Genomic DNA, 144,179 nt, shown 5'->3' with positions numbered 1-144,179 from the left:
TTTCCGCAGGCTTTTCAGAGAGGAGCCCTATTGCAAGTATGCTTAAATTTTAAATATTTATTTTAAAATACTAATAAAAATGTTCATTTTCTTTTCTGTTACAGCCCCCGCTCTCGCTTTTTAGACAAGGTGTATCCACATATGTATGTGGATATATTTTGTCTCCGCAGGCTGTTCGGAGAGGAACCCCTCGTACTGTGAGTACGCTCAAATTTTAAATATTTTTTAAAAAATACTAATAAAGATGATCATTTTTTTCTCTGTTACAGAAGCAGCCGTCGCGCGTTCCCCATTACTCTGCCGCCCATTATTTTTAGTTTTTTATCTTTTTATTAAATTTTATATTTTATATTTAATAATTTTATATTTTATATTGTAGATCTTAGATTTTTTATATTTTATATTATATTTTAGACTTTTTATATCTTTTTATATTTCTATATTATATTTTAGATTTTATATTATATTATATTTTATATTTTATACTACATTATATTACATTATTTACATTATATTTTATATCTTTATATTTTATATTTTTAAAAACACACACACACACTTTATATGTACACACACAAATTTTTAATAAAAATTATATTTATGTTAAACACATATATTACTTATTTGCGCCTCCTTTATCTATCCCATCCTTTTTCCTCCTCTTAGGATTAATTAGATAATATTTAATATATATATTATATATATATATATATATATATATATATATATATATATATTATACATATAGATATAATAAGATATAATAATAATAATAATATATATAATAATATATAAAAAATTTAATCTGCGTTCTCGCGTACGCCTTAGCCTCCGTCTTATCGCGCTCCCGCTATCCTTTCCCCTCATCCTCCTTCTTTCTCTCTCACACTATCTTTCTATTGTGCTCTCCTCCTTTTTCCACCACATCATGCTCTCATTGTCCTACGCTATGTACAATGCACATAGCGCTTTCCTTATCCTATCCTATACCACGCGTCTATATCTCCGTCTACCGCGTTGCGAACGTCTATCGCGCCGTCTCTCTCTACCGCGTTGCGAACGTCTATCGCGCCGTCTCTCTCTACCGTGTTGCGAACATCTATCGCGCCGTCTCTCTCTATCCATTTCCCTACTCGCGGACCCATCGGTTACACAGCGGACCTCTCTTCCCTTGCCGCAAACCCCTCGTCTATCGGCTGCGTCGCGGACCTCTCTCCTCTCCGCTGTCCCCTCGTCTACCGGCCGCGTCGCGGATCTACAGCTGTGTCGCGAACCTCTCCCCCTCTCCGCGTACCCCTCGTCTACAAACCGCGTCGCGAACCTGCAGCTGTGTCGCGGACCTCTCCCCCTCTCCGCGTACCCTTCGTCTACAAACCGCGCTGCGGACCTGCGTGACGTCATCCCCCCCGCGCCCGCGGTTTCGCCCTCGCCCCTGCATCCCCCTCAAGCACCTGGGTTAGAACTCTCATTATATCACTACTGACTAATTCTAGTCAAATCCTCACTGTTATCAAAGAAGTATTGACTTTCTTTTTGTGGCTACAGTGCTTGGATAATATTGAAAATATTGAGAATTTGGTCACTTTGACTCCCCGTATCTCCAAAACTACCCCTCTGCTCAACTTAAATATTTTCTGAGATTAATGTCCCATTATATAGAACTGTTTGGTATATAGTTTGATTTGAAATTCGAGGGCCAAAAAATGGACGAAAAAACGTGTTTTTGGGGTTACTCTTTTTTCTGAGATTAATGTTCTATCATATAGAACTGTTTGGCATATAGTTCGATTTGAAATTCGAGGGCCAAAAAAAGGGCAATTTGGGGTTAGTTTTTGGTTGTAGCTATATAACTTTCACTACTGACAGATGAAACTGCTTGAATATCTATAGATTCTTCTTTATCTGCGACAGAGACAAGATTTTCACATAGAGTAAAATTTGACTTTTCATCTTGTTCTATAATCCTTAAAATGGGAGAAAAAGATTCCTTTCTAAAATTATATATATTGTTTCTTTAAATTTTTGTTTTTCTTGTCTATTTTGCTTTAGTTTCTCAAGTATATCTCTTTTTTTTTTGTTCATGTTCTTACAAAGTTTTTTAAAGCAAATTTGCACGTTCTTGCCAGAATTCTTCAACAGAAAGTAAAAACGAAGACTGCTTAGATAGTTGAGGTTGAGGTTGAGATATTTGCTGTCTTGTAATCTTCTCAGGTGACGGCCGTAGTTCTTCTGGCAACGGAACAGGAGGAGGAGCTTTCTTTGTTTTAGATTTCTTGAATGTTTTCAGAGTATTACTTTTATCTGATTTCTTAATTATTCTTTTTCTTTTGCTGTTTAAGTCGGGCTAAAACTCCTCATCTGTTGCCTCAGAGTCCAAATGAATTGGTTTTCTTTTTTTTCTGCAACCTCTTCCCAATTCATTATCTGTTTCATAATTCGTATAGGCTATATACAAGCTTTTGCAGCAGCAGAATAAGTAGCTATAAAAGATAAAAAATAAAAAATAAATGCTCCTATTTAGCAAGTTATTGTAACAAAGAATATTAAACTGTAATAGAAAAACTTTTTGTTTAAATATTACAAAATAATCATAAAACATATATTAAATATAAATAAAATATAAATAAAATATATTTAATATAAATAAAAATATATTAAATATTTTACAAAAGTTATTTTGTACAATATATTTAATGTTAATTAAATATATTGTAAACAAAGCAATCTTTAATTTTGCGTATAAGTATTCATATAATGTAAAAAAATTAATTAAAAAAATTAATTAATTTAAATTTTTTTAATTTTTCGTTAAATAATTTTTTCAAAAAATAAAGTCTTTGTTTCTTAGAATTCAGTTATTAATAATATTGATGAATTTGTCATACATAATATTAACTAATATGTAAATTGAATATCTGTTTTTTCTTTTAGTTTTCCATAATTAATAAAAATTATTAATATGCGATTTATAGTAAAACACTTATAACAATATTTACCATAAAATCTTTTAATTTTTATAAATTTTTCTGGCCAATCAGATTTTGATGTTGCTTCCTTTTTTACAAAAATAGATTTAAAGGTGGCCATTTAATTTTTGTTATCATTTTATCATCAATTTTTGTTGTTATCCATTTAGCAAGCCCTACATGATAAAATATATGTTCTTTGTCATCCGGTACGGTGCCATCATCATTTAAATGTTTAAATACAATAAACTGTAAAATAACAAAAAACATTAAGTATTATACATAATAATTAAAAAACAATTTTATAAAATCTTCAAACAATACGTCAAAAAGTTAAAAAAATAATATGAATTAAGTAATTATTTGACAAAATATACATTTAAGATAATATACACTATTATCGAAAAGTTTTCGAATAAAAACCTGAAAAAATTCAAATAAAATGCTTGCTATTATAACAAAAATGTTCTAATTTTATTATTACTATAACAAAAGTGATACATCATGTAAATACAGGAAAAACTGAAACTAACACAACTTGTAAGAGAAACAAGACAGATATGAATAACTAACACGAATTTACGGTTGGTTACAATAAGTCTTGCCCGAAAACTTTTCGACAGTAGTGTATATTTTGAGTAACATGTTAAAAAAAGTATTGTTCTTCGACCTTTAGAACAGCCTTATTAGTATTGTTACGTCCTGTCAGCTCCACGTTTTTCCTCCCACGAAATGAACAATAATCATCCGATCGGTCACAAAAAACGGGTCGCGCAATAAAAAAGAACCGTTATTAACAAATAATGTTTAGACCTACTAAAAACGATATCTAAACAAATACCGGAAGGGATCAATAACGAAATCCTCTAAACAACGAAATAGACAAACACAGCTGCATAATCTTAAGAAAGAAACAAATAATGCCGTTACGCACTGTCGGCTCCACGTTTTTCCTCCCACGAAAATGAAGCAATAATCGCCCGACTAATCATAAAAAGGATCGCGCAACGAAAAATATTTTAAACATTGAAAACGATGTCAAAAGAAACGACCGGAAAGGACCGATAGTGAGATCCTCTAAATGAATAAATCGACAAACACAGCTGCATAATCTTAAAAAAGAAACAAATAACACCGCTACGCACTGTCGGCTCCATGTCTTTACCTCTTATAAAGATAAAGCAATAATTGCCCGACCAGTCATAAGAGGGCCGCGGAACGAAAAAATGTTTTAAACATTGAAATCGATGTTCAAAGAAATGACCGAAAAGGATTGATAGCGAGATCCCCTAAATAAATAAATGGATAAAAACAGCTGCATAATCACAGGAGATAACCAAATGAAGAATCTCCAAATTTCCTAAGAGGCCGTACAGAGCCCACCAATCAGCAACAATCAAAAAGGAGGAGAAGGATCTCACCGAACGACAGCTTTTTACACGTCAAGATATCAAAAATATTCCTGCCCAAATTGTTAACACGCCCTCAAGATTTAATATAAAAAGGGAAGACTCGCGCATTACAGACCACCACAAAATTCAAATCAGTCAATAGTGCAGCATTAGAGTCATTCAATACTTATTTCGGTCGTTCGCTGACCCAAAAATTCACGTCACATATCAAGAGTTCTGGTTAAATCTTGAAAACAATTAGAGTCAGTGCCCAACAACGACCACCCACCGAGCAAGAGCCACAGCTAAACCACAACCTGACCAGCAGCTGAAACACAACGAAATCTACCTAAGCTAAGTCTATTTACTTTCTCTTTTTTATTTTTTTTTGCCGTTGTTTCTTTTCCCTTTATTCAACCCTGTTCTTTTATTAAGTGCCTAAAATCGCGCCGACCCGCCGATTCTCGCGAGCCAACCGAGACCATAGATCGGACGACACGACCGTGTGCGAAATTGCGCCGTAACACATATTACACTTTCGTAAATCTTTATTATTTTTTTCTTATTATAAACTATTGTAACAAATACCAACCAGAATAAAATCTTTAGAATCGCACTCGTTCCCCTTCTTTTCTGGTTGATGACCTCCGTACTTATGTAACACCCGCCACCCACACACACAAACACACACACACACACACTCATACAAATAATTTTAAGGCCGATATCAATATAGAATATATGTATAATGGTAAGAATTAATTGAATAAATGTTAAATTAAATATTAAATGATCGGTAAATTTATTTAACTCCCTCACTCTCTCCACGCGAAAGATTACACTTGGTCCCGTCCCGCGTAAAAGAGATTCGATTCTCTTACAAAAAAGGGACCACCGAGAGAGCGTTCGCATAACAGAGTAATAACGACACCCGTCGTTTACCTGTTTGCTAACCTGCAGCTCGCTCGACCGAGTCACTCGTCGATAAGACTTTTGACATCGGAACAGTTCCTATTACGCTCTTCCTCTGACCCATCCTTTCTACGGGCCTGGACGTAACAGTATAGTTGCGAATTTATTGGAAGTGAGATGTCTCATTCTGTTGGAGGAACGTTCTGGCAATTTTTCAAAGATATAATGGACACAAAAGTAAGCTTAAGAGGAGGGGGAGCAAAATCCATAGTTTTATTGTTCATCTTTTACGATTTTAACACGGTCCAAGTTGAGCGCTATTTTACAAAAAATTTTCTTCAAATTTGTTTATAGAGGTTGCAACTTCACGCATCTAAAAAAACGCATAATTTGTTAGTGTTGGACAGTTGTTGTTTCTCGCCCTCAACCAATGAAGTGATGATTGTCTTACTGATAATTGGCGATAGTTGCGGTGTTCTATGATTTATTGCGTGAGACTCGCGTTTATATTGACATTTGTTTTGTTTTTATTTGCAATAATTGTTAATTTTTATTTGTACATGACGTTAGAATACTAAAATGCGACCCTTTCTACATGCTATCCAACTTTACTTATAGTTTTGGTTACACTTATATATATACAAATATAATATATATAATAACTATAATATATATATTATAGTTATTTAAATAACTATAATTATAAAATACAGATTCTGCTGGCAATCTACCATTAGATTGTGGGCAATCCTGTTCAATTTCTGCCATCAATGTGGTGTCAGATTACGTAAGCAGGTTTTATTTTTGCTGACAATTTGTCAATATAGGCAAAATTAACAGATTCTGTAATAAATTTATAGTCAACTTTGTTAAAAAAAATTGCAGCAAACACTTGACAAATCCAACAAACTTAGCTAATTAGAAGTATATACAGGGTGGACCATTTTAATCCATCCAGTCGAATATCTCGAAAACCAAGCCCGAGAGAGAAAAATGTTTCAGACAAAAGTTGTATGGTTTTATTTTATGTCAAAATACTGCAACTTTGAAGCTTTATAACTCAAAAAATACTTAATGAAAAATACTTTGTCATAAGTGTTTTGAAAAGCTCTTGAGATGAGCTACAAGAATATGTAAAAATATATAGGGTGTTCCATTTAAAAAACTTGAAGTGATCTTCAAATGACTTTTCAAGGTCAAACTAATAGTACCATCTTATGGCCCCCTCGAAACCATACAACTTTTGTCTGAAACATTTTTCTCTCCCGAGCTTGGTTTTCGAGATATTCGACTGGATGGATTAAAATGGTCCACCCTGTATATATGTTCATAATTGTATTGAAAAAGGCTGCGTACAGCCAAAACGTCTACGTTTAAAATTTGGAATAATAAATATAAATATTTTTTAACATTGTGACGACATGCCGTCACTAGCGGTCGCGGAGCCGAACACCCGCTCCGATATCACGACCCGGCGCCAATGGGCGCCCCCACTGCGCGAACTATCGCGCACGCCACTGAGATACCTCTCTCTCGCGAATGCAGCGAGAGAGAGGAAAGGCTCCCGGGTATATAAGCCCGACCGACCGACGACCAGACACCTGTCCTGATCCTGAATCCGGCCGGACAAGAGCCTCAGAGTTAAGCTCCGAAGCGACGTCAGCAGCTAGATTCAAGCCTCTCTCCAAGTTCCTGACCGTCGATCCGGAAGAAGGGTGTTCCCGGTGACCGCGATCCCGACTGACCGTCGATTCGGGAGAAGGGTGTTCTCTTCTCCTGTCGGGTGTTCACGGCGACCGACTCCACTCTTGACCACGCGACCCGGAAAGGGGGTATTTTCTCCTTCTGCCGGGTGTTTCCGGCGGCCGCGATCCCGACTGACCGTCGATCCGGGAGAAGGGTGCCCTCTTCTCCTGCCGAGTGTGCCCGGTGACCGACAACCGCGCGCCCGATCGCCGCCCAGCGGCCTGCTTGCAAACACCCACGCTGCAAACCTCTTGCATTGTGACCCGCTCGCAACCCGCGCCGTCTAGCTTATAGATATTTGCTTGTTTGCGACCCGCTCGCAACTCGCGCCATCTAACTTGTAGATACGCGCACCGTATTGCGACACGCTCGCAACCCGCGCCGCCTAGCTTGTAGAGAACCGCATGTACCGCTCACCTAGCTTGTAGATAACCGCATGTACCGCTCGCTTAGCTTGTAAGGACCCGCGCAACCCGCTTGTAACACGCATCGCTATCACCCGCGCCGCAACCGCTTGCACGCATACCGTTTGCCGACCACGTCCGCTTGCGCTCACACTCACATCCCCCACACACTTACCTACACACCTCACACGTACACCACTACATATGTATATAGCACACGACCCAACCACAGGTAAATACTACCGCTAAATAAACGTTTGTCATACGAAAACCCGTTCTCGTCAATTGGAGTCTTCCCCTTCTCCCGAACCCTGGAACCGATAAGCTTGTCCGAAGCGTCGGGAAAGGTGCACCGTTACAACATATATTTTAAATTGCTCGATCATTGGCTGTATTATTCAATAATTATTTGTAAAAAAGTATTATTTAGTATAAAATTAATAAGTTTTCTTTCTACATACCAACACACACATAAATATAGATAAGAATTTTACTCTTGCACAGAAATGTTGCTTAAAAATCACAATACTGAAAGTAAATAACGAAAAAGGTAAAAAATTTTTTTAAAATATATATTAATACAAAATTGTATATTAATACAAAATTTGTTATATAAAAGTATAAAATGTTTAAAAATTTTATTTTTTTTATCGACAAAACAGTAAGCCTGTAGAAAATTATTTAAATAAGGGCATACTGTGCAACAAAGGAACACATATATATAACCCTCACCATCAGGCATGAGCCAACATTTATAAGCAATTTCGGTCAAAGGAAAAATTTGTCTTTCCTTATTCTGACATGCAACTTTGAAAATTCCAAGAAAGTAAAGGATATTCATATGCATCCATTACAATAAAGAAAGGAAACCAAAAAGTATACATTACCTTCTACTTGCACAATATTTTGAAGAACGACGATAATATTATTGTTAGTTTTAAAACATGCATCTTTTTCATTGCATTGAAATATAATATTATTGACACGGATTCTTTTGAACTGTGTTCCATCTACAATCTCATTCACATGTTCTTTTCGTTTCCAAGAAAGAACAACTACATTTTTCCATTTTCTAATATGACATCAATTTGTCCTTTTTTTAAATCACGAAGAGCTGTTTGTTGCAAAGGCTTGTAGCCAGATTGCAATGATGCTTTGATAGATTGGAATTTATTTTCAAATTGAAATGCACAAAAATCATCTAACTTTCCATAAGCCTCGCATTTACTAGCAAGATCAGACAAAGAATGAACATTATAAACTACAAATTTTTGTCCATAAATAACAGCGGAGTGAAAAATAAATATTCTTAATAATGTATTAGGATAATTACAATATGTTTGTACTAAAGACGGGCTGCTTAAAATATAAATTGCACAGTGCAAAAGCAAAAAATGTTTATAAACGGCATCTGTCACAGAATCTCTGAAAATTAACATATCACTGTACAACAATATTCGTCGAAATTCTGTCGCTTTGAAAAAAGAAAAATCAGTTAAGATTCTTAGTTGTCTATTAAAATCTTGCGAGCAGGAACCTTTTAATCTTAGCAATTTTTGAGAAATATCTTCTATTGTATTGTAATGTAACTTCCAAGGTCCATTCCATTTTTTTCAAACAAGAATTAATCGTTTGAAAACACCAAGATATACCAAATGAAGAGCATCCAAACGAAATTGGGAAATTAAGCTTCAATCACTTTTAACGGTGAACGGCCAGTATGATGGTAAGGTTGCTCTTGATTAAGGAAGGACTGATCAGTCCTAAGAGTTTCATCCAATTTCATATAAGTCATTCTATTATCAATGTAATATCCAACTACTTCACATTTTTCACAGGCACAGTAGCCACCATGTTCAATGCAACACTTCACTTTGGATTGAGCAGGCGTATCCAAGATATAATGTCTAATTGACAATATGTAGCTTACACCATTTCGTACATATCCATTTCTACGTAAATCAATTATTTTTCTCACAAAATCATTGAGCAAGTCATTAATATCAGGATCTTTCTTTCCTTTAAAAATGGCTAAAATAAAAGGTTCATTTTTTGATTTTACCAGTTTTCCAAGAATGGGCCAAAATCTTACTGAATTACTTTTAAACAAAGGAAGACCATCAATGTTTATATCAATCAAAATTTTATTAAAACTTTGTAGATATTCATCTAAATTCATTATATCTAAGTTGCAAGCTATTCTTTTATACCATAGTTCTCCTCCATTAACTTCATTTTCATTAATTTGCTTTGAAGTCTACAAGAGTGTAACTTACAAGGGAAGTGTCACAACTGTCCGACACCAATTTGATTCTTCTTGAAATATGTGTTAAACACAAAAATCTAAGAGACACGTACTTTTTATATGGGCGACAATTCATGTTTAGAGGGCAAAACACTCGTTTGAAAAAAGCGATATTTTCTTTCGAAGTTGAATATCGTCTAAACCATAACAGATAGAAAAAAAATTGTTCAACGAAAGTTTAACGGTTTAAAGAGTATTTTAAAGTTATAAGAAAAAATTTTTTATTTTTATTTTTTTCACAAAACTCCCACCACCCATATTTTTTCAAAAATTGTTAATTTTTTTCACCAAATTAAACCTTTTTTTTCCGAATTCAACCATATGTAATAAAGTTATTTTACGAAATATCATTTTCAAAAATTAATTTAAATACTTCTGTATATATATATATATATATATATATATGCTATTCGTGCGGGAGCGTCCGAAATGGCCACGGTTAAATTTGACCATGTTCGAAACGACCACGGAAAATATTGCACAGAATTCAATTTGCCCACGTTTAATTTGACAATGTTCGAAACGGTCACGTTCGGAATGGCCACGTCCGAAATGGCCACGTTTGGAATGATTACAAAAAATATTACACAAAGTTCGATTTGCCCACGTTCGATTTGGTCACGTTCGGAATAGTCACGTTAGAAATGGCCACGATCCCGATTGACCACGTTAATATTGACGTACGTGCATGGGTTTGCAACTTTCTACGCGAAGCGAGGTGGACGGGGTGGGTGCGGGAGGAGGGCCGGAGGCCCCCTTGCACCCCTCCTCGTGTGCGTGTGTGCGTGCGTGTGTGGTCAATGTTTACGTGGTCAATCGAAACCGTGGTCAATATCAACGTGATCAATTGGGACCGTACCCATTTCGAACGTGGCTATTCCGTGACCAAATCGAACGTGTCCATTTTGAACGTGGACAAATCGAACTTTATTCAATATTTCCCGTCGCCATTCCAAACGTGGCCATTATAAACGTGGCCGTTACGAACATGATCAAATCGAACTTTATTCAATATTTCCCGTGGCCATTTCGAACGTGGCCATTTCGAACGTGGCCATTTTGAATGTGTCCATTACGAACGTGGCCGTTTTGAGCGTGGTCAAATCGAACGTGGCCGTTTCGAACGTGGCCAAATCGGACGTGTCCATTTTGAACGTGGGCAAATTGAACTCCGTGCAATATTTTCCGTGGTCATTCCGAACGTGGTCGTTTTGAACATAGCTGTTTCGAACGTGGTCAAATTTAACCGTGGCCATTTTGAACGTGGGCAAATTATATCCACTCTATTCATGCTCATCCATGCTATATGCATAAACAAGTAGCGTTGAAACAATGAGACACATAAAAAATGTTTTAAGTAATAAAAAAAAAACCTTGCGTTTTAAGTCCCTAGCTTTCGCCACAGAGACTTTTTCCAACCTTTATTTTTCCTTTTACCTTACATTTTCCTATTACATTATCTTATACCTAAAATATTTAATACCTAATTCGTCTGGGTGGGTTCGAGTCTGCGTTTCCGCCATATTAGTTACCTCAGGTAAGCTTCGGCGGCGCAGCGTGCACAGCCACCTTACGACTAAAATTCTCTTAATCCTACTGGGTCTGGGTGGACTCGAACCTGCGTTTACGCGTACTCTTCGCCTTAGGCGAGTTTCAGCGCCGCAGCGTGCACGACCACCGTCCAACCCAATGTTTTAAGTAATATTTATATAATTTTCTGTATACTTTATACTTGTATATATGTATATATTTTTTTTTAATAAAAATAATAATTTTTTCAAATTATTTTTAAAAATTAAACTCCCGCAATTATATCATTATAAATGGCATGTTTTATGATATTTATTATTTCTACTATGAATAAAAAATGAAGATAACTTTATTCAAAATTTATTTATTTATAATAAAATTATTTTATCAAATCTTTGAGAAATAAAATTACTACATGTATGTGTGGAATCCACTTACAATAATAATTATGAGCTTTCTACTTTATCGCGGATCTCACTTGGTCCTATCGTACGCAGAGGAAGGTGTGTGAAGGTGTGGTGACAATGTCGCCACAGGACCCCCTTGGTTGTGGTAAAATCCTTTCTTATGTTTTTCCGTTGGCTTCGTATCTGACGGGTTGTCTGGAAGTTCTTCCAGCGCGAGTTTGTGTTTCCTTTGGTACTGTTATCTCCGTTCCTTCCTGCAACGTGTATGCTAGCTTTAGCCTGTCCACGGATATGTTGACCGTTTTGCTATTGATTTTTAATTTATGTTTTTCGCTCCTGTTTAGGACTGGGTATGGTTTGTCGTATGGTTGCTAGAGGACGCGTGTTGGTGCGTCGTGTCGTACAAACACTTGCGGTGTGGTCTTAAACGTGAATGTAGCTCGTTCTCCGTGCCTTTTTACTTCTGGTCTTAGCTGGTGCATTGCTTTCCTTAGCTTGTCCACGTAGTCGTTGTCTCCCGTGCTTTCTGTTGGTTGTTCCTGAAGGAATTGGCCTGGGAGTGGATGGTTTCTCCGTAGAGTAGTTCTGCTGGTGTGGCTTGGAGGTCTTTCTTCCACGCTGCTCTTATGCTTAGTAATACTATCGGTAAAACTTCTGTCCACGCTTCCGTCTGGTGGCACTTGATGGCTGTCTTAAGTTGCCTATGGAACCTCTCGACCATTCCGTTTGCCTGTGGGTGGTGCGGATGTGGCTTGTCCTCGTAAGTTGCGTTAATCGTCTAAAGAGATCTGCCTCAAATTGTCTCCCTTGGTCGGTTGTGATTTTTGCTGGGGTGCCGTATCTTGCTATCCATTCCGTGAAGATATGTTTTGCGACTGTCTCGGCCGTGATATTTTCGATGGGTATCGCTTCTGGCCATCGTGAGAATCGGTCGACAATCGTTAGGCAGTATCGGAATCCTTGTGATGAGGGTAGCGGTCCTACTATGTCTGTGTGTATGTGTTGGAACCTTTTGGTCGGTTCGATGAAGCTTCCTATTGTGGACTTGTTGTGCCTTGTGATTTTTGATTTCTGGCATTGTGTACATGAGCGTGCCCATCGTATACATTCCTGTTGTGCGTGCGGTCATACGTATCTCTCCGTTACAAATCTTGCGGTTGCTTTTGTCCCTGGGTGTGCAAAGTTATGTAACGCCGTGAAAATTTGTTATCGTAGTTGATTCGGCATGTATGGTCGTGTTATGGGCGTGTTGCAGTCGCAGTACAACGTTGTGGAACTCCCTGGTAATTGTATCTTTGTTAGCTTTAGTCCTCGCCCTGCCGTCAGGATTTCTTGTAGCTCTGGGTCTTCTGTCTGAGCTTGCGCCAAGGCCTCGTAGCTGACAGTTCTCTCTATTGCTTGTGTTCGTGAGAGTGTGTCCGCGACGATATTGTCTTTCCCCGCAACGGATGTCGGATGTCTGTTGAGAATTGGCCGATGAATTCTAACTGCCTTGCCTGCTTTGGTGAGCTGCGTAATGCGTCTTGGTTGAAGGCGTAGATTAACGGTTTGTGGTCTGTGTATATCGTGAATGTTCGACCCTCTAACATATGTCTGTAATAGCGGATGGCCACGTATATCGCTAGAAGTTCTCGATCATACGGGCTGTACTGTTTCTGGGCGTTGTTTAGTTTCTTGCTCAGAAATGCCAGTGGTTGCCATTGTTCGTCTTGTTTTTGGTGTATCACCGCTCCGATTGCTGTATCTGATGCATCCGTTGTCAGTGTAAGTTCTGCTGTTGGTTCTGGGTGCGACAGTAGTGTTGCTCTCGACAGGCTTGCTTTGCAGCTATGGAAGGCTTGTTCCATTTCGCTGGTCCATGTTATCGGTGTGCTTCCTTTCTTCTTTGGGCCTTTTAGCGCTTCGTTAAGGATCGCTTGTTCCTTTGCTGCTCCCGGAATGAACCGTCTGTAAAAGTTGATGGTTCCCAGGAATTGGCGAAATTGTTTGATGTTGTTCGGCCTCAGGAAGTCTTCTATTGCTTTAATCCTTTCGGGTAACGGTGTGGTGCCGTCTTTGTTTCCCAGAGGTATCTCAGGAATTGTACCTCGCTAGCTCCGAATGTGCATTTCGCCGGATTTATTTTGATTCCGTATTTCTTTAGGCGTCTGAATTCTTCTCGCAGGTGTTCGATGTGTTCCTGCTCTGTTCGTGATGCTACCAGTATGTCGTCTATATATGCGTAACAGTATTCTAACCCGTGAAGTCCTTCGTTTATAAATCTCTGAAATGTTTGTGTCGCGTTCCTTAGTCCGAATGGCATGTATAAGAATTCGAACAGTCCAAATGGTGTGGTTATGGTTGTCTTTGGAATATCTGCTGCGTGTACCGGGATTTAATTATACGCGCGTATCAGGTCGATTGTTGAGAATACTTGTTTCCCTGATAGCGTGTGTGTGAAATTCTTTATGTGAGGTATTGGATAGCAGTCTGGTACCGTCCTGGCGTTTAGCTTCCGGTAGTCTCCGCATGGTCTCCATTCTCCTTCTTTTTTGGATACCATATGCAGTGGTGCTGGCCATGGGCTTTTGGATGGACGTATAATTCCTTCCTGTAGTAGCAAGTCGAATTCTAACTTGGCTGCTTTATATTTTTCTGGGGCTAGTCTGCGCGGTCGTGTGGCTTCTGGTTGCCCTGTTGTTGTGATGAAGTGTTCCGTACTGTGCTTGGTTGTTTTCCTGTTTTCTTCTGAATGCGTTATGTCAGGAAACTCTGCTAACATCTGGTGGTACTTCGTCTCTTCTATCACTGTCTTTATTGAGTTTATCTGTGACTGGCCTGCCGTCCTTGGGTGTGTAGTCCCGTCTTCCCATCTATCAGCCTTTGCTTGCTGATATCCGGTAGTGGGTGGTAATAGCTAGGAAGACCGGTAGCTAAGAAGTCTACTCCCATTATTGGTTGGACGGTGTCGGCAATGATGAATCGCCACGGAAACGCTCTTTGCAAACCCAGATCCGGTTGGACGGGCCTTCAAGGAGACAGCCGGAATCGCCAGACGACCAGAGACTACAGCCGCCGAGGAGAGTGGGATTCTCCCTCTTGCCGTGGAGGCTCATCGAGGTCGAGCTGCTACGCGACGCAAGGACCAGGCCGTCTAGAGCCCTGCTGCACCAGTAGGACATCCGAGTCCGCCGTTACACGTCACCATCCTACCAAGAAGGATACCCTCAACTGTTGTCGCCGCTGCCACCGTCGCCAGAAAGAACACAGAGCACGGACAAGGCCACGCAGACAACACTCAGCGCATTAAGCCGGGCAACTCAAGCCGGACTGACCACCACCGAAAGAGGTGTCCAGCACGACGGTAGCACCAGAACGACCGGCACCCAGTATTCCAGCAACTGAGAGACCACCTTTGCCACAAAAGGGACCCAGACGATAGCTCCTGCAGGACCTACGGAGAAAGTAGACGCTGTTATAGCCCCAGAAAAGGCTACAGACTTGTGAATATATACATATATATATACATATAATTATATTGATGCAGGAATGCATCGCGAGCGAAGCGATAATCGCGCGAGCCGCTGACGCAGCGAGCCACGCGCGCCCGAGACCAAGCGCGAACACGAAACCGGAAAGGTGTCACCGAATTGCTAAAAGTACAAGCGAGGAAATTCGACTTTGAACTTCCTCGCCTGCACTAAAACGCGAATTCAGCAACATAACCATATTTGGTCATGTTGCTAAGGGACCCCCTCCGAAAAACCATGCAGTTCGGAGGGAAGCTCAGCACCCGCCGCGATGAAGCGACGGGCAGTCGTTGATCAGATCCTAAAGAGGAATAATCGTCACGGGCAACCGTTAATCAGAACCGAACGAGTAATAATCGCCACGAGCAGCTGTTGACCAGATTCAACAGAGTCATACACGAATGACTAAGAGATATACGCGCGCCTGAGATAAGTCGACGCGTATCAGACTACCCGTGCCACAGAGCGTACGAGAGATACCGCTCTCTCACTTCAACCGATATCAAACGCGAGTGACATAACGTTCGCTGGGAGCAGTGACAAAATACCAAACCATTGAGTCTATCTAACTGTTATTTATTATAATAAAAGGAAGAAGCAAGCACATATAAAAAAAAAGAACTTTATTAAAATAAATAGAGGCCACTGCCCGCCGTATCCCCGGCCTTCCCTGCACGAATCCCGAAAAACCCTGTGCCCCCTCACGGAGGCACAACAATCTGGTGGCAGCGGTGGGATCCAGGGAACACCCCCGGTGGATGTCAAGGAGTTGGCACCCCGACTGTCGTGCAAGACCTGCAATAAAATAAAAAGTGCGTAAACAGGCAGGCACGTCAGAAAGTTAGCAAACACTGACGGACATCAAGAAGCCAAGAAAAAACTACATGCAGAGCAGACGACTACGGACTACGAGATAAACAGAGCATCGCAGGATTGGAGCAAGGACGCGAGCCGCCAAGCCGCCCGACCTATGACAACTCCATCGACGACGCATCGCCGCCGGAACGCGACCGCCAGCCTTATCAGCCGCCGAGCGAAGGACGCAACGTCAGCGAAAACCGAGACAGCGAGCGAATATGCGAGCAATACTACTACTGTAAGTCCGAGCCAAATTAATTTTAATTAAATTTGCGTGAATGTCGGAAGGAAGAAACGTACCGAAACCGATAGCAAATAAGTCGTGGTTGCTTAGCGAACGAGCAAATCGAGCTATAAAATATTGCAAATTAAGTCCCACGAGTGTAGCAGTAGAAGCGCTCTGCGACATACGCGATAGTGTCCGACGGAACCTCGAAACTCGATACTCGAGCGATAGCGACACAGAGCTACCGAGCAATGTTATAACAGAACGCGAATTTCCATTTACGAGTTTCGACGCGAGTCTTATTGAAAATAATCCGACTGACCCCACTGACGATTTACACGACTCAACCAGACGAACGAGACCGTATCTTAGTCGAACTCCAAGCCAGGTATCACTCCGGCGAGAATTTTCATTGACATCTTACGAGAGCGAGATTTTTGATCCCGAAGAAATCTACGCACGAACGCGTGAGATGGCAGAAGCTCAAAATCCCCGCGCGTCTACTTCCGCAAACGTGTCTAATGACGCGGTAGACGACGAGATCGCACGATTGCGACGAACAATTAATCAACCGGTACAACCGCAAGAAGAATCGACAAACGACTCTACGTCCGCAATGTTAAGAGAAATGCGCTACGCAATACAATTCTTAACAGAGCAAGTAGCTCAACTACAGCAACGCGATCAAAATACAAGCCGTCGAGAAGAACTTTCCGAAAGCATATATTACGGACGGACCGATCGCGACATTAGAAACCGACGTAGTATGGCACCAAATTTCCTGACGTTAAAGGAAGCGAGACAAATGATTCCGGAATTTGACGGAATGTCGCGACACAAGTTGCAAGATTTTTTGAATTCATGCACATACGCGATACAAAATACAAATCCGGCAGACGAAGAATCTCTTATGCAGGCGATATTATATACAAAGTTACGCGGAAGAGCGCGACAAGATTTTGAAACGCGCGATATACTCACTTTCGATGAATTTCGGACGCAACTCGAAGCTTGTTATCAAACGAAACAAAACACGACACACTTGCAAATCGAATAATTAAATTCTTGTTTAATGAATTAATGAATAATGAATTAATGAATTAATGAATAATGAATTAACATTAAAACAAAAAACAAGCAAAACCGCCTACGCGTTGGGCAGCGTGTTGATCTAGTAGCTATGAAACTATATGATTCTATGACCGAAGGAAAAGAGCATACTCTAGAACAAAAACGCACGATTCAGCAAACTATTAGAGACCAAGCATTAATTAATTATCAAATCGGACTACGCGACGACTTGAAAGTACTCGTACGGTCACAACGTTTCTCGACATTGCAAGAGGCGATAAACGGCGCGAGCTCGGAAGAAAAACTTATCAAGCCAATGGGAGTGAGAACAAACAGTTATCAAAATAAAAATAAACTCGACTCGAATTACTCGCGACCGCCTCGAGATACTAATGCAACATGTTTTAAATGCGGCAAGATAGGACATTATGGACGAGATTGTCGAACGAGCAGATACGCTCTACCGAAACCCGATAAACCACGCGTCAATGTGGTAGAAAAATTTTGCAAGTATTGTAAAAAGCGCGGACATAATCGCGACGAGTGTTGGTCTTTAAACGGCCGACCGCAAGGAAAACCACAGAATCGAAAAAACCCGAATAACGCGAATAAATCGAGCGATATTCAAAATAATTCAAAAGGAACGCGTTATAAGACGCGAGGAAAGAGTTCCGACTCCGAGCGTAGTAACGACGAAGAAGAAAGAAGCGATAGCAAGGCAAAGCGCGCGCTGGAATATCAGGTGACACACGTACGACAGACGCGAGATAAACAAGGACTCGACGTCGTAACGATGCCCATACGCGAAACGAAGACAGGGCGCATAAACATGCTATACGATTCCGGTGCGACCATATCACTAATAAAAGTAAAGCATTTAAAAGGCGAAACATTGATATACAATAAAAAATTAGCGTTAATAGGAATAACCGGACACAAAGTATATACAATAGGGAAGATGCATGCAACAATTAATCTAACCGGACAAGACATTAAACATGCAATTTACGTAGTAAAAGACGACTTTCCCATGGAATACGACGGGATACTAGGAATCGATTTCCTAAGGAAGCAAAAGGTATCCTGCGATTACAAAAATAAAGAGTTAAAAATCGGTACGGATGTACTCAAGATGCAACCATATACTAAAATTATCTTGAAACCACGCAGTGAAACCATCGTGCAAGCCGCGACTAATCGAAACGAAACGGGAATAGTACGCGCGAAAGAAACAGCCCCTGGAATATATATAGGAAGATGTCTGGTAGAACCGAAAAACTTTCTCTGCCCAATCAGCGTTATTAACACAACAGACGAGACTATTGAGATACGTACACCTGTTGTAACTATAGACGACATCGATAAAGATAACCCGCACGGTATCTATACAATAGCTGTGGGGACAGACGATAAAAATACCCCACGTAACGAGCGCATCTGACAATTGTTGCGAACACAGCATCTCAACTCTGAAGAACGACAGGCACTCTCAAGGATATGTGATGAATATAGCGACATATTTCACCTGAATGGAGAACCACTGTCGTGCATTGCGACGGTAGCACACGAGATAAATACGCGCATAGACGCCTCAACGGTAAATGTAAGACCGTATCGCCTTCCGGAGAAACATAAGACGGAAGTAAATAAACAAGTGCAACAAATGTTGGAAGACGGAATAATTCGTACCAGCGCGAGTCAATGGAATGCTCCGCTATTAGTAGTACCAAAAAAGACCGACGTATTAGGTAAACCGAAACTTCGAATAGTTATAGACTTTCGAAAGCTCAATGACTTGACGATCGGCGATTCCTTCCCTCTGCCTAATATTACGGATATACTGGACCAGCTGGGAAACGCAAAATACTTCACAACATTAGATCTAGCATCTGGATATCATTAAATATCAATGGCCGAAAAGGACAAGCCTAAAACTGCCTTTTCAACTCCGTATGGACATTACGAGTTCAACCGAATGCCCTTTGGATTGAAAAACGCACCGGCGACATTTCAGAGATTAATGAACTCTGTATTGACAGGAATACAAGGACTCAAATGCCTGGTCTATCTAGACGACATCGTCATTTACGGAGCAAGCTTCGAAGATCATAACAAGCGACTCAAGGAAGTGCTGCAACGACTTCAAACTAATAATTTAAAATTACAGCCGGATAAATGCGAATTCCTACGCAAAGAAGTAATGTACCTGGGCCATATAATATCAGAACATGGAATATCTCCTGACCCGTCTAAACTAACAGCGGTAAGAGATTTCCCGACGCCAAAAAAGGTGAAAGATATCCAATCATTTATAGGTCTAGCCGGTTACTATCGAAGATTCATAGAAGATTTCTCGAAAATAGCTAAACCATTAACGAAACTGACAAAGAAAACCGAAAAATTTGTGTGGACCGCAGAGCAACAAAATGCTTTCGAAGTACTTAAAAATAAATTAATAACGGCACCCGTATTAAAATATCCAGATTTCGCTGAACAATTTAATATAACTACAGACGCATCCGACTACGCGATCGGAGCGGTCTTATCGCAAGGAAAGATAGGCAGCGACCGACCGATAGCTTACGCCAGCCGAGTACTGAACCGCGCGGAACAAAACTATAGCACTACCGAAAAGGAACTATTAGCTATTGTATGGGCTGTAAAGCATTTCAGACCCTACGTGTACGGAACACAATTTAAGGTCATTACAGATCACAAACCTCTAATATGGTTATTTAACGTGAACGATCCAGGATCACGATTAATTCGATGGCGAATAAAATTAGAAGAGTACGATTATGAGATAATACATAAGGCCGGACGTGCGAACGCGAACGCCGATGCGCTAAGCCGCAACGTAACGCGAGACGACGACGAGCAAGAGAGAGAAAAGATCCTCACCACCAAAGACGAAGAGATGGATGATATCAGCAGCGAAGAAAGAGATAAAGAAGAGGACGAGAAAGATAGCAACGATGCGACACGTGCCTATAGCGCAGATGAAAAGAAACAAATATTATATGAATATCATGATGCACCCACAGGAGGACACCAAGGTATCGAGAGGACGATAAACAGAATTCGCCTCACGCACAATTGGACCGGATTAACGAAAGACGTCGATCGATACATTAAAAAATGTAACACTTGCCAAAAAAATAAATTATCGCGACGATTTAAAGCACCCCTCGTTATCACCGATACACCGAGTAAACCGTTCGAAAAATGTGCATTAGATATAATCGGTCCATTAACGATAACTAATACTGGAAATAAATACTTACTAATTTTTCAAGATAGTTTGACAAAATTTAGTAAAGCAATACCGATACCAAATCAAGAAGCGAACACTGTGAGTAAAGAATTTACCACAAAAATAATTTTAGAATACGGAATACCGGAAAAAATTTTAACCGATCAAGGCACAAATTTTTTAAGCGAAATATTTAAAAATACGTGTAAATTATTAAAAATAAATAAAATTCAGACGACCGCGTATCATCCTGAAAGTAACGGCGCGTTAGAACGATCGCACAGAACATTAACAGAATATCTACGACATTATATTAATAATGATCAGACTGACTGGGACGAATGGATTCCGTTCGCGATGTTCACCTACAACACTACGCCACATACAGCTACAGGATACACGCCCTTCGAGCTAGTATACGGACACCAAGCCGAAATACCGACAGCATTAACGAAACCACCACAACCGACATACAACTATGACGATTACGCGCAAGAGCTAAAAGAAAGACTACGCGCCACGAATCAAGTTGCAAAAGATAATCTCACAGAGAAAAAACTGAAATCAAAGGAACACTACGATCGAACCGCAAAAGAAACAAAGTTCAAAAATCGGCGATAAAGTACTCATTTACGATGAAACGCTACGACGCGGAAGATCGAAAAAACTCGAATCTCTATGGATCGGACCGTACATAATAATCGAAAAGCACTCGAATATCAACTACACGTTAAAGAAAGGAAGGAAAAGCACCCGCTTACACGTAAACAAGCTTAAGCCATATATAGAAAACTAGTACTCACCTTCTTCAAGGATCCGTGTCCTCCTCCTTCTCCCCCCGGCGACATCTCAACTCGAAAAAGTCGAACTGGTCGTGGACCTTCCTCAGCTCCACGCGGACGGGATGCATTAGGTCCAGGGCGGGCACCACTGCCCGCACAAACCTCACACCAGGCACCGAGAACGTAACGCGGAGGGACAAAGTACCCCCCGCGACCCGGGAACTTCGGAGAACGGCGCTCCGCGCCCGCACTACGGGGTCCACCGGAGGCGGTAGACCCACAACCGGTAGGCGACCCCTAAAACAATCGCGGCAGATATCGGGATGAATACCATCCCGATATCCATCGCACTGGCGACAAATCGGCAGGCTCCATTGGAGCAAGAATCGTAGCATCTTAATGATCTGCCTCAAACAAAAGTCGTTGAGAGACTAAACCAACATTATAATATTACCGGTGTATCACCCGCTGGATTAGCGCAAACCCCGCGAAGTCAGAGAAGGCGAGCGACACCCAAGAGATAAAATATAATAAAATGAAATATAATATGATATTACAGGACATTCGCCTGCTGGATCAGCAAAAGTCACACGAAAGACGACGAAACGAATCTCTCATACCAGATACAAGAATTTAAACATAACCCAGGGTTATTCTTCGAAGAAATCGGACAAATCCACTACGCAAAAGAAAACTGGAAACTAGTAATAAAATTAGACTTATCAAACTTAGACGAAAGATACGAGCAAATAAACGAATATTTAAAACAGACCGAAAGATTATGCGAAACTATGAAATTTCACACTCATTATCTTCGAGATACATGTGTGAACCTAGACAAGGACTCATAAACGGAATAGGTTCCTCATCAAAGTCTTTATTTGGCACAATGGACGTTAACGACGAGAAACGAATTAACGAACAACTTAACATATTAAAAAACAGTCAAAAAACAATACAGCATGCCGTACAAAATCAAATTAAAATAATAAATACAACTATCGGGCATATTGATAAAATCGAAAATACAATACAACGTAACGAATACCTCTTACAGAAACGAGTAAATGAATATATAGAACGCAGCGAGATAAACGAACACTTTACCATAATTACCGCAGTAATAGCAGAATTAATACGCGACGCGGATAACATTATAGAATATCTAACATATACAAAAAACGGAGCAATGCATCCGAGATTAACACCGATAGAGAGCATAATAACACATTTAAAGGAAGCAACACAGCAGTTGCCACAAGAACTGTACTTCCCTTTTCAAGTACACACCGAAGATTGGCTTACTATAGAAAAATACGCGAAAATAAGCGCATTCAGCGATAAAGCAATCATTTATACCATTCTAATCTTCCCATTAATTGCGCAACCGAGCTATACCATAATGAATGTAATTGCGTTACCTGTATTCAGTTATAACAATATATTCGCAGTAACAGAAATTAACAATAAAATAATTGCGGTAGACAAAGAAAAACTAACATACGTTATAGTAACAGAAAAAGATTTAAAAGATTGTATTAACATTAACTCACAATACACATGTGAGCATGCGACACCGACATATAGAGTAAATTTAAATGCACCATGCGAAATACAAATTTATACACAGCAGCGTCAACGTAACTGTAAGACGAAATACATTATATCAATGCGTACCACATGGATCGCATTACAACAGCCACAAACATGGCTCTATTCGACTGCTACCGAGCAACAATTAACAATACAATACGACAAACGACAAGAATACAAAACAGTGATTAAAAACACTGGGAAAATTACGCTGAAGGGAAAATGCAAATTAATAACTCCAGACATGACTATACAGACGAAGCAGACAATCTATGAAACGGATATAGAAACGTACCTGCCTGAATATAACTTGACACTGGTACGAGAACGCAACACGGTAACACACGATAATGACACGATACAAGACATAAGTCAACACCGAATGGAACTGACAAAATTAAAATTACAACTAGAAGAAATAGACAACAATTTAAAAAGTAACGAACAAAATTTCTTCGCGAAAAAACAATTCGTATATCCAATGGCGACAAGCGGAACAATCACGATAACAATAATAATATTAATTGTACTTTACATAGTCATACGAAACAAAAATAAAAGAAGGAAGCGACCATTAATTAGGATATACGACGAAGAGCGATCCGAACCGATCAATCGACTCCCGAAACCAATATTAAAACGTAGCCTAAGCACGCGATTTTAGATAAGAAAAACGATTATATTTAAATATTGTAAACGCGAAAACAAACAAAATTGTAAACTAGAATAAGAAAATAATATAAAAGAAAACATATAGTATATATATATATATATATATATATATATATATATATATATATCGGGAAACTTAAAACTTTAGAAAAAGAAATAAATTCCCTAAAACAGAAAACGTTGTACTTCCGTTTTCTTTTCCAACGGGGGAGGGGTGTTATAGCCCCAGAAAAGGCTACAGACTTAATGAATATATATATATATATATACATATAATTATATTGATGCAGGAATGCATCGCGAGCGAAGCGATAATCGCGCGAGCCGCTGACGCAGCGAGCCACGCGCGCCCGAGACCGAGCGCGAACACGAAACCGGAAAGGTGTCACCGAATTGCTAAAAGTACAAGCGGGGAAATTCGACTTTGAACTTCCTCGCCTGCACTAAAACGCGAATTCAGCAACATAACCATATTTGGTCATGTTGCTAAGGGACCCCCTCCGAAAAACCATGCAGTTCGGAGGGAAGCTCAGCACCCGCCGCGATGAAGCGACGGGCAGTCGTTGATCAGATCCGAACGAGTAATAATCGTTGAGCAGCTGTTGACCAGATTCAACAGAGTCATACACGAATGACTAAGAGATATACGCGCGCCTGAGATAAGTCGACGCGTATCAAACTACCCGTGCGACAGAGCGTACGAGAGATACCGCTCTCTCACTTCAACCGATATCAAACGCGAGTGACATAACGTTCGCTGGGAGCAGTGACAAAATACCAACCCATTGAGTCTATCTAACTTTTATTTATTATAATAAAAGGAAGAAGCAAGCACATATAAAAAAAAAAGAACTTTATTAAAATAAATAGAGGCCACTGCCCGCCGTATCTCCGGCCTTCCCTGCACGAATCCCGAAAAACCCTGTGCCCCTTACGGAGGCACAACAACGCCAACAACAGCCTACATCACTGGGGACCCGTTAGGCGTACCAAGGCCAAGCCACGGATTACCTGGCGCGAGCGAATCACATAAAGACTCGCACGCACGCCTCACCCGGCCTGTAAGGGCCACCAAAGATGTAAATAGTTGTACATAAAATAAACGAGACGATAATACAAAATCACATCGGTTATTACACCTTCACACATCTTCCTCTGCGTACGATAGAACCAAGTGAGGTCCGCGATAAAGTAAAACGCCCACAACAGTTGAGGGTATCCCTCTTGGTAGGATGGCGACATGTAACGGCGGACTCGGATGTCCCACTGGTGCAGCAGGGCTCTAGGCGGCCTGGTCCTTGCGTTGCGTGGCCGTTCGACCTCGATGAGCCTCCACGGCAAGAAAGAGAATCCCACTCTTCTCGGCGGCTGTAGTCTCTGGTCGTCCGGCGATTCCGGTTGTCTCCTTGGAGGCCCGGGTAATCGGGGCGTAAGGAGCGGACGTAGAATCTGGCTCGGTCTGTCCGTTAGCGCGTGGCTGGTTTGCAAAATGTAGAGCGTCCTTGGCACGTGTACTGACTCGTTGCTCGTGGAGCTCTGACTTGCCGGTGCTCGGCGCGCGGCTTTTATACCCCCGGACGCGGAATTCGCGAGGATTGGGTTCCCTGCTTGCGCCGCTTGTTGCCTGCTGGCACGCTTCGGAGTTGTACCATGTGCGCGCGTGGACCGTGTAATGCCGGTTGCGCGTCAGGTGTTGTATCAGAGCGTTCTTGATGGCCTCGTAGCGGTTTTTTGTTGGCGGCTGCGTGATCACATCTTTGATCTCTCGAGCCTGCTTTGGCTCTAGTCTGGAGATCACGTGAGCGTATTTTACGTGGTCGTCTCTTATGCCGCAGAGCGCAAATTGTCCCTCTATTTGTGCGAACCAAAGTTCTGGTTCCTCTGGCCAGAATGCGGGAATCCTTACTGTAATGCCACTTATGCTACTTTCCTCTTCGAGGTTGATTGTCGTATTCTGTTTTGACATCGTGTTTCTCTGTCGGGGTCACCAGTTGTGGGCGTTTTACTTTATCGCGGACCTCACTTGGTCCTATCATATGCAGAGGAAGGTGTGTGAAGGTGTGGTGACAATGTCGCCACAATAATGAACATATTTTTGAGATGATTAAAATTAAATTCTTGCAATTATGTTATTATAAATGGCATGTTTTATGATATTTATAATTTTTACTATGAATAAAAATTGAAGACAATTTTACTCAAAATTTATTCATTTATAATAAAATTATTTTATCGAATCTTTAAGAAATAAACGAAAAAATCACTATATGTATGTGTGGAATCCACTTATAATAATAATAAAAATATTTTTGAGATGAGTATAGTATTTTTAAAAATAATTGTAATGTAATAAAATATCTTACAAATTGTCACGTACAAATCTATATTTTATCTTACATTACAATTGATTTTAAAAATACTATACTCATCTCAAAAATATTTTTATTATTATTATAAGTGGATTCCACACATGCATATAGTGATTTTTTCGTTTATTTCTTACAGATTCGATAAAATAATTTTATTATAAATGAATAAATTTTGAGTAAAATTGTCTTCAATTTTTATTCATAGTAAAAATTATAAATATCATAAAACATGCCATTTATAATAACATAATTGCAAGAATTTAATTTTAAAAAATTAAAAAATTATTTTTATTAAGAAAAAATATATATATACAATTATAAAGTATACAGAAAACTATATAAATATTACTTAAAACATTTTTTGTGTCTCATTGTTTCAACGATACTTGTTTATGCACATAGCATGGATGAGCATGAATAGCGTACACAAGGTGTCCCCAAATTGCCAGATCAACTCTCGTGGGTAAATAGAGCGTGTTAAATTGAAAACAAAAGTCTTATATCATTTTGCTAAATTCGCAATAATTAATGAGATATAAATTAATAAAAATTGGCCAATCCGTGCCAGTATAAGCGCGCGGCTCGAAGAAGCCTCCTACTTGTTACTTGATACCGGGCGCGCGACAAAACAGTAAACGGAACGCTCTACAAAGGGCATACTGAAAGAGACACGTACAGTACGCGTTGCGTTTATGTCTTGCCGCGCGTCTAGTATCAAGTAATAAGTAGAAGCTTCTTCGCGCCGCGCACTTATACTGGCACGAATTGGCCAATCTTTATTAATTTATATCTCATTAATTATTGCGAATTTAGTTAAATGATATAAGACTTTTGTTTTCAGTTTAACACTCTCTATCTACCCATGAGAGTTGATCTGGCAATTCAGGGACACACTGTATACAGGGTGTCCCAGAACAACCTTCCGTCCGTAAAATGATGTATTTCTGACACAATTCTAAGACAATTTTTCCTTTACTAAAATTTGATTTGAAGCGTAGTTTTTATGTTATAAGCAAAAATAATTGGCAAATTACGCGTCGAATATAGAAGGCAGGCAGGAGCGGCGCGGCGCACCGCGAACGCGGGCGCAGCTGACCGTCCGACAGGTGATTACCGCCGCATGAGTAGCTATTTTATCTTATAGCATAAAATTATGCTTTAAATAAAATTTTGGTAAAGAAGAAAATGTCTTATAATTACGTCAGGAATAAGTGTTCCTTAAAATAACGTTACTTTAATGACCAAAAGTTGTTCCGGGTCGCCGGCCGTCGGACGCTGCGATCAACTGATTGCTACACGCGATGTGTGTATGTCTGAGTGTGTGCGTAAAAGAAAGGGACAGAATGAGTGAAAGAAAGAGAGAGAGAAATAACCGTCTCCGCGACAGCGACGCTCCTTCGATTGTTATCGACATTGTCGTCGACGACTTCAGACCGATCGATATATTGATTTTCTGGCTCAGCTGAAAAACACATCGCGTGTAGCAATCAGCTGATCGCAGTGTCCGACGTTATTTTAAGGAACACTTATTCCTGACGTAATTATAAGACATTTTCTTTTTTACCAAAATTTTATGTTATAAGATAAAATAGTTAGCGACTCATGCGGCGGTAATCACTCGTCGGACGGTCAGCTGCGCCCGCGCCCGCGCTCGCGGTGCGTCGCGCCGCTCCTGCCTCCTGCACTCGACGTGTGATTTGCTAACTATTTTTGCTTATAATTCAAAAACTGCGCTTTAAATTAAATTTTGGTAAAGGAAAAATTGTCTTAAAATTGTGTCAGAAATACGTCATTTTACGGACGGAAGATTGTCTGGGACACCTTGTATATACAGAAGTATTTAAATTAATTTTTGAAAATGATATTTCGTAAAATAAATTTATTATATATGGTTGAATTCGGAAAAAAATAAGGTTTAATGGTGAAAAAAAATTAACAATCTTTGAAAAAAATATGGGTGGTGGGAGTTTTTTGAACAAAAAAATAAAAAATTTTTTCTCATAACTTTAAAGTACTCTTCAAACCGTTAAACTTTCATTTAACAATTTTTTTCTATCTCTTATAGTTTCGACGATATTGGACTTTGAAAGAAATTACCGCTTTTTTCAAAGGGGTGTTTCACCCCCTAAACATGAATTATCGCTCATATAAAAAATACGTATCTCTTAGATTTTTGTGTTTAACAACATATTTCAAGGAGAATCAAATCGGTGTCGGACAGTTGTGACACTTCTCTTCTTACAAGTAACACTACCTAAATGTAAATCGCCGATTTTGATAATTTTTGAATATGTTATAGGTTACAGTAGACGTAAAATAAGACATATTTTTTATCGGCGAAGAAACATGGTTAGGGAGTGAAACACCCTTTTGAATTTAGGAGTGTCTGGGGTCGATTTAATTTTTTTGTATATAAGGATTTAGTATTTTCGGCCCGAACCAAATAAAATAGTTGCATCACCAAGAGATATGAAAAATGAAAAATTTTCGACTCGATTCGATCATTTTTAGGGGGTAAACCACCCTTGTATTTAAAACGAAAATTTAAAAAATGTCCGGGAAATTGCAAATTTTATCCAAAAATTTTGAAAAAAATATATGTTACACTCACATTTAAAACAAAATTGACTTGTTTGGGGATTTTTTTAGAAAATCAGTTTTAAAGGGTAACTACCCTTTCATCGAATTTCTTACGTAACATTTAAATTTATTCCGAATTAATGTAAACAGTTTCATTTATCGTCAAATTAATTAATATTTACAAGTTAGTCTGATCAACCTTTCAATTCCATAAGGGGGTGAGGGAAAACTTACTCTTAATAAGAGCAAGAAACCAGGACTGCGACCCTTAGCATTCTGCGCGGTCCTTGTAAAGTGCAAATATGCTTCAATACACCGTCTAAGATTTGCCTAATAGCGACACCACTTTTTTTTCTTACTACTGGCAAATCGAAAATAGCTTTGATATGATTTTGAACAATCAATCTCTTATTATCGTAACGTTCTTTCAATCTAGTCCAGGCATCTGCATAATTATTTTCAGAAATTTCTAACGATGATACGACTTCCGCCGCGTCACCCTTCAATGACGACCTCAACTAATGAAATTTTTGAGTGTTATTCAAATCGCGATTAGAATGTATTAACAAATTAAACATGTCGAAAAATGCATGCTATTCCTCGTATGCTACCGAGAAGGTAGGTAACTCAATTCTCAGTAATCTTATATGGCTGTTACGCTCTAGTGTATAATCCTTCGTTATTATTTATAATCTCCTGCGGCATAACCGTTCCGTCATTGCTTCCGTTAAAATTAAATTTTCTTTAATTAATTTTCCGGCTAATATCTTTAACCTTATATATTTATCTTCTATTTCCTGTGATTCTAAATCTAATTGTTCCTCGGATATCGTGTCGTCGTTAGTGGTTATATCTAATTGTACCTCGGTAAATGTATTATAAGTCTCGTCGAGTTTCGCAATTCTTATTTTTATTTCATCGATGTCAACAATATCAACATCTACTTCACTAATATAAGTCTCAAATCTAGTTAACGATGCCTTGGAAGTTCGTTTTTTATAGTCTAATCTTGCTAAATTTACGTCTCCTTTGTCTGTCATGATTAAGTCTGTGTAACGCGTATGACTATAATCTCACAATATTTTAACAATGTTTATTATACTATCGATAACTATGCGATACGTATCTGTGTCTTTGTTCTCTCAACATCTTAGATATGGAGAATCACTGTCGACGGATCGTTAAGATGAACTCCACTGGCCTCGCTAGCATGTAACAAAGGATTGTCTTGTTATGAACTCGCCTGTCCAAATCCTTATGTTTGTCGTTTTTATGATATGTGTGCTAACGCTTATACCTCACAATCATCCTCCTAAATGTTAACCGTTCTTCAAGTCTTTGTCTGTTCGCGATTTGCTTCTTCGAAGTACATGTCTTGTGTTTCTCGGATATACAATCTGGCTCAAAGGACCATGTTTTTGATGAAAAATATCAACTTCCTTTCGGCTTTAACAGTACGTTTTCACACTGAATGCGTACTGTTTCTTTCACGTGTAAATAGATATACGCTTTTTTTCTCAATAAGGAGCTTTATTGCAAGGTTTCTTTCGATACAGCCAGCGCTACACTACTCTCCTCGTTCGCTGATCGTGCCCATCGCCCCCTCTCATCCTCGTTGCTATAGCAATTCAGGGCCGTATCGCCAATCGAGATTTCACTCCTTTACAAATTGCATCAATACGTATTATATTGTTATATTGTATCGCTGAGAATAGTAAGTCGTCTTTGTTTATCTTTTTTACTGAAATTTTACTTCTATGTTCGGGCACATACACAACGCACGCGCACTTGCGCGAGTTTCTTACTTTCTTGATATATATTTTAAATATTTTCATAATACACATACACACACACAGGGAAGTGCAAGGGAGTCCTTCGGCCCCTCCCTCTTGTTCCCATCTCGTCCACCTCGCTTCGCATGTACGTTGCAAGACAAAGGAAAGTTCATATGGGTTTGCAACTTTCCACGCGAAGCAAGGTGGACGGGGTGAGGGCAGGAGGGGGAGGGCCAGAGGCCCCCTTGCACCTCGTGTGTGTGTGTGTGTGTGTGTGTGTGTGTATGGCCACAGCGAAAAAGTGTGAGTTAAGTGTACTTGTCGATCATATAGTATGCGGACACAATGTATTCTTGCTAATGTAAACGATTTATACGAAAACAGAAACACGTAGATATCACGAGATATATTTCTCAGTTATTTCTCAATCATCACTGTGTCATAAAATTTGCTAGCGTTAAAAAGTACAAGATGAACGACAGCCGAAGACGATAGATGAAGACGAAATGGCAGCTTATACAAATGAAGAATATTATGATATGCTTATGGTACTCGGCGAATGTCAGAGGCAATATTACGTTGCTGCAAGAAGATACGCCGAATTATATCCGAACCGAGTAAGACATCCCAGGCCTAATGTTATACTTGAGGCAGCTCAAAGATTACATGGAGCGTCTTACCGAAGAAAAAAGACACTGATAGACATTGTGATGCAAGAAATTTACAAAACATTGAAACAGTCCTTCGTGCTGTTAAGCAAAAACCTGACAGTAATATTCGAGACATTGCTCGAGAGCACCAACTCTCTTATTCTACCGTCCAAAGAGTACTTAAAGAAGAAAAATTGCACGCCTACCATTACACTCGCGTACAACATTTACGAGAAGATTATCCTCGGAGGAAAAAATTTTGTGAGGATTTTCTGAGAAGAGTAAACAAAGATCCAGAATTTCCTTCTCGCATAATATTCAGCGATGAATCGCTGTTTACACGAGGATTTTTTAATTCACACAATATGCATGTGTGAGACGAAGGGAATCCTCGAGCGACACGACTCAGAAATTACTAATTTCGTTGGAAACTGACTGTCTGGGCTGGAATTATGCATACAAAAATATTAGGTCCATTTATTCTTCTAGAAAGACTAAATGCCGCATCATATATAGAATTTCTGGCAGAAAATGTGCCAGATTTTTTGGAAGAAATACCGTTATTAAATAGGAATAAAATCATGTTTCAATAAGACAGGGTGCTGGCCCACATAACGCAAGAATAATCACAAATTTTTTAAATCAGCAATTTCCCGAATTTGGATGGGCCGATATGGCCCGATACGTTGGCCTGCAAGATCTTCAGACCTCATTCCATTGGATTTTTTCTTGTGGGGCTACTGTAAAGAAATAATTTACAGGCGGTCTTCTGAAGATGTCCAAGAATTAAATGGAAAATTTCATCATGCCATATTTTCTATTGAGGACGAAGTTATGGAGAAAACTCAAGAAAATTTATTAAGACGTATGAGAGCTTGTATCACAATGAACGGCGGACACTTTGAACACTTACTATAAAAAGAAAATTATTTCAAAATAATTAATCTGCCCTTTTCAGGACAACCAAATATTTTATTTTCGAGGAACATTCTTTTTGAATTCGCAAATTATAAAGAAAAATTGATACTTTTGATTTACAGGCAGACACATATTGCACTTTTGAAAATTCTTCGAAGCATTCTACTATCGATCATTAATGCTCTGTATTATCATGGTATCAATCTGATACCATGATAATACCAGAGAGAAGATAGAATAGAGCGCGGGAGCAGTGATGCCAGAAAAATTACACGGCTTCCGCCTTCATGACGCGCACACAAGCGCGAGCCGTGTAGATGTGAGTTCTACGCATGCTCGGCGCCACATATACACGACTCGCGCTTGGTGTGCTTCATGTGATCCGGGAGCCGCGTAACTTTTTTGGCATCACTGCGCGGGAGTCAGCTAAAAAAGTATTAGACGATTAAAAAGAGACAAAGTCAAGTGACCTGACTATCCTTGTCTGTTAGCGCATGCGTAGAGAAGAGCGTATAGCTGGGTCCGCTCTAAAATATCAAAAACTGCGCATTACGCATGCGCGAATAGACAATGACAGCCAGGTTACTTGATTTTGTCTCTTTCTAATCATCTAATGTTTCCACTTACACGATTATACCTATGGCTGCCGCGTTCTATTCTATCTTCTTTCTGGATAATACAGAGCATTAATTATTGTTACGTCCAGACTCGGGAAGGATGAGTTAAAAGGAAGGGCGTAACATCCAGCTCTCGAAACCGTGCGGGTCAGGACGTAGGTTTCAAGTCGAACGAATTATCAGGTCCAAAAACAAGTCAACAATAATGAATATCGCTATTTTCTGACATTCGTCGAAAGGTCCTTTTTGGTAAAGGAAATTAATCCTTATTACGCGGGATAGGATCAAGTGCAATCTTTCAACTGATTGAGGGGTTAGAAGTCACTGAGAGAATTGAGTTTAATTTTATATAAATTTATTCATAGTTTTAAAAGTATATTACATAAAATTATTGTCAAGTTTGGTTATAAATATGTATATATAATATATATGTGTTTACATGTGTTTGTTATTAAATTACAATCAATTTTTATTTTACGTTCGCGTGAGTACGTGTAGTTGTGTGCGCGTGTGTGTGTGTGTGTTTTAATCGCGGGTGTACATTAGTGCGGAAAACGTCAATCAGAATAGAGAAGGGAGAGACTACTATTAAATTTTAAATTCTGATTGGAAGTTTATAATGATCTTATTAAAATAAAAAAAGGAAATGCAAAATAAAGAAGTTGTATAAGTGTATGTATAGGCGAAGGAAACATTGGAGATTCCTTAAGGGTATGTCGGAAAGTGAAAGTCTTTGAATACTTCCGTGATGATATTCCAAAGGTCTTCTGAGGATATGGATGTTAATGATGGGAAACGTTGGAGTGATGGAGGTTGCGAAGGAGAAGATGTTCGACGGGGAATTTTGCGAGTTCGCGGGCGCAAGGGTTCCGATTTATACGTCCCTTTTGATAGTTTGATAAGTCGGGGGGACCGACGCTTGGGTAGTATTGACTGCTTCCAACGGTTTAAGTATTTCCGCCCCTTAAGGCGTAACGACCGGCAAATTATTGGTTTGGGTACTATGTAAATTTAAATACATGAAATAATAAGTAAATGAAGAAAAGATAGGGGAGAAAAAGAAACGGAACGGAACAAAAGGAAGAGTAAATAATATGGAAGTGGACTTACTATTGAACGATCAGGGTGTAAGCGAACTGGCGTGGGTTTCGTTTGCGAGCCTGGAAAATCCTCCGTGGTCCAATTGCCGTCGGAGTGTTGCCGTGGATTCGCCTGTGCTGGTGGTTCACCGATAAACTTTTGTCGTTCACTTCACAGAATGACGGGTTAAGGTAGACTGGTGAAAGAGCTTGTATTGTTTTCTTTCAAAACCTCTCTTTTATATGGTTTTTGGAGCAAGATTATCGCTCATGTGGTTCTGAGTCATATTATTTTCTATGCTCTCTGCTGATAGTTTTATCGGTTAGAAACTTTTCTAACGTTGTCAGGAACCCGTTTCCTGTTTTTTTAGGTGCTTCCGGTGCATTTGGAAATCATATGGAAAAGGATGTGTTTCATGATTTTGTGAGAGGACTTAGACTTAGGTATTAAGTGCATTATCATTTCCCAATAGATTAGAGTTGTACTGCCCTTTTCCGTTTTTTATAATAATAAGTTGTTATTGCTCTCAGTTGTTACCACGACTCCGCGAGAGTCGTTGAGACAGTATGCCCTAGTGAGTGTCGCAGTGTAGACAGTTAGTGTTAAAGTTCCTTGGAAGGAAGGAATCGTCGAGACGACGTAACAATTATCAACAATATTATACTGTGATACAATATTATACTTATCAATTGATTTATCGACTGCAGTTATCAATTTAACGGTCTTTAGTGTAAATAAAGCATAATCTCTGCTTATAATTGCGTGTAATGTGTATTTTTTCTTAATAAAAATAAACCGCGGAATCGCTTGTGATTAATAGTAATTAATAGTAATATATGATCAGTGATTAATAGTAATAAATCGATTTATAAATCAAGTGCGTGAGTAAATTCGATACGTGATATCAGAAAGAAAAAATTTATAACTTGAATCAGAATAGATTTGATACATGTAAAGTGCAGTGTAAAAGTACTAACAGGTCAGAACAGGTCAAGAACAACACAAAAACGGGTCAGAACAGGTCAAGAACAGGTCAAGAACGGCTATTAAAGGACGATAAACGAAAATAAGTGATAAAAAATCGAACAACAAACAGCCTTCAAGAAAAACTGACAAAGCAAAGAATCAACATAATTTGGAGAGATGGCAGTTGGTAAACGAACTGCACGCGCCGGCGAGAAAAAATTTTCCCCAAAGACATGTCATAGTGCGGGGATACGATGATCTGTGGCAAGCCGATATCGTCGAGATGCGTCCGTATTCTCGTTTCAACAAAGGTCACCACTACATATTCACCGTTATCGATGTGTTGAGCAAGTATGCATGGGCTGTACCACTCAAGAGTAAAGGTGGAAGCGAGACGGCTGATGCAATCGCCAAAATAATTCGAGATAGCAAGAGGTGCCCGAAAAACATTCAAACTGATAACAGGAAGGAATTTTACAATACCGATGTGCAACGGCTTATACGGAAACATAACATTAATCACTATTCCACATATTCAGTATTGAAAGCGTCTGTCGTCGAGCGATTCAATCGCACCCTGAAGAACGACATGTGGAAGATGTTTACGCTGAACGGAACTTACAAGTGGATCGACGCGTTAACCCGACTTGTTGCAGAATATAATGCGCGAAAATATCGCACTATCAATATGAGACCTATCGATGTCACTTCCACGATCGCTGATAAACTTTTAAATACGCTATACAACAGTATAAAAATTGCTGCTCCTGCAAAGTTCAAAGTAGGTGACCTGGTACGCGTTAGCAAATACAAGAAACTTTTCACAGGAAAAGAATTACACACCAAATTGGACAACCGAGGTGTTTAAGATTGTTAAAGTGCAGCATACTAATCCCGTAACATATCTACTCGAGGATTATCGCAAAAAATCTATCGCTGGAACGTTTTACGAGCACGAGTTGCATTGCGCGAATTATCCAGATGTCTCGTGGAGAAAGTACTGCGCAAGAGGGGTGACGAGGTTTACGTGAAATGGCTGGGATTTGATAGTTCGCACAATTCTTGGGTACATAAGGATCATGTAATTTAATTTTATAAGAAATACAATGTATTCAATATAAAAATATACAAAATCTTTATTAATACATCCTTTCCAATAGTCATTACAATATATAAAATATGAAATACGCATAAAAGAAAAAAAAATCACACACATTATATTTTATAAAGGTATTTTATAATGTCCCCACGGTAACGTATCAGTAGTTGTAGGTACGATATACCGCTTGTCGTCGTACGGACTTGAGCAATTTTTGTTTCACGAATGGTGTATACCTCGTGCAATTTCGATCTTATACACGATTGACTACGCGTTATTTCAATCTCTTCGTTCAAATACTGCGTGTAATCGTCAAACGTTATCGTTTTCGCAACAACGTTACTCTTGACGCCTTTTACCTTTTTCGTATCCTTCTTACCATCCACGCGCAACGCGTACATTTTTGCTCTAAGCCCGACAAATTCGGTCATTATGGTACCGTTGTTTTCATCCTTCATTAGACCCGGTACCTTTTTATTCACGAGCGGTATACCGTACGCATTGTCTATCGCATAGTCGCTCGTATCAAATCTGCTGATGTCGCGTTTCATATTCTTGTACACATTGTCGCACTCAATGTGATATATAAGACTATCCGTGTCAGTGTACATGACTTTGCATTTCTCCCGATATATTGACACCATATAATCGTGGTGAAATTCGTAAAAATATGTCTTGGATATATCGAGAATACACATACGTAAATTGATTTGTAGAATTTCACCTCGAGTTTACGTAATTCTACAGCGATTAGATTTACCGAAAAAACGCTTTTGCTATGAAAATTTGATTTTGCAATCAATGCCTCTGCGCCGCATCTTCCGTCCTATTTTGTTAAAAGTTTAACATTTACGCGATTGCGCATATTTTCCATCGTTTTGCCAAACACTGCATTATTCATCAGTTTGTACAAATTTTTTTCAAAATCATTTTTCGCCTGTGTTCTATAATTCCTCAATCATACGTTGTAAAGTTCTGACATTAGGAAGGATAAATTTTTGTGCAAAGGAATTATAAGTCCTAATACTTCCACAAAACAATAAATTTAAACAAAACTTTTTAAATGCAAGCGGATATTTTCGTCCTCTGATTGACTTACGATTATTAAGAGCTACTCGAGTTTTAACGAAATTTGCAATTTCTGGTGGTAGAAATTTTTCCGTTGCCTCACAATATTCTTTCAAAGATATTTCCTTCGCAGATTTTTTTATATTTTTCTGTTGTAGTTGTCGTTTTAATTTTCGAATTTCCCGATGTAACACAAGAATTCTGCCTCTCAAAATTTTTTTGCGTGGAGAATGATTTGAGCTTGGCTCTGTTTCAGTGTACTAATGTTTTAATTGCAACATTGATTCCACTTGTATTTGTTCATGTTGTTCGTTAATTATCAATTGATTGTTAACTGTAATATTAAAAAATATTAAATTAATTACAAAAACCTAAAAAATTGTTTATTATATTCTATTCATCACAAAAAAACAAACATAAATTATGACAATCATATGTAATTTTTTTTGTTTCTGGTTCACTGAAATTTTATATTACTAATATTATAATTCTATATTGAACTAAAATTATTACCTAATATTGATTGACATTCAATCTGGTCTGAAAATTCAAATTGCTTCTCACAGTTGGATTTCATAATATCACTATCAACTGAAACATAATAATTATATTCAACACATATTTGATGGTATTTCCAACGAGTTCAAAATACCTATTTGATAAGATATTTTCATCATTACGCAAATTGTTGTTTCCGCTTGACTCCAAACATTCCATATTATTATCATTTTGTACAGGTATGGGAATTGCATGTGGTTGTAATCTGTTTTTCAAATTGTTTAAAAACATCGACAATGTAAAATGATCACCAGTAGGTGTAAGAGGGGGATTCTAACCCATGGGGTTCGAGGGGGGTGCGGGGGCGGGGGTATCTAGGTGGCGCAAGGGGTCTGGTGTTACGGGAAGAAGAAAGGGGGGTGTGAAGGGCCCTACTTACGTTCGAAAGATGTTTATCTTTGTGATTGATTTATAGCCGGAGCACTTTAAAAGTCATAAAACTGTTTTTTTTCTAATTTTATGATCATTTTATGACCATTTTATCATTAGGATTTTAAGCGCCGGCGTTCGACAGCTTTTGCGGGGGCGGGGGTATCTGGAAGGCGCGAGGGGTCTGGTGTTACGCTGGAAGACGCGAGGGGTCAGGTGTTACGGGAAGGGGGCAGGGGAGAGGTGTAAAGGGCCCTACTTAGGTTCGAAAGCAGATGTCTAAAGCCGAAGCACTTAAGAAGCCATAAAACTTTTCTTTTCTAATTTTTACGATCATTTTATGATCATTAGCATATTATGAAAAAGAGATTTTAAGCGCTGACGTTCGACAGCTTTGCACCCTCGCGGAAAATTTTCCCATAAAACTGGAGCGAAACATCTTCCATAATTTTTAAGAAAAGACTGCAACGCATCAGCGTCAACGTTCGGCTGCTCGAATTTGAGAATCTGTCTCCGCGTTAAAACTGTTTCCTTTCTAATTTTTATGATCATTTTATGACCATTAGGATATTATGGAAAAAGAGATTTGAAGCGCCAACGTTCGGCTGCTTATAGATACAAAAGCGTTGACGTTCGGTAGCATGTATCCTTAAAACAGCATTAGGCGAAATATAAGAAGGATGAGAGCCCCGTCAAACCATAGTACGATTTGAAAGCGCCTAGAGGAAGCTGTCGAAAAAAAAGTTAAGTGGTTACTGTCAGTTATTTGAATTGTTTGTGACCCAATAGTGAATAAATGGAAAATATTAATTTCGAAGCGATAATAAACGAGTCGTCAGACGAAGATCACACGTTGTCAGACGATAGTAATTATATTAGTGATTGCAGTGATACCGATTTTGACGACAACGTAGTAGAAAATGAACAAGTCCGTGCGCAAAATCAACGTAAGATTTGCGCTATACACTTTTATTATTCAACGGGTGGTGCTCTAGCTCTCTGTGCTTCGTGTATGGACACCTTTCGAGATGACATCGGAGTAATGTACGAAATACGGATACATAAAGTTACATCGCCCGATGAGGTCTATATGCGATGGTGCAGCAGCTGTGGAATTTTATTACATATAATAATGTCGCGCAATATGTGTTATGTTTGCACACAAAAATAGAGAAAAAAAAATGGAAAACGTGCAGTAGAAAGAACGCGACTTGTTGGAGCGTCCCCACCAAGTCACCACATTGAGTGAATATTTTGAATGGCTGCAGCATTGCGAGGAGTTTATCGAAGAGCTTGAAGAACGCAGCCGTGTCAAGCGTCCGCGACTCTCAATCGGAAATAGACAATCTTTGGTGACAAGAATTGCGCGACTCGAGGGTGCAAAAACTCGATTGCAGAGACAGTTTGTATCCAGTGGTGGTGATTATAGTGGTGACAATAACGCGGAAAGACTCATATGGCGAGAAATTGATACCGCGTTTGAGAGCCGCATCTTAATTGGTTATAAATTATATGCGGTTATAAATTATAATCACATCGAACCTCATCAATTTTTGGAAGATGTGAGTGACATTGTGCTCGAGCACGTGCGAGACGTTATGCAAAAACAACAGTGTGAAAGTGAATACAGTGTTTAACGGCGAGTTTGTGGCGGGCGATAAGCGTGCCAATAAATCAATACGAGAAACTTTGAACTCTTTCATACATCCGATTTACGCGAGTGGTATGAGCGGCGAGTCGTCGAGCCAATCCTTGCATCGCTCGAAGAATTTCAGGAATGCGATAGCGGATGGACATTATCGCGTATACTAAAGAGTGACTGTAAAAATCGCCTGCTTTGCGGCCTTCGATTTCGGGATCGAATCATATGCGAATCAGTTCCTTATGGTAAGATATTAATAGAAAAAAAGTTTCAACTTGAGGTGACATTTAGTTTGGAAATATGAGAGGTCAAAGTTCTAAAAAAACTAACTTATTTCGGAATATGCTGTTTCTGAATTATGTTATACAGACCAATACTAACAAATATCGTAAAGTGATTTGGTCACTAATTATGAATCTGGACTCATAATTAAAACATGTAAAATGTTGAATCCAGTAGGGTACAAATTGTTCTTTCTATCAGTTTTTCGAGCCTCTGGATGGGTGTATGTTTCCTGCTCTCTGTGTTACCCAGAATCAACGGCAAGGACGTGGCAGGTACCTGATTCCTTCGGGCTTTATTATTGTGAGTCCCCTTGCCTTTCACATGTACGCGCGCGCGTATGTGTGTGTGCGCGCGCGTGTGTGTGTGCGTGTGTTTGTATTTGTGCTGAAAAATATACAATCCTTAAGAAGAGTTATTTACTGTTCTTAAGGATTGTAATTGATATCTCACAGATGTTAGGATTCGGGATTTTGATTCCATGATATTGACCGTGGCCGAGGTACCATATAATTGTCATAATATGACTACAGCATCCCACTGTTCGAGCACCACTTTCAACATGTGCGGAAATACTCGACAAGTGATGATCTCCCCGATTGAGATTTATCAACAAGAATAAAAATGTGGTGATTTTTACCACTGCGAAAACGAGATTTCATGTAAGCTTTGATAAGCAAGGGATCGTCAATAATTATTCCGTAGTTGGCAAAGTTTAAGGCTGCAGTTTTGTGTTTTTGATTTGGTTCAAACTTCTGAACCAGAAAAATACCCTCATTTTTATGTTCCGCGTAGTATGATATTGCATTTTGTATCTGGTATGGTCCCAAGCTAATGTAGTATAGATCATTCATTTAGTTAGCTGAGGAAATTGAAGTTTTTCGTTGTTTTCCTGATTATCAATTAATGTGTAATGAAGTTCAACATACGCTGACCTTACTTAAGATAGATTGAATTCTTTAACAATATCTTTCAAACCATTTGGAACATTTATTCGAGATTTAATTATGTGAGCAATGTCTTCGTATATTTTGTCACTTAGAATTGGTTTATAGAACAAGTTCATAAATGAAAAAGCAATCAGTAGTGATTCATAATCCTTTGCTAATGTTGAATTATGTGCTGGAATCAAAAATATTTTGAATTTCTTTTTTAATCTACCAAAAACTTGTTCAACTATCCACCGGCATTTAGTAACTGATCTTGACATATTTGCTTCGGTGGTATTAAGCTGGCCAAGCCCGGACTGTAGACTTTTAAATTCTTTTCATTAGTTAAGAAATCAACGACATCGCGAAATCCTCTATTGACTAAAATAATATCCTCTTTTTGAATCGTGTTCATTACATTTGAATATCTGCTGAAGCAATCCTTCAATATAGTTGCATCATTGTGCGTGGCATCATATGGTTCCAAAACAAATAGCACCCAACCATCGCTAGAACACTCTACCATAGGTTTGACAAGTGGCATTTTCTTCTGTTCGCTTCAAAGTTGCTTTTGTCCTGCAAAATTCTTAGACTTTTGAGCTAAACAATATGTTGCATCGAATATAATGCAAGTTTTATCATCAGGAATATCAAATAATACTTTTGACATATTAGTTTTATGAGCCACAAGGACTGCGCGATCTGTACAATTTATAAACTTTGGAACTAAATTCGTAAGCAAATCTTCTCTTACTAAGTTTAAATAATTACATATTGTTTTTTCGCAAACTCCAAATAAGCTAGCAATTTGATTGTTAGAAAGATCCGTACGCAATTTGCAGAGAAAGACTGCAACTTGCTTTGATTCACAAATTTCACTGAAGCTACAGATCTTTCTAAATTGTTCTTTATCATAGGCAAACCACGATTTAAAAGTGCTATCATCAATGGAATCTAACGTGTTAAGGTCAAATATGACTTTTTTCTTGTCCTTCAATTCTTGATAATACTCAAACATTAGATCGCAGACTAGTTGTTGCTCTTCAGCATTTACTTGCTTTACGACCTGTTTGACTAATGGCCAATAATTGGATATACCTATGTGATTGCTACACAGCCGGGCATCTTTAAAAGTCAAGAATTTGTAGTTGCTAAGCAATTCATGGCGAATTGTCTTTGGAATTGAAAACAGGTTTGCAGTATCTTTGCAACCAAATGTGCATGTTTTATGAGAATTATAGCCTTTTCTGTAGAAAGATAGATCAGGTAAGTTTGGGTCAGTTGGAGGGTTTTGCACGCCTCCAACTGACCTTTTGGTTTTTAGATATATTGTAACAAGATTTACAAAACTTGCTATTTGCAGAAATAACACTAATTTCATTTAATTTCCGTTTTCTAGTATTATAAGTCTGTTGTAAATTATTAACAACTATGATTGCATTTGGAATGCTATTGACGAAGTAGAACTTATCACTTTTATTGCGCTTTTGATCCTCGCACCCTAAACAAGTAATGGTCGGCATTATTAAAACTAAACACCTGAGCAAGTCCTAATCACATTAATTTGGAAAAAACAACCGGCACAACAAAATTGATTTGCAAAGTAGGTCGGAAGAAAAATAGTCGAATCGATATAAAGTCGCGCGCTATTTCTCTTACGGGAAACTGTTCGAATACTTGATTTTGCGTTTTGTTTTATATTTTATTATTTAAGAGGGGGGAGGGAGAGAATGAATCGGTACAATATAATATCCCTTTCGAAAATATTCAGGACCAGTAGTAATGGAGCAGGTATGGCCCGTCAAAACAAACCCCCACCACCGCGCCCTCGGGCACTGCGGGGAGTGTCTGGTGTTTTCTCCCACCACCACCAGGACTGACAGGAAAAAAAGTGGTGGTTGGAGGGGGGAAGGGTTCGCGCTCAGGTAAGAAAAATTTATTTTTTGGAAAAATTTTCTGGTTTTCTCGGGACTTAAACCTGGGTCTTTCGTATTGCTGATCCTGGTTCTGGTGTGCTGAGCTAAATAAGAACTTACTAGAGTTAAGGTTAAATAAGGTATTTATGTTACGTAGTTATGGCTTTTGGGCCGATATCGGTTACGGTGCTGGTGAAGGGAGGAAAAAGCGCTTTGACGTTCTGCAAGCGGGGCAGGTATAACGTCATGCCTGTGAAAATGAAAAAAAAGATAATAACACAGGAACGTGCAGGTTCTGTCAAACGCGATGGTATGACGCAACGAAAGAAATAGTATTATCGGTGTCTTATATTACGATGAGCGCCTATTGTTGAAAGAGGTTGCGGAACATCCTCTTTCAACAATAAAAGTAACGGAACTACTTACATATAAAATGGGAAAGAAGAGTGGGTGAAAGAAAGATAATTAAAAATAAAATTGCTCACATTTATTGATGCAGATTTTTATTACAAAAATCAATATTCTTATTACATAATTAAGGTAATAATTAATTTTTATTAAGTAATAGTACAATGTATTTTTTTATATTTTATTACACAAAGGTTTACATGTTTAAACATTACATGTCGGTATGTTTAATAAGTTTTTCGTGAAAGAAAATTTTATTAAATAATCGTACAATCAAGCGATCGTTATGTTCGCAATCTTCGGTAAAAAGATTAAGAAACTGATTAAGATCGTAACCACTACACATATAATATAAGAATACGCAGCAGTATTGCCCGCAAGTTTGAGAAAAAATTCCTTGTAATTGCTGGGTGTTCCAATGGTGGATGGTGGAATTTCGCCGCAGTCGGAATAAAAATCCGGAATACAAAGGGGGTAATCCGTAGCTATCGAAGTAAGTGCCTGTACCGTATTTATCGAGGAAGAAAGCGACCCAATGTTCTCCAGGTCGAGTATGGTTGTCGGTGTTAGCAACGATGGCCATCGACCCCGTCCACACCCTCGGAACTCTGTCGGCAGAATACACTCCCACATGTTTGGCATCGAGATGGTGGAGTGCTTGTAAAATTTCGCGAGAGTTTATTTTTTTCCAACAAAGGCGAACGAACGTACGGTATTATTTGAATAACATCGGTTTTTACCTCTTTTGATAATGCGATTTTATCAATATCGGTTTTCGGGTTTTCAATGTTGGTTTGCGTAGAAATGTTAGTAATTTTGAACTTGTTTTCATCCAGCAACGTCTTTGATTTCGTCAATTTCACGAATCCCTCTTCTTCTTCTTTTTCAATTAGATGTTCGATTTTTTGCAGGTTTTGTTTCTCTATTTCATTACTCGATTTAATATTTTCATTCATGTCACAAAAAACATAATCTTTGCTTTCGATTTCCTCGGCGGTTTCGTCGTCTGTGTTTTCGGAGTATATTTCACAATTTTTGTCAGTACTACAACTAACTTGAGTACTAAACGTCGATATCACGATTATTTTGTGTGATTATCCAGCATTTTAGTTTATAAGCATTGTATAATGCGCAACGGAAGATTCCAAAATTTCAAAATCCGTGGCGAGAGCAATATCGTCCGTCTTCTTCTTTTAACGATAGGTTTTTAAATGACGGAGAGATATCTTCCAAATTATTTATATCTCTGGAAAGTATATTCCGCAAGTAGCTTGCCTTTTTGTTGCCTCTAACGTAAGTGTAACGCACAGGTCTTGTAATTTCGCGCAAATGTGAAATAAAATATTTCAGATTAGTTTCACCGTCGAACCACTCGATACCGTGATAATTTTGCGAGAGCCAATTGTTTTCTCGTCTTGCTTTTGCGGATAATTCTCCAAATGGATGTGGAGACATCATAGTTCAATGGCCGACGATTGGGGCGTTAATCGAGACAATGGCGACTTCCTTTGGGATAAATTTATCGTTGACATCACGGAAGCCTTGTATGTCGATGACTATATCCATATTGTGAAAATTTATGTGCTTGCAATGACAAAGTATAACCTCTTCACGAAACGCTCGCGTTCACGTCTCGAATGAAACTAAATCTTCTTTTGTTACAATACACGTTTTTGGAAAACACGGCAATATCGATATTTTATTTGAAAGTGGAGGGGGAATTTTTAATCGAGTATTACACTACGAGGCATAAATCGTGCATAGATAAACTAGCCGGAAAAATCGACGATAACTTGACGTGACGCGTCGATTTCTACCACATTATCGAACTCTGCGTAAACAATACAGTTAACGGTCTCGGCGAGAGCTCTCTTGAATCGCACTTCTAATCGCAAACTTCCATATTTCACAAGATTCCAATGGCCGGCACAATTAGCGGACAAATCGGGTGTAAGGTCAAAAGCAAATAACGTATATCCCTTGAAATAATCCTCTCTGCTTATAGAATTTCCTTTATTCAAAAATGGATATCTGTCCCCGAAAAAAGCGTTTGATAAGCTTCAACATAAAGCGGTTCTTCAATCGAAAAAACTGGCTGTAACGGCCTACTGGGAATTTACATACCATCGACATATATCGAGAAGAAATTTATACTCCAATTTTTAAAATTAAATGGATTTAATTTTCTATCACCATTAAATGCTTTATTATTGACGAAGCCGACTATTATTCGTTTCGGTAGTTGACCTAATATTGCACGATCTATTGATTCCGCCATTACCCCGCTGTGAATCGTAAAAGTTTTAACCTCGGCTCTCGTAAGTGGATACTTGGCAGTAACTTTACTTAACATTCTAGCGTGTGCGAGTAACATCCCGGCACTTATTTTCGTTCTTCTCACAAGTAAGCTGGCATCCAATATATGAATTTTCGATAAACTGTTACTTTCTATGAGACAAAATGAATCTTTCGAGCGTACGAGTCGTAAGCGTATTTCTACTCCGTTAATTAAAAATTTGTCTTGATTGAAAACGTCGCAATGAAGATGTCCTATAAGATCTAGCGCTCGTTCTCCGTGAATGTATCGAGCTCGTCTCACGAGCGCGGCGTTGCCTTTTGATTTCAATAGATCGTCCATGTATCCGGGTGTATCCGCGTCCCACAGACTCAAGGTTAGATGGGTAGTTTTTGCGGGTGAAGAGTAATTTAACAACGCCTCGATGTACGCGCGGTACGGGTAAGCGTTGTTCGGAGGCGAGACGAGCTTTTGATTGAAATACACGTCGATCTGATTGAAGATGGAGTGGAGTAAATGATTTACGGGCCCTACTTTGACCTCTGGGCGGCAGCGGTACCTCCCGTTCGCGGCGCGAGGTCGTCGTTGGTTTCCACACGCACTCGAAGACTCAGTATGGTATGTGTGAGATCTAAATATTCTTCTCCATGGCCTGGGATGACGAATTCTATCGGCGAGTCGTCCGAGAGCGAGCTGACGGGTTTGTAATAGATCCATTGTGAACTTTCGATGCTAGTCTGCGTGGGTAAAGAAAAAAGATCGAGTTCACTTTTTAAACACTCGCTCGAATGCGTATGAAGAAAAGACATGATTATTTACCGTAAATTTTTATCAATATCTTTTACCGATATTTTCATTGTCTACTGTGTTTAGCGTGGTATCGTTTAAGAAAATATGTCGGATACAGTGCGCTTTCTAGAAGTTTTACGACGTTTCGTGGAGGAGTTAAGTCTTTTCTTTGACTTGCGATTTTTCTTTCTCCCCTTGCTTTTTAATGTTTTATTTCGCGCTTTGGTTTTTTTCGGTAATCTTTTCTTATTTGATCGCCGACGTTTACGTGACGACGTTACCGCGGATTTAACGATACGCGCGTTAAGCCCGGCGAAAGGAAACTGAGCTGCGTGCATTTTCGCATCTGTCTTATATCCGGAGTCTTTCATCAGACTACTTATTTTTTCTTTAGCTTTTCTCTTGAGATTGTCACGCGATTCTTAAAAACGGTTTTCGGCCGACACCTTTAGCGGTATATTATTTCAATATCATCGATTATACTAACACCTGCTTGTAAAGCTTCTTTCCCTACTGCACACGCTCCTCTACTTAGATAAGGTAGTATACGTCTAAATAATCCTCCTAAAAAACTTCCGATTCCATGACCGCGTTGATAAGGTGCGCCGACGAAAACTCTCGGAATTCCACCACCTCTGCCGCTTTGTAAATTGTAATACTCATAGTAGTCTGTCATATTGCATTTGAGAATTTAATTTTTATCTTTTTCCCTATGACACCGACGTTCGCAATACTAACGGGTTCGCCTAAAGTGTAACGTCACAGTCGATGTTCCGGATTCGAATGCTGTTTTTTTTCCGAACTCTCTTATATCGATTTCAACCCTACTGAAATTTGTTCGTCGTAACGGGATATAATGCAGAGAAGAGAAATGTTTCACTTGATTCATTCCGTACTCGTAATCGCGACCATGCCCCTCGACCGACACTATTCGGAGAAGAGGAGACTGCACATCGCCTGTTATGTAAGGTTCGCAAATATCACAATAAACGAATAGTTTATCGGGAATACCGCGAGCCAAACTACAGGGTTCGTAACTAAAGAATCCAAAGTGTCCCTTTTCCAAACCGAGTTTAACAAAAATTGATGTAGATTTTTTTTTTGAATCAGGATTATACGTCGTAAGCATAGTTAGTATCGTCCTTTCCACTTAGGAGCATTATAAAGTGCATCCCCTAAACCGAGTATTCGTAGAAGTTATCGGAAAAGTTTACATAATGATTTAGTTTACATTTATTTTCATCACACTCGAGGTAAAACTCTATACTGCCGGCGGATAACCTCCGTCGATCCAGACGAAAATGCGAATCGACTCCTTTACACGTCGTATTAATCGCGTCGAGAAGTTCGTCCATATTTTTATAAATGCCAACCCGTATTTCGTCTTCCCTCGAAATTATCACAGAATCTTTTTCCTTGTTACCTCGAATGTCAACATCGGCGAATGTGAGTATATTCTCACCGCGTTATATATAAAAAAAAGTATTGGGAAATTGAATTTCGCTGAGCGCGACTTTCGCCGTGTAATTGTATCGATTGAGGCAATTCCGTAATAAATGACGAGGTAGTATTGTCCGGAAAATAACGCATACTGCTATTGCTCGGAAGAACCAGTAGAAATTGGTCCTCCCTCATCTCAAAGATTTATTAAACTTGAAGCGGGAATCCAACTATCGAATTTGCTAGGATAACCACGCCAGCTAACTAACAGCTGTTTATTATCACTACGTCCTCTGCTCTTTATCACGCGATCGACGATAAATTCTTCCTCCTGTAAATTTTTCTCAACTCGGGCTAATTCTTGCTCGTAAAAAATACCGTCTATGACCTCGCCGGCTAAGTCACTTAGTTCGTACACTCGCGGTTTTCGCCAATCAAGAACCCGATGAATTTGAAATATCTCCTCGCTCCACTTCGCCTCGTATCCTTTCTCGAAGGTGACTTTTGCTCTACTGATCCGCACGAGTTCGCCAACGCGATATTTAGCCTTTTGTTTTTCGCATTTCTCGTTTTTCCAACGAAGAGTTATATTTTCGCGCGCGATGCGGGCATTTCCCCGCGTAACGACCGCAGGTTGCATTTTGATACTGGAATGACGCGTGTGATTATAAGCGTGAATCCTGCAAAACATTTATGTAACGTCGTGTATTTTTATGCGTAAAATAGCACTACATACGTTCCTTGAATGTTCTATTAAAACGCTCCACTATAGCTGCTTTAATATCAGGATTGCGAGTTACGCGAAAGCGAATGTCTTTTTCTTTTAAGAATTTTTGTACAGGACGCCCGATAAATCCTTTATCGGTCTGTAGGCAAACCGGTAGACGACCATTGCTTCTCGAGAATATACGCTCAAAAGCTCGTATTACACAGATACCTGTTTTGTCACGTAAAGGTTCAACCCATACAAATTTATTAAACACATCGATTACTACAAGTAAATAGGAATAACCGTCATCATAGCTCTTGAGATTACGGAGATCAATCAAATCAGCTTCCCACAAATCGTCGATATTTGTCACGTTATAATGTAAACGCGGAAATTTTCGTCGTACCAGTCGATGCAGCGTGTACGCGTCTTGCGATTTAAGCCAGTCGAGAACATTGTTGCGACTAAAATTCGGTTTAACGGCTCGTGTTAAATTGTCCACCGCGGAATACCCTGCGTAGTGCGAGGGGTCGTAATACAGTTTTTCGAATTCCGACATTAGTCTCATCTAATCGAGTAAACGTTTTTTCCCTTTCGACGGAGAATCTTCGTTATCGTGTGTTAATGTTTCATCGGCGTTGTCTTCGCTGACGGATACAAATATCGTGTCTGCGTCGGATTCGTTTAATTTACGAGTGTATGATTTTGAGCGCAGAGTTTTCTTCGGAGTGGAGCTCCCGCGAGGTAACGGATTTTTAATATGATGAACTCGTAACAAATCGCGATTACCTATGAGATTGGAAGGCGTGTTTATATCATGCAGTAATCGAGCAAACTGAATTCTTCCGGTTGCTTTTACGGTTTTTCTTTTCCGTATTGCGTCGTTTATGAGATCCGAGATATTCGATCCCGTTACGACTATACCGTCTATAGTCACAACTCCGCGTCTATCCCAGCTAATCTTAGACTCCGGGATGTCTACCAAATATTTCAATAGAGCGCGTGCTTTGTCGCGATAAGATTTCGGCACGGAGACGACTATTTGTTTTATCATTTCCACCGATTGAGCGCGTTTTTTCCCGAAACTGCTACTAGCATTACTACCGCTAATGTTACCGTCACTGCTAATTAAAGTTTGCGTTTCCAAAAGTTCATTGTTATCGTCATCATACAAATCTTTCATGTCTTCGTTCTGCTCTTCACCTACCTCGCCATTATCTTTGCATAAACATTTTCTCGCAGCTCGAACAAAGTGAAGATAACGTTGAAGTACTTCCTTATACATTTTCCATCTTTCCCCCTTGTCGCGGGGAGTCGCGAGATTAAGAATATGGCACATCTCAGTATCAAGTCCCGATAAAGTAGTTCCAGGCGTCTGCACCGTATTATTATTTTCGTTAACATTTTCCAGATTTTCTTTTATCGAATTGTCCGACGATGATGCGCTGGGTGCTATTTCCGGATGATGTTGAAGTTGCATGCGCTGCATTCTCTCAAGATTTTCCGCAGAAATTAAAATCATTTTTTTAGCTCTTTCCATTATTCAAATATCGTAATCGTTAATGCTTTACTTTTTATTCTGAAAAAAAAACTGATATAAAAAGTTGTATAATTTTTCATTTCCCGATAATCCGTGATAATATAACCTTGAGTAAAGGAGCAATAAGATAGGGGTAAGAATCCTCCCCGTTGTACCAGTAGCTTTCTTCTGCCTCTTCAATTACCTCGTTTTGTCGCGACGCGTCGTAGGATGGTTTTATGCTTGGCTAATCGTCTTTTTTCGTTACTTCCAAGCGGTACGTTTCCTTTGAGCGTATTATAAGCGCACTCTTGTATGCACTTTATTAGTTTATTATCTGCAGTGCGTAAGAAAGACACTCTTTGATTTTTTTTCAGATAGCACAAAGTTTTCAAAAGACATGCGTTTCGCTCGCCGATTGATCGTCTAGCAGTTTTTATTGCTCCGTCCGACGAATTCCACGACGTCAGTGACGAAGGATATTTATTCTTTTTTACCATTACGATGTAATAGTGCGACTGGCAAGATGCGTATGTAATCACCTTCCTTTTATATACCCTCTCCTCTATTGCTCGATTTACGAGGTACGTAGACGTAATGCAGCGAATCGTCGGGAAAGATACACGCCCGAAATCGATATTCGTCTGGAGTCGATTGTTTCAAATCAAGCAATAAATACCCATGCGGTCTCGAGGTTGCGTCGTAATATGCTTCTTCCATAAACTTTGGGTCGTCGGGATATACTTGACGTGCTAAATGACAAATTTGGGCACGATCACGCGGATTTTTGAAAACAACTATATAATTTGCGTTGAGAGATATGTCACGCTGTCCACGCCCCTGATGGAACAGATTTTGCGAGATAAGAATAACACTGAGATTCTTATGATGGCTTCCTTTCGTAAACAGATCCACGATAGCGTCGCACGATGATGATTCTCTCATAAGATCGTCGATTATTACCAATTTCGGAGAAAGCGGATCGTTGGAATAATCTTTCGAGCGCGGCAATTCCTTTTGAAATTCGATTATATTTTTTTTCGCATTTCTCAAAGTATTATTACCGCTAAAGTATCCGCTTCTTCGCGCGCTTTTCTCTTCTACTTCTCTTTCACTCACAGCGTGTTGTAAGCGCTGATACGCATCTTGCCACTCGGCGTAATAAAATAAAATTCTTTTGAATCGTACATCGGACATGATTGATAAACTTCGAAGGAAAGTTTCCACGAAAATCGTTTTTCCGCATCCCGTAGGACCGCAGACGATCGACGTCCAAGGATGTTTCCAGCGTACATCCATTTTGCAAAATGAGCGATTGCGCATTTACACACAAATTCATAAATGAAATAAGTTCAGCATCACCCTTACAAATAATAATAAGCTTGTTAAAAATGCGCATGCGCGATAAATTTTTAATGTTAAACGTTGGAATGCAGAGGAATAAGCTTATCAACGCTTCGGGGCCCTCCACCCGCGGCGGTCGCGTGCTCGCGCTAGCGAATATCTCGGTGAGTGTAATGACGTGGTGATAAGCTGTAAATTTAGTAAAAATGCTCTCACCAGCATACATATGCTCGCGATAACAAGGGATTGAGCGTACGCGCTATTTTAAAAAAAAATTATTGTTTTACTAAATAAAAAATATACCACTTAAAAATTAAGTTAATAAAACTAAAAAATATAAAAAGTTGGGAGGAAATAGGAGCAGTATTTTTATTAAAAATGAATTTTTTATTTTTATATATGCATTTACATAGCATTTTTCTTATTAGCTATATTTACATTTTTCAACTAAACTAAGATTTACATTTTATTATAAAAAAAATTACAGCTATATTTAAAACTAAAATTTTATTTTACAAAACTTTACATTTTGACAATATTTATATTTTACGCAGGGTGGGCGGAAAACGTGCGCAATTCTATATTTTTACACGCAAAGTTAGAGGAGTGAACAGGAAAGTATGCTAATATCTATCAAGTTTCTGATAAATACCCGTGCGGTAGAGAATATCGTTTTGTTTTTATAAATCTTCGTTTTAATAGCACAGGCGCATATCTTTTTGTTTCATCACGCATAATTATATCATGAAACACTGTGCGCCGAATGGCTTTAAACCGAAGATTTATCCTTGATTCAAGGGTTGTTTCTTCTACTTGTTCCTCTGCCTGTTCCTCTCTTTCTCTTTGTAATAATAATTCTTTAATGCTAATAAAATTAACTAAGCGCGAGTTTTCAAAATTCAGAGTTATACTCTTTACTTTACAAACTTCGCGAGTGAGTCCATCGGGTGTACGAACCACATACGCGTAAAATTTCGGTCCACCGGATACGAACGACTCTATATAGCTACCCTCGCCGTAGTTTCCGAGTTCATCCGTCATATCGTCTAAAAAATTACCCGTACGCGGTTCGTATTCCTGAGGATCGCCGGTACTCACGTATATACATGAATCAGTATCATAATACAAAACGCGGCTTTCTAATTTTTCTAAATAATCGTATAATTTTAATCTTGCTTGTGCCGTTGTGTAAGCTGCTATTACTACATTAGTAAGAGGCGATGGTACGATTGCTTCTTGTCGCATTCGTGACGAAACATATATTACCTCGTCGTTTACGGGCAATATATCGGTTATTTCGTGTTGCGGGCTAGTGAGTAGGCTCATTAATTTCTGCTGCGTTTTAACGATGTCAGTATGTGGCAAGTTTTCGCGTTGACCAAATTTTCCCCAAAAAGAATTTAACGCTAGTTTCGCGACCGAACGTAAACCGGGGTTGTGTACGATGTTATTTTTCTCAAGAGCAATACCTTCTGTTTCCTCGTACTCACGAAGATATTGCTCTTTAGCATCGTCATCCGTGCATTCGCTCGGCCAACCACTAGCCTCCTGCTTTAATTGTAAAAATGTGTTTATATATCCGGCGAATAGACCTCCCTGGCGCGTGGTGTGATTATAACGAGTGACATTATACTGCCAAATCTCACTAACTTCTGTCACAAAATAACCTTTCTCAATAGCTTTTTTTAATTCGCACGATATCCATGTATCTTCGAATTCGCGTTCGGAAGGTTCATGAGCGCACGCGGATTGAGAAAATGTTTCGCAACAAGCACGACACAACGCGAATAATAATTTACCCTGCACGCGATAGGGTAATACAGGGTGAAAAAGATTGCGGGGAGGGAGTACTCTGCAACGAACGATTCCTTCGACCGAGTCGAAATTATATCCTGGCGATATTCCGATTAATTCCGCGCATTCCTCGCCTACGTATACCGTTGGATGCTCGATCGGAAAAGCACCGGTTTTCAACACATACGGGTACAGTGAACATACATCAACGTATCGTATCTTCTTCGTTCCCGTAATCTCGTAGCGCGTCACAATATTTTCCGTGCGCCCTCCGTAGAAGGAGTGTCGAGGATCGAGCGGTTCGTTATCTAACATTTGATGATGTTGTAAATATTCACGTATCTCAACATTTTCATTTATATCGTGATCAAAGTTGCACTCCCATTTCTCTATCACCCTGTATCCTCGTGTTCGAAGACGCGATGTCGTTGCGACGGTATGCTCATAACGTAAATCGTTTGTATCGGTATGATCTGACGAAAGCGGTTTATCGCGATTGACTCGAAAACATCTCGGACAACCATGCCAGAAACATCCGTGAAACTGTCACATGTAATATTGCGTTACTTCGTTTTTCACAGACTCGTAGTACCCATCGACAAGCGTGCCATCGGGTAAACGATATTCCCTGCTTCGCCCTACGTGGATAATGCGATGACCGAGCTCCCACTCCTTCTACACTAACCACTGTAGAGCTTTGCGCGACTGAATATTTACACGTCTGTAACCATCCGCAGGAATAACACCTATCTCTATTTCGCGCAAAAAGTTTTTTCTGAATACTCTCATGCACGTAGAAGCAATAGTTGTACATTCCTCGAATGGACACACATCCCCGCGCTGTAAAAAGATCTTTCTAAAAGCCATGCACGCTTGTCTAAGAATATCTACGTCATTACGGCAGTAATCCAATATTTCGCGTTGAAAATCAAACACGTAGTTCGCACGCGTCATCTCTGAGTGCCATGCCAAAAATTTTTCGCATTCTTTCACCTGCATGGAATCAGGTGAATAATATTGTACATCGGGCAGTGGACCGACATAAGATTGATTATCAATAGTATTAAATAAGTGAGAAAAAATACCTTTATTCGAAATATCCGTCAGACCGAAAGCCTTGGGTAATTCGGATAAACACATCGGCATATAATTAACACTATCGATAAATTTTGTATGTCCCACCGTTAATACAACTATTTTCGTTCCGTTTAAAATTACTCGCGGCTCTAACGAGATACGGTTTTCCACAATGTGATGTAAAATAAATTGAGTATCAAACGATTTAGCGTTATGTGCGATACAAATTATTTGTTTAAAATATTTTGTCGGACACGTTACAAAATCTACAAATTCCTGTACGGGATTACAATGAAATATATATTCCCGAATCCCGCACCAACGACATCGCACCGAGGTTTCATTTATTTCCGCGCATGACTCGCAAATTTGATGAGCGACGCAAAGCGTAGGCACGTGAATTTTTACATTTGTGGTACCTTGGAGCGTTTCGTCTTGCCTCGTCTCAAAGTCGTAAAACACGAATGCTATGCGGCTTTTTTTACGTGCGGGTATACAATTATTTTCGCCGCCGTTCCTCCGTTGTTGTTGCTCCCCATTCTCTTCGATAAATTCCGCACAATAAGGATTAGAATTATCGCCGCACCGAATAGGTAACATATAACAAAGGTGGTTCAGCGATTGTAAAGAATGATACACGGCGCAATAAGCCATGTCGCATTCGTGTTGTTTATTTCTTTGAATTAACCGACCGCAATCATTACAAAATCGTACAATTTCGCAAACGCTTTTTTGCGATTTTCCATCGTATGATTTCCGCGCACGGTGACGCTCCAAGCATTCACGATTAAAAAATCCCCGTCCACAATTATTGCACCTAATATGTGGCGTATTTGTTTGCTCGCACGGCGGCATCGCGTTACATCGCGGACATTTGTTACAGCATCGATGCTCCCCCTTATCGGAGCGATAACTTAAATTACACGGAACGCAGTATCCTCGCCCACCCACGGCGGCCCTTAAATTTAAAATTACGTCGAATTGCTTCATGTCCGGATGAAATAATATATTTAAGCACGTACTTGTCTCTCTTTCTGTAGAGAAGCTAAGAATTCAACCCCGTTGTACAACGGTTTACCGCCCCGACCAAAAGTAACGATATTATATATCACTATAGCAATATTATCGCCGGCGAGATATTGTTGAAAGCGTTCGATTTCAGGAATTCCGCTTCCTTCCTCAGGAATCGTGACACCTGCATTCCTCGTAAGTTGCAACGCTAAGTTGCGTTGTAACACAGAGTTTTGTCGTCTCACTGCGTTCCATTTTTCATGTAACTCTCCCGTGCGCAAATTTCCACGCTCGTTAAAAATTTGAGCGGATACAAGCGCACGAGGGATACATAAATTGTCCGAATTGGAAATCGTTAAAATCGAACGCTTAACAATAATATCCCGCGTAAGTGCGTTACGTCCGCATCCCTGAGGAGGAGTAACTTTAGAAACGCGGATATTAAACGCTAGAGCTATATCATGACCAACTTTGCGCTAACGAACTTACAAGATTCCAAATATTCTCGTAAGTCAAGTCGCGAAATGGTCGGAACGATATACCTGCGGGTCCACGCGTAAATATTCCGGAATCAAAAGTCATCCCGACGTAATCACCTGGTACACACGAACGCGTTACGTACGTGTGAAGTTCCCGAAACGCGTTCTCTAGCCAGTTATATACATTAGCTCCCTCGGGTCGGATACGAAAACTATTTTCGCGTCCCTCTATACCGAAATTTCTAAATTGGCGCACGTTTTCCGATAATAATACAATACTTCTAAAATTATTTTCTACCTGATCGCCAGTATATATACCCTCCTCTTCTCTTCTATCGGGCTCGTTTTCCACAGTGTCAAGTGTTTCCTCATCTGCATGCGAGTGATTTTCTTCTTCTCCTACGCGTACTTGTTGATGTTGATGTTGTTGACGTTGTATTTTATCGCTTCTTGCACCCCCGATCTGTACTGTGAAAAATAAGAATAATTAAATTATTCTGATGAAATATTTCGTAAAATATTTCTCTCTTACGTTTAAATTTTGTTAATAATGTAAAATTGTTACGTTATTATTTATGTTAAGCTAACTTACTCGTTTTAATATTTTCCCTTCAACCTTCTGTTACGCCGGTATATCTTTAGGGATCGTACACCGGCGTGTATGAAATATCGGAGACGATAGTTGTTGAGTAAAAGTTTCCTAGTAAGATTTTTTCAATTAAAATAAAATTTAAACATAAGGAAGAACTAAAGAATGTGTTAAGTTATTACCTTCTTCTATCATCGACACGTCATTTATATCATTTTCTTCTTCTTCCTCCTCCTCGCCTTCCGCTTCTTCTTCCTCTTCTCTCATTTCTTCTTTCTCTTCTCTCATTTCTTCTTCTTCTTCTTCTTCTTCTTCCTCAGTCATTTCGCCCGATTCTATTTCTGCCTCTTCATTTCCCTCCATCAGGTCTTCATTCCGTACTTCTTCGTTTGCTGCGATGTAATCTAAAAAATATTGTATTATTTCTCTTGTTTAAAAAATCTTTCGCGCTATTTTTTTTTATTCGATGTAATATTTTTTTACTTACTTGCAATCTGGGAGAATATGACCACTTCGTCAATCGAGCTAACTTCTCCGGAAAGCGGTTCCTCTGTGTCATTCTCTTCCCCCTCTGTTAAATCGATAACAGGAGGTTCTGGAGTTAACACTATGCGAGCCCGTCCTGAAATGTACGGTATTTTAAAATTTGAAAAATAATATTTTGTTTTTCATCAACGCTATAAAATATGTGTTAAAACTTACGTGAAGGTTCCGCCTCTGGCGACGTGTCTGCTTAACGTCTCCTGCGTAAACTTAATCTACCGGTTTGATCTTCGTTTATTCAAGGGTGACGATTTTCTTCGACTCTCGCGATCGCGGTCGGGCGCGTTGAGTCTAAAAATTGTTTGATTTAAATAACATATTTTATAATTTTAAACCCGATAAAAGTAAAAATAAAAACTTACCATTCGAATTCTGGAGAAATCGATGAAAATGCAGCCGAAGAAATTCTATGTACCCACCAGCATCGCTCTCTTCCTTACCAAAACAGATCCGCGATTCAATAACTTCTCCGGCGATATTCAAAAGTTCGCGAAAATTACAAAAATGCCCTAGGCGGAATAATACCGCGAGCACCACGCTAGGACACTCGCCAGCGAACTTTCCGAAGACGCTATAATTTTTTTCGTCGTCGCTTGTTAATCCCGATAACAATTTGTCAAATTTCTGGCCGTATAAACTCTGTGCCAGTGAAAGGCAAATTTCTACAACGTTTTTAAGATTCGACATAATAATTAATTATTTGCACTGTAACTCGCGTGATGGATAAAATTCAAATTCGGAACATGAAATGTACTTTTTCCAATACAGAGAACCATATTTATACATTTTAAAGAAAACGCCTCTTTAGGAAAAGGGGGAAAATTCTTTGATTTTGTATTGGTCGGATTGTTAAACAAAATGCGATAGGACAATACAATGCAAAACTTTCGAAAGAATGTTTTATTATTATATTTTCTTCTTTTATGATGGATTAACGGTAAGTTCAAAGATAGTTTTGGAAATAATCTACTTCCCACGTTTACATTTCTTTTCTTGTTACGTACGGTAATAAACGAATATTCTTTTTTTGTTACGTGAAGTAATCTTTATTATTTTCTTTATTTCCGCGGTGGCTCGTTATAAGAAATATGTCGTGAAAAAATTTTAGTAATCTTTATTATTTTCTCGCCGACTATTTATAAGAAATATATTGTGAAAAAAATTTCGGAAAAACCAACAAACAATAAACGCTTATTCCTTTTTTTTTTTTTTTTTTTTTTGTTACGCAAAGTAATCTTTATTATTTTCTTTATTTTCCCGGCGGCACGTTATAAGAAATATGTCGTGAAAAAAATTTCGGGAAAACCCAACAAGCAATAAACACTTATTCTTTTTTTTTTTTTTTTTTTTTTTTTTTTTGTTACGCGAAGTAATCTTTATTATTTTCTTTATTTTCCCGGCGGCTAGCTATAAGAAATATGTCGTGAAAAAATTTTGGAAAAACCAACAAGCAATAAATAAATATCTTTTTTTATAACTTTTATATGTGACGCAAGGTTTTGTTTTTTTTCTTGGCACTTTTTAGAAATTCTTTCTCTAAATTTATATTGAATACAATTTTATATATATATATATATATATATGAAAAATTTTCTTTTATTATATTTTTCACGATTTTTGTAAAACTACGTTATAAAAATACTATTCTCTGAACTTAGACGCGACACAGGCAAGCTATGGAGGGTAACGTACATTTTTATAATCTATTTTTTAAATTGATTTAAAATTCCATACACATATAATTTTTTATTATTCTGTGCGCGCATTTTCCCCACCACTTTTCTATTTCATCTTTCTAATTTAAGTATTCGGGAAAATTAAGTTCAGTCGTTTCCTGCCATCTGAACTAGCAAGTTCAACTGTAAAAGTTTGTTGTTTTCGTTTGTATTCTGAGCGTGATTATTCGAACTTCGATTTTCTACGCAGAAGCAGCTATCATGGACAATCGTAAGGAAATTTCAAATTTTAAGAAATCCTTGTATTCAGTCAGCGCTTTTAAGTCAGAATGCAATTTCGTGGGAAAAATCGAACTACAACGTATGTTGTTATCTACAACATATGGCCTGAATTCATCCTACACGAAGAAAATTCATGTAGGCCTTATGGCGTCGGATGGAGAGGAACTGGATTTTCTACCGATTGTTAAATTATCATCTCATAACGCTGAAGGAATTTACTTCGATATGGAATCGTGGCAGAAATTTCAAGAAAACATGGAACAAATGTCTTTGTACTTAAACGGTGATAAAATTAAACAGAGCACGATTATCATCGACAAAATAATTATAAATTTTACTATCGCATATGGTGCTAGAGCTGTGCTAGTAGCGTATCGCGAAAACGTGCAAGAAGATCTTCCTTCCGAAAACATCGAGGATATGAACGCAAACGGACCTACACCGAAGAAACAGAAAACTTACAGCGTTGCGATAGTAATGCAAAGAGCAACCTTTCTGGGACTGAAAAATATAGTTGGATGTGTAAACGCTCGTTTGAATCAACTAAATTTAATTTCCAACAGTGTCAACGAATGTGCGCGATATCTAATGAACGAAATAGAGATAAATCTTCCTATCAATAGTAACATTAATAGCAGTATTATAAAACTTCTGATCAAGAGTAATAGCAAGGAAATAGAACGTAACGTTCGCATTCAGCTAAAAGATTTATCATTTTTCGATATATACTTTGAAATAACATTTTTAGAAATAATCTCGCTTTACTTCAATCAAATTGTACATATGATAGTAACAAAATGAAAATTATAATCATTATCCCAGGAATATTTTCTTCAATTATTCATTTTGTAAAAACTTCTTGAATAATTTTGATTTTGTAAAAAATTTTAAATATAAACGTTACATATTTGTACATTTAAATCTATTGTCGATTTCTTTCACCCACTTCTCTTTCCCATTTTACATATAAGTAGTAGTTCCGTTACTTTTATTGTTGAAAGAGGATGTTCCACAACCTCTTTCATAGGCGCTCATCGTAATATAAGACACCGATAATACTATTTCTTTCGTTGCGTCATACCGTTGCGTTTGACAGAACCTGCACGTTCCTGTGTTATTATTTTTTTTTCATCTTCACAGGCATGACGTTATACATGGTCAACTACCATGTGACGTCATTTGTTTTGACAGACCATACCTGCCCCACTTGCAGAACGTCAAAGCGCTTTTTCCTTCCTTCACCAGCACCGTAACCGATATCGGCCCAAGAGCCATACCTGCCTCCACTACATAACATAAATGCCTTATCTAACCTTTACTCTAGTAAGTTCTTATTTAGCTCAGCACATCAGGACCAGGATCAGCAATATGAAGGACCCAGGTTCAAATCCCGAGAAAACCAGAAAATTTTTCCAAAAAATAAATTTTCTTACCTGAGCGCGAACCCTTCCCCCTCCAATCACCACTTTTTTTTCCTGTCAGTCCTGGTGATGGTGGGGGAAAACACCAGACACTCCCCGCGGTGCTTGAGAACGCGGTGGTGGGGGTTTGTTTTGACGGGCCGTACCTGCCCCATTACTACTAGGACCTTTTTGAAACATTTCTTTCAAATGCTTATATGGATGCTTATATCCCAAGATGTTAGGCAGTTTCAAGTTAAATGGAACGTCCGTATATAATATAACTTTGAACTCTCATATCTCTAAAACTAAATGTCACCTCAAGTTGAAACTTTTTTCTATTAATATCTTATCATAAGGAGTTGATTCGCATATGAATCGATCCCGAAATCGAGGGCCGCAAATCGAAGCGAAAAACCCGTCCTTTTTACAATCACTCTTTGCTCCCGGTTTGCATGATTTTGTTTTTGATGTCTTAAAGAAAAAGTTTGAGTCTTCTTCGTCATCTCTCGATAAATATTGTGTTTTGTGCATTGATGAAGCATCAATTAAAGCAAATCTGCGAATTTTAAACAAACTGCTAAATGTCTATCTGTGACAGAGAACAACCCGTTTTTCTGTTAATAATAAGCGAATTTCAAATTTTTTTGATTCATTTCATATAGCAAAAGCAGTCAGGAATAATTTACATGATAATATTATTGAATATGATTCTGAACCTATTTCTTGGAAATGCGTTAATGATTGTTGTGCCTCCAGGAGGGGGGCACAGGATTTTTCGGGATTCGTTCAGGGAAGGCCGGGGATACGGCGGGCAGTGGCCTCCTTTTATTTTAATAATATTTTTAATTGCTTGCTTTCTTTGTTTTATTATAATAAATAACAGTTAAATAGAATCAATGGGTTGGTATTTTGTCACTGCTCCCAGCGTACGTATTTACACTCGTGTGTATTATCGGTTAAAGGGAGAGAGCGGTATCTCTTGTATACTCTGTCGGACAGGTAGTCTGATACGCGTCGGCTTATCTCAGGTGCGCGTATATCTTTTAGTTATTCGTGTATCTTGTTTTATTTAACTGTCCGTGACGATTATTTCTCTTTAGGATCTGATTAACGACTGCCCGTCGCTTCATCGCGGCGGGTGCTGAGCTTCCCTCCGAACTGCATGGTTTTTCGGAGGGGGTCCCTTAGCAACATGACCAAATATGATTATGTTGCTGAATTCGCGTTTTAGTGCAGGCGAGGAAGTTCAAAGTCGAATTTCCTCGCTTGTACTTTTACCAATTCGGCGATACCTTTCCGGTGCGTCTCCAAGAGCGCTTTCCAGTTTCGCGTTCGCGCTCGGTCTCGGGCGCGCGTGGCGAGCCGCTGACGCAGCGAACCACGCGCGATTATCGCTTCGCTCGCGATGCATTCCTGCATCGATATAATTATATGTATATATATATATTCATTAAATCTGTAGCCTTTTCTGGGGCTACAACATGACTTATATATTCAAGATCAAAGCAGGGAATTTCGACTTGCATCTAAACTTACTGATAAACATATAAAATTTTCAAATTTCGAAAAAATGAAAGTATGTTACGCTACGCAAGTTTTGAACTCTACGGTGGCTAGTGGCTTGAGGAAAATGGTAATTTCTGAAGATTTGAAACCTGCTGATGCGCCAATTGTACTTAGAACATCAGCTTTTATCCAAAATATGAATGATTTCTTTGATCTATTCAATTCATCTTCAGTTCAACATCCATCACAATTTAAACAAGCTTTTCAGGGAGCGCAATATCAATTAGAATTTCTTTCAAAAATTAAAGACTATTTATCCAAAATAATGAATCGAATATTTTCCCGATAGCGCACGAAATAAAAAGTGTATCATCCCGATAGCGCACAATAAAAATGCATATTGTCCCGATATCGCACAGCCCGATAGCACACGGAAAAACGTTATTATGATACATTTTTTATTTTGTGCGCTATTGGGAAAATATTCGATTTACTTGGTGTGCTATCGGGATATATGCTAAAGAGTTGTGGGCTATCGGGAATAACGTTAAATTTGTCGTGTGCTATCGGGTAGTGCGCTATCGCACCGTGCGCTAACGGAACACTTCCGTTTTTTTCCCGAATGCGTATGTCGTCGCGTGCAACTAGCATGGTGCGGTATCGAGAAAAGATGCGTTTCTGTCCCGATAGCGCACATCGTCGTGTGTCACTTGGATGGTGCGCTATCGAGAAAAGATGCGTTTCTGTCTCGATAGCGCACATCATTGTGTGTCACTTGGATGGTGCGCTATCGAGAAAAGATGCGTTTCTGTCCCGATAGCGCACATCGTCCTGTGCCATTGAGATGGTGCGCTATCGGGACTTTATGCAAGTTGCGACGCGACGACTCTCGATTGACGTCGAGGCGAACGTATAATGACGTACTTAAAAAAATTAATTATTTAGTCGTATAAAACATGCATTTACATGTCTGTGCGCTATCGGGACAGAAACGCATCTTTTCTCGATAGCGCATCATCCAAGTGACACACGACGATGTGCGCTATCGGGACAGAAACGCATCTTTTCTCGATAGCTGTGCGCTATCGAGAAAATACTCAATTTACTTTGTGTGTTATCGGGCTGTGTACTAAAGAGTTGTAGACTATCGGGAATAACGTTTTTGCAGTGTACTATTGGGCTGTGCGCTTTCGGGACAATATGCATTTTTATTGTGCGCTATCAAGATGATACACTTTTTATTTCGTGCGCTATTGGGAAAATATTCGATTTATTTGGTGTGCTATCGGGTAGTGGGCTATCGCACCGTGCGCTAACGGATCCCGCTGCTCTGAATCACCCTGTATATATATATATACACGCTCTTGCCGTGGCTCGCTTTACGCGGAGCGATTTCCCGGACGATATCTCACAGTCGGCACAATTTTAAGATGTGTACGACGTGCAAGGGAAACGGGATCCTTGTTGCCAAATCGACAAACCGCTGGTACATCGATTCAACTTCATGTTAATGAAGAAGAGAGAATTTTACGAGTATTTGAGGAAGACCCCGGGAACAGCGTGCGCCGTGTAGCTCGGATACTTGGTCTCTCACGATACGTAGTGCACCGTACTCTACGGTTGAATGGATTGCACTCGTATCATTTTTTAGAGAGTGCAGCAACTTTTAGCGGGAGACTACGGACCGCGCATCTACTTTTGTCGAGGTATTTTTATTATTTTCATTTATAATGTTCGGATTATTTTTAAGAAATTATTAATAAATCGGCGAAATATACGTAAGATTTCTCGCGCAATGTCAGCGCAATGATTTGTTCCTCGACCGTATTTTATAGACGGATGAAGCCACATTTACGTCGAACGACGTGTTTTTTTTAATTTTGTCATGAACAATTTTCATATTATTCACATCTTCTTCTATGATTACAGATGCTGCATCGTGGTCTTTGTAAATATTAATATAAATACTTTACTGACTTGATACTTGAAACAACTTCAACATTAATATGACAATTAAAAATTATTGATAATATTGACAGTAAGGAACAATAAATCGATTATCTACTACAAATCCTCCAGGTTTCTCATACGAAATGCTAATGTCTTTTCGACGATATTGTGGATAACCTTTTTCATCTATAGTTGTTTCCTCGTGAAAAGGTTTTGGAAAATGCTTCGAACATTTTCCATTTACCACACACCAATCACCTAACCTAACCACACGGTCCATGAATCATATTTTTCATGAAAATTTCATGCAAATTTTTATCAATAGAAGGATCCGGAATTTCAGCAGAAATATACTTATCAACAGTTTCCGAATTAATAATTTTGCATTGTTGTTTTAAAGTTACTAATATATGCACGTGCGGCAAACCACGTTTCTGAAATTTGATTACATAAACAAATGCTTTTACTTCACCGAAAATTTTTGTCGAACAATCAAATCTACCAAATAATTTTTTTTATATCAAACACTCTAGCACAAATATCAGGTCTATCAACAGGTTGTTGATTTGGAAGTAAATTTTCTTTAATTTCGAGCCAATTTGGATTACAAGTCATTGTAATAAAAACATCTGGTTTACCATATTTACGAACAATAGCCATCGCATCTTGATAATTTTGCATCATATTTCGAGGTGAACTAATAAATGTCGATGGAAGTATCATTAGTCGTCCAACACGAGCATTAGCATCAATCGCTTTTTTTCTAAATAATTGATTAGTCCTTGATGCTTTTCCATTCTCAACTGTTTTTGATTTTCTTTAGACCAATTAATTCTGCCTTTTTCTATTTTTACATAGTTGTCAACAAGCCACTGTTGAAATAATCGTTTACCCATTAAAAAAATATTGATATTGTCACGTATAGCCATTCGATATTGAATGTACATAGATCTAGTTACACGTTTTCTATTGATTTGTCTAATATTATCGTGCCAACCTTGCGTACCATGTGGATAGTACATTGGATAAATCCAAGGTTCAACGTTTGAATCCATTGTACTAACATATTTTAAAGTTTTATCACGTTTGTTTCTAATTGTAACATAACAATCAGGAATATTTCCATCTACAGTAGTTGAAAAAATTGCAACAACTTCGTTAGTTCTTTGAACATTATATCTTCCACGATCAATACCTGTTTTTTTATTTAAGAATGCCATTTTTAAATTAGATACATTTAAACCTAAATTTTGTTGATTACGAATTTCTTTGTGCATCATTTGATATGACTGAGCAAATATATTATTGTTGCGAATAATACCATTTAACGTATGTAATAACTCTTTATCGAGATTTGTATTTATATTTAAACGACATTCTGTAGCTTCGTCAGCGTCAGGAATAAAAAGCTGTCCATAACTTGATTGTTCTTTTGTAACAGGATATAATGCAGTATTGATTTGATAATAAATTTGACCTTGAATTTTGAAGCAGTAAGCACCTCGTCTTTGTGCATTAAAATTAACCAAATTAGCATTAGAAGAGGCAAAAGAAAATGCACTATTATAACTTCGCAGATTTGTTAAAAACTTTTTAGATTTTTTATGATTTCCAAAAAATAATTGTTGTAGTTCATCAGGAAGTGGTGGTAGAGGTTCCAATATAACTTTTCCATGACTACAACAATCGTTGAATGAATTACATTTATTGAAAAATTTACTTAGATTTGTTTTTGGAAAGTGTCACACATGATCTATCTATTAGACTTTGAAATCAAAGAAAATAGATCCTCAGAAAAAAACCTATATAATCGGTTATATAAATATACATACATATATGATTATATATATGAAATATATCTATATATGGTTTTTTTCTTGTATCATTTCTGTCGTATCGAAAAAAATAATAAGAAATTTTTTTAGGAAAAATTTGAAGAAACAAAATTGCTTATACATAATCATATATAAAATTATATAGGCAAATTATATTATGAGTATTTTTTAAATTTGATATTTCTAAAAAAATGATGCAAAAGTTATTCTTCTAATTATTTTTTTTGTTTACAGAATATAAAGATTATACAAGAGAAAAAATATGAACATATTTTATATATAATTATACATGTTTATTTTATATTTTATTATATATGAACTTTTTTCTCAGGAAGAACATATATTCAAATTAAAAATTTTATTTTTTCTTATAACGTTTACAAAAAAATATTCTCTTGCTTTATGTATATAGATTTTATAAAATTTCGATTCTGCAAGTTTGCACTTTGTTTTTTTCTTGCTTTTTTTACTTTAAATTTTATTAAACAAATAAGACAACGATGAGATTTTTTAAAAGATAAAAAATATGCAGTAAAAATTTATTAAAGATTTTGATATTTTTTGTTTGTTTTGTTAAAAGATACAGCTTGCTTGGCAACGAAAGCACATAATGTACTTATTTATTTTTTGTCTCGTTTTTTATATTTTTCTTCTCTCTCTCTCTCTCTCTCTCTCATTCTCTTTCTTTCTTTCTTTATCTCTCTCTCTTTTTCTCCCTCTTTCTCTCCCTATCTCTCTCTCTTTCTTTACTCTAATATTTTAATATAATCTTTCTGATGACCCTTCAAATTTTTTTTTTTTTTTACATCCCAATCGCATTGCAATCTGGCCATGTATGTAGGACATTCAGCAATAGTTATGACTTAGAGGTGATCATGGAAGGAACGCATCCGGTGATACGCCCTTATATCGATTAAACTTTATAGTTATTTTAAGACAGAGTATAACATGATAAACTATGTTACAGTGCTGATACAATTCTGTTATGATTTATGTTATGAAATTTGTAGGTATTTTCCTCTTCAATCTCCTGTTTCCAGGAGATTGTTTCATGAGGCATGTTGTAAGAATATTCGGATGATTTTTGAGTCTATTGCTGTAATCTGTGCAACACTTTGTAATTTCTTCTTTGACACTCGGCACTTGGAGGTATCGTGTCATTGGTTACAAACCATGGTGCATCTAGAATAATTCTTAGAACTTTAGATTGGAAACGCTGTAGTATTTCTATGTTGGAATTTGAGGCTGTTCCCCAAAGTTGAATGCCATACGTCCACACTGGCTTTAATATAGTTTTGTATAACAATAGTTTATTTGCCACTGATAGTTGTGAATTTCGTAATAACCAGAACGTAATTTAAGTCCGAGCTGCTTTCTTTTGGTGAAGATATGTATTTTCCAATTTAGGCGACGATCAAAGTATATACCTAGATATTTGGCAAACTCTGATTTTGGAATTGGTTGATCGTTGAGTGTCACTTGGGGACAGGTTTCTCTTCGGGTGGTGAAGGTCACATGGATCGGTTTGGTTTCGTTGGCCTTTATACGCCACTTTTTTAACCACTTTTGGATAGCATTAAGGTTAGTTTGCAGCATTTGAGATGCTATGATAGGGTTTGTGTGAGAGGCTATAGCCGCGGTGTCATCCGCGAATGTCCTGTTGTTGTAGGTAGGTCAGCCGTATGTAAGAAGTAGAGTATGGGACCTAATACACTACCCTGTGGGACACCCGCTTGTATTTTGTGAAGGGCCGTTGTTGCATCTTGATATTTTACAAAGAAATGTCTGTCTTCGAGGTACGATTTTAGGAGAGTAGTTTATGGGCAGACTTTGCTTGATTTTATATAGTAAGCCAGCATGCCATACTTTGTCAAAGGCTTGTGTAACGTCCAGAAAAGCGGCTGAACAGTACTTTTTTTCTTCTAAGTCTGTATATATTTTTTTATAAATTCGATGAGCCTGCTCAATAGTAGCGTGCTTGTGCCGAAAGCCGAATTGGTGATTAGGAATTAGCTCCTTTTCTTCTATGATTGGTCTCAATCTCGAGAGAAGTAATTTTTCAAAAACCTTTGACAATATTGGCAGAAGGCTGATTGGTCGATAGGATTTGACGTCTTCCGGTTTTTTGCCTGGTTTCAGTGTAAGTATGATCTGGGACACTTTCCATTGTAGTGGAAAGAAGCTAGTTGTCAGGATAGCGTTGAACAGTTGAGTTAAAAACTTCCAATCTTTCTTTGGCAGGTTTTGTAATATTTGTCCAGTGATCAAATCATATCCTTTTTTGGATTTAGTATTACGGATGATTTTGATGACTTCATACTTTGTAAATTTATGCAGAGGAGGCTTCAACTGGTAGGGTTCGTTTATCACTCGATAGATTTCGTCTTCTTCTTCTTCTGATTGTGCTGCGACAGGATGTGGAGTAAAAACTTCTGCTAAGTGCTGAGCAAATGCATCTGCTTTTTCGTTTGCACTTCTCGCCCACTTTCCATCAGGTGAGTGCACTGGTATTATTGGGATTTCGGGTTGCTTAAAGCGCTTAGTCGCCTTCCAAAGCATGTAGTCAGATGCTTGGGTTGCACCCAAGTTTTGTAGATATTCCTGTATCCCCTGATTTCTCTCTGAGTTAAGCAACTTTCGCAGGCTTTTGGTGACTTTATTTAACTTAGATTTTAACTCTGGGGATCTGGATGTCTGCCACTGTTTCCTGAGTTTACGTTTTTCTCTTACTTTTAATCTTACCGGTACTGAAAATTCGTTAAGTCTGTCCTTTACTGGGTTGAACGGAGTAGCGTTTCATGCAGCTTGCTGTATGCACTGGTTAAAGTGTTCTATCGATTCAGTAATTTCATACTCAGTTTTTAGTGGTATTGATGTGTTTAATATTTCTTCAATTTGTAAGCGAAAATATTCCCAATCGGTTCTTTTATTGCTCAGTATGCACGGCTTTCTTTTTTGAGTACTTTGCTGCTCAAGGTAAGTAATACTGGCGAATGATCAGAAGAGAGCTCTAGGCTTGATTTAACCTTTAAGTATCGTTTATTTATGTTTTTGGTGATGTAGAAGTCAATAATGTCTGGGATCTTTCTTCTGTCTGTAGGCCAGTACGTCGGCTCGCCTGTGGATACTGCATCTAGCTTTAAATGCTCCATAGCTTTGTGTAGTTCTCTGCCCTTGGGAGACAATAATCGTGAGCTCCATTGAGGGTGTTTGGCGTTGTAGTCACCTCCAGAAATAAATCGATTTCTCAGTGTTTTAAAATAGAGCGTAAAATCGTTTTCTTTGATATTATGCTTCGGAGGGCAGTAAACTGCTGATATAGTGAGTAGACCAACCCAGTCCTCTACAACTATATTCGCGGCTTGTATCTGTTTGATATGCATTAGTTACATAATGTTTTGTTATTTCTGATGATAATGGCGGATCCACCGTGGGCAGTGCCATCTGGATGCATGGTATGATAAACAGAATATTTAGGGATTTTGATGTAACTCTTCTTGGTGAAGTGAGTTTCAGATATTAGCATGATATCTATGCTATGGTCTTTCAAGAATGTCTGTATTTCGAGTTTATGTTTGGATAAGCCATTAGCATTCCAGATTACTAGTTGTCGTGTTTTAATCATTACGCCATTTTAGCGACTAAGGTGATAAGGAGATTTAGCATTGTACTCATCTGTGCCATGAGGCCTTTCATCATGGTTTTTAGTTCTTGGAGGTCATTAGATTGGTGTCCTTGAAGTTATTGGTTTGATGCTTGGTTGTTAGGAGTGTTGTCTTGTGTCCTGTTGTAATCTGTGCATAGGTGAGTCCTGGGTGATTAGGCTTTGGATGCTCTAATGGTTGTTTTGAGTATTCGATTTGTTCCATAACATTTTGTTTTGGTGCTATTTCTTTACTCCTCAGAGACGGGAATTTAGCTTTTTGTAATTGTTTATAAATTATACAGCCTTTATAGTTGGCTGGGTGATTCCCGCCGCACAATACACACTTTACTTTATCGGATTTATCTCTATGCATGCAATCTGTTGTTTTGTGATTGCCTGTGCACTTAACACATCGCGGGAGATGGAAGCAAAAGTTCTTTGTGTGATCATAACGTTGACAGTTTATGCATTGGGGTATTTCACGTTTAGGGTGCGGGGCTTCAAACTTAATTTTAGTGTTTAGTAGGTATTCAATCGCGTAGATACTTTTATTATTTACATCTGGCTTTAGATCTATAGCAAAAAGGGTAGCGGCTTTTTCGTTATCCTTTGCCGCATATTTATAATGTTTAGTACCGTGTGGCCATGACTTTCTATTTCGTTTTTTATGCTATCGATTTTGGTTGAATGGTGCATATTACGTAATATTACTTTGAATGGTTTTTCTTGTTTTTTCTGATAGGTGTGATATTCAGTATTTTTTTTTTAAGGCTTTAATAATTACGTCGTAGGCTTCGATGATTTTAGCTTGGATCTTGCCTTGTTCTTGATTTTGCACTTTAATAGTATAATTATCTTTAGTGATTAGATTTAGCATGTTCAATAACGGAGTTATATTATTGACTCCAGAGATAAATATAGGAGGAACTTTGATAGTTTTGACTGTAGCTATGTTTACCGATTCTTCAGATTCCTGATTGTCTAGGCGTTGATATTTGTTTGCTACACTGATTGGCGCATTTAGCCAGTAGTCGGCGATGCGTGTTTGTTTTGATCTGCGTTGTATATTATTTCCTTCAGGGCTGGATCTTAATCTTTTATTTTTGCTTTTAACCTTATACCATTCATTTTGATTACCCGTGGTATGCTGTTCCGAAGTTATCTCGTCATTGTTGCAAGATGCTTGGTTTGACGTGGTTTGTTGCACGACAGTGCTGTCAAGTCCGCTGGCCATGACGGCCGCGGAATATTTTATTTCAGGCGATATTTATTAATACCTGTATTGAGCACTTTGGCTCGTTATTTACAAGTGATATTAATAAGTGATATATATTAGCACGTGAGAATAACAACACTTGCTACACAAGAGGTAGGTATAATATCGCGTACGGCGCGGACGAGCGTTGTAAACACGTCCGACCCATATGACGGCTCGATGGAGACTACCCTTCAAATAAGCTGTTTTTTTTACACTCTTTTTTCTGTCTCTCTCTTTCGACTCTATAAATAATATTACAATTATATAAAAGATAAATAACACTTAAAAAAAAGATAAATACGTGTACAATACAATAAAAGATAAATACGTGTGATAAATGATAAATAATTAAAAATTAAGAATTTTTTTTATTAGACACAAAAAACTCAAATGTTCTCGTTGACAGTTGATAAATGCCGATTGACCAATCAAAGCAAAACAACTTATCAGTTTATTGGTTAAGACACAACTGTCAACTGGCAACGGAGATATTTGTAATCTATTATAAAATAACTTTAAACCGGTTATGTTCCAACTTCTTCGTATTCTCTAATTTTAAAGCTTTCTTCTTTTTTTCTTCTATGGGTACTTTTCGATTCACGCATAATGCGCATGAAATTATAGAAAATGTATAATATGCGTGACATAAACTATAGAATTTCTGTCACTTCATACGCATCATGCGTGAATCAGAAAATACCCTATATCTCTTTTCTCCTTATTTATTTCTGTTGCCTAACGCGTGCGCCTTCTTCAAACATTAATTAATTAATTAACTAAATATTGAATAAATTAATTAAATGAATTACAATCAATTTCTCATTATTACTTAAATAATATAATAAAACGATAAAAAAATAATTATTATAAAAGTAAATTTAATTAAATATAATTAAATTTATTTTAATCAATTTTTATTTACTATATCATTTTTTGATATCATTATAATATAATCATATATTACTCATTCGTTTGTCATGTTTTATTAATCAAGTATTTCTTTGTAAACGTAATTTTTTATTTTTTTAGATGGATTATCATCCCTTAAATAAACTTTTAACGAATCCCAAGAACGAACTCGTGAAAATGCGACATATAGTTGTCCATGACTAAAAATATCTTTTCGAAAATCTATTGTAATCTTATCAAAAGTTTGCCCTTGTGATTTATTTATTGTCATAACAAATGCCAATTTTACTGGAAATTGTCTTCTTTTGAAATTAAACGGATATACATTTTCACAATATAAAGTAATACGATTAAGAAAAACTATTTCTCCAGTCTTATTACCTGTTAAAATTTCACAACGTAATAAGTTATTATTTAAATCTAAAATTAATAATCTAGTACCATTGCATATACCTTCGCTTATGCTAAGATTTCTAATAAGCATGACAATAGTGTATTTTCTTAAGCATAATTCATGAAGTGGAAGACACGTTGGATTTAAAGAATTGAGATATTCTATCGGAATTGTTTCATATACAGGATGTCCGGTAATAACCGCTCGTACACAGGTAGAGCAGGTCAAACTGAGTAGAAAAGTCCTCTACCATTTTTCGATTTTCGAAATAATTATCGAGAAATTAATTAAAAAAGATCGGCGAATCCGCGCGAGTAAAGCGCGCGCGGCGAGAAGGCCGTCCCACCGCTACGCGGTTACTAAGCGCGCTACTCATACGCATCCATTTTCAGTCGTAGACCGCTCCTCCTATAATTCAATGAGCGCCTAGTAACCGCGTAGCAGTAGGATGGGCCTTCTCGCCGCACGCTTGTACTCGCCCAGATTTGTCAATCTTTGATAATTAATTTCTCGATAATTATTTCGAAAATCGAAAAATGGTAGAGGCCTTTTCTACTCAGTTTGACCTGCTCTACCTGTATATGAGCGGTGAGGCGGTTATTACCGGACACCCTGTATATCTTGATTATCTCCAGTCGCTTCAAGAGTGTCTATACTTGTATAAACTCTTTCTGTTATTTCATCCAATAAACTTACTACTTTTTTATTTATTTCATTAACATCGACATTTCTTGCAGATAATATAACATAGTTAGTATTATATTGTTTATAGTTTTATATTGTTTACGTTTTATAATGTCTCCATACATGTCTTTAACCATATCCGAATTTGCGTTTGCTATACATTTTTCTGGAATATGAATATTATCTGAATGATCATTTAAAGAACCATTACCTAAATTTAGTAAAAATTGTACAAATTCTTTTTCCTGTGGTAAAGTTCTCATATTTTGTGTCAATGAAAATATTTTAAAATGCTTCCATAGAATACTAAATTTTATTGATAAATTTATAATTTCATAACGTGCAGCTCTTTCTTTTACAGGTAATAATTGTCTAAAATCTCCACTAAGAAGAACGATTTTACCACCAAAATGTAAATCATTTTGCATTATATCGCGTAATGTTCGATCCATTATTTCTAATACATAGCGTGGTGCCATAGGAGCTTCGTCTATAATAAAAACATTTACAAGTTTTAAATTTTCAGCCTCTTTAGATTGAACTTTAATGTTTGATGTAGAATCAGCGAAAAGAGGTACAGGTAATCCAAAAACTTTGTGTATTGTTTTCCCATTTGGAAGTAATGTTGCAGCAATACCGGTAAATGCCATCGTATTAATTATTTTTCCTCTACTTTTAAGTAGATAATACAAAGTTGCATAAATAAAAATTTTACCAGATTCACCTGGACCATCAATATAAAAACAATTATCGCTATTGTTACTTGTTGCTATTAAAATAGTATCAACAATTTCTTTTTGTTCTCTATTTAATTGTTCATATTGTCGCATACCTATCGATGTATCTTCTTCAATTTGTTCTTCATCGTTTATTTCTTGTTCTTCTATTTCTTGTTCAATTTCAGGAAAATTAGCAATATTTGATCCTTCCTTTTGAAGTAAATTAATAATATAATTATAAACTTTCTTCATTCCTATAGGTCCAAATCGTCTTGTGTAATCTTCCGACATATTTTTTTTAAACTCATCCCATAACTTTTTCGGATGAACTGGTTGACAATGAATCAAAATTCGTACAAATAAATTACGAAGTCGTCTTGGCATCATCCAAACTTTTGCTTCATTCATTGCACGATACCATTCTTCATCATCTTCTAGTCCTAATAATAAGTCCTAATGCTAAACATATAGCAGTAAAAGTTTGATGTGTCTCGTTATTAACTGTTCTTAATTCTTGAAAACTTGTAGTTCCTTTAACATGTAGTAAAAGTATATGTAAATGAAACAATTCTATTTGAGATGGGCTAACGGAATACATACGACCAATACAATTAAAATATCTTTGACGTTTTTGCCAACGATTAATAGTTCTGCCGTTAATTATAACTTTTTTAAATACATAATGAGATGGAATATCACTGTATAAATATTGTTTTGGTTCCTCATCTCGAGCATTTAACTGAAAATAATCTAATAACATTGTTACTCGTTCTACAGCAAATCTAATCGCATCATTATTAATATTATCATCGATTATAACATTATGTTCATTTGGTAAATGTACTGGTAAACGAAATATAGCATGACTTTTTTCTTGCAAAGATTTGCTTAAGATACGCCAACATGCTTCCACGGGCCCGACATATCGAGCTTCGATAAAATCTTGAATTTCATCATAGTTTATTGTTTTATCTACATTTTCTCCAATAACTACAGATGCAGCATCATGGCCTTTATAAATATATTTATATAAATATTTCACAGATTGTATACTTGATACTATTTCAACATTAATATGACTATTAAATAAAAGTAACAGCGTTGGATTAAATGGAACAACATATCGATTATCAACAATATATCGTCCAAGTCTTTCGTACAGCAATCCATTATTTCTTCGACGATATTGTGGATAACCATCTTCATCCATAGTTGTTTCAGGTCGAAATGGTTTTGGAAAATGTTTCGAACATTTATCATTTATCAAACATCAATTTCCACATGGCCCATGAATCATATGTTTCATTACAACATTATGTAAACTTTCATTTTTATTAGGATCAGGAATTTCTGCAAAAATAAATTTATCAACTATTTCAGAATTTGATATCTTACAATTGTTTTAATGTAATTAATAAATGTATATGTGGTAATCCACGTTTTTGAAATTCTATTACATAAATATATGCTAAAATTTCGCCAAAAAATTTTTGTCTAACGATAACATCGATTAAATAATTTTTTTTATATTAAATACCTGAGCACATATATCTGACCTATCTGCAGATTGTTGATTTAGAAGTAAATTTTCTTTAATTTCACGCCAATTTGGATTATAAGTCATAGTAACAAAAATATCTGGTTTTCCACATTTTCGAACAATAGCCATTGCATCTTGATAATGTTGCAACATATTACACGATGAACCCACAAATGTCGATGGAAGTATAATCATTTTTCCAATGTGAACATTGTTATTATTGGCGGTGTTTGCTAAATAATCAATTAATCCTTGATAAGTTTCAGCTCGCAATTGTTTTTGATTCTGTTTACAATAATTAATTCGGTCTTTTTCAATTTTTATATAACTATCTACTAGCCATTGTTGAAATAATCGTCTTCCCATAATGAAAATATTAAAATTATCACGTATAGCTATTCGATATTTTACGTATGCAGCTCTACTTACTCGTTTATTATTATCCTTACGTTGTAAATTATCGTGCCAACCTTGATTACCGTATGGGTAATACAATGGATAAATCCATGGTTCTACATTTGGATCGTACTGACTTGTTTTAATGTTTTAGTATTTTTGTTATAAATTGTTACATAGGTTTCAGGAATTTCACCATCTGCCATAGTAGAAAAAACAGCTGCAACTTCATTTATCTTTTGTACATTGTATCGGCCACGATCGATGCCCTTTTTAGTTAAAAATTCTAATTGTAATTTACGTATATTGTTATCAGATGTTTGCTGTTGCATTTGAATTTCTTCGTCTATCATTCGATAAGATTGTGCAAAAATGTTATTTGTACGCATTATATTATCTATTGATTGTAAAATTTCTTTATCAAGATTTTAATTTCGATATAAACGACATTCTGTTGCTTCATTATTGTCTACGATAAAAAGTTGACCATAACTTGGCATTTCGTTAGGTAAAGGATACAATGCAGTATTAATTTGATAATAAATTTGTCCTTGAATTTTAAAACAATAAGGTCCACGTCTTTGCGCACTAAAATCTGATATGCTGTATCCACGCATAGAAAGTCTATGCGCGGACATAGTGGGTTCCACCCCCCTGCGGGGGGCTCCACTTCCAAAAAAAATAACCTAACCCAACCCATTTGTTGTGTAGCTAGGAAAGTATATGTGTAGAAAGTGTATGCGCGGATGCAGTGGGACTATATTATATATTATGTTATAATTAATATTGTATAAGATTTAGAGTCTTTATCGTTGTTTTTCTCGAAAACTATCACTCGTATAATAAAAATGGATATGGAATGTGTATTTTGAAGAGACCTACAACTTTTATTTAAAACATTTTTTTAAATTTTCAGTATTTGATAAAATAATTGCAAAAAACGTCAATTTAAAAAAATTTTTATAACTTTTTAGTAAACAACAAGCGACGGCTAAAACCTTTTAAGCGTTACTCAGGACAGTGACCTTGACAACATATGTCAAAGTCATTGACTTCTGAAAGGGGTGACCTTATGTAAATATTTACCAAGAATTTAATTCAACAGTCCCCTGGCTACAACAATCGTTTAATGAGTTACCTTTATTAGCTATTTTTTCAGAATTGAAATGTTTTGCACCGCAATGTTCGCAATATATATTCATTTCTCCTATATAATGTTCTACAATATTTTCTAATTGAATATTGTGATTAATATTTGTATATCCTTTTTCTAAAACTCGATTTCTTTCGTACCACTTTATTTGTTTACTTCTATTATTATCATTTATTATATCATTTTGTGATGGTGTTTCCTGTAAATTAATATAATTTTCAATCCTATTATCATCTAAGTTTATTAATCTATTTGATGTGCTAGGTATTGAACAAATAGTATTGCTATTTAATAGAGTTTTTATATTTAAGTTATGAACATTTCTAATTATATTAATATCATCGTTAATGTTAAATAACTTTATGTTATCATTTATTATACTAACTTCATTATTTTTTATCATAAGAACATTTGTAATGATTGATGTATTAATTGCTTGTAACGCAGTAGTAATTGTTTCATTTGCTGAATATATTACTTTTGTAGGTAAAGTAGCAGTTTGAGAATCTATTACTATATTTTTTGAAAAATTTACAGAAGTTTGTGTTATATTTGAGCCATTATTTGACAAAGATTGAGAACTTTTCTTAAGCATTTCTCGCTTTGCTTCTCGTCTTTCAGCCTGACATTTTGCCTTTCTTTCTCGCTTGTTATGTTGATATTCCTCTTCTTTTTCAACAGATCGAACTATCTTTCTTTGAGGCATAATTATTATTTAGATAATATCAATTAAAACTAATAATATAATAAAATGTAATCAAATATATATAAATTTCAAATAAAAATAATAATAAAATCTTTTATTTAATTTTTTGTACATAAAATTTAACTAATAAGTAATAAATAATAAGATAATAAAATAAATAATTAAATAATAAAAGTATAATTAAAATAATTAAAATTTCAATTTAATATCGTAATATAAGCATACATTAATATAATAGTTTGATTTAATATTAATTTTGTTTATAATTATCATCAAATTAGTTTAATTATATTTCAATTTGACATTAACTTAAAAATAAGAAATAATTGAATACAATAATTTTATAAAAATTAATTTTAATTCAACAATTTAAGTCAAAATCAAGTTTAATTTAATAATCCAAATCAAAGCCAATTTCAAATCAAGTCAAAGCCAATTTCAAATCAAGTCAAAGCAAATTTCAAATCAAGTCAAAGTCAATTTCAAATCAAGTCAAAGCCAATTTCAAATCGAGTCAAAGCCAATTTCAAATTAAGTCAAAGTCAATTTCAAATCAAGTCAAAGCCAATTTCAAATCAAGTCAAAGTCAATTTCAAATTAAGTCAAAGCCAATTTCAAATCAAGTCAAAGTCAATTTCAATCTCAATCAAATCCAATTTTAATTCAAATCAAAGCCAATTTCTATCTAAGTTAAGATTAATTTCAAATTAAGTCAAAATTAATTTTAATTCAAGTTAGAGCCAATTTTAATTAAATAATTAAATAAATAAAAATAAAATTCAATATCATGTTAGCTTATTTTTCACTTTTAGTTTATTATCCCGTTGGATCTCTGAAAAAGAAAATATTAAATATTAACAATTATATAAATAAATATAAATAATTTAATTTTTTTCTACTTTTACGATATAAGATTTGTATATATACATAAAAAATTATAAAAATAATTTAAAAAATCAAATTATTTTAAAAAATCATGTAAAAAGAATTACTTAAAAAAAGCATATAAAAATCATATAAAAAGAGAATTGGATGTATTAAAATAATTTTAAAACATTTATACACACAAAAATATATACAAACAAAACATATACAAACCTTTCTTGTCTCTAATTTTTTCTTTTTTTTACTCTTCTTTTTTCTAATTTTTTTTTCTTTTTGTTCTTTCTCTTTCTTTCTTTTTTTTCTTGCTTAATTAAATTTTTATGAATAAACTGCAAAAAGTAAACATTTATATATTTAAATATATAGATATTAGATAAATTTCATTAGTATATCTCCATTATGAGTCTATTAAATACCCTGTGTATACAAAATATATATACATATACAGCGTATTTTATTTAACTCTTAGGTCCAAAATGCGCTTATAGCGCTGTAAGCATCATTTGTCTTCGTTTAACAACGAATATCAAACAAAGATAGAGCGACATACTTCAGCGCTGTAAGCGCATTTCGGATCGCAGCCTTATACTTCAAATAACTTTTTTATTTTTAATTGTACAATAAAATATTTTAAATAAAAATTTGATTTAAAAGAGGATAGAAGACGCCGCTATAGACATTTTTTTTAAAGGCTTTTTTTAAAATGATTTAAAGATTATTTATTTTTTTTTTTTTAATGGGACTACTATATTTTTTTTATATAAATTAATTTCAAGCAATATTCTATATAAAAGTTATAGGATATAGATTGACCAAAAAATGAACAGTTTTCGAGATATTTTATACTTTAGACATAATTTTACATAAATTATACAATAACTTGTCAAATATTCATTTTCCTATCATTTTGCCTTAATACTTTTATACACCATATAATATGAGAGAAATCGATTAATGTAAAAAAATATCTAGTTATTAAAAAAAATATATAGTTAATAGTTATGTATAAATTACATATTTTTTTAAAACAACTATGTTTTCTTTGCACCAATCGATTTCTCTCGTTATTTTATGTATAAAAATATTAAAAGGTAAGATCGGAAAATGAATAGTTTATGAGATATTTTATACTTAATTTTGATATAATCTTACGTAAATTATGAAATATTTCGTAAAATATTACGAAATATTTCCGTAAGTATAATATTCCGTAGTTATAATTTACGTAAGATTATGTCAAAATTAAGTATAAAATATCTCGTAAACTATTCATTTTTAGCCATTCTACCCTTATAATTTTTTATAGAGAATGTTACGTTAGTATCAATTTATATAAAAAAATACAATAATTTTATAAAAAAAAAACATTTAACATTGAAGTCTTTTAAAAAAATATCAGTAATAACATCTTTTGTCCCTCTTCAAGTCAAACAACTTTTTATTTGAAACATTTTGTTGTACAATCAAAAATAAAAGTTATTTGCAGTGTAAGAGATAAATAAAATATCCTGTATACATATACAAGGTGGCACATTTTAATTTATCTATTTAAATATTTCAAAAAGTATGAAAGATACGAAAAAATGTTTCATACAAAAGATTTTTAACTTTGAGAGAAACATAAGATAATGTTATTGGTTTAGATAGTTATTTGAAGATTACAAAGTTTCCTTCAATTTCTTAAATGGAAATGCATATTTTTTAATACATATTCTTGTAGCTTCTCTTAAGAGTTTTCCAAAATACTATAATAAAATATTTTTCTCTTAAGTACTTCTTGTATTATAAGGATTAAACTTAATAATTTTTTGATATAAAATGTAAAATATTTTGTAAAATATCTAGTTTTTGATAATCTTACTTTAATACTTTTATGCACGAAATAGTGAAACTAAGTACTTTATATACTTTATTATATCTTTTGAAAAGCTCTTGAAATACGCTACAAAAATTATGCATTAAAAATAAGAATTTTCATTTAAGAAATTGAAAGTGACCTTAATATAATTTTCAAACAATTGTCTAAGGTCAAACCAATGATACCTTATTCTTATGTAAAGTTAAAAAACTTATGTATAAAATATTTTTTTCTATGACCGCTTTCTGTAAAGTTATGAGGGGTAATAAATTAAAATTGTAGAGAAAAAGAGATGATAATGTAGCCTCCCAGTTTATTTTTGTGTAATAAAAAAATCATTAGATATTTGAGAATCAATTAATACACGTCATAGGGTTTCATTGGTTAACGATACTATATTTTGGATTAAATAAAATACTAAAAGATTTAAAGAAAACATACTTTTCAGAAACACTGTCATAAAATGAAATAAAGTGCGGGTAATATGAACATTTTGGTGACTATAAATATATGAATAAAAAATGATACTTAAACTTAGTACAAAATCAACATTTAGTAACTAAAGAAATTAAATTTTTAAATATTAATAATATTGTATTGTCGGCTCTAGATATTATCAAATATATATATATATATATATATATATATATATATATATATATACATACGAATATATATTGAATCGGCCAAAGGGCCACCGCGCGAAAATTAATTTTTTCACGAAATTAAACTTGACAGACTGCCAAGATTTAATTAGAAATTGTGTCTTTTGGTTTGAGACTATCAATTCTTTATTCCCCCTTTACCTCCTTGTAGAAAAATTGGCAAGAAAAATATCTGATAATATGTAGAGCCAACAACACAATATTCTTAATATTTATTTACGCACCTCGGCTTAAATTATGACGTTATTTACTAACAGTTATAAAGCAAAGAAAAGTATTGGATCGAAAGGGTCTGAATAGCTTAGAGGTAAGAGCAGTCACCCGGCAAGCGAAAGACTCGGATTCGATTCTCGATTCAGCGACTTTCGGACCAATATTTTTCTCGTCAATTTTTCTACAAGGGTGATAAAGGGGGAATAAGAAATTGATAATCTCAAACCAAGAGATACAATTTTTAATTAATTGGCAATCTGTCAAGTTTAATTTTGCGAAAAAATTAATTTTTGCACGGTGACTCTTTGGCCGATTCAATATATATATATATATATATATATATATATATATATATATATATATATTAAATTTTTGAATTATTAAATAAATAAAATAATAAAATAAACATCTATAAGTAAATATATCGTGATTTTACCTTCAATATATTCAAGATAGAATGTTATTCTGTAATTTTAACAACTCACAGTTATTTAGAACTCGATTTTTCAATAGTTTATGAAAAAAACTTTCGATACGTTGAAAATTTTATTTATTACGTGTAATGATAAGTCTTTATAGTAATTACAAACGAATTATCAGACATCAACATTGTTTAATTTATACTGTTTTATATAATACGCAAAATAAATTTTGATTAACGTTATTAGTTAATTTGATAAGTGAGGAGCCAATATATTAACAGAGGCTACATTACCATTTTTCTCTCTACTTCCTGTATATAGTGTCCCATTTTAATTTCCGCAAGCAAATATCTCGAAAAACATAAAAGATACGAAAAATGTTTCAAATAAAAATTGTATGATTTCAAAGGGGACGAAGATAATAATAAAGATTTGACCTTTTTTTTATTTTTATTTTTTTTTTATTTTACTACTAAGCCGAGCATATTTATGTACTAGGGTAGTTTGAAAAGTTCGTGATGTAACATATAAATGACGCCAGGAGTATCAAATGGTTATGATTTTTCACAAGTTTGATCCTTCAGAGAGCCTACTATAAAGTTTCAGACAGATGCATTCAGTAGTTCTTTTGTTACGATCGAGTAAAGCAAGCAAGTTGTGGTAGTTCTCAAAAATGGATAAAATCGAATATCGTGCAGTGATAAAATATTTTGTTATAAAAGGTTTATTGCCAATGGAAATAAAAAACGAGCTGGATTCCACTTTGGGAGACTCTTCGCCATCGTTTTCAGCAGTTAAGAAGTGAGCTGCTGAATTTAAACGTGGTCGTTCGTCAATTTATGAAGATGAACGTTCAGGTCGCCCAAAAATCGAGTTCTAAATAACTGTGAGTTGTTAAAATTACAGAACAACATCCTGTCTTGAATATATTGAAGGTAAAATCACGATATATTTACTTATATATGTTTATTTTATTATTTTATTTATTTAACAATTCAAAAAAACTGAAGAAATCATCACAAAAATCCATAATGCCGTGTTAAATGATCGAAGAGTGAAAGTGCGTGAGTTTGTTAACATTGCAAATATCTCAACAGAGCGTGTTCATTGCATCTTACACGAACATTTGCATATGAAAAAGCTTTCGGCGCGATGGGTGCCACGTTTGTTAACGGTTGATCAAAAACACATTCAAATGAACGTTTCTCAGGAGTGCTTAAACATGTTTAAACGCAATTCAACCGAGTTTCTGCGACGATTCATCACAGTAGATGAAACATGCATTCATCACTACACACCAGAAACGAAACAACAGTCCAAACAATGGGTAGAATTCGATTTTATCCATTTTTCGAGAACTACCACAACTTGTTTGCTTTACTCAATCGTAACAAAAGAACTACTGAATGCATCTGTCTGAAACTTTATAGTAGGCCCTCTGAAGGATCAAACTTGTGAAAAACCATAACCATTTGATACTCCTGGTGTCATTTATATGTTAGGCCACGAACTTTTCAAACTACCCTCGTATAGTATATTCCCCTCACGCTGCCAAAATGAGTCAAGCCGAGTCGAGCCTAGTCGCGTCGACTTCGTAAAATATTCGTATGTATGATGAGATGTAGTTGCTCTCACCAAAGGCAAAAATTGCTGATAGTTGTAATCGACCAAGATCGATCAAGGTATTATATACTTTCTTGATACTGACGCGTATCAGATTAGAACGGATACGATATACATGATATACTTTTTTCTTTTTTGCAATTGTGATGAATATAATTCTTGCCTATACGTGAAAAAAAATTTAATATTATAATTAAAGATTTTATAATAGAAATTGTATGTTGCATTCTTAATTAATATTTAATCTTTTACATGTATTTAATTATAAGTATTTCATGAAAAAAGTTGTACATATTAGTTGTAATATGTATATAAAAGTTAATTGTATTTTTTTATTAGTTAATAATAGAAATAAAAATTAATTTTAATCTAATAGTAAAAAAATTCAATTTTAATTTAATATTCTATATTCTTACTTTTGTATAAATTTGCAGAAGTTTTAAAGCGCAACACTTTTTTTAACCTTGCACAACATAACATAAGCTGTCATATTATAAAACAAGACATATTATTTCATGAAACTTGCCGCACAACTCAATAAATTTGATACATTCGAGATTTCACTATTATTTTTAAAAGAAAAAGTTTGTTTTATTTTATTAATTGATTACAATACATTATTCCGTGTAATACATTTACATATATAAAATAATAAATTATAATAACATCAAAAAATATAATTTTTCATTCGAGTTTAAGATTATTTTGTAGTGTTTTTCAATAAAGCAGGTTTGATCAACTTAAGATCAATTAATGACGTGATTAAACAATCACAGCTATTTATTCTTCAAAAAAATAGTTGTGATTGGTTAATGACATCATTAATTTACTCTCGGATCGATCAAATCTACTTTATTATTCGAAAACGTTAGAAAAGGAAATATTATTTCTTGAAATAAAAAAGACGAAATAAATGTAACAAAAAATATATAAATAAAAACAAATTAACACGCAAGTTAACATGAAAATTCATCATTATAAAGCTTTTCATAGATTAATTAGAAAAATTAAATCTTTAAATAAATAAGTTTTTCTCATTGTAAAAATTCTTTTTAATTATTTATTAAGGGGATGCTGGCAGCATTTTTTTTACCGACCGAAATGATTCTTCTGCATTGCACACGTAACTTTTTATTAGTTAAGTAAAATGACAAATGTTTCTCCACGATTAAAGTACACAAAGTAACAATTTTGGCGCTGGGAATTTTATCTTAAAAATAAGCAAAAATAAAAAAATTTAGTTTTTTATTATCAACTCTTAGATGCAAGTCGTAAATATATTCGACCAATACAAAAATTTTACAGCTTGCACATATAAAATGAGAGTAGCGCCATAAAGAGAAAACATAAGGGAATATAAATAAACCTTTAGATTTTTTTTTAGAGGTTTAATGAAAAAGATGTGCGTGTAATACTGAAGAATCATTTGTTTGCAAGCGAAAGCGAGATATAAAGATAATACAGAGCAATAAATTAGTTCACGGTCATTGTGATAGATGGAGCTGTTACAATCTGCTTATTTCACAAGGACAGACAATAATAGACTATCCTTGTCTATCACTCGTTCGATGTATCGCCGATGTATCGATGTTCCTCCCATGTCGCTTACTCGCGCTCCCCCCCCCCCTCTCTCTCTTTCTCTCTCTCTCTCTCTCTCTCTCTCTCTCTCTCTCTCTCTCTCTCTCTCTCTCTCTTTCTCTCTCTCTCTCTCTCTCTCTCTCTCTCTCTAATAAAACAAATATTTATATAATATGTTTATTTATAATCTAAAAGTAGTGTATGTGTATGCTGAAAAATTTTTGTAACCCTAATAAAAAAAATGAGTTTATCTCTGAACAGGTTAGCTCGAATTAGGAAGAGAAGCGAAATAAGAGTAGTGTAATATGCTTCCTCCGCTTCTATCCGTTGATCGGGATCGCAGGAGCGATGTTTTTTTTTGCAATCAATCATTATCAGTTTTATTAGTTACTACATGTAAATATAACATGCATACAACGATATAATTGTAGAATACATTTTTCATATTTTAGAAATATATATGGTACATATAGATTGTTGTAAGAAATTTTTATATTGAATATCATTATTATACTATGATTAATTTTTTAAAGAGCATGCAATAAAATTTCTTAAAATAATAAATAAAAAATGAATATTTTCAATAATTTATTTCATAAGACTATATAAATATATACTTTATAACTGGCTCTTTGTAACATCTTTTTATAACTTTTTTTTATTTTTTAAAAAGAAAACATAAATGTGATGGGTATGTACATACACTGCTCGTCATAAATTCGTTCCTTGATTCCTTTCGCAGGATGAGATATGTAGAAAAATGAATATTTACTAATACTAAGGCACGTTTTATGTACTAAAGTCAACGGGCCTTATTATTTTAAGTAAGTATTAACATTTCTCTACATTCCCCTTATCCCACGAAGGAAGTCAAGGAACAAATTTGTGATGGGCAGTGTATGTACATATCCATCACATTTGTTTTCTTTTATAAAAAATAAAAAAATATTATAAAAAGTTTTTATAAAGAGCCAGTTATTTATATAGTTTATTTATATAGTATTATTAAATAATTCATTGAAAATATTTATTTATTTTTTATTTATTGTTTTAAGAAATTTTATTGCATGCTCTTTAGAAAATCAGCCATACTACAATAACATTCACTATAAACTTTTTTTACAATAATCTATATATACTATATATATATTTCTAAAATATTTCTCTTCTTCAGAGTCACTCTATATATATATATATATTTCTCTTCTTCTGAGTCACCCTATCGGATACGGAGCCGGTGCTGAAGTCGGATACGGAGCCGGTGCTGAAGTCGGATACGGAGCCGGTGCTGAAGTCGAATACGGAGCCGGTGCTGAAGTCGGATATGGAGCCGGATACGGAGCCGGAACCGGTGCTGGAGCCGGTGCCGATGCGGCGTGCATATACGGCGTGTATGCCGGTAGTGCATACATGCGCCGGCTTGTGCAATTGTTTTTTTTTATCGCACGCCGCACAGCCTGGTTTATCTTCTGAAAAATAACAGAAATAAATAAAAGTAGTAAAATAATAAAAAATTAAAAATTTTCAATAAAATAAAAAAAAATCAGTAAAACGATTATATAAAGAGTCAGTAATACAGTTTACATATATATAGTCTTATAAAATAATTTACTAAAAATATTTATTTTTTATTTATTATTTTAAGAAACTTTTTTGCATGTTCTTTAAAAAATTAATCATAATATAACAAGGATATTCAACTTATATGATATAAACTTTTTTTTACAAGGATCTATATATACTATATATATTCTTAAAATATTTCTCTTCTTCTGAGTCACCCTATATATATATATATATATATATATATTCTTAAAATATTTCTCTTCTTCTGAGTCACCCTATATATATATATATATATATATATATATAGGGTGACTCAGAAGAAGAGAAATATTTTAAGAATATATATATATATCTATATAAATCTATATATACTATATATATTCTTAAAATATTTCTCTTCTTCTGAGTCACCCTATATATATATATATATATATAGGGTGACTCAGAAGAAGAGAAATATTTTAAGAATATATATAGTATATATAGATTTATATAGATATATATATATATATATATAGGGTGACTCAGAAGAAGAGAAATATTTTAAGAATATATATAGTATATATAGATCCTTGTAAAAAAAAGTTTATATCATATAAGTTGAATATCCTTGTTATATTATGATTAATTTTTTAAAGAACATGCAAAAAAGTTTCTTAAAATAATAAATAAAAAATAAATATTTTTAGTAAATTATTTTATAAGACTATATATATGTAAACTGTATTACTGACTCTTTATATAATCGTTTTACTGATTTTTTTTTATTTTATTGAAAATTTTTAATTTTTTATTATTTTACTACTTTTATTTATTTCTGTTATTTTTCAGAAGATAAACCAGGCTGTGCGGCGTGCGATAAAAAAAAACAATTGCACAAGCCGGCGCATGTATGCACTACCGGCATACACGCCGTATATGCACGCCGCATCGGCACCGGCTCCAGCACCGGTTCCGGCTCCGTATCCGGCTCCATATCCGACTTCAGCACCGGCTCCGTATTCGACTTCAGCACCGGCTCCGTATCCGACTTCAGCACCGGCTCCGTATCCGACTCCAGCACCGGTTCCGGCTCCGTATTCGGCTCCGTATCCGATTAAGTGTCCGGCTCCGTATCCCCTCTTGTTGTATCCGGTCGTACCCTACTTACCGCGGCCGTATTAAGATTTGATCTCTCTCTCTCTCTCTCTCTCTCTCTCTCTCTCTCTCTCTCTCTCTCTCTCTCTCTCTCTCTCTCTCTCTCTCTCTCTCTCTCTCTTTCTTTTTTTCTCTTAGATAAAAACGAGAATGTGTAATTTTAATTTTTATTATTTTATTTTCATTTCATATATTCTTGTAGCTTACATCACACGAAAACTTTCCAAAACACATTATAATAAAATAAATAACTAAAATAAATGGTTTTTAATAAATAGTAATAACTTTCGCTCTTACTAGTCTTTTATTTATTATTATTACTATAATAAAAGATTTTTTTATTAGTACTTTTCGAATTATAAAACTTCAAAATTACAGTATTAAAACTACAAAATATCTCGTAAAATATTCATTTTTTGATAATCTTACTTTTACTTTTTGGCACAGAATAATGAGACGAATGAATTGATGTAAAGAAAACACATATTGCCAAATAAGAATATGAATGTGCAACTAGTAGTTACACATTTTTACTAGACTTATAATTAGAATTATAATGTTACGAAGGTCGAACTAATGATTACATCTCATATGTCCCTCGAAATTATACAACTTTTGTCTCTAACATTTTTCTGTAAAATTTAAATTTTATCAGGATCACGGTATTTTTTCCTCACTCTATATGTACAGTATTGCATGTGTCGCTATATATCTAATGCGCGCAATAAAACGTGCCACGCGTTGCACGAAACAAAAGATTATCACGCGAGAAATCGTTGTGAGACGTGTTCCTACGTGTTAGCGTAATTGTGTAGTGTAGTGAGTTTTCAGTGTAAAGTGAAAAAGTGTTAGTGTTTTTTAGTGACATTGACTGACATTTAACTGATTTATAAATGGGGAAATCAGCAGGTGATTCAAAACACCCATACCCCAGTCACCGCAAACCTTCTTTTAGAAAAGGATGGAGAAAAAGGTTAGCGATATAAATTTGTTATATATCAAATTTCAGGGAAAAGATGACGTGTTTACGAAAGATTGGAGATAAAAAAAGCTTGCGACGAAACTTCGGCACTCTCTTTGTTGGCCATCTCGCTTGCTCCTTACTCGTCCTCTCTCTCTCGCTTTTCTCGAGCTTTAGCATCGAAGGTCTTTAAAGAGCTCGCTTATCTATAAAATGTAAACATGGAATAAAATAAAAATTTAAACTTTTATTTCGCATTTTATCGATTTAAAAATAATTTTAATGGATTAATGAGATTTTTGCAAATGCAGTAATTCTGTAATGTCATCTGCAATTAATTGTAACTCGTGAATCCATCAAGGTATATATATAATTTTAAAGTAGGAAATAAAATAAAATAACTTTTATTTCGTAATTCGTCAATTTAAAAGTAATTATTGGATTAATAAGATATTTTACGATTAAACAATGACACTACATATAAGACATAAGCACAACATAAATCGGATAATTTTTAATTAGATTAATCATACAATTAAAAATAATCTAATTGATGTCATGTTTGGTGTCATTAATCGCAAAAATCTCATTAATCCATTGAAATTATTTTTAAATCGATAAAATGCGAAATAAAAGTTTAAATTTTAATTTTATTCCATGTTTACATTTTATAGAGAAGCGAGCTCTTTAAAGACCTTCGATGCTGGAGCTCGAGGAAAGCGAGAGAGAGGACGAGTAAGGAGCAAGCGAGATGGCCAACATTAAAGAAAATGTCGAAGTCTCGTCGCGAGCCTTTTTTTATCTCCAATATTTCGTATCGTATTTCATCTTACTATAGAAAATAAAATTTTTACATTTCGCATTTTATCGATTTGAAAATAATTGTAATGGATTAATGAGATTTTTGCGATTAAAATGACACCAAACACGACATAAATCGAATAATTTTAAATTATATAAATTATCAATTATCAATTTATGTAACTAAAAATTATCCGATTTATGTCGTGTTCGATCGTAACAATCTCGCCATTAAAATTATTTTCAAATCGATAAAATACGAAAATTAAAAGTTTTCTTCTTTTTGGTAAGATGACATATACATATACAAAAGATTGGAGATAAAAGAAACCTTTTGAGTAAGATTTTAATTTTTTATCGAATTCAAAATTGTCTGATTCACGTCGTGTTTGATATCATATCGCAAAGATCTTATCTTAATTCATTACAATTGTTCTCTAATCGATAAAATGCGAAATGAAAATTTTAGTTTCTAATAAGATGTTTATATTATGAGACTTCGAAGTTCTTTCATGTTTGTCATCTCGCTTGCTCCTCACTCGTTTTCGCTCTCACTTTCGCAACTCTCCAGTATCGACAATTCTTCCTTATCTGTTCATAATATAAACATCTTATTGGAAACTAAAATATTCATTTCGCATTTTATCGATTAGAAAATAATTGTAATGAATTAAAATAATATATTTGCGATGTGATATCAAACACGACGTAAATCATACAATTTTGAATTCGATAAAAAATTAAAATCTATTATATAATTAAAAATTATCCACGCTAGCCGATCGTATGTTTTTGCTATTTTTTTCAATTATTTGTAATTATAAAGAAATAAGTGTGTGTAGTTAGCATCTCAAAAATAAACTTCATATTTACTTGCATTCTGCATTGTTCTACAGCATAGTTGTTGATAAGTTTTAATAATAGTTCCATCGAATTAATTATTAAAATCGCGTTTTTAAAAATGAGATGCTAACTTTCGATGACACTTTATGGCATGTGACTATATTTCGAATACCTGATCACTGGGAAGTATGAATAAAAAAAGTTCTATTGCCTAGATACGTCCTGTCAATAGTTCTGACAATTATTTTACCCAAAAAATGCGTATTTTCGAATATAAAAGTGCTGGTCGATTTTCGACAATTCTGTTTAGTCTAAAACAGTTCCAGTACAGTTTTGATCATGTACATTACATTTTGAAAGCGTCCTAATGATAAGAACAATCAGAAATTTTTCTAAACAATTATTTTGCCTGAAAAATGCGTGTTTTCGAGTATAAAGAGATGCTAGTTGATTTTCGATAGCTCTGTTTATTTTAAAGTAGTTCTTATTTAGTTGTGATCATGTGCATTACATGTCTAAAGAGTTCTTGTGAGTGAAACGATTAGAAATTTTTTTAAACCGTTACATTTCCTGAAAAGTACGCTTTTTTTAATATGAAGCTGACATGCTGGTCGATTTTCGATAGTTTTGCTAATTGTAAAATAATTCTGGCATAGATCTGGTTACGTACAATTCTGACAACAGGTATAATTAGAAAAATTTTTCAGTAATTAGTGTGAATTATTTGGAAATACGATGTACGTAACCGGAACTGCCAGAATTATTTTAGAATTAGCAGAACTGTCAAAAATTCACTAGTATATCAGCTTCATATTCGAAAATGCGCACTTTTCAGGCAAAGTAACGATTTAAAAAAATATCTGTTTGTTCTTATCATTAGGACACTTTAAAAATTTAATGTACATGATCAGAACTGTACTGGAACTGTTTTAGAATAAACAGAATTGTCGAAAATCGACCAACACTTTTATATTCGAAAATACGCATTTTTCGGGAAAAATAATTGTCAGAACTATTAACAAACGTATTTAGGCAATAGAACTTTTTTTATTCTTTTCCAGTGATCAGGTATTCGTAATATGGTGACATGCTATGAAGTATCATCGGAAGTTAGCATATTATTTTTAAAAACGCGATTTTAATAATTAATTCGACGGAATTATTATTAAAACTTATCAGGAACTATGCTGTACAACTATGCTGGATGCAAGTAAATATGAAATTTATAAGATGCTAACATTTCAAATGCTAACTTCATACACACTGAAAAAATACAATAATTGACATAATCAAATTAATTTTGATAGTAATAAGTCATTATCCATACAGCACGAATCTTTTAGTTACACTGCAGCTATATTTCAGCAATGTTACAATATTGCTGCAATATAGTTCATAGCTGTATGGGAAGTTATTTTTTTTTTTTTTACGTAGCTTAAAAAAATAAAATCTCTGAAAAAAACAGTTTATAAAATACGTTTTCTAATATATAATACAATTATAAAGTAATAGTAGTGGTAGTAGTAGTAATAATAATAATAGTAGTAGTAGTAGTAGTAGAGTAGTGGCAGTAATTTCATAATAACAGTAGTTAGTGCTAAATTTATGGTGCGTTCTGGTAACTTCAAAATATACTTTACACCAGAAACGGTTTGCATGTACGTTCTGGTTATAAAAAAAATATCCAGACACGATCTATTCGTGTGCTGGTTGTAAAAACAAAATCCAGCCATGATCTATTCGTGTGCTGGTTGTAAAAATAAAATCCAGTAACGGTCTAATCGTGTGCTGGTTGTAAAAAAACCCAGACACGATCTATTGGTGTACTGGTTGTAAAAACAAAATCCAGTGACGGTCTAATCGTGTGCTGGTTGTACAAAAACCCAGACACGATCTATTGGTGTACTGGTTGTAAAAACAAAATCCAGTGCTGATCTATTTGCGTGCTGGTAACTTTCAAAATTTTTTAACACTAGATACGGTTTGCATGTACGGTCTGATTAGCATTTATTTGGTCAAAGCATTATTTATTATATTGTATAATAATTTAGTTTTACTAGTATAATTAAAAATTTAAAAACAAAAGTAAACTAATTTTTCAGAGATTTTATTTTTTTTAAAAAAGTTAATAATAATAAATTTTATGATAATATTTATAACAATATATTAATTTATCTTTTTTTTACAGGCGACAAAACAAACAAGAAGTAAAATTTGAAAATGATTCTAGAAGCATAAATATTAGTAAAGAATCCATCGATTTAGAGAAATCGGTAGAGTTATTTCCCGATATGATGGATTCAAAAGCTAATATCCAAATGCAATGCCTGGAGTCTAATACAGGTATGTATAATATTAAACAAGATATTCAACTTTGCAAAGATAACAAAAATTTTGTTATCGAGATTGGCCCTCTGGATACGAACCGTATCCAGGAAAGCATGCCTGAAAGCCATCGCATTGTCGAATCATGCGAAGATGACAATGACAGTTTTGTTATCGAAAAGAGCTTTCCAGATACAAATAGTATCCAAGAAAGCATGTCTGAAGGCTATCGCATTGTCGAATCATGCGAAGATGACAATGACAGTTTTGTTATTGAAAAGAGCCTTCCAGATACAAATAGTATCCAAGAAAGTATGGTGGAAGGCTGTCGCATTGTCGATGTATCTTTTATGTGGAATGAGATACACAGAACATTTAATAACCATGCGCGAGGAATAGAGTGCCAATTTAAAGATTGGAAGCTCATAAATTCTCGTTGCCATGGGTTAAAGACGCAGTTCTTCTTCAAATGCCAAATGTGTAACTATGAAGACAATATATGGTCAGAACCCACAGAACCTGAAAAGTTGGATCTTAACCAAGCTGCTATAGCTAAAACTATAACAGTTGGAAATGGTTATGCCCAACTAGAAGAATTTTGTGCAGGTGTAAATATACCTTGCATGTCTGAAAAGACTTATATAAATCATCGTGAAATTTTAGTTGATGATTTTCAGAAAACAGTCATGGAAAGTATGAAAATGGCAGGCGAAATGGAAAAACAACTCGCCCTCGAGAGGAATGAAACTATAAATGGCATTCCATATATAACCGTTGTAGCGGATGGTAGTTGGATGAAGAGGTCGTACGGCAACGCTTACGATTCACTTTCCGGTGTTGGTGCCATAATTGGTTATCGCACAAAAAAAGTTCTCTTCGTTGGTATCCGCAACAAATTTTGTACGGTGTGTGATAGAGCGGAGCAAAACGGACTCGAGCCACGCAGTCACAAATGTTATAAAAATTTTGACCGCAACGCTAGCTCTACAAGTATAGAAAGCGACGCCATTGTAGAAGGCTTTAAAAATAGCCTTGAAATGCATGGATTGATATATAAAACAATTATTGCTGATGGCGACAGCAGTGTATATCAGGCTGTACTAAATAACGCACTGTATCGCGAACAAATGGTGACTGTAAAAAAAGTAGACTGCACAAATCATTTGCTTCGCAACTTGTGCAAAAAGTTGAAAGTCGTTGCAGGAACAGTCCAGCCAAAACAGCACAGAAAACGTGGTTTTGTACAGCTACGAAATGTTGTAAAAAGTAACATTTTAAAAATACGAAAAGAAGTGCTAGAGACAGCCGCTCTACGAAAGGAGGAAAAAGTACCTCACCATGACAAAGCTACGGAATTACAAAAAGATATTTTAAATATTCCTAGCCATATTTTTGGTGAGCATAAGAGATGTAAAGAACGCGGCCGTACATGCGAAGAAAAAGTACAAAATTATGTGCCATATTTAAAATTACACGGTTTATATGACAAAATTGAAAATGCTGTCAGGCATTTGAGTGCTTATTCCGATAGTTTGTTATTAAACTTGACAAACAATCCTGCAGAAGCGTTCAACTCGATAATCTGCAAAGAAATAGGTGGAAAGCGCCTTAATTTTGGCCTGCGAGGTTCTTACAATGCTAGAATTGCGGGAGCTGTTGTGCAGTATAATACTCAACAAGTGCTTACGCAAGTATATAAAAGCATGTGTAAGGATGTTCCTCCGACTGTCGAAAATTTAGAGAAACGACGACAAATAAAGATTGCAAGAACCAAAAAATCTCGAGAAGAGGATGGCAGATCTAAAAAATTTAAACGAGAGGCAGGAACAGATCGTCATTATGGCCCACAATCACAAAAGCCAGATCTTTCATCTGACGTATACAAACAACTTGAAATAAACCATATAGAAAAGTTGTCAGAAAACGCAGAAAACAGGGAAAAAATTGAACGAAAAACAAGAGACCAAAATGAATGTGAACTGTGGCATTCATTAAGACGTAAAATGCTAACAGCATCCAATTTTGAAACTGTATGTCGCATGAGACCAACAACGTCTTGTGCAGCGACTGTAAAAAGCATTTTATATCCTCCACAAATTGACACAGCAGCCATGAAATATGGTCGCGATAGGGAGGAAGTTGCCAAAAAAGAGTTGGCTACAAAATTAAATAAAAATATTGAACCATGTAGATTGTTCATTGATTATGAAAATCCATTTTTGGGTGCTTCTCCCGATGGGCTTATCGATGAAGATGGTCTGGTGGAGATTAAATGTCCTCTATCAGCAGAAAATTTAACAGCTGACGAGGCTGTACAAAAATTGCCTTTACTGAAAGCCATATTTGACAGAACAAATAATGATAAAATGAATCGAAATCATCGATACTTTTATCAAGTTCAAGGGCAGTTGAACATAACGCAGCGAAACTATTGTATATTCGCTCTATGGACTCCCAAAAGTTTAAAAATTGTGGTAGTCAATAGAGACAATAACTTTTGGGAAAATCAAATGCTGCCTTTTTTAAAACGTTTCTATCATGACTGTATGCTTCCAGAAATCTTAGATAGCCGTCATAACAGGCATATGCCTATTAGAAACCCACAATATATAATAGATGCTAAAGAAAAAGCGTCTAAAAGAAAAATAATCCACAAACAAACTGTGCAACAAAATAATGTAAATAACATAGATATCAAGCAAGAAAATAAACAATCAAAACTGAACGTTGTGCAAACAGACATGGTGAACATTGCTGCTGTTTCGGATACAGAACAAGATAGCGATTGCATCTTAGTCAGTTATTCAAAGACTAAACAAAATCTGACTAATGATGAAATAACAAAACGTAAGAAAGTTTTAGATGATACAATTGCTCCTCTTTCTTTGGTGAAAAAGAATGTTCTGCCTGTACAGAGCAAACTGAATGATGAATCGTTAGATAGATTCTTGTGTGTTGTTAGAGAAACTTCTTGTTTCGAAACACAAAGCGTTCTGTATTTAGAGTTTCCGGATCTGATAACAGCCAGTGATAGTGACAACAGTTTACAAATAATTGGAGGCAATTATACTGATCACTGGCGATGCATTTTCTGTGATGGGTTCAAACTGCATGTATATGATAGCTTATCTGGCTGTACGTACAAAAAATTGGCAAAGAAAGAGAAAGATTATATTTGCAAACGTTATCCAAGAATAAACGTAAGCGATATAATATTTGAAAAAGTCCAAGTACAACCAGATAGCATATGTTGCGGAATTTATGCAGCTGCTTTCGCTACATCTGTAGTTTTAGTTGGAAATCCTTGTGAGGATAAATATTCTAATGACGTAGAACGCATGAGACGTCATTTTATGAATGTAATTGAAAGTAACAAGCTATCACCGTTCCCTTCACAATAAATGTCGCACCATAATAAATTAATAATTGTATAATAATATTCGATGCATTCTTCATTCGCATAAAAAGAATGCTATGTTATTTATGCACTTGGTGTGCAAATCGGGAAGACGAAAATATAATGATTGCGTCTTACAAGAATGGGCGATGGATGGGGCCCATTCTATATATAAAATACAAATCGGAAAGACGAAAATATATAGGTTGCATCTTACGAGAATGGGCGATGGATGGGGCCCATTCTATATATAAAATATTTTATATTAATATAAATATATTTTATATTATATATTTTATATATAAAACCAGGGGCGATCTAACTACGTGTACTGGCATTATACATTTCTTTTTGTTTTATTTGCACATTGAAGTTCTATACACATGTGTATATGTCACATGATTTATTGACAATTCATTGCATTTCTTAGTTCGACCAATATTATTGTCATACAAAGCTATGTGCGGGATGAATTGTGATGCAAAATATGTGCAATAAATGTAAATAAAATATATTATTATATAATTTGAGAATTATATGTATATAACATTGTATATCTAATGTTATATAATTATCTCTGTAATAAATACAAATAAATTGTTTCAGATTTAAATACAAACAATTACATTGGATTTTACACATAATTATCTTTATTTTGTATTTTATATGAATCAATATACATACACAAATACATATACTGTTGTAAATAATGTTGCAAATACATGTATTCATTATTTGTGTCATTATGGTGTAAAGTGTAAAATTAAGATAACTATATTTAATATATGTAACTGTATTATATTAATTAATTTTGTATTTATCATATATGACTGAAATTAAAAAAAGTATTTTCTTCCTTAGTTAAATTTTTTCTTTAATTTTATAAATATATAGTATTATATACAGGGTGTTCATTTGAAAAGTTTCCATCCTTATATTTCGGAAACGGTCCAAAATTTTGAAAAATCGCAAAACACGTGTTTCATCATTTTGAGGGGCTACTTTTTTAAGGGGATCGGGGAGGTCGTCCCCCTAAGAGAGTACAAGGGGGCCCTCCAACTTTAAAATTTTAAATGGAACTCCCTATTTTTTATTGCATATTTTTATAGCTTATCTGAAGAGCTTTTCAAAACACTATAATTAAATGTTTTTTCATGAAGAACTTTTCGAGTTATGAGATTTGAAAGTCACAGTATTTTGACATAAAATACGTTATATCTCGTAAAATATTCATTTTTCGATAATCTCATTTTAATACTTTTATATGCAGAATAATGAGAAGAATCAATTAGTGTAAAGAAAACACACAGTTTTCTTAAATAAAAATATAATAAATGCTCGTTTCAAATTCATATTTTTTATTTAAGACAACTGTGTGTTTTCTTTATACTAATTGATTCTTCTTATTATTCTGCACATAAAAGTGATGAGATTATCGAAAAATGAATATTTTACGAGATATAACGTATTTTATGTCAAAATACTGTGACTTTCAAATCTCATAACTCGAAAAGTTCTTCATGAAAAAACATTTAATTATAGTGTTTTGAAAAGCTCTCGAGATAAGCTATAAGAATATGCAATAAAAAATAGGGAGTTCCATTTAAAATTTTAAAGTTGGAGGGCCCCCTTGTACTCTCTTAGGGGGACGACCTCCCCGATCCCCTTAAAAAAGTAGCCCCTCAAAATGATGAAACACGAGTAGGTATAATAAGAGAGTTCTAATCCAGGGATCTGAGGGGGGGTGAGGTAAGCGGGGGGGACGAGGCGAGGTACCTCGGCCCTCCCGCACTGACGGGGGGGAGTCCCCCTCAATCGCGGGGGGGAAGGGGCAAATGCCCCCCCTAGACTGAGGGGAAAGGGGGAGGTACCAAATGCCCACCCCCCCAGATTAAGGGGGGGTGGTACCAAACATCCCCTGATTTAGAGGGGGAGAGGGGGGGGCATACATATGGTTCCGCACGTGGAGGAAGTGTCCTCTCCGAATGATTGCGGAGGTCTGACGATGAGAGAGAGGAATGTCAACTGTTATAGATAAAATAATCACCCCACTCTGTTTATTCATAATGTATATTTGCAATAAATAATTACGTTCGCAACGCGGTAGAGGGAGACGATGCGATAGACGTTCGCAACGCGGTAGAGGGAGAAGGTGCTATAGGCGTTCGCAACGCGGTAGAGGGAGACGATGCGATAGACGTTCGCAATGCGGTAGAGGGAGACGATGCGATAGACGTTCGCAACGCGGTAGAGGGAGACGGTGCGATAGACGTCCGCAACGTGGTAGAGGGAGACGGTGCGATAGACGTTCGCAACGTGGTAGAGGGAGACGGTGCTATAGGCGTTCTATATAGCGTAGGACAAGGAGAGTATGACGTGGTGTGAGAAGGAAAGCGCTGTATGTGTATGACAAGGGAGTGCATGATGATAGGAAAAGGAGGGCATGATGGTAAGAAAAGGAGAGCATGATGGTAGGAAAAGGAGATATGGGTGCGAGAGAAAAGAATAGAGAGGAAGAAGGATAGCGTGTTATGGGGTGCGAGAGAAAGAATAGAGAGGAATGAGGATAGCGGAGGCGCGATAAGACGGAGGCTAAGGCGTACGCGAGAAAAAAGATAATTTTCGCATGTTAAGTTTTTTTTATAATATTATATGTTATCTTATTATCTAATTATATCTAATACAGAAGAAGAAGGATGGGATAGATGAGGAAGGTGGATAAGTAATAAATATATATATATATAAATTTAACATAAATTTTATTTAAAAAGTGTGTATGTGTATACATATAAAGTGTGTGTGTGTGTGTGTGTGCGTTTGTGCATGTATTAAAATTATTATAATATAAAAAAGAATTAAAATTGTAATAGAAAATTGAAAAAATTAAAATATAAAAAAGAATTAAAATTATAGTAGAAAATTTTAAAAAATTAAAATAATGATCTAGGGATAGCAGCTCTGAAACAGAAAAAACATTTTTTTATTAGTACTTTAAAAATATTTTCTAAAAATGATAAAAATTATAAATACTCACAATCTATTCGGAGTCTCTCTCTCTCTCTCTCTCATCTGACGACCTGGAGTCCTCCTGCAGAGTTTCGGGGAGCCACGGTTCCTCTGTCTCCCACACCTCATACGGAAGCTCACCAAAGAGTTTCCGCAAACAAAGACGATCCTCGTTAAACTGAGGAGTCACCTCCTCGCGCCTCCGGTTCTCGGGAGTGTCACCCCAAAGATCGTCACGCACCCATGCGTATAACTCTCTCTCGTGGCGCCGGAACATCCTTTTAATTTGTCTATCATAAATATTTACGAATCCCTTAATTTTTACATCAGCCTGTGACTCGTACTGTAAAAAAAACTTTATTATTAGTACTATTAGTAACGCTATTAGTGCCAATATTATTTTTAAAAAATAAATACTTACGTTTTTAAATGCTACTATATTTAGCACAACTCTTATTAATTCATGTGCGAGATCCCTCATCGTCCTTGCCAAATAACGCCAGTTTTGAGTAAAAATTATATCCACTAACGAACACATCTCGTGGTGTGACATCCTTAAAATTTGCGTACTTTAGTCGTTCACAGACTAACACAGTCTTGATGAAAGTTCTAACGGAGTTAGCCAACGTCTCGGGAAAGAAAAGTAGGGGATGTGTAGCAGCATCTAGGCTTAAATTACACAGCAAGGTCGATAGACAAAAGATCCTTTGAGCCTTTTTCAGTTTTTTTCAACACATGTGTGTATGCATTAAATGAGTTATGTACAAATCGCTTTCTTCTTTCTTCTAAACAGGCTTTCTTTCTTATTCTTTTTACCAGTCGCAGCCTAATTTTTTTAAGATACCTCATTTCCGGAATATGTTTTAATCGCGTACGTTCTATATCGGTATTTTCATCAATCAAATCACATAAAAAATCTATTTCGTCACGGATCTTGAAAAACAGTTCTAACGATCTTGTATAAGTCTTTGGTAAACCAATTTCACGATTTTGTAAAAATTGCACTACAGAATTCATAGCACTACCGAAGGCGTTGTAGTTTAATGTGTGTGTGTATCAAATGAGTTATATACAAATCGCTTTCTTCTTTCTTCTAAAAAGTCTATCCTTCTTTCTTTTTTTATCTGTAACAGCCTCTCTTTTCGAAGATACTTTATTTCCGCAACAACAGGATCTTCAAATTGCATAAGTTCTATATCGGTATTTTCATTGACCACATCACATAAAAAATCTATATCGTCACGGATCTCGAAAAACAGTTTTAACGATCTTGTATAAGTCTTTGGTAAACCAATTTCGCGATTTTGTAAAAATTGCACTACAGAATTCATGGCACTATCGAAGGCGTTGTAGTTTAGGCGATACTAAACTATTCAAAAGCTCGAGCACCGTGTGTGTGGCTGTCGTATGATGAAATCTAATCAAATGTATACAACGATTGAAATATTCGGTTACAAATGTATACGCCAAAGCGTGAGATAAAAATTTTTGGCTAAATGATAACATAAACAGACCGTTGACGGTACGGATGTTTGCGCTAAAGAATAATGTGCCGCACAGTGGGTGGGCATTATCATGTATATTTGACTATAAATGTAAATAATAAATATAATCAGGCGTTCTATAGTACGATGTGGTGTATGTGTAGGACAAGGAGAGCACGATGGTAGGAAAAGGAGATATGGGTGCGAGAGAAAAGAATAGCGTGCATGGTGAGAGAAAGAATAGAGAGGAAGGAGAGCGCGCATGGTGAGAAAAGAACAGCGCTATAGACGTAGGACAAGGAGAGTATGATGTGTAAGGAAAGGAGAGAGCATGATGGTAAGGAAAGAAGGTGACAAGTAGTAAAAGAAATATATAAATGTATAAAAATTCCAAATTTATTTAAAATTAAAAAAAATTTAATTACAGAATATAGAAAATAATACTTGAACTATAGTTTTTTAATGTAAATATGGGTTGATTGAACCTTCATGATGATGATTCGACCACCAATTGAATATTTTAAATACATTTTGTAAAGCGCAATTTCGTACATGTCTATCGCAACGCAGAGTAGCATCTAATTTATCTAAAGCTGGAACGTCGTCATAGTCGTTATCCAATGTCTCGATAATAAGACCGATTCTCGCATCGTCTTCCAGTAAATTTGCCAACCATTCTCGTTTTTCATGTCCTTTGACATACACTCGAGAAGATGTATCTTTCAATGTCACAGCCTCAGTGATTAAACGTTTAGCCATGTAGTATGGAACGTTTCCATCTTCCCATTGCAGATTGTGATGTTTTCCAACCAACCATACAACCTGAGATCTCTCAGACCTCGTGAGCAAACGAAATGGTGTAAGACTCGTAAAAATATAATGAGAGAGTACAGATCCCTTCGTCAAAATCGCAACTTCTTTCACGATAAATTTTTTATCGATAATAAATCCTTGAAGATCCACAAACGTTGGCACAACCATAATGAAGAGATATTAGCGAGAACTACGACGACGAACGACTGACGACTACGACGATGATCACAAACGGACCGTAAAGTAGAAACAGTGAGACTCGGTTCGAGGTACTCGTATCCGTAATAGTTTTTGCAGAAACGCGCGTACGTGTCGTATAGAATCGACCATCTGTTTTTATCGAAATCCAGATTCATATCGTCGTACGGATAACATTCCGAGTTCAGATAAAGTTTCACGTTTGTTAATTTGCAGTCGTCGAATTTACTCATATCCTCGAGCATAACATTCTTCCGACCTGTCTGCAGAGCAAAGATAACGTATCGTGGTTTCTCCAGCTGAGTCGCGGTCTTAATGGCCCACGAATGCTTGGTTGTACGCTGCAACAGCGGAAACTCGTACAGATCCCACGAGCGAAAACCCATGCTGAGGTAGCGTCCGCTTTCCAGAGCGCGCAGCATAGACAACTTCTTAATTTCACTCAACAGCACATGTGGCATTCGCCATTGTATCTTGAATATGTTGATCACAGGCTCCACCACCGAAGCTCCAACCAGACAATTGTTGTCATTGCGCGATCGTATTAAGATCAATTCGTGACGAGCGTTAATTACTATGCGTCTGTAATCCTCGCAAAATCCCAATAACATGTAGAGCGGTACGCAAAAATTAAAATGTCCATTTACAGTAGTTGGATCACTCCAGCCAGCATTTCTCATAATCACGCTTTTATCGGATGATATTGTTACATAGTTTTTGAGCATACTCGTTATTCCCACGTTTCTGTTGCGATCAATCTCCACGCCATTGAATTCGTATCGAATCTCGTCAAACATGAATGCTACGCAATTATTTTGCAGTACCACATTAGATCCGTCAGTTGGATTGTTTATCTTCAATTCTCCCTCGATGTATAAGAAACTCTCGTACGGTAATGTATACAGATCCTGTTGTTGTATGGGTATTCTTATCTCGTCACTGTGTCCGAACGTTGTGTTGGCGAATGGGTTGTATGCGTGAGTCTCAATCTTGACGATGCGATCGTCAAAGATCGGTTCGTCCGCGATGTTGAGAATGTCAGTCATCGTTCAAATGTTTCGCACCGCGAATCCCAAAGATTGTAAAAACGCAACGTTTGATGCGTTCAATTTCTTTTTCTTAGCGCAAGATGATTGCGTATTAGCAAATCTCGATGTTGTTGTTGTCGTCACGGGCGTCGTAAAAATTGTGTTGTCTTTCACGTCTTTCGATCCGTTCAGCACGAGCATCACACGCTAATTTTGTCGCCGTCGTACATGCACTCTAATGGTGATCTCTTCTCCTCGAAAATCGAGTAATCGTCCTTCCTGATCGACAACGCGTAACGTTAAATCCGTAATGCTCCGTACGATGATCGGTAGGTAAATGATGTGCGCCGGTGTTTCCGATATCTTATATCCTGGTGGTACCCTCGGTGAAAATTCATGTATCGTATGAACGAGTTTACCGTTGTTGTACGCACCCGCGGTGACATTACATTCGACGCGGATAATGTTCACGTTGATAATGTTAATCGGCACGTCCGACTCATACCATTTTCGCGGCTGCAATATACGGTTCGAGAATCCTAGCAGCGATCCAATGTTGTTAGGCTTGCTAAAATTTATTCTGTATGCGCATTTGATCTCGCTCCGCATCGTATTGTAATTAGCGCGGAGCACTATCGGCCATTCTCCAGCCTCGAAGTCATCGTCGTCAGTTTATTTTTTATCACCATCACGAACTGTGTGTTGCGAATGTTTTCGTGAAATTGTTTTTTTCAAAAATTCATGTATCGCTTGCAGCTCGTACGATCCCTCGGGAATCGTAATTTCCGCATCGTCTTTGCCAAAGTAAAATTTATTATTCGAGGAATTCACGTTCGATATCGTGTGATAACTCTCAAAATCCGCTAGACCGAGTTCGTATTCACCATCGCTTAAATCTACGGTGGGCGAATAATTTGCCGCGAGAACGCTGCTCTTCCCAGTCAGCGTGAATGTCATAGACATGTTGACCAAACTTTAACGAATACTAAATTAAATAGCGGAATGTATGTCTTTAAATTCGCGTGCATCGACCGCTCGGAAAAACTGCGAGCACAATAGAGCGTATGACAAGGAGAGTACGACGTAGTGTAAGAAGGAAGGCGCTATAGACGTAGGACAAGGAGAGCATAATGGTGGGAAAAGGGCAGCGCTATAGACGTAGCATAAGGAGAGTATGATGTGTAAGGAAAGGAGAGAGAGAGAGAGAGAGAGAGAGCAAAGGAGAAGGCTGCAGTAAAAGAAATATAAACGTAACTTATTAAGATATTAAAAGTATTCTTGACACATTTCCAATAAACTATACATTTTCGATTAAAAAATATATCAATGTAACATATTATTATTATTATTATTATTATTATTATATAATATACAGGAAGAAGGATAGGATTTTATAAAGAAGATACATAGCGATATATATGTTTAATATATATTTTTTATTTAAATTCACATGCATCGACCGTTCGGAGAAACTGCAAGCACAATTGTCCGCAGATGCTTTGATTATAAGTTTGATAGGATGTATGATTATAATCTATTTTTGACACATTTAAATATCGTATCAATTCATTCGGCGGGCGAAGATTGCCAAAACTGTCAAAATATATAGCGCGATTCCCTCTCTTTGCATACGCTACCCAGTGAGTACCCGAGCCTTTAGCGTTATCCAAATTTATGATACCGCTCTCGTTTCGATATACACCACCGATCGGTAATGAGTCACGCATAAAAACGCCTCTAAAATACGGAATGCGCATACGTTTTGCTAGTTGCAGCAGTTGTACGTTGGTAGTTGCACCCTCTGGCATTTTTAGTGTCTCTTTGACGTTTTTTTTTTTTTCTTCTTCTTTCTCATTGAGATTCCTCGTCCGTATTTGTATGGCGCGAGATATAATCCGCGACCTTCCATGGCGCGATTGTGACGTAGCATCTCTTGAAACTGACGTTGCGTAGATTTTCCGTCGTTTACCATCTTCGCTACACCAGCCGCTCCACCAATCAGAGATCCGAGAGCACCCAACACTGGTAGAATCGGTAATATGCCTCCGCGTTTCGCTACCGGAAGTATTCGTTTTTTCGTAATCTTTTTCTTCGTCGACGACTTTTTCATCCCCATACCCATTTTCGTCTTTGCTTTCATGACCGTCCAAACGGCCGTGGCGGCTGCTCTTTCGCCAAAATTCGAATCTTTCGCGGTAATACGTTCTCGCGCCCTCGCAGCTAGTATACTATCCGCTACGTGTCGTTCGCCGAGGTTGTTGCTTCGCGAGTAAGCTAAATCGTGTTCGCGACACGCGACGTCCAATGGGTTGATGCCTCGATCGCCTCTAACCAATCGTTCTTGTAAACGAGTTCCCGGTCCGCAAAACTGATATCCAGGAATATGTAATTCGATAGGGAGTGCGTTTATCGCGCGATTCAACAGACCACAGCCTCTTACGGTTTTCGCTGACATTCGTAACAATCTTTTATCATCGGCGCTGGACCGTCAATGTGCGTTCGTTGCCACGGTCGATTGTAATGTTCGAAACAGCGACGATAGGTCTGAACCTCCGAATCAGCCTTTATATATTCCGGAAGTTTGTCCCACAGACGTTCCACGTAACAACCAAACTGTTTCAATAAAATAATCTTCGGTATATATTGCAACTGTTCTGAGGTAAGGTTGAGAATATCACAGTCATCCGACAGTGAAAGAAACATGTTTGACACTGAGCGGTTTCGATTTGATGCGCATCTATAAATAGGCTCTCCTCACCCTCCTCCTCCTCATAAAGTATCGTTAAGTCTGATTAGACAAGTCATGCAATTCGTGCTACAACCAACGGTAATTAAAGTAACAAATTTTGACAATAGACTAATGCCTGAAAAAGAAATACACAAACATAGAAAAATGTTACCGAATACAATACGCGGTCTCATTTGCGGCCCTTCGAATTGCGGTAAAACTAACTTGTTGATAAGCTTGATAGAAAGTCTAAACGGCATACGCTTTGAAAATTTATACATATATTCAAAATCTCTTCAACAACCAAAATATCAATATTTGGAAAATTTACTATCATCGATAGATGAAATTGGTTACTTTACGTTCTCTAATAACAGCGATGTCATTTCATCGAGAGAGGCGCTTCCGAATTCGGTTTTTATCTTCGATGACGTGGCATGCGACAAGCAAGATACGATAAGAGAGTACTTCTCAATGGGTCGACACTCAAGCGTCGATTGTTTCTATCTCTGTCAAACGTATGCCAAGATACCCAAGCATCTTATACGCGACAATGCTAATCTGTTGATTTTATTTAAACAAGACGGTACAAACTTGCGACATGTGTACAACGATCATGTAAATACTGATATGTCGTACGATGATTTTTGCGCGTTATGCCAAAAATGTTGGCAGCACAAGTATGGATTTCTAGTAATTGACAAAGACAGTTCAATGAACAATGGACGTTACAGAAGAGGTTTTAATGAATTTGCGGTACCGTAAAATGATCAGTTGCTATCGAAACATTGACAGAGCAACGTCTACATAAAAAAAAAAAAAAAAACATGAGTGATCGTGAAAAGATTGCGCGAAAAATTGTACAGACGAGCGAGTCAATTCGCAAAAAATATCGCGCGTTAAAAACTGGTAAAATTGAGGAAGATGTAGCGTTGGAGAAATAGTTTAAACCGATTAGCGAGCCTCTAAAACAGCTTGTTCAAAATACCATCGATGTAGAATCCGACGTATCGAAAATCGAGCCGTTCGATATACTCGAAAAAGACCATGTGGAAAAGAAAATTATTAAAGTTAAAAAACGACCAAGAATCTCATTAAATGATTTGAGCTCAAAGCAAAAACGATTAAACGTCTCATTAAATGATTTGCCGATAACTTCTACACCTAATCAAAGACGAACGATACCGGACACATCTACTCAGATAGAAATTGCGCAACCGCGTCAATTATCGTACGAGCAACCACCCGTCGACGAAATTTTTGAAACCACACCCGATTCGTTGGTTACGACGATACAACGTGAATTGCAAACGTCCGCAGGTGTAAACATATTTCGAGAGCATTTAGGTCCACTCGGACAAAAATATATATTAACTGTTATGAATCAAGATAAAGATAAAGCTATGGATTATGTGTACGGCATTAAGTTTTCTAACGATGGAATAATGCTCGGTGATAAACATTTTGACGTAGACAAAAATGATAATATAATTATCAATGAAGTAAAATATACGGGAACGCCTGGTCTCTATGAATTAATTTTCAAAAAAATCCCCGACGATGAAATATACACCGAAGATGATTTGCTTAAATATAAAAGTATATTATTAGCGACGAATGCGCATAAACGTGGGAACAAAGCACATAATCCAGTATTAGGGACTAAAGGATATAAGTATAAAAATGTAATTGCGCCGTTATTGTCTAGCAGAAAAGCTGGAAAGGGTATACTACCGCGCGCTATGACTCTAAACGACAATAAGATCGACTACGTGCATTGGAACGATCCAAACGAGTTGGTAGATCGTCTGCGATTATTGGATGCTTCGCGTCGAGCCGGTAACAATGCTCACGACAATGAAATCATGTCGATTATCGAAGAACTTCGCGAAGATGGTCTTATTATAAATTGAATGATGTATCGACAAAACTAATCAGTCGATCAGCGTCGCGTGACACTTTACGAAGCGTCGGAAAAAAAATGCCTATCAACAAATTTGGCTTATTCGATTCAAGAAATGATGCAACCGGTACAAACGGCTCTTGGGATAGATTGGTAAAAAGTTATGTGCACGAAAACGCTCTGTGTCGCGTCGTTACAGACTTTGATGCGAGGTCGCGTAAGATTCGTCGTGTAGCGCAACCTGAGGCTGACACCGATGCCGTCAACAAATTGTACGTGCAGTCCTGCGTTAAAAGATTAATGAATCGACAGAAAGAATCAGACGAGAAGCTTACTTCGCTTGAGAAGGACGTGCGAGCATTACAGATTGCGCTAAACAATCTTCAACGCGCGGCTAACGCTAACTCAGAGACGGCTATCAACCCGAATGAGCATCAGTGAACGGGTTAGGAGCGGCTATCGAACGGCTATCGAACAGCTACGAAGGATTATCGAACGGCTGCGAACAATTATCGAACCGCTACGAAGAATTACCGAACTGCTATCTAACTACAATGAGTGGCAGTGATAGTGAATGACCTAGCAGCAGCAGCAGCAGCAGCAACAACAACAACAACAACAACAGCCTCGAACGAGGCTATCAACATCTCAAGCAGGGCTGTGAACGAGGCTACGAACACGTTCTTCACGGCTACACTCAAGGTTACAAACAACTCAAGAACTCCTACGATCGTTCGAAAGACGTCTGTGAACGAGGCTACGAACGGGTCAAAAGCGGCTACGAACGAGTCAAAAACGACTGTGAAAAAGGCTGCGAACGGGTCAAGAACGATTTTCGAATGGATGAAGGACGGCGGTGAACAACGCAAGAACGGATTAAGAACGGATCAGAAAACGTGAAAAAATAAAAAACATAGAAAAAACGGAACTTAAAGAACGGCTCTTAAAGGACGATAAACGAAAAATGAGTGATAAAAAAGCAAACAACAAACAACCATCGAGAAAAACTGACAAAGCAAAGAATCAACATAGTTTGGAGAGACGGCAGTTGGTAAACGAGCTGCACGCGCCAGCGAGAAAAAATTTTCCCCGAAGACACGTCATAGTGCGGGGATACGATGATCTGTGGCAAGCCGACATCGTCGAGATGCGTCCGTATGTTCGAGTCAACAAGGGATACAATTACATACTCACTGTTATCGATGTGTTGAGCAAGTATGCGTGGGTCGTACCGCTCAAGAGTAAAGGTGGAAACGAGACAACCGATGCGATTGCGGAGATAATTCGAGACGATGCGAGATGCCCGAAAAATTTTCAAACCGATCAAGGAAAAGAATTTTACAATGCAAATGTACAAAACCTCATGAAGAAACACGATATTAATCATTATTCGACATATTCCGTCATGAAAGCCTCGATCGTGGAACGCTTCAATCGTACTTTGAAGAATAAAATGTGGAAAATGTTTACGCTCAATGGAAACTACAAGTGAATCGACGAACTATCGAGACTCGTTGAAGAGTACAACACGCAAAAACATCGCACTATCGGTATGAGACCTGTCGATGTTACTCCAGCCGTCGCGGAGAAACTTTTACATACGGTGTACAGCAACGTAAAGATTGCGGCGCTGGCGAAATTTAAAATAGGCGATTCGGTGCGCGTGAGTAAATTCAAGACTTTATTCGAAAAAGGCTACACACCAAATTGGACCACCGAAGTGTTTGAAATTGTTAAGATACAGAAAACTAATCCCGTGACATATATATTAAAAGATTCGCGCGGAAATCCCGTCGCCGGTGGATTTTACGAATACGAACTACAACGCGTTGCTAATCCCGATATATATCTTGTGGAAAAGATATTGAAGAAGAGAGGGGATGAAGTTTTTGTGAAATGGTTGGGATTCGATAGTTCACGGAATTCTTGGATACATAAAAATAATGTATTATAAAAATATAACAAATATTATATAAAGTTTACATATATAAATATATATAATATTCAAATATATACACTTTTTTTCTTTTTTACAACGGTATTCTGTAATGCCCCCATGGTAGCGTATCGATACTTTTAGGTATTATATACCGTTTATCATCGTGTGGACTTAGAGCAATTTTTTTCTGCCGCATGGTATATACTTTATGCATTTTTGATCTTATACTCGATTGCTGTCGCGTCATTTCAATTCCTTCGTTCAAACACTGCATGTAATCGTCAAATGTTATCGTTTTCGCGACGACGCTATTCTTGACACCTTTTACCTTTTTCGTATCCTTTTTACCATCTATTTTTAGCGCATACATTTTTGCTCTAAGCCCGACAAATTCTGTCATTATCATACCGTTGTTTTCATCCTTCATCAGACCCGGTACCTTTTTATTCACGAGCGGTATACCGTACGCATTGTCTATCGCATAGTCGCTCGTGTCGAACTTGCCGATGTCGCGCTTCATATTCTCGTACACGTCTTCGCACTCAATGTGATATATGAGACTATCCGTGTCGGTGTACATGACTTTACATTTTTCTTTATACATTGGAATCATGTAATCGTCATGAAATTCGTACAAACACATCTTGGATACATCAAGTATACACATACCTACATAGATTGGTTTGTAAAACTTCACCTCGAGTCTACGCAATTCCACAGCGATTAAATTTTCCGAAAAAACGCTCCTGCTATGAAAATTTGGTTTCGCGATCATTGCCTCTGCGCCGTACCTATCGTCCCATTTTGTTATAAGTTTTACATCTACGCGATTGCGCACATTTTCCATCGTTTTGCCGAAAACTGCATTATTCATTAATTTGTATAAATTCTTTTCAAAATCATTTTTCGCCATTGTTCTAAATTGCGTGTTTAATTCAATATATGTACGTAACCATGGAGATTGCGCGAATTGTAATATGCGATGAATTTTTGTAACGCGAAGACCGTGTCGCGTACATTGCTGCAGATTGCGGTAGTGTATTACGTATCGTTTCTTATCGTATAAGGTCGCTAGCAACTTGTTCTCTCTCTTGTCGGGTGGTTTGTCACGCGTCGGACAAAACGGTAAGTCAGTATGCGCGTCGTGAAGATGTTGCGGGTACTCGAGATCGACTTCGAGGATATAGCCTGTAGGCGAATCGGACGCGATCGATGATAGATCAAAATTGTATATATTGTCGACCCATTGAAAACTAGCGTAAGGCAAAGGTTGACACATTGCCCATCCGTATAAATTATTTACATCGAAATACATTAGATACGATGACGGTTTCAATGGCTCGTATGACTGCATGTACTTGTTATTAGCATGCGCGTATCTGTTGGAACATTGACTCAAACCACCGCGTATACCTCGTTCTATAAACATTACCATATCGATGTCAGTGAGCAATTCAAACTTAATATTTGTATGCTTCAACATGGCATCCCACGTGTATCCAGGCAGAGTATAATAATGCGCAGGGTCGAGCCCGTAACTCTTGATACAATTGTCACGAAAATTTTCAAAAACATCGCCTAATAACAAGACATCGATTTTTAAATATAGATCGCTATATTCGCCTAGCGTTCTAATGGAGAATCGGTTCCAAACAGTCTCGGCGTGCGCGTAATCGCTCTCGGATACTGTGTCATCGGTCAAGGAACTGTAAAATAATTCGCGCGGAGGTAAACCTGTATCGTGCAATTTATCTACACAATCGATATATTCGTACGGAAAGACACCTTTTCGCGTTAACAGATCAAAGTCTTCTACCTGCAAATTTTGATATTCAGATTGTAAAATTTTTAATTTATCTTTACTGAGAAAAGATGCTAATTTGTTGAGACTTGTTGTGAGAAATTTAAAAGAATCGATGAAACGTAATTTAATGTGATTTCGCGAATTGTCTTCCGTAAGTTTAACATCTTTCGTAAATGAAACGTATTTTTCTTTAGTTATCGGAAGTAGATCGATTCTTCCTTCGAACGCTGTAGCTATTTCCTCGATTATAAAATGTGAATCGTAACCGGATAAATTGTGGAAAATAATTGGAATATAAAAGGATTCCTTATAATTTAGATTGCAATTTGAATGCGCGGGACCTCTGTACCGCCCAGTGAGGTGGCAATGATCGTGTACGCGCGTATCGTCTTCCACGAATGATTTCTCACATATGTGACATTGAGTAGCGCTGTTAAACTTTTCCAATTCTTCACGCGTCAAATTTATTATGGGAAGATTTGTAGATAAAATTGTTTTCACGCTCGTTGCTAAATTTTTTAATTCTTCAGCAAACCATGCGACGCAATTGGCTTCGCGATGAGAATGATACGCGGACAACGAATTATCGTACGAGCAATGTACATAATAAGCGATACTAAACACTTGATGATGCTGGTATAAATTTTTTTCTGCTTCTTCTTCTTTGTACGTCTTTCTCAAAACACATTCCAGGTCGGCATACACGACGAAAGGAACCTGCTCCTTCCTGTTATAGTTGTTAAAAGCGAGCCACTTATCTTTATCGCTCGGTAATCGAATAGCGCAATCATTCATCTTCCCGCAGTCTACAGTATGTGACTGTAGTTTCTCATTCGAATAAAAATAATGTAGACATCTATAAAAAAGAAATAATAATTATATATATATATATATATATATATATATATATATATATTTTAACATTTATAAAAAATAGAAATAATAATTATATATTTATTTTGAAAAAAATCAATAATATTAAATATACATACCGATCACAGATATATTTTTGTCCATTGTGTTTATTGAGTTGCGAACTCACGAGTCGCGATAAATTCTTGATCCACGCGAAATGTCCGATATCTTGCGCATCTTGAATGTAGAGCAAATTGGCGTGCTTGTCCCTCTTTTGCTCCGAAAGACGAATAGGAACAATATTTTCGTTTTCGATGGTATACACATTGATTGAAATATTGTTGTTAATTTCAAACTTTTTAATTTGATTAAGAGTCACTGGAAACTCAATGTCTCGAAGATTTAGCACATCCGTGTAACGCGGGTACGATAATTCTCGTTCAACCCTTCTTTCAGCGGGATACATAGCAGCAGTCACTGCCCATGCGAAACATGCATTGTCTTCGGATCGCACGTTAACTATCGCTCGCTTCATCATTATCTTTCGCGGTAATATAATATGACATCCCGCACGCATAGGATTATATTTATTTATATTTACAGTCAAATTATGTATACGCGATAATGCCCACCCACTATCACGTTCTTGAAATTCTTCGAGAGATGCTAAAGTGGGCTCGATAACACGTTGCTCGTACCATTCGCGTAAATCAGATGTACGAAATAGTTCACAGTTTTTTGTACTTACACTTTTATCGTTGTGCTTTTCACCCGCCACAAACTCACCGTTAAACATAGTATTCACTTTCACACTGCAGTGTGTTTCGATAGCGTCTCGCACATGTTCGAGCACGATATCACTCGCGTCTTCGAGAAACTGGCGAGGTTCGATATAATTGCTATTGATTATCGCACCAGTCGATATACGGTTCTCGAACGCTGTATCAATTTCTCGCCAAAATAGTGCAGCTTGATGCGCGCTGTGTCCGGCACCCGCGTGTACGAAACGTTTACGCAACGCATTTTTCAGTCCTTCGAGTCGCGCGATCTTTGCGATCAACAATTGTCGATATCCGATCGATATTCGCGGTCGTTTAATTCGACTCTGCTCTTCCAACGACTTGATATAATCATCGCATCGCACCTCCCACGCAAAGTACTCCTCAACCGAATTTATCAAGGTGGATTGATGCGTTAAAACCTGCTCCATTTTTTTTTTTTTTTACATATAAGGTACACTCGTGCAAGCTTCGACAATAATGGCGAGATGTGACTCTCCGTTCTGATTTATATCTAATCGTTATATTCTTTTCACATTGCGAAAACGTTATTCTTTTGTATAAACATCCGTCATTTCTATAATATCACGTCTCTTTATCTCACGCATATTTCGTGGTGTAATATAATATGACATCCTCTCCGCATAGGATTATATTTATTATTTATAATCAAATTAAATATACATGGTAATGTCCACCCACTATGCGACACGTTATTCTTTAGCGCAAACATTCGTACTGTCGGTGCGTTATTCTTTAGCGCAAACATCCGTACCGTCGACGGTCTGTTTATGTTATCATTTAGCCAAAAATTTTATCTCACGCTTTGTCTTATACATTTGTAACCGAATATTTCAATCGTCGTATACATTTGATTAGATTTCATCATACGGTGGCCACACACGGCGCTCGAGAAAGCACGTGGGGACGCGATTTTTAATAATTTCTAGCAGCCTTACATTGGCGCTTGCAAAATTACGTCACAAATACTCCCCTCCTCATTACGTTTTGCGATATTACAAATTGATCGCAGTACTTTCAATAGTTTAGTATCGCATCAGTTGTCCGTGCATAAGGTTGTGCTAAAAAAATGTGCTCCACAAAAGAAACCAGCAAGATGAATTTTTACATTCCGATTGAGAACGGTGAAATTCAATCAAAGAACATGTAAGTTTCAATTATTTTCTAAATATTATTTCCTAAAAATTATTTTCTAAATATTATTTTTTTAATATATATTTTAATATTTTATATAGCGTTTCATCTCGTCGTGCGGTTTGCATACTTGGAAGAAGGTATATCTTAACCCCGACATCTTACAAATATTTGGAGATTGGAATAAGCGTTGGAGCTATGTCGTATGTCGAATTGATACTTGGTGACAACCGAGGTAATCGATTAGTATTGCCTATCGTACTCTGGCACTCATTGATGCAGAAACGTGCAGACATTGAACGACATGTACAATCGACTGAAAGTCAACCATTATGGATCTGTGATCTATCTATCCAAATGATCGCATTAAACGGATCGAGAATTATTAAATTAACATTATCTAATAAATCTTTGTATATGCAACCTCAAACATTATTACATTTATTCGATTTTGAAGATTGCATCGATCATATGCATTCATGGTTGTGTCAAAATACACATTTCGTGAATGAAAAATTTAAACAATTTTGTAACGTCTTGCAACGAAACAATATTACTGATGTAAATGATGCTGTGAAAGCGATTCGCGAGAGTGACGCGTTCGATAGCGGATCACTCGTAGATTGCGAATTGTTGGCGTGTGCTATAAATGATATACTTTATGATACTTGTAACAAATAAAAAATAAAAAATTATTATTAACATTAATGTTTCTCTTCACACTATTTTATTCTACGACTCTTCCTCCTCCTCCTCCTCGCGCTCTCTTAGTCTCAGTCAAACAAAGACGTTTACCTCTCATAGGATCATATGCATAGTCTATTTAAAAAGAGATACTCTATTTAGAGAGAGATGAGATATGGGATCCCGTGTATATATTTGAGATAAATGCGCGTGGTGCGTGGTTAGTTTTTCCTATACGCTCTAAGAAGAAGCTTATTACGTACTCGTGTCGCGAAGAAATCTATGAATTGTGCTCGTGTCGCGAGTAAATCTATGCGTTGCGCGTGTGTCTTCCGAATATGGATGAAAATAATGGTGATGATTATTTTATGATAATTTCCGATGAAGAAGACTCAGACATTGAAGTGCCGCTTTTAGAACTATCTAGTGATGATGATGACAATAACGCCAATATTGGTAATATCGGTTTGGATGTTATCGAAAATAATGGTGATATTGATATGAACAATTCTGACGAAGAGGGTGATTTGGACGTTGAAGTACAACGCTTAGCTGACAGTGATTATGAAAGTGCTGAAAGTGTTTTCGAAGACAGAATCGATCGTGCATTGGACTTAGCGGATATTAATTCATATAATGAACTAACACGAATGTGCTGCATATATTTTTGTACTGCAGATGGAACATACTTCTGCACATCGTGTTTTATAAGAATGGCGTATCTTTTTGACGAGATTTGTGCTGTGCGAGAACACTCGATTAATATTTACGCATTAATACTCGGTTTATTTTGTAGTGAGTGTCGAACTCCATTATTTCAAATTTTACCTTGCAATATGTGTCCAATTTGCATGATTTAAGACTTGTGTGAATACTATAAAAAAAAACTATTATTATTGTGTAAGTGTCGCACATACACCGAGGACTTATGTGTAAAAACCAAACAAACTATTATTGTTACGCATGGGTGACACTCCCGAGAACCGGAGGCGCGAGGAGGTGACTCCTCAGTTTAACGAGGATCGTCTTTGTTTGCGGAAACTCTTTGGTGAGCTTCCGTATGAGGTGTGGGAGACAGAGGAACCGTGGCTCCCCGAAACTCTGCAGGAGGACTCCAGGTCGTCAGATGAGAGAGAGAGAGAGAGAGACTCCGAATAGATTGTGAGTATTTATAATTTTTATCATTTTTAGAAAATATTTTTAAAGTACTAATAAAAAAATGTTTTTTCTGTTTCAGAGCTGCTATCCCTAGATCATTATTTTAATTTTTTAAAATTTTCTACTATAATTTTAATTCTTTTTTATATTTTAATTTTTTCAATTTTCTATTACAATTTTAATTCTTTTTTATATTATAATAATTTTAATACATGCACAAACGCACACACACACACACACACACACACTTTATATGTATACACATACACACTTTTTAAATAAAATTTATGTTAAATTTATATATATATATATTTATTACTTATCCACCTTCCTCATCTATCCCATCCTTCTTCTTCTGTATTAGATATAATTAGATAATAAGATAACATATAATATTATAAAAAAAACTTAACATGCGAAAATTATCTTTTTTCTCGCGTACGCCTTAGCCTCCGTCTTATCGCGCCTCCGCTATCCTCATTCCTCTCTATTCTTTCTCTCGCACCCCATAACACGCTATCCTTCTTCCTCTCTATTCTTTTCTCTCGCACCCATATCTCCTTTTCCTACCATCATGCTCTCCTTTTCTTACCATCATGCCCTCCTTTTCCTATCATCATGCACTCCCTTGTCATACACATACAGCGCTTTCCTTCTCACACCACGTCATACTCTCCTTGTCCTACGCTATATAGAACGCCTATAGCACCGTCTCCCTCTACCACGTTGCGAACGTCTATCGCACCGTCTCCCTCTACCACGTTGCGGACGTCTATCGCACCGTCTCCCTCTACCGCGTTGCGAACGTCTATCGCATCGTCTCCCTCTACCGCATTGCGAACGTCTATCGCATCGTCTCCCTCTACCGCGTTGCGAACGCCTATAGCACCTTCTCCCTCTACCGCGTTGCGAACGTCTATCGCATCGTCTCCCTCTACCGCGTTGCGAACGTCTATCGCACCGTCTCCCTCTACCGCGTTGCGAACGTAATTATTTATTGCAAATATACATTATGAATAAACAGAGTGGGGTGATTATTTTATCTATAACAGTTGACATTCCTCTCTCTCATCGTCAGACCTCCGCAATCATTCGGAGAGGACACTTCCTCCACGTGCGGAACCATATGTATGCCCCCCCCTCTCCCCCTCTAAATCAGGGGATGTTTGGTACCACCCCCCCCTTAATCTGGGGGGGTGGGCATTTGGTACCTCCCCCTTTCCCCTCAGTCTAGGGGGGGCATTTGCCCCTTCCCCCCCGCGATTGAGGGGGACTCCCCCCCCGTCAGTGCGGGAGGGCCGAGGTACCTCGCCTCGTCCCCCCCGCTTACCTCACCCCCCCTCAGATCCCTGGATTAGAACTCTCTTATTATACCTACTAACACGTGTTTTGCAATTTTTCAGAAAATTGAACTGTTTCCGAAATATAGGGGTGGGAACGTTTCAAATAAACACTCTGTATATATGTATATATATATATACATATGCATATATATTTGTGAAATAAATATTTTATTATATCTGATATCTCTTAGGCACTTTGCATATGTCATTTCATCTTGTATATAGCTTTATTATATCATGGCTTTGCATATGTTAAATATGCAATAAATAAAAACTAAATATGTTACAATGTTTAATTTCAGAATATGTGTATGTAACACTGTATATCTAATGTCATACACTTTTCTTATTTTTATCTGTATGTAAAATAAATGAAAATAAATTGTCTATTATAAATACTATTAGATATTGAATATAAATAATTTTATATTCAATATCTAATTGTATTTATAATAGACAATTATATGACATTAGATATACAGTGTTATATACACATATTTCTCAAATTAAACATTGTAATATATTTAGTTCCTATTTATTGCATATTTAACATATGCAAAGCCATGATATAATAAAGCTATACACAAGATGAAATGATATATGCAAAGTGCTTAAGAGATATCAGATATAATAAAATATTTATTTTACAAATATATATGCATATATATATATATATATATATAATACTATACATTTATAAAATTGAAGAACTAAAGAAAAATATACTTTTTTTTTAAATTTCAGACCTATATGATAAATACAAAATTAATTATTTAATAAATTAATATAATACAATTACACATAAAATATAGTTATCTTTATTTTACACTTTAACCATATGACACAAATAATGGCACAAATAATGAATACATGTTCCAAAAATATATGCAGTTATGTATGTATATTATACATGTATTATATTTTATTGATTATGGTATATATATATTGTATATAAAATACAAAATAAAAATAATTATATATTCAGTATGTATATATTTTATATTTATTATATAGAGATGATAAAGAAAGTATATAACATTATATTATATTTATACACATTTCTCAAATTTAATTTATTTACACATATTTTGTGTATGCCTATTCGTCTTCTACATTATTGTCAGCCTTGCGACGAAATTTTGGTCGAGAAAAAAAGTCGTTTCTTTATAATTATTTGAAACGACACATGTACAAAGAATACGCGTTAGTGTGTACTATTACCACACAACAAATATCTCTCAGCGAGCGAGCGAAAGAGACAGTAGTAGGAGCGAGCAAGACAGTAATAAGAGACAGTAATAGGAGCGAGCGAGAGGGGCATAGCAGCTAGCAGAGAAAACTCGAAGCTCGAGTCTTTCCTTTCACGCTGTTATTCTCCTCTCGCTCGCTCTTATTGCTGTCTCGCTCGCTCTTATTGCTGTCTCGCTCACTCTTATTGCTGTCTCGCTTGCTCATACTACTGTCTCGCTCACTCTCATGCCGACTGTGTCGGTAACATTTTTTTTAGTTCTTTCAAGGCGGCGCTCAAAATCGCGCATGAGTTCGCCGATGACTCCAGCATCCCCTTAAGTATTATAAAACTCTATTTTTTCTACACATCTATATTTTTATATATAATAAAATATAATTTTCTAGAATTTGTATAAAAAAAATGAATTTCTATAAATACCTATACAAATATATCTTATACATATACATACATCTTGTTGTACATTATTTCTAAACATAACAACATAAAATAGTTTTGAATATATACATATGTATATTTAAAAAACTAATATGTTGAAGTGTTAAGAACACATATACACAATTTTTATTAGAAATATATTATAAACGAGAACTTAAATTAAGCAAGAAAGATCAAAAGTGAAACGATCGGAACAAAGAATGAATTAAATCTACGTGGTAGACATCGAGAAAATCAAATAAACCAAAATATGTTATTACACAAGTTACCGTAAAAAATCTCATTAGTAAATTCGATAGCTTCGCAAAGACCGTTGAAATAATTAAGTAATAAATATCATTTTTAGACAGTCTAAATTAAGAAATAATTATTTATAAACTAAAAATAAAGAACAAAAAACTTATTGAAAATATTACGAATACTTTTTAAATTATTTACGAATAATCTTGTTAGTTGGTAAATCGGAAGGTCCATCTTCTTTGGAAAAGATCTCTTCATAATAGGTTTCGTACCTTGCAACAATAGTGCTAATGATAAGTGCACTTAATCTCTTATTAATTTAATGTCACAAATTTTTTCCACATCAAGATAAAAGATGTCATCTGTAAAATAAATATGTAATTCATAAAAATCAATAAAAAATAATACAATATTCTTTTACAGAATTAAGATTTTTAATATACTTACTTGAATGTTTCACATATCCTTTTGTTTCCACATTTTCTCCTTTCTCGAAACCATCATTAGCTTCATAATGAGCAATTTGGATCTCTAATTTGTAATTACCATCTGTAATAGATCCAGTTCCAATAGTTTTAAAACTACTTGAGAGAGTATTAAACCTTGTTTTAATATGTCCTTGTATAACTAAAAAATATTTTATTTAAAGAATTTATTAAAAGTATTTATTTTTAAAAAATGTAATAGAAAAAAACATACATAAATATTAGAACATATTATATACATAAATAAGTAAGAAAAAGGCAATAGGAGCGAGGAGATGTGAATCAAAATTATAAGTTTTTTATATAGGTGATGTGTCGCAGGTATATTGACATTAAGTACATTAGTAACATTCTATAAAATGACGGAAATTATAATAAAAATCTGAACGTTTCGATTCATGTTTTGAATCCTCTTCAGCATAATATATAAAACAAATAAGTGAATTATAAATAGATAAAAACGAAATTACTGAGAAAACATCGCATAATAAAGGCGTAAGCAATGTGTGAACTAAAAATCGTGATCGTATTCGCATTATTAAATGGATCAATGCCTTAGAACCACTGTACATATTTGTCGCATGTTAGTTGTATAAATTACATATATATAAAACGATCCAACTTGTTCGGCTCTTTTATTGTACGGCTTGCATAATAATTCCGCGAGGCAATTCTCCGAGGTTTCTAGACCGAGGGAGGTATGCAGTTAGATTGAGGGGTTAAGTCTGTATTAATAAAATGAGTATAATAAATACCTGTTTGTCATAAAGTTATTTACCGCTAGTTTGTGTATTATGGTGGTGACTCAGAAAAAGCTTACAGACATGCATTCCGTTTGTGTGTTGTTGAATCTATGGTATATATATCGCGCAACTGATGTTTAACGTGTGGTTATGCCGATGGTACAGATGGTAATGAGCTCAAGGGCGAAAAATACATTTAAGATGGAAAGAGTTAGATAGGTGACATTAGATCTTAGGCAGTTTGTTTATTATATCATCGTAAATAGCTGGCAAACATTCTATATCTGTTTGTAGATTTATGCTGTTTATTTGTCGTTTGATGTATAACATTTCAGATATCAGTCTTTTTGTGTAATAGGGCTCATTGTCCTAGTATTTGTGCATTGTCCCAGTCAAAGTCATAATTGTATGTTAGGCGGTGGTCAGTGATCACTGATTTGTTGTTATTGGGCTTCATTATGTTGGTTTTATGTTCTTTTATCCTAGTATTCAGCTTTCTGCCCGTTTGACCAACATAAGAAGCGTCGCAATTTAGACAATTAATTTTGTATACCACGTTTGTTTTCATGGTAATAGGAATAGGATCCTTGTGTGTCTTAATAAATTTGTTGTTTTTGTTTATACTGTAGTAGGCTAATTTGATGTCGACATCTTTTAGAGCATTCTTTATTTTATCAGTTACTGTATGCAAATATGGAATTGTGAAGTATGAGTTATTATTGGGTGTTTGTGATTTTCTGTCGGATGGTCTATTGTTAATTAAAAACTTTATATGGTTGATAATTGTTTTGAATATAAAATCGGCTGGATAGGAGTTGTCCAGTAAAATCTTTATTATAAATTTGATATTCTTTTCATGGAACATGGGATGTGATAATAAGAATACTCTATCAATTAAACCTATTATAGTGCCTCTTTTTTGGTTGTTAGGATATTGGGAATGGAAATTGAGATATCTACCCGAGAACGTGTTCTTGTGGTACCAGTCAAATATTAGATGGTTATTAGTTAAAATGAGTGTGAGGTCTAAAAAGTTAATCTTGTTGTGGTCATTTTTTTCCACAGTGAACTGTATTCTGTTATGGAAAGAATTAAAAATTGTCAATGTCTGGTCAATAAATTTTGGAGGTACCGATATTAATATGTCGTCTACGTATCTGAAGTAAATGGGAGGGGTAAAATTCAATAACGTCAATGCTTTCTCCTCTATATCTTGTAGGACTATGTCGGCGATGATCGGAGATTTTTTGTTAAGTCTGGATCGTTCTCTAATGAAATAAGTGTATAGAGGTCGACTTTGAGATGTAAAAAATAGGTTATAGACTGATATCGGTGTGTGTAATTGGATTAGATATGTAATTTCAAACATTTTCCTATGTGCCAGTCTAACAGAATCGTATAAATCTTTGATTTCTAAGCGTATCACCTTCATGAGGAAATTCTTTCTAAAATGTGTAAAAATGTTATGGGATTTGCGGTTAAGAAAAGTTATGTTGTTGTTTTTTATTAAATTATGGCAATGCGGCGGAAGTATAATTCATGCATTTGTGTAGAAAATTGATTTTTAGCTTGTTAAGAATAATCCGCTTACGAAGTTTTAGCCACGACTTTAAATAATCTACCGCTATGGGTCCATATAAAAAGTTGACTCTGTCAAAGTATGAAGAGTGAGAGGTACGCATTTTTTCGCCGGCGTTAAAATAATAAGATTATCGAAAGAGCTCCGAATTATTAAATATAAATAAGTAAGTAAGAAATGATTCACATCTCCTCGCTCCTATTGCCTCTTTCTTACTTACTTATTTATATTTAATAATTCGGAGCTCTTTCGATAATCTTAATATTATATACAGTGCTGGTAAAAAGTTCGGAAACGGTTAAAAATTTTAAAAATATTGATTTATTGAAAAAATGTTTAACACCATAGAGTAAACCTTAAAAAATCTATTAGATAATAGTATTCATTTGACCTTGAGATGATGTGATTGTAAAAAACATAATTTTCGTCGACATAAAAAGCTTAAATAAAAATCCTCAATTTTTATTACATATTCTTGTAGCTTGAGAGTTTCCCAAAATACTATAATAAAACATTTTTCTTTTACGTACTTTTGAAGTTATAAGCCTTAAAATTTTCAATTTTTTAACATAAAATAAAGAAAGTTGGAACACTCAATTATTGCAACCTATTTTTTGTAATCAATTACGTGTTTTCTTAACACCAATTTATTGATCTCATTATTCCGTGTATTAAGATAAGATTTAAAAAAATTGAATATTTTACATTTTATATTAAAAGATTGAAAAGTTCAAGCCTTATAACTCCAATACATAAGAGAAAACACTTTATTATAGTATTTTAGAAAACTCTCGAGAAGCTACAAGAATGTTATAAAAATTAGGGATTTCCATTTAAGATATTTATGTTGACGAGAATCATGTTTTTCAAGATCATCTTAAGGTCAAATAAATATCATTTGATAGATTTTATAAAACCCTATTTCGTAGTGTTAAATATTTTTTCAATAAATCAATACTTTTTAAGATTCTTAACCATTTCTGAACTTTTTTCCAGCACTGTATATGACAATATTAAATTATATGTAATATATTGAGAATTATAAAAAAAATTTAGACGCAAAAGAAAAAATAATAATAAAATTACTTACGAACACATGAATTCAAATGGTTCGGAATATTTGATAGCTCTATCAACTTAGGTTGAACTGAGTGCATAATTTTTTTAAGGTCAAACAAACCTAAATTACTAATAATTGTATTCGAACAAATAATAAGTTCGTAAGGAAGAGTTCCTTGATTAAACTCTGGCACTTTCGTTTTCTTAGCTTTCACCCCATCAATATGAATAATCTGTAAAGTACATAAAATAATATTAGATTAGAAAGTAACATACATATAATTATTATTGTATATTAATTAAATAAGAATAAAAAGTATATTTAAATATATTTACTCGATTTGGTTTTATGTGAAACTGAATTCGCTCAATTTCAATATTCCATACTACGACTTGAATTCTATGACGACAATTATTGTTCAAAATAAATTTTAGCAATCGATAGTTTTGTGCTTTACCAACAATTTTCGGACCATCAATCTCATCAATGAAACCAATAACCTCTCTAAAAAAGATTTTAAAATAATTTTTACTTTTCAAAATATTAAAAAATTTAAATGTATGTATATACATATATTTATAAGACATCTCACAACCTTTGTACAATATTTTATTAGTGTATTCTAAAAGTAAAATAGAATAAAAATTTCTAATATAAAAATGTTAAGACTACAATAGTTTTTGAATTATAAATGATTAAAATTTGAATAATATAGCATAGAACTCGAGTGTTCAGACCCATAACTAAACATACACGTTTATCGATTTGTCATCTGTTATTAATTTTTTCCCTTAAATAAATTAGTGATTGAAAAAAAATACATGTGTATTTTTTATACTTTGAATTAAAAGTAAAAAACTTACACAGTGGAGTCCTCAAGTTGAACTGATTCTAACATCTCATCTGTTGCAAAAGAAATCATTTCCATTTCATCGTTTTTATTTGTAACCATAATATCTTGTCTATTATTCGATGATCTATAAATTAACAAACAAAATATAAATATCAAACATTAAAATATGTTGTATAAAATGATGTACAATATATGTCCTAAAATGATTGGAACTAAATTTGTGTGCAGGTAAAGCGGACAAAACTAAATTGAAAAGTCCTCTATCATTTTGCAATTTTTGCAATAGTTAACAAATTATAAAAAATCACCGTATTATCAAATACAAACGCACAATAAGATGCGGCTATTCGATGATCGAATTTGCTAGGCATGCGAGAAGTTATTCATTACAAGCGGTAATGTTTATTACAAATATATAAGAACCCTATCAACCTCAATCGTTGGGCGGTCGCATCTTACCGCGCGCTTACATTTGACAGTAGTCTGGACTAATACGGCGATTTTTAATAATTAATAACTTGTTACCTATTGCAAATATTGCAAAATGGTACAGGACTTTTCGATTCAATTTGGTCCGCTCTACCTGTATACGAATTTAGTCCCCATATCATTCTGATCATCCTTATATCACCCTGTATAATTATAAAAATAAAATAAAATAACTTACTCCATAAATTTACTAAAATTTGACGTTTGTAATACATCGCTTGTATCCATTTCATTTGCATCCACTTCATTCTCTTTTACAATTCGTTTCGTTCCTTTAGCATCAGTTTTTTGTTCCTTTGATTTATTTATATCTAAAATAATTATATACATATATATTAACACTCATCATTTAAGAAATAAGTAAGCCCTCATAAATAAATGTACGGTAATAACAAGCCGATTGAGTTCTTGTTAAATTTAATTAAAAACTTGAGTTTAAATTATATAATAATTATATAATAATTATATAATAAAATGATATTTATTTATATTCCATAAATATCATGAACGGAGATATCATGTAAAATCCTGAGTACCTATTATGAAACTATTCGAAAACGTTTCCGATCGGAATAATTTCGTTTTCCCTAAATTTTCTATTATGTATGTAAGGAAAAAGAAATTATTCCGATCGAAAACGTTTTCGAACAGTTTTATAATAAGTACCTTGATGTCAGAATTTTTCAAAAAACGTCGAAAAAATTTACAACTAAATTGTTTGACAAAAGATGACATCAGTGACACTCGCGTATCGATTTTATGAATCGCGACCGTAATTTAATAACCTTTTCATTGTGTGAAAATGATGTGACAGATGCTTCACAGATGACATAAGGTCTACTCGTTTTGACTACATTGGCTCACAAGTTATCTTTTTCCTTCTAATGGCGAGCAAAAAAAACAACCTCTGAACTACTACAGTCAGTGTAATCAAAACGAACAGATCTATAATACTGTAGATTTTAAAATTACGACTACATGAATTGTTTACGTATTGTAAACACATAATAATAAATATAAATAATATATATTAAAAATATATTAATATTATAAATCTGTAAAATTAATATTAATATTAATATATTATTAATATACATATTTATTGTTAATATATTTGTTATATATATGCATACATATATATACAAATATATACGTTTATATACAGTTATATATATATATATACATATATATTGTTAATATATTATTAATATACATATTTATTGTTAATATTTGTTTACAATACGTAAATAATTCATGTAGACGTACTTTAAAAATCTACTACAACACATTATCATCTGTGAAACATCTGTCACCATTTTTACACAATAAAAAGGTTATTGAATTACGGTCACTATTCATAAAATCAATACATGAGTGTTACTTATATCTTGTCAAACGATTTAATTGTAAATTTTTCTGTCGTTTCTTAATAAAAAATTCTGACATCAGAATTTTACATGATATCTCTGTTCATAATATTTATAGAATAATAATTAAGATCACATACATTTTATTAAAGTAGGTTTTATTTAAAAAAAATTGAAAGTAATGTTTATATGATCTTCTAACAACTATGCAAAGTCAAACTTTAAATATTATTTTGATCGGATGCCAACGACCCACGTATTCAGTTGGGGGATTAATGTATTAATAATATATTATTTTATATAAATATAATAATTAATATATTCAACATATTTACCTTGAATTTGCTTTGAATTATTTTTCGACATCAATATACGACTTAAAATACCAGATGTTTGTTCAAAAAGAATCTTATGTAATCCAACTTGTGCACAAGAAATGATACATAACTGTAAATATTAAAATTAATTATTTATTTTGTTGTTATGGAAACTTTATTGCTATGAGACTTCTGTAAAAAAAAGAATGACGAATTTTTTATTAATTACTATACAGACGAATTTCATGCACTACATATGCACTTTTCATATAAAAAAATTTCCATTAATTCTTTTTTATCTTCCTTATCTTATAATAAAACTAAGAATTATATATATTAATATAAAACTAAGAATTATATATATATATATATATATATATATATATATATATATATATATATATCAAACTGAATATCTTATACGACATTTTGTATTTATAATCTATGTTGCATTAAAATTTAACCTTTCTAGTGATTCTATTATATTATTAATTAATAATGATTTAAAAATGAAAAAGAATAAAAAAATAAAGTTTACATCATTCAATCTTGAAAGTAAGTTATATAAATGTGTAAATTACCTTGAAATTACTTAAGGACTCATTCGATATAAGGTTCTCATAAGAAATTATCACTTCAGTCATTCTTAAGACTTGAGCACAAAAACCAAAATCCGACAGCTTTACTCTCGAGACTATGAACTTGTGCAAGAACATATTTTAGTTCACTTGATGTTTTCTCGATACCATTACAACTGAACCCTATAAATTAAATATTATCAATACATTAATTATGTAATAAAATAAATGTGTTATATATTTATTAAACATATATAATTAACCATAATACTTAAAACGCTAGTCGATAGAAACTATCCTTTAGTTCACGTTTTTAAGAAAATGTCAACTTTTATAGAACATGATAAAATTATTCTTTTATATTTTATAATCTGTATTCCATTAAAATTTAATCTTTTTATACTAATTCTAATATATTACTAATTAATAATGATTTAAAAATGAAAGAGTAAAAAAATAAAATTTATATCATTCAATCTTAAAAGTAATATAAATTTATAAATTACCTTGAAATTACTTCAAGACTCATCCAATATAAGGTTCCTATAAAAAATTTTCGCTTTGATAATTCTTGAGACTTTAGTACAGAAACCGAAATCTGACAGTTCTACTTGCCATGTGCCATGTGTCTTTGTGAAACTGAACTTGTGTAATAACATATTTTGGTTCACTTGATGTTTTCTCGATGCCTCTACAACTGAACCCTATAAATTAAATATTGTCATTACATTAATAATGTATATAATGTATATAATGTAATAAATGTGTCATATATTTGTTAAACATATGTCCTACTATTCTTAAAATAGAAGAAAGCTAATGTTACAGTTCCCATCCAAATTTTTTAAATATTTGTTTAGATTGTATGTCTTAATTTATGGAAAAAAATTATAAATGCTTTTTAAATTGTACACATTCGCTAAAATTAAATATTATAATAATAATAGTACAATAATATTAAATAAATTATATATGCATTGATTTAGAAGTTTCCATTGTTTTTTTTTAGATATGACTGGAGATTGATGAATTTTCAGACATATTATATGCCTAAAGATATTTATTAATGTTATGTCAACTTAATTGGGTCAACAGTCTTGGCAAAGCTATGAATTTGTATAATAACACATTTTAGTTTATTTGATGCTTTCTCGATACTTCCACAACTAAATCTTATAAATTAAATATTATCATTAGATTAATTATAATTTATGTAATGTAATAAATGTATTATATATCTGTTAAACATATATCCTACTTTTTTTTAAAGAGTAGAAAACTAATGTTACAATTTACATTTTAAGTTTTGAAATATGCGTTTAGGTTGTATATTCTTTTTTGTCTAAATTAATTTATTTTAATGATAAATTTGGTATATTTGATCCGGAATGAGTTAAATTTGGCCATGACTGCATATTAGGATTATGATTTTAAAAGTTTGGAATTATGTTCTGTATGCTGGAACTTACTCCACTGCCAACACACGCAGAATTCTGTCTCCACTTATCATTGTAGTTACGTGGTTTATTAAAATTTATGAAACTTTGATTAATATTTGAAGGTATCTCCTGGCCTTCAAGGACGGATGGATTATTTGCATGCCTGCAAATGTATGACGTAACTATAATAATGTTATAATCTTTAATTTCATATAAAAAATAATACAAGACATCAAAAGATTATCCTTAACAAAAATTTGAAGCTACTTAATTTATTTAATAATATTGTTACAACAATAAACTTTAAGTTATTACTGTATATTAACAATAACATACCTCTCCTGAGTCGAGGTGGACTCGAAGAGTGTAAAAAATTGTAACATCTACCATGCGACGACGCAATTTCTGAGAAACGCCGCTCCGTCGAGGCTCGCCCGCCCTGGCTTGAGTGTCGCACGCAGGGATCTCCTCGTGGAAACTCTTAGAACGAGACACGATGCGCGAGTAGACGAGACAGCGGCGAAGTTCGTTGCCGTCCTTAGACGAGTTTAGACGTGTCTTCTTGCGCTGTTACGCATTATATTTTTTAGTATATAAATGATATAAAATAAAAAAATTTAGAATATAATATAAATTTTCTTTCACCCGTTAATAGCTATAAGACATACATATATTCGTCAGGGCCAAAATCAATAGAAGAAGACAGCGGCAAACACAGGCGAGGCCTATATACGCCATTTTCTTCTTCTTCTACTGATTTATAGCATATAGCTCTTAGCTGGTCTACCTACTTTGTGGTTAGATTGAAATGATAAGAGAATTAAAATAATGAAAGTAAATATATGTATAAGTACGTGAAATAGTAATGGAAGAATTATAATAATTTAAAAAATATGAGTTACTTACAATTAATCCAAAAAAATAACGCGTAAAAGCGCAAAAGAAACACGTCGGCACTCGTCCAAGGACGGAAAACGGAAACGAACGCAAAATTCATCATTCATCCATTTTTGACAAATCGCACACCAGCGCACCGTGCGACAAAACTCACGAATCTTTCGGGCGTATAGAGCCTCTTAGGAAGAGAGTGGCAAACTCACGCAATAACATAACCTCTCTATTTGATTTTTATATAAAATAAATATAAAGCTGCAAATATTAATATTATTTTCAGTTTTTCGTGTTTCGTGCACATTATAAAATGCTCAGTAAAAGCTTTAACGCCTCTATCCAATCAGAAGAAATGAGGGATTACATAATCGAGTTTGCTACTCTCTTCCTATATAAGTCTCTAACCGGTTATGTTCCAACTTCTTCGTATTTTCTAATTTTAAAACTTTCTTCTTTCTATATATTCTCTCTTCTTCTCCTTATTTATTTCTATTGCTTATTCTTCTTCTCTTCTTTAACTTTAAAGAATTTAATTTAATAATATTTAAACATTTAATATATATACATATAAATTATATATATACATTAAATATATATATACATTAAACATTTAATATATATACATATATATCAATATTATTATCTAATATTATATTATTTGTATCTAATACTCTCCCTCCCTCTCCCTCCCTCTCCCTCCCTCCTCCCTCCCTCCTCCCTCTCTCTCTCTCTCTCTCTCTCTCTCTCTCTCTCTCTCTCTCTCTCTCTCTTTCTTTCAATATTATGATTTACATCTTACTATTGTTTTACATGTTAAATTTTTTAACTAAAATTTAATATTTTTTTATAAAAAGTTAATTTTTTTACATTCTTATTTTAATCGTAACATGCATATGCACATATAAAGTTTGTATCACTACATTCTTACTAAATTTCTATTAATTTTACAAATATTATTATATAATGATATAAATATTTAATTAAATAATTTTTTAATATAATTTTAAATTATTTTATATTCAATTTTAAAGTACCTTGATTATTTTTTTTCAAATATATTTTTATGTTAAATATTGAATTCTCATTTATTGTTTTAATAATATTTCTTGCCATTATGTGTACAAAATAAATTATTTTCCATTATTTTACTTGACAAATTATTTTATTATAGATAATGCATCCTCAGGATTACGCTTAAAGGAATATAGAATAATCTATTTCCAAAAAGCATTTTTCATCACAGGATGCACTATTAAATAAATAAATATATAAAAAATGTTGTATTATAAAATATTGATACAAAATTATATCTGTTTGTAATTACTGTAAATATGTATATAATAAAATTTATTTAAAATAATTATAATTACACTGTAGAATCTATACGTCCAGCATTCTTATTGAAACATTTCTGTATATATATATATATATATATATATATATATATATATATATATATATATAATTTTTAACCAATCTACTTATCTTTCTTCTCCTACATGAATTTGTAATGATTCCCAAGATCTAACTCGTGAAAATGCAACATAAAGTTGTCCGTGACTGAAAATATCTTTTCTTAAATCGATTGCAATTTTATCAAATGTTTGTCCTTGTGATTTATTTATTGTCATAGCAAAAGCAATTTTAATTGAAAATTGTTTTCTTTTAAATACAAATGGGTAAACATTTTCACAATATAAAGTTATGCAATTTAAAAAGATTGTTTCTCCTCTTTTATCACCAGTCAGAATTTCACACTTTAACAAATTATTTCCTAATTCTAAAATTAATAATCTTGTTCCATTACACAAACCTTCACTGATATTCAGATTTCTAATTAGCATGATAATCGTATATTTTCTTAACCGGAGTTCATAAGGTGGAAAATTTGTTGGATTTAGAGTATTTAAATATTCTGTTAAAATAGCTTCATTAATATCATTATTATCATCAGTAGTTTCAGTAGTATCTATACTTGTGTATACTCTTTCTGTTGATTCATCAAGTAAATTCACAACTTGTTTATTTAGTTCATCCACATCAATATTTCTTGCAGAAAGTATAGCACGTTTTGCTTCAAGTCTATACTGATTGTGTTTGATTATTTCTTCATATGTATCTTTTATTATATTTGTATTTAAATCTGCTATACATCTTAGTGGAATTTCAACATTATTAAATTGATCGTTTAGAGTACCATTACTCAAATCTAATAAAAATTGAGCAAATTCCTGTTCATGTGGTAAAATACGCATATTTTCCGTTAATGAAAAAAGTTCGAAATGTTGCCATAATGAACTGAATTTAATTGATAAATTTACAAATTCCAAACGTGTAGCTCTTTGTTTTACTGGCAATAATTGTCTGAAATCTCCACCAAGAATAACAATTTTTCCTCCAAATGGTATATCATTATGCATTAAATCCTGTAAGAGATGATTCATTACTTCAAGGGCATATCGTAGTGCCATTGGTGCTTCATCCCAAATAAAAACATCTGTTTTTTTTAAATAATCAGCTTCTTTGGATTGAACTTTTATATTCGATGTTGAGTCATTAAACAGAGGCAAACCTAAAGTTTTATGTGCTGTTCTTCCATTTGGAAGTAATGTTGCAGCGAGACAAGTGAAAGCCATTGCATTAACAACTTTGCCTTGAGATTTGAGTAAATAGTATAATGTTGTGTAAACGAAAGTTTTACCTGAACCTCCTGGACCGTCAATGTATAAGCATTTTTTCTGTTGACTGTCAGTTTTCTTCAAAAGAGTTAAAACATAATCAACAACATTTTTTTCACCATAATTTAACTGACTGTACTGTTGCCGACCGCATAAAGCTTCTCTTTGTAATTGTTCCGTATCTTCTTCTTCATATTTTATCTTTATTTGTTTCATTTCTGGAAATTACAAAAGTCCCCAACCTTCTTTGCGAAGTAATTGATCAATTTGAGCATAAGCTTTTTTTATTCCAGTGACAAGTCCAAATCGTCGTAATCTTCGGACATTGCAACTTGAAATTCATCCCATAATTCTTTTGAATGCAATGGTTGGCAATGCATTAGTATTCGAACAAAAAGTGACCTAAGTTGTCTTGGCATCATCCATATAGAAGCTTCGCTTATTGTACGTTTCCATTTGTCATCATCTTCAATTAAACCCAAAGCCAAACATGCAGAAGTAAATGTTTGATGCAATACACCATTGACTGTTTTTAAATCATTATAACTTGTTGCTCCTTTAACATTCAATAAAAGGATACGTAAATGGAATAATTTGATTTCAGTTCGACTAACTGAATACATGCGTCCGATGCATTAAATTTACACTGACGTTTTTCCCAACGACTAATTTGATATTAACTTCGCGCGCGCCAATGCGATTTTCTTATTTTGTTATTTTACGGCATATTTTATATATTATTGCAAAACTGAAACTTATCTATTTTAATATATTATTATATTTTAATCTATTGTTATGTATATCAAGATAGTATATCTACGTATATCAAGATATACAAAGTTACACGGTTCCATTGATTTGTCTAATATTATTGTGCCAACCTTGCGTACCATGTGGATAGTACATTGGATAAATCCAAGGTTCAACGTTTGAATCCATTGTACTAACATATTTTAAAGTTTTATCACGTTTGTTTCTAAATGTAACATAACAATCAGGAATATTTCCATCTGCAGTAGTTGAAAAAATTGCAGCAACTTCGTTAGTTCTTTAAACATTATATCTTCCGCGATCAATACCTATTTTTACTATTATATCTTTATACTCTCTCTCTCTCTCTCTCTCTCTCTCTCTATTCTCGAACAATAATTGCAATAAAATGAGCTTTTTTTACTGTACAAAAAATTTATTTACAGTTACATCAACGATTTGACAATTGATGAGCTGTCAAACGAGTACCGTTTCGCTCGTACATACCGCGCACTTCGCACCAGCTCACGTTTTACGAGATTGTGATTTCGCAAATCTCGAGACAACCAATCACGATCGGAATAAAGTGGCAACCATGCAAACGCGATTAGCGGCCAACTTTAGTATATCATGCAAAATTTATAATAGGGATTCTTACGTTGTATTGCTGAAGACAATCCAAAGATGGATCAAAACATTCAAATAAATGCGTTTTTTTATTAAAGAAACTTGAATTTTTATTTGCGTTCTTACATATGCGCTGGTTTCTATCGCTTTTTTCCTTGACATTAGTAGTATAATTTTTCCTTTTCTCAGAAACAACAGATAAATATATAACTCAATAAAAATATTGCATGTTGTTCATTGTAAAACAGTTTTACTTTATACACATGTCCGTTTCAGAAGTATAGAATTATAAAATATGTAAGAGATAATGTTGAGGTGTATGCTAAATTGTAGGCGAGAACGCCTTATAGCACTTATAAGTAGAAACGCTTTATTGCGGTTCCTACAATAACAGTCAAGAAAAATATCTGAGATAAGTGATAGATAATTTATTATAATTTATAGTTTCGTTTCTCTATAATATTTAGGATGTGTAGTATACCCTATATAATATAGTACATAATATCCTCTAGATATAGTAACAAAATATCAATTCATTTATTATTTTGTATTTTATTCATTTATTCATTTATCACTGCAGAAAAAGTTTTTATTTTTTAAACCTGTACACGCGATACAATCTCATCGCACAGTAATTGCATCGATGTATATTCTATAAGTATGTGAGACGGAAATGTGTAAGAATATGTAATATATATGTATATAAATCTTGACTATATATCTTTCTCGCAATATCTTTGCGAATAATTCGAATATTTATAATAGTTTTTCTTCTTCTGGGGAAGAGTCTATTTCAAAAAATAATCAATTTTTGCTATTTCATAAGGAGGAAATAAAATACAAAGTGTATTATCAATAGTCATGCGAGGAAAATTAATGTTAAAAAAAGCTATTTTTGCTGTAAAATTAAGTTTGTTTCCAATTTGCTGCTGGCCGTTATCAAAGGACGCGACAAAGTTGAGAATGATCTGCGTAGAATTATATCATTATTTATGCATTATTCTAGCAATATGCTTAAAATTATCATTGATATATGCTATCATTAACCATCTTGACGATTTTATAATTTTAGTAGAATTAATACTTTTTTTAAGCAGCGTTATTCACAGTATTGGAAATTTCATCTTTCACAAAATTAATAGACACCGTATACAAGTAATTGTTATCTATGTGCATTTAACATTGAAAAACTCATAACAGAATGCAAATTAATTAAGAAAAAAATTATGCCTTATTACTATATTTCTTCTTATATCCATAATATGCACAACTATTTGCAGTATATTACTTTCGAAGTGATACATTTTTCTGAATTGATTAAGCCACATGAAGATATAATTATTCAACAATACATTGACAAATGTCATATATTTTATGGTACATGTCTAGTAACTTTTTATTTGGCTACGGTGGTAACCGTCACTATTGTACCGATTATAATGGATCAACCATTTCCAACGTTAGCCGAATATCCGTTCAATGTATATTATCAACCACTAAGAACTATTATCTATATGCATCAAGTTGTAGTCGGAATACACGTAACGGGACAATTATGTACTAATGTTTTCATGGCTCTTTTACTTTGGTTTGCATCCGCAAGATTCGATATATTGACTGAAGAGCTGCGGAAAACCACAGATATTTACCATTTAGCCAAATGTATTAGAAAGCATCAGTATTTAATCGAGTAAATATCATCTATTTTACATTTTTACAATTGCAAACATTAATACCTTCTTATATATATAACGCTAATTTCTCTGTAATATTTAAGAAACATATATTTAGTATTTAAACAGCCAACAAAATAGTTTAACTACCTTGTTTTATGAATAAATAAAAAATATCAAATATTATAAAATCTCTGTTTGAAGATATCACATACTCAGATAGACATCCAATGGATGTGCATCAAATGTCTGAATGTCGGACGTCCATTTTTAGTTCAAAAAAGATTCGTTTCTCATTTAATAAACATAGGATATACGTTTGACACAACTTCGGACCTTTCTAAAATATTAGGAACAAGGCCGTTTTTTAATCTATTCTGGACTTATTTTAGACTATCTTATTGTTAAACTTATTATGGAGTTCAAATAAAGTTTAAAGCAAGTTTGAAAAGAGTAATATTTCGGATATTTATATTACGGATGTAATTTTCTATATATATATATATATATATATATATATATATATATACATATATATATGTATATACAGGGTGTCTCATTTTAAATGTGCATCCCAAAATATCTCATAAAATAGTATTCACTTACCATTTTATGGCCCCCTCGAAACTATACAATTTTTGTCTGAAATATTTTTCTCTAAAATCAAAAATAAGAAAGTTATTGGAGATGCACACTTAAAATGGGACACCTTGTATATACAGGGTGTCCCAGACCTACCGAATCACCTGTTAATGGTGGATTCCTGAGGTCATTTGGAGACGAAAATCCTAATACCAAAATGTCGAGGCTACAATAGTTTTCAAATGGTAAGAGTTTAAAGTTGACCAATTAGCATGACAAAACTTCGCGCGCTCAGGCACGTCACATATTAAAAGTGCCACCGCACTAAATTTAATTATCGACATTGAAATATTGATAAATTATGTATTTAATTTATTGTTAAGTTATTGTTATGTAGTAATGTATTGTTATTAAAATAATTTTATAAATTTATCTTCTTCATGTGCGGTTAATAAATTTCGGTATTAGAATATCTCTGCAATGACAGAAAATCTTCGTAATTCCGCGCACAACATCGAGATTGAATTTAATTGGGTGGTTACGAAGATTTTCTGTCATTGCAGAGATTTTCTAATACCGAAATTTATTAACCGCACATGAAGGAGATAAATTTATAAAATTATTTTAATAACAATACATTACTACATAACAATAACTTAACAATAAATTAAATACATAATTTATCAATATTTCAATGTCAATAATTAAATTTAGTACGGTGGCACTTTTAATATGCGACATGCCTGAGCGCGCGAAGTTTTGTCATGCCAATTGGTCAACTTTAAACTCTTACCATTTGAAAACTATTGTAGCCTCGACATTTTGGTATCAGGATTTTTGTCTCCAAATGACCTCAGGAATCCACCATTAACAGGTGATTCGGTAGGTCTGGGACACCCTGTATATATATATATATATAAAACATGATTTGAAAAATTAAGTAATGTAAATTTGAATGCTTGTTAAATTTATTTAGGTATGCAAATGAGATTGTTATTGCTACTCGTCCTTTCGCATTAACAACTGTATGTTGTAGTACAGTTTGCATGATAATAGTCTGTCTTCTGATTCTTACTGTAAGTATGTCATAAAAAAATGGTAAATATCCTGTTTAGGGGAGGATCCTCCGATGTCCTTGACCTTGACATGTTGTCAAGGTCATCACCCCGAGTAACGCTTAAAAGATTTTAGTCGTCGCTCGTTGTTTACTAAAAAGTTACATGCAAAAAATTGTTAAAAATTGACGTTTTTTGCAATTATTTTATCAAATACTGGAAATTTTAAATGTTTCAAATAAAAGTTCTAGGTCTCTTTAAAATACATATTTTATATCCTATCCATTTTTATTATATGAGTGATAGTGTTCGAGAAAAACAACGATAAAGACTCTAAACCTCATACAATATTAATTATAACAATATATAATATAGTCCCATTATATCCGCGCATACACTTTCCTACCCACACAACAAATGGGTTGGGTAAGTTTATATCTTTTGGAGCTCCCCGCAGGGGGGCGGAGCTCACTGTATCCGTGCATACAATTTCTATACATACACTTTCCTACCCACACAACAAATGGGTTGGTTTAGGTTATTTTTTTTGGAAGTGGAGCCTTCCGCAGGCGGGCGGAGCCCACTGTATCCGCGCATACACTTTCTACACATATACTTTCCTATCCACACAACAAATGGGTTGGGTTAGGTTATTGTTTTTGGAAGTGAAGCCCTCTGCAGGAGGTGGAACCCACGCTTACACTTTTTTCGCATAGAAAGTCTATGCGCGAGCATAGTGGGTTCCGCTCCCCTGCGGAGGGCTCTACTTAAAAAGAAATAACCTAACCCAATCCATTTGTTGTGTGGGTGGAAAAAGGTTATATTTTTTGGAAGTGGAGGCCCCGTAAGGGAGCGGAACCCACTTACTGTGTCCGTACATGCACTTTCCCATTTGCACACAAATTGTAACAAGTAATTGTAAAAACCATAATCTTTTGGAATGAAGGAAAAAAACATTAAAAAATAGTCATTTTATTGAAACTTTAATTAATATTTACTTATTGATCTAATGGATATAGTGAACTCATGATGTCAAAAAAAGTATTAATGCGTTCATCATAATTATATGTTCTTTTAAATAAAAATTTCTCCCCTAAACAGGATATTTACCAAAAAATTATTCTTTAATAAATTTTTATTACAAGTTCTAACTTGTAAATCAAATCTATTAGATCTTTTAAAGATCTTTGAATACATAATTATAGATGTCAAAATTATTAAGTTTTATGTGCCATTACATAATAATATTATTATGGCATTGAACGATATTGTCAATGTCACATAAAGGTCATCCTCAATTTCTTAAATGAACCCCCTTTCCCCGTTTTCATTACATATTTTGTAGCTTATCTTGTGAGTTTTTCAAAACACTATAATAAAGTAAATTACCGTCTTATACTAAAACTGGTGAGAGCGAATAATTTCATATTTTACATGAAAGTTTATCTATAAAGACTTTTTTGGGCCTCTGGACAAATTCAGGACCGAAATTTCAAAATTAAAAATAGCGAACTCATAGCGGCTTTAAATGATTAACTTCAAAGCTATTTCATTGTAGCAATGTATCACATTCGTTATGTTTTTTGATTATAGATAACGGATTGATTCAAGAAATTCAAACTTTGTTATTTTATTTGGTGTATGTACCTAAGGCTGTTATAATATCTTTTGAACCGTTCATTACAGATCCAAAGTCAAATTTTCTTTAAAGTCAAGTTCTGAATATTTTTGTATTGTTTTTGTATTGTTGATATATAATTTATAATAAAATTTCTGTTAAAAAGCAAAGGCTAAACTCAAAGAAATCCAAAAGGTAAAAACGTATAAAAACAATTAAAAAAATGTTTAAAGTAAGAACATATAAGAAACAAAAAAAATTAAAAAATTAAAAACAAAAAAATATAACAAAATTTATTAAAAAAAGAAAAAAAATTAAGTATAAAGTCGTATCGCAGACTCTGCCCGGCGCACTTGTAATAATATTTCATTAACTAATAATGGAGATAAGAATAACTTAGTCACTACAAGCCGCTATATTGAATCTGTTAGTATGAATTTCTCATATTTGACTCCGGATGCATTATCAGAGACTTCAAAACTATGGATCAAGTTTAATGTAAGTCCGTTAAAAATTGGCAAAGCTAAAGTTTTTTTTGATGTTTATACATGTCATTACTGTGACACTTTTTTCGTTCATATGAGTAATTATCAGTGATCTAGTTAAATACTTTTCGAGTTATAAAGCGAAAGTTACAGTATTTTGATATAAAATACAAAATATCTTGTAAAATATTCAGTTTTCTCGATATTCTTATTTCAATATTTTTATACATATAATAATGAGACGAATCAATTAGTATAAAGAAAATACATAATTGTTTTGTAGAAAAAAAAAATAAATAAAAATATATATATATATAATGACTAAAATTCGCTCTTCCTGGAATTTTATCACAAATGACATAATTGTGTAAAAAAGTTTTATAAAATCGGAAAAAAGATTATTTTAAATATGACATATAACTGTATTATCAATAAGAGAGAAGCGAATATATATATATACATTGTGAGTTTATTACACCAAATGTAAAAAACCTAAAGTGTTACACACAAATATGTACGTATATAAAACATTCATTTTCTTACAAGGGGATCTTACGACGTGATACCAATCGATTTCAATGAAACTTATTGTATTGATAGGTTATCATGTAAAGTGGTTTTTGGTAAAGGGATAAAATGCACTTCTCAAGCGTTTGCGAGAAAATCGAAATTAAAAATTCCGAGTGTTTTATCTACCTATGGAATAGAACGTATTTTCGAAGAAGCGCATGGCATAGCAGCAGCGCATCAGACTTGTACCGTCAACGTTACTGGTTCAAGTCTCGATGAGTAAACTTTTTTTTTTGTCAAAGTATATTTTTTTGTAATAAAATGCAATGTGTCACACAAGATAAATACATATATATGAATTTAAACATTTTTTATTATTATTACAAAATGCAATCTGTCAATTATTATTACAAATATACGTATTATTATTACAAAAATACATCTTTCTGTTTGCATTCTTTACCTAGAAAATTCGTTTATAAAATAGCTATACGGTAGAAAAAAATAAATGTAAATATTGATTGTGTAATATAAATGCTAATTTCTAATAAGCAATAATAGCGAATAAATTGTTATCATTAACATTGTATAGACAACGTAAATAAAAGTAAAACATGTTTTATTTTTTATTGTTAGTGGAAGTAGATGGAATAGTATATACATTGCAGGATGATAATTGTCATAGAAGCAAGCAAAGCAATAATTCACACAGCATCTTGCACATCGTAAAAAAACGCAGCTTTTATACGATTTATCCATTTTGTATTAATAATAAAAAATGTTTACATTTATATATATGTATTTATCTTGTGTGACAGATTGTAACTTATTACAAAAAAATATACTTTGACAAAAAAAAAGTTTACTTATGGGGACTCGAACCAGCAACATTGACAGTACGAGCCTGATGCGCTGCCGCTACGCCATGCGCTTCTTCGAAAATACGCTCTTTTCCATAGCTAGATAAAGCACTCGGAATTTTTAATTTCGATTTTCTAAATTTTCAACATGTGTTTACACGAATTTCTTAATATGACTCACAATTTTGATTTTTTATGGAATTTTTTGTGTGAGAAGAAAGTCATTCGTGAATCTATTTGTTTAGTGGATCTATTTATTTAAACATATATTGAATGAGGAAACAGAGTCGTTTCCCTTGCACCCCCACCTCCCAAAAAGACTTTTTTTACAAAGGAAAATCCATCATGGATACTCACCCCTCCGGGCAGAGAGATGGGTTATGCTAGATTCCTACCGGCTAAAACCCCTTGATGGTCCTTCCGTGGCGGTTGAATGAGTAGGCCCTAGGATCGCTTTTAGCATTCTACCAGGACTCACCCCCGCCAGTCTCCCGTCTTTCAATTGATTGAAGGAGGGAGGACTTCCTTCCTATAGTGCGCCGTTGATAGGATTCAACAGCGCACTATTGGCGGTGTTGCGGGACCACCACGCAATACCGCCACCTCCGTGGGGTCACGGTGCAATGGCGAGTATGTGTCCCCGCACAAGGCAGAAATATTTTCTACCCTTCTCGTGTTGGCCGCCGGATCGGACAGCCGGTTTTGGAGCGAGGGGCTATTTATATAAAATAAATAGTCCCGTGTTCACGGCTCCAGCGGATGTGCAAGGGAGAACAAGAGACAAAGGGGTAAGGCTAAGCCTTTTCCCTCCCACTCCGACCCCCCGTTGATGTCATCCGACGCCTTCCCTGGCGCGTCGCGCCATTTGGGGCGAAGGGTCAACATAAAATGTCGACCCCGTTTTCACGGCCCCGAAAGTGGGAGAGAGGAGGGGGCAGTCAGCAACTACCCCCTTTCTATTCCTCTTTCCCCCGCAGATGAATGGGAGACAAAGGGGAAGGCCTCACAGTCATCCGCCGACTCCTCTCCGCCTCATTACCGGGAGTCGATGGGAGAGACAGTCACCTGCTGATCCCGCCACATCATTAGCCTCTCAGAGTCCGGGACCTCCAGACACATCCGTCGGTCCGCGAGACTCTCCATCCTTGATATGCTTTAGCAATCCCGCAGCCGCTCGACGACCCGTGTGCCCTAAGATCCGACGGAGCGCCAAGTCGACTGAGCCCCTTCATCACGACAAGGTGGCACACCATCGAGGGGAATCCCACAAAAAACTAACCCAACCCAAACTGTGCTAAGGCATGATATAGATTTTGCTTTGTAACTTAGGTTGGGTTGGGTTACTTTTTTTATAGGGTGGGGGTTCAAGGAGAACGGCTCCGCCCCTTCCTCGCCCACGCGTTCGATTTATTACACGTTAATAAACTTTTCAAGCAAAACGAAATCTATCTATATGATGTACACAGATACACATACACTCCGCGCAACAAAAAGCACTGCACTTGATATTTTGTTAAAATATCTATAAAAATAAATAAAAAATATAAAATACGTAATGTATTTTGCTAGTATAATATATCCAATCTTTATTATACGAAAAATAATGACAAATACAATATAATATCTAGCAAAAATTCGATATATTTAATGAAAATACGTAAACAGAAGAAGAACGATAGTTATCATTTAATGATTTATATAAGTTTAAAAAAATTTTTTTTTAAATACACAGTTTAAATATTTTTTTATCTTAAAATTAACATGTATTGTTATTTAATATTAAAGATTTCACAATTTTTTAAGCAAATTAATATTTTATTGAACCTCTTTTTACTTTAATAACATTTTGGCATCGATGTGTATAAATTTTTTATATAATCCTTATTAATATCATAGTACCAAATTTCTTTAATAATATTTTTTAATTCCTGAATAGTTGTTGGCTTTTTAGTTTGAATTTTTCTTCCATTATAGCCCAAATATTTTCACTTGAATTCAAATCCGGACTGTTGCCCGGCCATGGAAGAAATTTCATCCCGAGTTCATTCTTTAATGCAGTCATCTATAACAGAAAATGAAAGATGACAATTGTGACATCAAGTAATTTCCGAATTATGCAAAGAAAGTTAATAATTAACTTACCGATTTAACTCTATGACACGGTGCAGAATCGTCCTGGAAAACAGGATCTGGTATCGTTTTTTTTTATCGCCTCAATCGTAGGAATGACGCCATTTAATACAATATTTTTATATAAGGCTGCATTAACGATACCTTCTAACATTATTAGAGCCCCAACTCTGCATGATGTAATACATCCCCACACTAATACATAAGGTGAATGTTTCACAGTAGGTACTAAACATTCGTCGTTATATTTTTCTCCTTTTCTGTGACGTACTATCCGAGTTCCATCAGGTCCAATCAAGTTAAATTTTGATTCGTCAGAAAACATCACTATTGACCAATCTTCTACAGTCCAATTTTGCCGCTCTTTTACCCAGTTAAGGCGTGTTTCTTTCATTTTCGCATTTAATAGTGACTTTTTTGCAACTTTTCGTGCAAATAAACCCATCTCATTCAAACGATTTTGAACAGATCTCAAGCTTAATCTTATTCCGGACACTTGTATTAACTTACTTTTTAATTCTGACGCATTTGCGAAACGAATTTTTAAACTTAATTGTTTCAATTTTCGGTCATCTCGTGCTGTTGTGCACCTTTTTCTTTCACTGCCCTTTTTCTTTCTAGAGTGTGATTCTGGCGATATTTCTTAAGGAATCTTCGCACTGTACTTTCATTAAAACAAATTTCTCGAGCAATTTTACGCATGGATACATTATGCTTAAATAAAGCTACAATCACAGCCCTATTCCCTTTTGTTAAATTTGACATTATTGTATGAAATTTCAGACACAACTGCACTGTACGCAAATTTATTAACAAGTGATTGCTTATACATAACATTTTGTTGCCTTAAAGTAAGCTTCTTTTGTTTTGATATCTATATAACTTCAGAGTACAATAAAACTGCGAATATAGCAGCAGAAACAAGTAAAATACATGTGCGGCGCTTTTTGTTGCGCGGAGTGTATATGGATACACACATTCATATCATTTCATGTCAAACACATCAGTAGAACGTAAACAAACTTCACTGTTTGTAATATCAGTTTATAAAACCTAAGGAACAGCATTAAAATTATGAAACTTTAATTTGTTATATCTTTTAAATCAATGTCGTCCCCCACTTACTTCTTGCGGGAAATTACTTAGACCCTCTACAATATATCTAAGTAGAAATAAAATCGGTGATATGTAACCTCTTATGCATATTTACCAAAAAATGTAAAAAATCTAAATAAAAATACATCAAATTTTACTTACTCTATCAAATTTTTTAAACAGAATCAATCTTTGGTATTGATAACCAAATATGCAACTTTTGGTATGAGCTGTTTATCAGAGGTATTTATGTATACATGGCCAGCAGAACATTTAATTTTTACAGTAAGTTATATATACCATTAAAAGTTATTACAAATAATTTCATTCATGTTTGTTATTTTTTTCAGAGTCAAAACGTTGCACAGGCAGCATTCGATACGCCTTGGTACGATCAATCAAGTCAAGTACGAAAATGTATACAAATTATTATACGAAAGAGTCAAAAACCAATAACGGTCGCAATAGCTTGCATTATGCCTACATTATCTCTTAATTACTTTGCTTCGGTGAGGAAAATTTTTCGAATTGATTGAATTGATTAAACATAGCTATCAATCGCATTAGTTATGTGTTTAGTTATTATCACACTTCCAATATTTATTTTATTAACAGATTTTAATGATATTTGATTAACATAAATTATAATTATAAAGATACAAAAATATATGTAAATTATGTTTTATCAATAATTAATCTTTTCTTAGCACAATGAAAACTTAGCTATAATTCTCTTTATATGTTCCAGTACTGTTCAACTATAGTCTCTTTTTTCACAACGTTTCGAGCATTTCTAAACGATGCTAAGTAAATATTGCATAGATATAATCAATATAATCAATATAATTGTAGCAATTGATGTTTACACGAAGAATCTATATTATATTACATAAATTAATATATAAATATAAATTTTTGGATTAGCAAATTATATTGTTTGACTTCAAAATTATTATAAATAGAGTTAGATATTATTTATGAAATGTAGCCATACATTCTGTCCAGCTTTAGTATTAATAATGTGTATTTTTAGATTTTATTATGTTACAGTAGTAGTAATAGTAGTATGGGATAGAGCGGGAGGGGATTAGTGCAGTCCCTGCAAATTGTCACCTAGATATATATATATAAATATATATATATATATAAGTTCTTCTGTGACCCCGCTTTCTTTGTTGAAGATGCTCATAATCCGAGCCTAGCATTTGCTTTATAGATTATTGACATCCTCACTATTGTAGTGGTTTTAATCCCTTAATTAGAGGGTAATGTCCCTCAACATATATCTGCAGAGTGCGTTTTTCTGCAGTCATATATGTGGGACCTACAGTTTTTAATGCTGATTCCGAACGGTCTGGATTTGAAGAAGTTCATGGCAAGATACTCTCGGTCGGTTGCCACTGCCTTTCCGAGAGGTAGCGATCAAATAAAAATTGAGCGAATTCGACATTTCTAATCGGATTTGAACCCGGAATCTTTGGCACAGTGACCCGACACGCAACTCACTGTGCCATGATCGCCATTTATGTTACAGTAAATGTTGAATAAACTTTTAAGCACACGATTTTTTTCTTTTTCACGATATAGGTACACGTACAATTTCTAAGAAAACTATAAATGTCAAAAATACGTTATAACGACAAATATAAAAGCAAAATATAACGGGCGAATCATAAAAAAATATCAGTTTAAACACTTTTGTGAATTTTATTATTTCTTTTTTTACGCATTCTCTATAAAATATATGCTATTATAAGAGGCTTGTTTCGTAAGGATAAGGCATCGTCAGGAGAGTCGAAAGGGTGAGAAACCAAGAGGAGAAAGGCTTTGCTGTCGCAAACTCTGGTTCTATTATACACCAGACGAGTCTTTTGTTGAAATAATGTGTTTTATTTTACACACACGAAGTGTTGTATCAGTTCGATCTTTCACAGGGATCAATAGCGCAAATCATACCCGAGTATCAACCGCGCACCCGAACGGCTCGTCACACCCACACACATCGAGTCTTTCCGCGTTCTTTCTCCTCGCTGGAGGTGTCACGTACGCGCGTACGTCATGGCCATATTGGCCAACTTACTGCAGCCAATATAATGGCAAGAACTAACTTAAATTGCAGCATGAGTGTGCTCACACCTTTGTAAAGTTAGCCGGTCAATTTTCACTTTTTTATTTTTTTTTTACAAATCATTTGTTAGTCGTTTGTTGGTGACTGTAATGATGTTACGGAAACATTTGAGCGTGATTTAGACGTTATAGAAATCAACACTTTTAATGAAATCAAACGAATGTGAGTAAATGTATAGTACCAGTTCTAATCCATGGTGCGCTGAGGGGTGGGTGAAGTAAGGAGGAGGAACCGCTGGCGGTACCGATGGATCCGCAGCGGATGAGAGAGTGTCGCCCCGGCTGATTTCGGGGGTCTGGTGGCGAGAGAAAGGTTTGTCGACTTTTATACGCGTAGATTTATCCTCTCTCTGTTTGCCCATAATTTTTATTTACAGTAAATAATTACATTTATTTATAATAAATACTGTTATAGCCCGATAGGCTACAACCAATATATAAATAAATAAGTAATAATTAAATAAGTAGATAGGAGCGATTGCGGAATAAGGCGAGCGAATCCGCATACCGCGATTAGAGCGTTGATCGTGCGTGCCGCTGACATAGCGATCCGCACGCGGAACCCGATACGGGAAGCCGGAACACCGCGACGAGAATTGCGAAAGGGCAAGC

At 35.2% G+C, this 144,179-nt stretch overlaps 10 protein-coding genes and 1 pseudogene across 10 annotated transcripts; 4 read left to right on the top strand and 7 right to left on the bottom strand.

The window, feature by feature from the left end:
* Positions 1 to 12,867: 12,867 nt before the first annotated feature.
* LOC140675512 (uncharacterized) lies at positions 12,868 to 14,822 on the bottom strand. The gene is made up of 4 exons (XM_072910110.1): positions 14,649 to 14,822; positions 14,138 to 14,557; positions 13,303 to 13,751; positions 12,868 to 13,216 (listed from the first exon to the last, which is right to left on the bottom strand). Exons 1-4 carry the CDS (start codon positions 14,820 to 14,822, stop codon positions 12,868 to 12,870), a joined length of 1,392 nt encoding a protein of 463 aa, XP_072766211.1.
* A 29,091-nt stretch (positions 14,823 to 43,913) lies between these two features.
* LOC140675606 (uncharacterized) lies at positions 43,914 to 44,610 on the bottom strand (annotated as a pseudogene).
* Positions 44,611 to 44,620: 10 nt separating this feature from the next.
* Positions 44,621 to 46,612, bottom strand: LOC140675605 (uncharacterized protein F54H12.2-like). The gene is made up of 4 exons (XM_072910186.1): positions 46,424 to 46,612; positions 45,750 to 45,884; positions 45,045 to 45,639; positions 44,621 to 44,862 (listed from the first exon to the last, which is right to left on the bottom strand). Exons 1-4 carry the CDS (start codon positions 46,610 to 46,612, stop codon positions 44,621 to 44,623), a joined length of 1,161 nt encoding a protein of 386 aa, XP_072766287.1.
* A 960-nt stretch (positions 46,613 to 47,572) lies between these two features.
* LOC140675604 (uncharacterized) lies at positions 47,573 to 48,016 on the bottom strand. Its single transcript, XM_072910185.1, has one exon. It carries the CDS (start codon positions 48,014 to 48,016, stop codon positions 47,573 to 47,575), a length of 444 nt encoding a protein of 147 aa, XP_072766286.1.
* A 10,362-nt stretch (positions 48,017 to 58,378) lies between these two features.
* On the top strand, positions 58,379 to 59,200 carry LOC140675603 (uncharacterized). The gene has a single exon (XM_072910184.1). It carries the CDS (start codon positions 58,379 to 58,381, stop codon positions 59,198 to 59,200), a length of 822 nt encoding a protein of 273 aa, XP_072766285.1.
* A 32,105-nt stretch (positions 59,201 to 91,305) lies between these two features.
* LOC140675562 (uncharacterized) lies at positions 91,306 to 94,776 on the top strand. Its single transcript, XM_072910152.1, has 2 exons — positions 91,306 to 91,402; positions 91,613 to 94,776. Exons 1-2 carry the CDS (start codon positions 91,342 to 91,344, stop codon positions 94,774 to 94,776), a joined length of 3,225 nt encoding a protein of 1,074 aa, XP_072766253.1. The 5' UTR covers positions 91,306 to 91,341.
* Positions 94,777 to 104,659: 9,883 nt separating this feature from the next.
* LOC140675602 (uncharacterized) lies at positions 104,660 to 106,099 on the top strand. The gene is made up of 2 exons (XM_072910183.1): positions 104,660 to 104,785; positions 104,974 to 106,099. The coding sequence occupies exons 1-2, from the start codon at positions 104,660 to 104,662 to the stop codon at positions 105,940 to 105,942; spliced, it is 1,095 nt and encodes a 364-aa protein (XP_072766284.1). The 3' UTR covers positions 105,943 to 106,099.
* A 1,863-nt stretch (positions 106,100 to 107,962) lies between these two features.
* LOC140675535 (uncharacterized) lies at positions 107,963 to 108,485 on the bottom strand. Its single transcript, XM_072910129.1, has one exon. It carries the CDS (start codon positions 108,482 to 108,484, stop codon positions 107,963 to 107,965), a length of 522 nt encoding a protein of 173 aa, XP_072766230.1. The 5' UTR covers position 108,485.
* A 718-nt stretch (positions 108,486 to 109,203) lies between these two features.
* Positions 109,204 to 111,456, bottom strand: LOC140675601 (uncharacterized). The gene is made up of 3 exons (XM_072910182.1): positions 110,668 to 111,456; positions 110,211 to 110,531; positions 109,204 to 109,228 (listed from the first exon to the last, which is right to left on the bottom strand). The coding sequence occupies exons 1-3, from the start codon at positions 111,324 to 111,326 to the stop codon at positions 109,204 to 109,206; spliced, it is 1,005 nt and encodes a 334-aa protein (XP_072766283.1). The 5' UTR covers positions 111,327 to 111,456.
* A 6,423-nt stretch (positions 111,457 to 117,879) lies between these two features.
* Positions 117,880 to 124,619, bottom strand: LOC140675600 (uncharacterized). The gene is made up of 7 exons (XM_072910180.1): positions 124,488 to 124,619; positions 122,964 to 123,096; positions 122,307 to 122,420; positions 121,779 to 121,947; positions 121,564 to 121,675; positions 118,024 to 118,203; positions 117,880 to 117,938 (listed from the first exon to the last, which is right to left on the bottom strand). The coding sequence occupies exons 1-7, from the start codon at positions 124,516 to 124,518 to the stop codon at positions 117,880 to 117,882; spliced, it is 798 nt and encodes a 265-aa protein (XP_072766281.1). The 5' UTR covers positions 124,519 to 124,619.
* A 7,605-nt stretch (positions 124,620 to 132,224) lies between these two features.
* Positions 132,225 to 142,300, top strand: LOC140675548 (odorant receptor 13a-like). The gene is made up of 6 exons (XM_072910136.1): positions 132,225 to 132,587; positions 132,713 to 133,122; positions 134,664 to 134,763; positions 141,624 to 141,725; positions 141,791 to 141,949; positions 142,189 to 142,300. Exons 1-6 carry the CDS (start codon positions 132,294 to 132,296, stop codon positions 142,249 to 142,251), a joined length of 1,128 nt encoding a protein of 375 aa, XP_072766237.1. The 5' UTR covers positions 132,225 to 132,293; the 3' UTR covers positions 142,252 to 142,300.
* Positions 142,301 to 144,179: the final 1,879 nt, after the last annotated feature.

The sequence above is a fragment of the Anoplolepis gracilipes genome, unplaced genomic scaffold, assembly GCF_047496725.1.
Source record: "Anoplolepis gracilipes unplaced genomic scaffold, ASM4749672v1 Contig19, whole genome shotgun sequence".
In the NCBI taxonomy this organism is placed as follows: domain Eukaryota; kingdom Metazoa; phylum Arthropoda; class Insecta; order Hymenoptera; family Formicidae; genus Anoplolepis; species Anoplolepis gracilipes.
The sequence above is the reverse complement of the archived record's forward strand: the minus strand, read 5'-3'. Positions and strand labels throughout refer to the sequence as shown.

Coding starts and splice junctions, on each gene's coding strand:
- LOC140675512 (XM_072910110.1), bottom strand. CDS start 14,822: ATGTCCTACTGGTGCAGCAGGGCTCTAGACGGCCTGGTCCTTGCGTCG. Junction 14,558..14,648: donor GCCCGTCCAACCGGATCTGG/GTTTGCAAAGAG, acceptor CGGTCTTCCTAG/CTATTACCACCCACTACCGG. Junction 13,752..14,137: donor GGAAGCTAAACGCCAGGACG/GTACCAGACTGC, acceptor ATTCGGAGCTAG/CGAGGTACAATTCCTGAGAT.
- LOC140675605 (XM_072910186.1), bottom strand. CDS start 46,612: ATGACAGACTACTATGAGTATTACAATTTACAAAGCGGCAGAGGTGGT. Junction 45,640..45,749: donor ATACCATACTGAGTCTTCGA/GTGCGTGTGGAA, acceptor ATCTTCAATCAG/ATCGACGTGTATTTCAATCA. Junction 44,863..45,044: donor CAATAATAAAGCATTTAATG/GTGATAGAAAAT, acceptor TTTTGAATAAAG/GAAATTCTATAAGCAGAGAG.
- LOC140675604 (XM_072910185.1), bottom strand. CDS start 48,016: ATGCAACCTGCGGTCGTTACGCGGGGAAATGCCCGCATCGCGCGCGAA.
- LOC140675603 (XM_072910184.1), top strand. CDS start 58,379: ATGGACAATCGTAAGGAAATTTCAAATTTTAAGAAATCCTTGTATTCA.
- LOC140675562 (XM_072910152.1), top strand. CDS start 91,342: ATGATGGATTCAAAAGCTAATATCCAAATGCAATGCCTGGAGTCTAAT. Junction 91,403..91,612: donor GTCTAATACAGGTATGTATA/ATATTAAACAAG, acceptor GCTATCGCATTG/TCGAATCATGCGAAGATGAC.
- LOC140675602 (XM_072910183.1), top strand. CDS start 104,660: ATGTCGTACGATGATTTTTGCGCGTTATGCCAAAAATGTTGGCAGCAC. Junction 104,786..104,973: donor GAGGTTTTAATGAATTTGCG/GTACCGTAAAAT, acceptor TTGGAGAAATAG/TTTAAACCGATTAGCGAGCC.
- LOC140675535 (XM_072910129.1), bottom strand. CDS start 108,484: ATGATTCCAATGTATAAAGAAAAATGTAAAGTCATGTACACCGACACG.
- LOC140675601 (XM_072910182.1), bottom strand. CDS start 111,326: ATGTTTAACGGTGAGTTTGTGGCGGGTGAAAAGCACAACGATAAAAGT. Junction 110,532..110,667: donor CAAAAATATATCTGTGATCG/GTATGTATATTT, acceptor TCTTTTTTATAG/ATGTCTACATTATTTTTATT. Junction 109,229..110,210: donor GAAGCCAATTGCGTCGCATG/GTTTGCTGAAGA, acceptor GCTAATAACAAG/TACATGCAGTCATACGAGCC.
- LOC140675600 (XM_072910180.1), bottom strand. CDS start 124,518: ATGTCGAAAAATAATTCAAAGCAAATTCAAG. Junction 123,097..124,487: donor TAATTCAAAGCAAATTCAAG/GTAAATATGTTG, acceptor TAATTATTTTAG/ATATAAATAAATCAAAGGAA. Junction 118,204..121,563: donor TACAATTATTAGTAATTTAG/GTTTGTTTGACC, acceptor AATATTTTTTAG/TTATACAAGGACATATTAAA.
- LOC140675548 (XM_072910136.1), top strand. CDS start 132,294: ATGCGAGGAAAATTAATGTTAAAAAAAGCTATTTTTGCTGTAAAATTA. Junction 132,588..132,712: donor TTAATAGACACCGTATACAA/GTAATTGTTATC, acceptor AACTATTTGCAG/TATATTACTTTCGAAGTGAT. Junction 141,950..142,188: donor CTCTTAATTACTTTGCTTCG/GTGAGGAAAATT, acceptor TATATGTTCCAG/TACTGTTCAACTATAGTCTC.